Raw genomic sequence first — 133590 nt, 5'->3', positions numbered from 1 at the left:
ATGATGATGATGATGATGATGATGATGATGATGATGATGATGATGATGATTAACCTTTATTTATGAAGCGCTGTAAATTTACACAGCGCTGTACATGCAATCTTTTTAGTTAGACGGTTCCCTGCCCTCGGGCTTACAATCTAAAAAGACATGACACAGAAGGAGAAGGGAGTGGTGGAGGGAGAGGGTAAGAGGTCCAGCAGTTCTTCTCTACCTCCGAGGCCTGGACCAAGGCAGATGGACTGGAGGGAGGGCTTGGCTTCAAAATGGAAGGATCTACTCTAATTGGTACTGATCAATCTGATGCCAGCTTTTGTTCAGTAATAGAATGAAGACGTTCTGCACATTCTCATGATTGTGTATTGTTACTTTTTATTATTGCTACTACTGTTACTTCACATGTCCTTTGGCTGACCTGAGGCATGAGAAAACTGTTGTAGAGCTGATCTCTGAGAATGTTGCCACAAACTAAGCCTCATGCTCCAAATAGTGGTGTCCCACACTGGGATGTCACCTAGTACGGGGATGGAGTTTGGCAGCAGGGCTTCAGGGGTGGGGCAAAAAAAGAGCATGCCCTCATCTCCCTGCCCAGTGCAACTTTACATGCAAGTAAACCCATGCTATGCAGGGAGGAAGGGGTGCCCAGGGCCTCTCCCTCCCTACCTGATGTGGCTTTACATGTGAATAAATCTGTGCTGGGCAGAGAGGAAGGGGCGCTCTGGGCCTTTCCCTCCCTGCCACTCAGCAGTTGGGGGAGAGGGTGATCAGATGAGTGTCATCTGTCTTCTGGGGTGTCACCCAGCTCAAACCCTCCACACCTCCGTAGTGATGCCATTGTCTCCAAAGGTTCCCATCCATCTGAAGGACTCAGTCCTTGAGGCCTGAATTGTCAATTAAAGACCTCCTGTAAACATCATTGGTGCCAAGAACAACTAGAAGCATACAAAAGACTGAGGCTTGGAATCCTGTTCATGCACCAGGATGCACATTTTTGTTTGCTTGTTTCACTTTTTCCAGGGACATGCAGCAGAGGTAAGGTAAGGAATGCAGACAAAATCTATTTCTCCAGTGCCCTACTTCCTTTGCTCTGCTTGCTGCTGCCACCTTGAGCCAGGGTTCTTTCATACTATGAAATTATAGTGCTATTATTCCTATTTAACTGCCATTAGCTGCAACCTATGGAATCCTGGGATCTGCAGCTTAGGGAGCAGTACTTAAAATACTCTGCCAGACAGCTTCTGTGGTGCCTCACCAAAATGCCTAGCCCAAGATTCCATAGGATGCATCCATAGCAGTTAAATAGGAATCGTAGTGCTGTAATTGTGCAGTATGAAAGGGTTCCAGTACAGGGCATCTGAAGGATTCCAGCCTGAGAATCAAAGCAGTGCAGAAGCAAATGAAAGTGTAGTGGCATTACTAGGGTTTGTGTCTCCTCTAATGTGGTAACTCATGCAGTCCCCCACTGGCACACTTCCCAGATGACCACCTCCACCAGCCAGGCCACCCTTGCTGTGGTGGGGGTTGGGATGCTGCTGCTGCCTGGCAACCTTTTCCGAGTCTGGTGAGTAGAAAAAGGAGGTGACTTGCTTTCCTGCCTGCCTAGTAGACCCACCAGTCCTAGAAGCCAGCACCTTCCCACCAGTGGTCTCTGTTGAAGTGGGCTGCTGCCACCTAACACACTTTTCTGGATCTGGAAGAACTGTTGGGTGAGCAGGAAAGGGAGGCAACTCATTTTCCTTCCCAGCCATTTGAATTTTTGAGGCGAGGTAATGAACACCCACATCTATAAAAATTTGTATAGAGCAGGTAAGGGAGGCAACTCGTTTTCCTACCCAGCCCCACCAGCAGCTGCTGTTGGAGATGGCCTGCTGCTGTTGCCAAACATCCTTTTTCCTGCTCTGTCAGCAGTCCCACCAGACCCCAAAGAAGCTTCTAGGTGCTAGCAGTATCCCACCCCCACCAGTGGCTGCACCTGATGGAAAGTAGACACACCACGACTCGTAGAGGGGGATAGCTAAGGGTTCTTCAGACAGGATCTATATCTCCCCACTCCCAGTGATATCCCTGTGTAAGTGCTTGCCTGGGGTAAAATCAGGATACTACATGCTGGTAGGAAGCCAAGCACCACCACCACCACCCCGCAAAATATATATTTACTCCACATAGGCCTATTGCACTTTTATCACTCAACTACAGTCTAAATAAAGATACATGCCTGAGAACATTTAACAGTGGTGTTTTACTTCTTTTATCATCATGAACGAAAAGCAGCCATCAAATATAGCATGAACACAATGCATCTCAGAATTTGGGGGGATTATCTGAAAGAGTTCCATGCCACTTGCATTCAGCAGTTGGTAATATGATGTTTTTGATAAAGTGCAAGATTCAGGACTCTGGACTGTCTGTGATACTGAAGGATCACTTTTAACTACAGGAATTAAAGGACATAAAAGAACAAATGTTTGATGTTGCCTGCTTTCTTTTTATGCATGTGAGAAAAGAGGAAATAATAGATAGAATCATGTTATCAGCCAAGAATAGAGAATAAAAACAAACCACTTAATTTCAACAGTGGTGAAAGAATGGCAAGTCTGCTGAAAGCAAACCATATCATTTTCTTTAGACCCTTCCTCAGCAGATAAATCAACATGGAAACAAAATTGTCTATTTACTGAACACAGTTGTTGTTGGATAATTCTACCCTACTTTTGTGGACCAAAATAAATTGGTTGCATTACATGCTAACAGCAAATGTCTAGGTGGATATAGTCTATTATTCTATTCATACATAGTAATGTATGCTATGGTGCTATAAGGCCTACTGATCAGTAACTCTAATTTGTGTGCTGTAAAGGCATATTTATAGTCAAAATGCTCAGATTGGTAAAAAGGAAAAGTTTAAATAACTTTGGTACTTTCATTCTTAGAATCATTAAAAACTTTTACTCTATACAAATTTTATAGATGTGGGTGTTTATTACCTAGTCTCAAAAATGCAAATACACACACAAACACACAATCCCACCCCCCCACACACACACAAAATCAAAGTTTGTAGCATGATGGAGCTCCAAGATATATTATGGACTTCCTCCCATAAATTCCTCAGGCTAAAGCAGGCATATTTAATTTTTCTTTTATTAAGTTGAACTGTTATTCAGGTACCAAACAGTTTAATTTGCACATCTAAAGAATGCAATATTTGATCCAAAGTCTTCAGAGGATTTCCTGCTACCTTTATGGATAAAATTAATTTGATTTTCATGCAAACTCACTAGATTTGTGTCCAACTGAGTTCTTGCCTGGGAAGATACGGAAAATCATATGATAGCAAGGTATGCTGTAGCCAGAGAATGTTGCATGCACCACAAGGAGATTCATTTCAGTGCTCTTCCCATAGTGAATGTGGGTTGTGTTTTGGTCTGAACAGATCAAATATTTTTAGCAATAGCAATAGCCGTAGCAAGTGCATTTCTGTACTGCTTATCAGTGAACTAGCACTCCCTAAGTGGTTTATAATGTGTAAGCCAATTGCCCCCAACAAGCTGAGTACTCATTTTACCAATCTACAAAAGGTTGGAAGGGTGAGTGGACCCTGGAGTCTTACAAGATTGAACTCATAACCTTGTGGCTGGTAATTCTAATGGTGCCAGTACTCAATACCTGCACCAGGATAGTCATTGACTGAGCAACTGCATGTTTGTACACCACAGTCTCTACTTGTTACCACCCCTGCTTGTTACTACCCCTCTCTCCTCTGACTCCTCACTGGGGGAACTAGTGGTTTCTTCTAGTGATCTATTTAATCAATTGCTACTGGTTAGAACCAGGGAACCATTTACACTATAAAATTATAGTATTATTACCACTTTAACTGCCAGGGTTGCATCATATAGAGTCCTGAGTTTTGTAGTTTGGTGAGGAACTGGAGGAGCTCTTTGGCTAGGAATTCTAAATGACCCTCCAAAAACTATCAGTCTTAGGATGCCACAGATCAGAACCATGGCAGTTACAGTGGAATAATAATGCTACAGTTTTGTAGTGTGGATGAGGCTCACACCACATATGTCTCCACAATAACTGTATTGTCTCATTAAACATTAAATGACTTCCAGTATAAAACATTAAATGGACCTTACCTATTTAGTATCCATGCCAAGAAAAACAAACACCATTTATTTATTTATTTATTTATTTATTTATTTAAGGGCAGGAGGCAATAACTAGTTACTGTTGATAGCATCACTGTTTTATCATAATAAATGCTTGAAAATAGTATCTCAGTTTTTGTCATTTATCTATATAAATAAAATTAAATGTCTACCTGCCTGACTGGCCACATCACACAAAAATGGTCAGATGTATTTTCACCACATTTAGAGGGTATATTTGGGATGGTTTGAGTTAACTTACTGGAGTAAGTTCCCTTGAAGGGGCTGGGAGTAGTGTGTTTGGTGGCCAATCAAGAAAGGCATGCTGTGTTCAGGACTATTGAAATTGATGTGAGAGGAATGTATCGGCACCTGAAAAGATAGACAGCTGTACTCTATAGCAGTGAAGACTGAATAATGTTTTATGGTGGTTAAGGAGTCTGCTCTCCGACACTATCACTAGCTCTTAAATAAAGTCCAGGTGTTGGCCTTTAAACTCTCTTACCAGAAACTCCTACTGAAACTTTTCTCACTATATACTGGATCTTGAAATAATAAACAGGAAGGTTGTCTATTTTAGCAATGAAACGGGAATCTTTATGTCCCACACTTCCTTAACATAGTTGATCAGTTTGGTAGAACTACTTCATACATATTTTTTTTTAGATAATGAAGATTCTCCAAAGACTTTTCAGTGCATATCATAAATTTATATCTTTTATTCTTGGTCTTTTTAAATCAAGTGTGCATGTGAGAAATGTGCACATGTATAATACATGTTCTGCACTGTTTAGAAAGGCAGGGATGGTTCATGGTGACCAGATGTCTTCCTTTTCCCAGACATGTCCTATATTTCCACCTTCTGTCCAGGAGGAATTCCAGAATATCCTCCATTTTGAGCAGGACTAAGAATCATGAATTTATATTTATATTAAAGTTTTTAGCTTTCATTTTGTAATGCCCTACTTTTTTTAATGACCTTGTCCTCCTTTGCAGTTATGACATTTGGATACCCTGCTTCAGTTCCTTGTACAATGTACAGTTGAGAAAAGCAGATTACCTGCCACACAATGTATGGAATGGCACTATATCACTTGCAAGACAGTAGGTGTCTAGCATCTTACATTACTTGGCACTTTGCCTAATATTTAAACCCAGACTAATTTTAACATCCTATCGTTATATTTTTGGTTTTTAAACATCTCTCACCATCTTTCCTGCTCTCTTTAAAAACTTTTCCAACATTTATTATACTCTAATTAGCTTGCTCTATATTATTTACCTTCCTGTGAAATGAAAATACTGTGAGCTTCTTGAAATGTTAGAATATAAGATGAGTAAACTGAGTTCTTGCATTGAAAATGATTGTCTTCAGGGAATAAGGCTCAGGTGTCTACTATGAGATCAATGAATAGAGACAAATTGAAGGAAGATGCCTTTCACGGCAGATCGGATCTCATAAGTATTACAGGTTATTGCATCCAATATCGTCTTTTCTTCATCCCTCCCAATCATCTGTTTAAAGCTTTGAAAGGTCAGAGTGGTTGTGTATGCTAATATATATTCTGCAATTCCACACCCCTACAATCAGCAAAGTCATATTCCTCCCTTTGTTTTTATTCCCAGAAACAGGCAGCTTCTTATATCATTCTCATGCTATATTATTCTGATTAATTTGTATACTACTTTTCAACCCAATAGAGTAAAGACTGAAGAAGTGTAATGCTGACATGTGTGTAACCCCTATTACTTATTGCTTTGGCTCAATGGAAGCACCAAGGAAGGGCCTCGTTTTATTAGAGGAAGAGGAAGATGAGGAGGAGGAGGAAGATGAAGACTGGAGCTGAAGATGAGCTGAAGTTGTCAGAGCTAAGGAATAGGAACGTTATACCTTGAACAAGCCTTGAATAAGGTAGTAGTATTTTCAGTTGTGAGAGCCAGCATGGTAGCAGTGGTTTGGTGTTGGACTATAACTCTGGAGATCAAGGTTTGATCCCTGCTTGGCCATGAAAACCCACTTGACCTTGGGCAAGTCATACAATTTCAGTCACAGAGGAATGCAAACCCTCTCTGGAAAAAATTGGCCATGAAAACCCCATGTCCCCGTAAGCCAGAATTCATAAATAACTTGAAGGCACATGGTAGCAACAACAAATTTTCCGCTGTGTATTTAGGAGGGAAGAAAAGGGTAAATTCTTTCTTGTGGAAATTCTATATAGGGTATAGGCAAGAAAAATGAATAAATAAATGTATTTCATGTAAGTCTGGAGAGTCACCTCCAACACCAAAATCACTATAATTTAGAAGGCCCTGTGTTGCATGGAATGGTAGAGTCCTCTTAAGTGCAAACTTATGAAATGTCAAAACAATAGATGTTTTATTTATTTATTTGTTTCTTTATGGCAACCAGCATTTCACAACATCTTCTGGCTGGGGAATAAAAGTACACTCACAAGAGTTATTCACAGAAAGAGCTGCACCATGTAATTTCTTACTACTCTGCAATCAATCAATCATTCTTTCAATACACTTGAACTTAGGTGCTGCTCCTCACTTTCAGAATGCTTTGTGTTTTCTTGATTCCCATTTAATGAGTAAAGGCTTCTTTAATACAGCTGTCCAATTTGAAAAACCTCAGTCATCAGTAGGTAGGTTTCTGAACACATTGTTTGATGTGTTTTATTCCAAAGCAGTGTGCTCTTCTCCTGCTTCGTTGCCAGACACCATTCGTGAAGGATTTGTTGCCTGTCACTTTCATTTGTCAAAGCATTACCAAAGGTGTAATGAACAGAATTGCATAGCATTGCATGGCAGAAAACTTGATGACAAGTTTCTCTTCTTTCTGTCAGTTCAATAGCTGCCTTGCCCTCAGCCTGAAGTGAATGTAACATTGTCTGGGAAGGATAACATTATGCTTCAAGCCTGGTTCATTTTGCTAACAGAACACACACACACACCGAGCACACACACAAAAAAACCACATAAGCCCATGTCTCTTGGCCCAGACATTAGTGTCACACATAAAAATAGAACATAGCATCATGGTCGGTAATAATATTTTTTTTAAATTCACATTTCCAGAGAACATCAGCCAGCTGGTAAGGGACTAGAATCACAAGAGGAAGGGGCTGATGTTTTATTTTGTCATTAGACCCTTGAGTTTCTTCTCTGCTGCCAAATTGACAGCAGAGTCACCCGCTGGCTAGCAAGAAGGTTTGAATGAGTGTCTGGTTTGGGAGCATTGAATCTAGAGTCAATGCTGGCAGCAAGAGGAGTTTCCAGCTGCCAAACACCACAACAGCAGCTGGTCCATCAAAGAAGCCAGAGGAAGGGTTGTTATGGCTGTCATCATTCCCATTGGAGCTATAGTGTGAGTTACAGTGATGAAGATCATCAGAGTATAATCAGTTCCCACCAGTTAATTTCTGAGATCTCTGGTGTGTCTGCAATTCTGTTTTTAACAATTTTTATTTTCCTCCCAAGGCACTGTCCTCTGAAAGGTAGATTAAAATATTTTGCAAGAACTTCATTATTTAATAATAATAATAATAACAATAATTTTTATTTCTATCTTCCTGCCTCTCCCAGTGGATCAAAGCAGGATCACAGCAAGGTTAAAATTACAAGGTTAAAATTACAGCCCATTAAAACCACAATAAAAACAAAAACCTAAAAGCCTAAAAACATAAGAATCTAAAAACAGTAGCATCCATCAATCACGGGGTCAGCTGGTCTCGTTCCATACTGGTGATCTTCATAGGAGGTCAGGAGGATAAGCACGGCAGAGGAGTTCTGTCTTTACCACCTTCTTAAAGATTTCTAAAGATGTAATAAGGCGGGTCTCCTCTGGGAGTCCATTCCAAAGTCTGGGGGCAGCTATACTAAATGCCTTTAGGGAAGTAGAGACATGTTTGGATGATGGTATTTCCAATAAATTCTTCCCACTTGTTCTAAGAGTGGAGGGCGGATTGTATAGGGAGATGTGTTCCCGTAAGTAACCCGGACCCAAGCCACCCTTTCTTTTGCTGAATTATTTTGCCCAAGGAAGCCTTTTGGATAAGTCAAAAGTTTACTCATTCTGACGCTTTGATGTTTTGGTTAATTTGAATAAAGGTTTTGGTTTAGAGTTTGGTTTAACGTAGGACATTGTCACATGAGCCTCATTTTTGCATTAGCAAAAGTAAATGAATACATATTGGTTTGGAAACACTCATTATCACATGTCCCTCCAATAGTGCAACTGGGGCTGTTTCAGCTATTTACAATCCTTTGGATATCTTCCAGACTCTTCCTTAACCCAACTTCCCTTTCCTATTGTCCTACCTACTATGCCTTTCGTGTATTTTTTAAAATATATATATATATTAACTTTTATTTTTAGTCGTAACACAATTTAGCAATTATGGCAATGTAATTTAGTGAAACAAAAAAAAAAAGGAAAGGGAAGAAAGGGGGGACAGAAAAACAATCTGGGCATAGCAAGAGGGAAGGGGGAATAGGACAAAGGGGGAGACTGAGATTATGTGACTGCCCTATCTCAGAACTGCAGCTGGATAAATATGTTAGACCAGAGGACTAATATCAGAGCAGCATGATTGGGAGCTTATTGTGTATTCCCCGTTCATGTCATGGAATGCCCTAACCATGCTTTGGTGACATGGGAGCAACCTTTCCTTTGGAGCAACTGTATGGAGGAAACATCATTTGATAAGTTCTAACAAAAGTATTATTATCCAGCTTTAATTCTGATTTAAAAGATTCATGTGATAAAAGCCTAAGACTGTGATATAGGAACAAGAGACAGCAAGAAAAAACCTGGTGGATCAAACTGGAGGCTTTAGCAAGCATTCCTATCATGGAAAGTCTAGAAGTGCATACAGCTGAATATTTTCAGCACCCTCTGCAGATCTTTGTGATAAATTTGCCAAGGTCCAAAATGGAAGAGGAGGAAGGCTGAGATTCTGATGTGTGGCTCCTGCATTTTTGTCCGTGAGCTCTTCCCATGTCCTCCAACTGTCCCAATTTTGCAGGGACCATCCTGATTAATTGCTTCTTGATCCACCTTTTCAAATGCATTTAAAATGACCCAGTTTCTCACTCCTCCTCCCACTTCCTCCTACATTTGCAGCTTCAAAGTGAAAAAGTAGTTTACACATACTTATCAGAGGGGAGAGGAGATGATGGGGTGGAATCTTGCCCTTCTCTGTAGACTCAGTTAAAAACAACTCTGGCAGCCTTTACTAGCTTGTATGTTGTTCTACGTTAATTACTTTTGCCATCTTGATCACACTCTGATGTTGCTTGGTCACTCACATACCAGTTTTCATCTATGACATGTTGCAGAGTGTGACTTTATGACTTTAGCTCTGCATGAGAACAGGAAAATGTTTGCACAAGGCTAATGAGATTCCACTATTGTACAAGAAAATCATCCTGTGTGAAGAACTACTTCTTCAATCTTTCCTGAAGGACTCTTGTATTATGAAACGGGGAAGAATATTTATCTTTTCCTACTTTCTCACAAGATGCATAGTTTTGTAAGCTTTGAATTTTGGCTACAAAGGATGAGCAATCCATACTACTATATATAGGTTCTCTGCTGCTACCATGATCACTTTCCTCACAATTTTGCAAACCCTAGGCTGTGTCTGCACTAGCCAGGATACTCCAGAAGCAGCCCTACAAGTGCCCCAACCTGTCCCCATTACCTGACCTTCCAATCTCATGCCATGACAGCTGTCTACATGGGCATCCTGGTGAACTGCCCAATACATAAACTAGTGCTGCCATGGCATTCAACTTGACCACATGGCTGGGAATCTCATTCTGACCTCAGAGCAAGTGATTGGTGATGGTGGTGGTTGCAAATGCACCAGGTGGCTCACCAAGACACCCATGCAGATAGCTCCTGTGGTGCAGGAACACAGGGCTCTAGCTCTTCCTAGAAGATCCTGAATAACAGGTAAATATTCTACAACTGATTTAAGTGCATTACCAGAATGAGGATTTGGGATGTGATCGCACTAGAATCAAGATTTGGGACATTGTCCAAACAGGATGATGCCAGAAAGAGTGACAGATGGTGAAACAGGTATTTAGGATCTTAGGAGAATGTCACATGGGATGCTTACCATGTATAAATTGTCAGGAAATCATCAGAAATCATGGGAAACCTGTGATCTGCATTCACACCCCTGCACGCTTCTCCCATGAGTAAATCATCGTAGAGGCATTGGCGCTCGCTCAGCCCATCAGTAAAGCATTCTTGGAGCTGCCATTTGGCAATAACAGAAAATTCTGTTATTGCCAAATGGTGGCTCTAAGAACACTTTACTGATGGGACAAGGAAGCGCCGTCACCTCCATGATTATTTACTCATGGGAGAAGCGTGTGAGGGTGAGAACGCAAATCACAGGTTTCTCACAATTTCAGGTGAGTTCCTGGTAATTTACACATGGCAAGCCTCCCATGTGACATTCTCCATAGTCTTTTTTATTTAAATCTGATAGTTAGTCCTAGTGAGAACATAGCTATTTAATCAAAAACTTGGGAAATCAATATTTGCATAAATTCCATTGACTGAATGGTTCTGTTCTAGTTGTAATTAACAATTTAGGTCTCTATGATTCACTCATGCTCACTTTGAACTTGAAACCAGAAACCTTGTGGGCAACAAAGACAGAAGGAAGTAAATGCAAACTGCCCGTGTGGGCCCAACTATGGTTCTGTCCTTGGGTTTGGCAAAGTTACTTTTTTGTGTTGCAACTCCCTAAATCCTCCACCCAGTCCTGTAACTGGGAATTGGGTATGGGCTATGCAGCTAATGTCTTAAAGTCTCAGAAACAGAAGTGTGAGATGACCAGAGCTTGAAAATGTGACTTTGTGGACTGCAGCTCTCAAAACAGACTACAATTGCTTGCTGGGGGAACACAGGAATTCTTAGTAGTAAAAAAAGATGAGTCATCTTTGATAACGCTGGCTCTTTAGTAATGGAGATGAGCACCAGCCCCTACAATCAGACATGATTTGATAACTTGTCAAAGGGGAAACCTTTACCTTTACCTTTAGATGAACCAATAATCTGATTTCAGCATTTGCACTTCTGCTTCTATGTGAGATCAATCCTTAGGATCAGGTGACTTACTGTCATTTGTATGTCTGCTACACAAGTATAAACATATTTATTCTATAGCTATGTACACAACAAATAGTCAAGTTATATATACAGTTGAACACAGGGAGTACAATTTAAACACTCTAACAAATTGTTAAAAGTTCCCTGTTGCCACATCAGATCTCCAGGGAAAGACAGACAGCATTTCAAAATGCTTGGAGAACTCCTACTCAGCTCCTTTTCTCTGCCTCACTCATTCTCAGTCTCTAATCACAATATTTCTTCATACATAATACAATTCAGTGACTGTGTCCTTAGACAGCAGGAAGAAAGTTCAGCAGGGGAGTCAGTTTCTTCCTGCTCAGAACATCAGAATATTCTGAAATAGAGAGTGTGATTTGTCCAAGGTTCCCTCAGTGGGCTTCCATGGCTGAGAAAGGATGCAAATCTGAGTCTCCCAGCATCTTAGTCCAACACTCAAAGTACTACAGAAATATACACATAAAAATATTATTATTTTAATTAGAATTCGATTAATTAAATTAAATTAATTTAATTAAATCTGAAATTTATTAAAAGTAAGAACAAGTCATTTATTTCAGCTGTATCTGAGATGCAGGGATATTCATTTATTGAACTTTGGACTTAACTACTTCAACTTTTCTGCAAACCATAGTTAAGGGTCATGTGGCACCCTCTTGTTTCCTTTTGTGACACAAAGTATTTTATGTCACACAGCCACTCTTTGCTCCTTCCAAATTACAGTAGCAATTCAGGGGAAGATTATGGCTTTTACTTTATGCCTGTCAAATAAAATAAAATAAAATATAACCTATCAACATTTCTCTTGATTTTTGTTTTTAATGACAAGTAATTTGGTGTCATACATGTTTGCTAGCATAAATGAGTTCAATGGGCATCATCGAGCATGGAGATGTTGTTCAAAGTTAAGTGTTGAAAGAAAAGGACCCATGTGGGTCAAGTTCTTTTAAAGGAAAATGAACACAAGACCTCCAGCAATTGCTCCAAGTTCACATCTGTTGGAAGAACATTAGACAACAACAAGGTGAAAAGACAAGATAGTTTTAGAACTGAAATTCAGTTTGGCTATTTTGTCGTGGTAACTGGTCCAGGAAACAAGTATCAGACAAAGATGAACTTGCTCAAATACTGGCTCTTTGGAGCCTTGGCCTCATATGTAAATATCTTATCTTGATTTGCATGTGAATTTGTAGAATTAGTCTGCAATCCAGCCTACCAAAAATGGGTAACCTCTCAATCTTTTGGGCTGCAACTCCCAGAATCTCTGGCCATTGGTCATGCCTACCAATGGAAACTGTACTTTCTGAAATACTGCCTATGGAAACTGTTGTTCAAAATAATGGGCATCAGATTGTCTACTCCTGTTATAAACACTTATTTTGAATGACAGTTTCCACAGGCAGTTTTTCAGAAAGTACAGTTTCCATTGGTCAGCATGACCAATGGCCAGGGAGTCTGGGAGTTACAGCCCAAAAGATTGGAGGCTACCCATCTTTGGCAGACTGGATTGCACACTAAGTCTACAAATTCCCCAGTCTAATTAAAGATAGAGCATTTCAAACACCTGCCCTATTTATTCAGTTGCAAGTTTTATCTTTAAAACAAATATTCAAATAACCAAAGAGTGCCTAGTCTGAGGCAAACCCAGAAGTTAGTGATAAAATCTCAGCTCATCCATGAGCTCATCTATATAGCCTTTCTTGGCCTTGAACAAATTGCTACTTAATGTCAGTCCTTTATGTGAATGTAAGAATAGTGACCACATTCAGTGTGATAAAAAAATAAGGAATGGTGGTTATGTGCTCTGAAGCAAGGGAAAGTAAAAAGTAAATCTAAATAAATGTCATATTTATGTGTTCCCTCCAATATTTTACCCATCTATCCTTGTATGGTACATTTTTCAAAACCCTCTAAGTATGGTTCAGCATTTTTAAAAAAGTTTTGTGTCACCCAAAAGAGAATTCATCTGTGGCAAAGCAATATAAAACATAAACACATTTTGCCCAGCAGAGGGCACCATATATCAAAAAACCTTCAGCAAATTCTGATCTGAGAATGTATTTGGAAGAATATAATACTGAAAACATTCCTAAAGCACAGAGATTCCAGGCCCTGGCCCCAGCTATCTGGGGTTTGCTCTCAGATTTGATTTGTTAAACCATTCTCAGTGCATTGCAGTCCATCTCTGTTTTGGAAAATGTTCCTCTCCCAAATGAACAGTCAGGAGATTATCGCACTGGGTTCTGAGAACGTTCTCATCACGTGATGAGAACGGAACGCATTTGAGTATACCGCACGTATGTGTTCCAATTGGGTTCTCAGAACGATTAAATGTGTTCCAAATGTGTTCCAGGAGGGTACAGATTTGAATGTGAGAGGCTGAAACTGATGAGAACGTTGCCAAACAGAGTGTGCGGTTAGAATTAGTTCTTATCCGTTCTCAAAGCCGTTCAAGCATCCTCTGTCCTCCTGAGTGGCTGAAGAAGACGCAGGGAGGCCAGGGAGACAGGGAGTGAGCGACTGCAGGAGGAGAAGGTGTGGTAGTGTGGGTGTGGGAGAGAGAGAGCGCGGAGGGGGGGGGCAGAAGGAGGGAGGGCAGGAAGGCAAAAGGGCGGAAAGGTTGGACAAGGAAGCGACCGGCAAGCCGGGCCCGATCGCGCACGAGCGCGGGCCCGCGCACCAGAGGCAGCGCCCGAGGAGAGGGTCTGGCTGCTTCTGGTGGGGGGCCTCCTCGTGTCCTGTTCCTTGGGGCTCCGTGCTGTCACAATGCAGGAGTCAGGGATGCCCCGGACCTTCTCTCCACTCCGGAGGAACCCCCCCACATCTCCTCTGTTTGGAGCACCACACAAAAGCATCAAACAACTCCCATAAGTTCCCATAAGCAAAGAGCCAGACACAATTTAAAGCGGTGATTTGAATCTCACAACACTGAAGACACACATTACATGCCACACACAAAGCAAAAGGTGTCAAGGTGCCAAAAAGTGGGAATGGATGACAGCCAGTACTCTTTTTTCTAACCGTGTGTTTTTTTTAAAGTGCGGTCAATTGCTGCCTGGCCTGCCCATTGTTCCAGCCCCTCACCCTTTCCCTCCGCTTTAAGTTAGCCATCTTTTTAGCCCCTTAAATCCCAGGCTTCCCATTCGGTTCCTTCTGTTCTGCCCTTTCCCAATAAGTTACATAGGTTTTTAATCCTATTTTCTTCAACATATTCGCAGCATATTGGAAGCCCTCCAACGTTTTATAGTGTCTTGCCTTCTTTTCCGCGTCCAAAGAGAACCTCGTACTCCCTTCGGAGTTAAACTACGTTTATGTTTTTTGCATGCTGTCTTCTTCACCTCCGCATTTCTCTTCGGTTCTATTACGACGTCCTGTCAGTTAGCTTGAGAATACCCCTCCCGGCAGAGTCCCTATGTCTTACTGAAATATCCCACCTCCCTTCCCCATAGAATCATCCAAAACTGTAGTTTAAAAGGTCAGGGAGAGCCCTTTGGGTCGCTCTGGGAAATTTTAAACTCTTTTTGGATTGATTCTATGGGGAAAGAGGGAAAGAAGAGATGTGGAAATCCCCATAGCCAAGCATCCTCTGCTCCCCAAAGGAAGACCATATGGCTCACTGCTCTTTTTAACCTCCGTTTTTTGGATTGATTCCTATGGGAAGGGAGGTGAGGATTTCAGTAAGCCAGTCCTCCCTTTTCTTCCTCTTCTGGGAGCAACGCCTCTTCCAAGCCGTCCAACACTGATTCGACATCATCAGAACACATCCCACAAACTATAAATGCAAACCGTTCTTGAGAACGGTTTCAAGAAAAAGGAATCACATTGCTAAACTGCCGTTCTGATCACATTCTGATCCTTTTTGATTCTATGTGTAATATTCCGTCCACGGAACGTTCTCAGAACGCAGTGCGATAATCTCCCCTGTGTATGTGTATGTGTAATTCTGTATTGTTATACATGCTTAGCTTATTGTTGTGCTACTAAGAAAATGAGTGAGTTTATTTTGATTTCATTAAACCCAATTGATCTCCTAACTATAATTATGGCCCTGGACAGACGAGCCCTTTAGCACGTCCTGGCGATGTGCTAGGGTTGCCTCAGGGCACCTTTTCCAGACGTCCCGCAACCCTAGGATGTCATCGCTGCATGGCATCATATACATGGCGTGCGTAGCGATGACATCACTGCTGCATGCCATCCAGATGGGCGCGCACAGCAGCGACGTGCTCACACCACCGCAGGCAGATTGCGGCGGCGCTAAAAGGAGCCACTTTTCAGCATTCCTTTTTCTGCGTAGCCGCACCGCACAGTTTGGTTGCTGTACCCCGCCATAGGATCTATGCAATTAAGATGTGACTAGGTAACATTCCATAAGTGTCTTCCTATGCTGATCTTTACATCCAATGGGAAGGGGACACCAGGGAATGAATATATATATATATATATATATATATATATACAAAATGTCTATCCTGCCTTAAAACAAAAGCAACCCCCTTACTTCAAATTCATTAAAATTTTAAAAATCTGCTATCAATATTCAGAGGAATAGAATCCTCCCGAAGGTTACAAAAGGTTCAGGTCAGAAAGTCACAAATAGACACTACTTATTGGAAAGGAATGCCTATTGGGGCTGTGTGGTGTAGTGGTTTGAGTATTGTACCAGGACCCCAAGGGACCAGGTTCAACTCCTCACTCAGCCATGGAAACCCAGTGGGTAACCTTGGGCAAGTTACGCTTTTTTTTTTTTTTTTTTTTTTTTGCCTAAGAGGAAGGCAATGACAACTCCTTTCAATCAATCTTGCTAAAAACAAAAACAACAACCCTATACTAGGGTTGCCATGTCAGAGTTATGGCAACCCTAGGCACACAACCATCACAACAAACTGGGAAAGAAAAGTATTGCCAAAGTTTGTTCCGCTTGCTTGGTGCCACCACAGAAAATGCACTGTCTCTTGTGGACATCTTCTGTGCCTCACGACTGGGAATGATCAAGAAATTCTTTAACATATTATGCCAAAAATCAGGCAGGTCCGCTGTAAATCTACAGCGCTTTATAAATAAAATTTAATAATAATAATAATAATAATAATAATAATAATAATAATTACAGATAATTCTTAAAGGACTCTGACCTGAGCTTTAAAAGTCAATGGCGGGATACAGACCGCCCCTTTCCCTTCCAGATAGGGGCCTGGGTATCCACAGCGGCAGCCCCAGAGGCTCTAATCCGCCACTTCTCCAGGCCTCTGGGAAGCGGCAAAATGCCACTTCCCTGCGGCCTGGAAAGGGGTGTCCTTGGGGCTTCATGCCCCAAGGACACCCCAACAGCTGTGGGGAAAGAGAGAAAGGGGCCACTTGGCCCCTTTATCTTCCGTATTGCTGGCACAGCCATGTAAAGGCTACGCCAGCGGTACGTACAGCAAAAGGGAGCTCCTTCCAACATCGCTGAAAGGGCGCCACAAGCACCCTGCAGCAGCACGAGCATGTCACACCCACACCACGCCATTTGGCTGCAGTGTGGCCATGACATCATAATGGTGGCGCCCGTGTATACAGGGTGCCACCATTATCACGCTGTAGGTATGTGCTATGGTTATGGGGCATCTGTAAAGGATGCCTCGAGGCAACCCTAGCATGTGTCCAGGCCGGTGTAAAGCGCTGGTCTGGAAAGCACCAAAATCAACACTCTGAACTGATCTTGGTTACCATGCAGATGATATAATGCTGGGTTGATGTACTCTAATTTTTGCCAGAACCAATAAGCATTCTAGTAACTACATTGTGGACCAACTGAGGTTTCCAAATGGTTTTGAAACACCACACAACGCAGATGGCATTAAAGTAAATTAACCAGGAAGTGGACAAATCATGAATTACTAAAGCCAGGCACAGGTGTCGAAATAAAGAATACAGCTGATGTAACCAGCCCAAGATAGTATGAGATAGTATGCTACTCCAAGGCATACTGACTATCCAGGAGTTAGGCTCAATTTGGGACCTAAGGTGCTATACAGACCAATACTTTGTGCCGGCCTGTGCATGGGCTGAAAGCTGAGCATCTGCACACTCCAAGCCCTCACAGCACCACCTGTGCACCATTTTAGCGTGCACCCTTCTAGATGGCTTGTGCCATGATGATACACATCTGGAACATTGCCCAAATGGCGCAGCGCAGAAGAGGTGTCATCATATAAAATCCACACTGCTGGAGTACTGCAAAGCTGCCCACCGTGTGGTCAGGTGGATAACTTCATGGCACCTTTCTTCTGATTTGGGGGCATGTGTCATCTAAATGGCATGCCCCCAAGCTGCAGGCAAGCCATCTATTTTGCCCCTTACTTAAGTAATTAGTTAAATATAATCTGGCTGTAATTTTTCCTTCTAGTTTAATATGACTTTTAAATTAATGTTTGAGCAAATTGGTTTAAGAAACCCATGTTATCTGCACTCACCTGATGCTGATTTTTCTATGTTTTTAACTGTGATAACCAAAACTGTGATAACCTAATATAGTGATCAAGTTTGTTTCTAACCTGATTTTATTGTTAGCCATCTTGGAATTTTTTAATGGAAAGATGACATATAGATATAGCAAAATAACCAGTTGAGGATTAAGTGAATTTGCTCTGAGAACATATTTCACATTCTTGGGTATGTTATACTTATATCTTACTTTTACTTGGACGAGCTCAAGATCCTGTGCATGGCTTTCTTTATCAACACTTTATCCACACAACAAGCCTGTGGAGTGGATCAAGATGAGAGAAAGTGACTAGCTCAAGGTCACCCCATAAGTTGCCACAGACTTCTGAACCTAGTTCTCCCAAGTGCCTGTCAAGTGCTCCAACCACTACACCAAGCCAGTATGACAGAAAATAACATAATAGAGACCATCACTTTATTTAACAATCTAATATTAGACTCATGGAGTCCCCCTCATGAGAAAAAAGGAGAAACAAAGCCTTTAATTGTTCAGTAAAGAGAGAAGTAAAGATGAAAACTAGAGAAGCAGCAGAGATTCTTTATTAATAAACATATTCAAATATGTTTTCACACTACAGCTCTTTAATGCTGCCAAAGTATTTATTTTTTTCTAATTAATTAGAAGGTGTTGAAACAGAGATTCCACACAGAAGATAAGATAGCACTGTATTATCCAGCAGTGCTCTTGCCTTGCCCAAAATGCATCTATAATGTTAATTAAACCTTTCTTGCTTGCATATTCTGTTTCTTTCCCCAACCCTTTTCACTTGCTCTTGAAAGTGAATGAACAGCTTCTTTACTCTCAAAGAGAGTAGGATAGAAGGTGGCATCAATGCAACCAAAAAAAGGAAGTGAATGCAAAGGTACTGAAAACTAATTTTGTCATAGAACTCTTTTAAAATTGTTATTGGTGTCTGATATAATATGAGCACTATTCTTCCTTGGAAGGAATTTCTGCAGTACAACATAGGGAATTATTCCATCCACAGGGTTTCAGTTCTCTGTACTGAAAACCAGGAATTTCTGTTGCCTCTGAGGAGCAGCTGTGCTTCTAATGCATCAGCCACCGTTAACATATTTGTAGGATTTCTATAAATATACAATTTTTCAAAACCCAGGTACTTGCCATGCTTTTCATTGCTTATGGGGGACTTTATTTATTGGGTTCTTAGCAAAGCTGGAGTTATTTTATTCTAGAAAAGTAGAAAATGACACTGGGGCAATTCAAAGGGGCTATTCAAGAATGCAATTATCAGATTATTTTTATTGCTACCACATGAATGATCAATAGGAAATCATTTATGTTGGAACAGCAAACAGGATTTCTATTTACAGATGTGAAAGAGGGACAGTGAGAAAAGATGACAAGATAAAAATCAATGCATGTGAGTTGCAGATTTCATGGATACCAAAAGACCAATGAGTTCTTACTCCAGTATGGGCTGAACTCTTACTTGAAGCAAAGATGATTAAACTGGAGCTGTTGTATTTTGGGCATACCATGCAACAATATGACATGCTGAAAAAGATTATAATTCTTCGAAGGACATAGGAAAAGCAAAAGATTGGATTACAGGTGGATTACATCAATCAAGAAAGCTGCAACTCTCAGTTTGCAAGACTTTAGCAGAGCAAATGATGACCAAGGTTCTTGGAGGCCTCTCATGCATAAGATCAACATACTGAAGTAGGTTTGATGGCAAATAACAACAACAAAGCAAAGAGTAAACTTTTAAATAAATCATAGTAGCTTCAGAATGTTTAAGTACTATCTTGTCTAGCTACTGGATGAAAGAAACATCTGCATTTGGGGGGGTGAGGGGAGTTCCAACAGTGATCAAAGGATAATTTAGTGTGAAATCAAACACTGTCATTGGTTAATTATTGTATGAAAAATGACAACTATTTAGATAAAGCTGAAAAATATGTTCTCTAATTTCCTGTTGCTTTTTCAGTAATTTATTTTTCTTTGTTGTCTTTGTTTCATTTTGAAAAGGAACTGCTGAAGTGACTCCATGGAAAACATAAACAGACATATCATGTTATGCTTATCCTTTTCATGGATAAATAATTTTAATGAATTTTGAAAGCACTTGAGTTTTACAGCCCAAATCTGGTTACTTTTTTGAATGTATGAAATGAGCTTCTAGATTCTCTCATACTCTGCATTTTCTCTTCTTAGATTCCCAGTTAAGTTTATTGAATTACTGGTTGTAGTTTCCCTGTCTCCATATCCTACTGGTAAGCTTTTGGTCCCTGTCTGAAATTTTAGAATCATAGAATCCTAGAGTTGGAAGAGTCCGCAAGGGCCATCCAGTCCAACACCCTGCCATGCAGAAAATCCAAATCAAAGCACCCAGCTTCTGTTTAAAGACCTCTAAGGAAGGAGACGCCACTACACATCGAGGGAGTGTGTTCCACTGTCGAACAGCCCTTACTGTCAGATATATAAATATATATGGCAAATCAATCTCATTCATTCTCTCTCTCTCGTATATATAACAAACAGAACGTAAACATATACACCATGAGCAAAACATATTGGCTTCCACTTTCTTCTGTTGCCAGAGATAAAACTGAGCTGTATAGAAGGTGACAGTTAAAAACATTATGTTATCAGCATTCTTAGAGGATGATTTATTATCTTCTAAATTGGGGGCATGTGGTGTTAGAATTTTAGTTGAAAAATCCAAAATGTCTTCCTTTTGTCCAAGGTGTCTGAAGGAGATGCTGCTTCAGTGCTAGTCAGGGATAAATTGGAGAAGCTGTGATGTTCCAAGTTGAAATGCCTGGCCACTGGTGCTCTAGCTTCCTGGTTAGAATAGCAGACTTGTGGTTCCTGAACTGTTTACACAGGTCTGTGGTAGTTTTACCCACTGCAACAAAGCACACCCCACCTCACTACTTTTCTCAGATCCCAGCACAATGGGTCTTTTAAATCCCACCACATAGCACCAATATGTGATGTTGCCACCAATATGTGACATGGCAGCAGTGAGACTTTCCTAGGACCCTATGGTGATTCCTTCCTTATATGATCCCACCACTGCCACAAATATGTGATGGCCTGGCAACTATCTCACTACTATCTGAAGTGTCCTAAATAGCTTTTGGTAGTGTTTTTCTTGTGTTTGGTAGTGTGGATGATGTTATCTGTAAGCACACCTCAGGCAACTACTTGTTGAAACAAAGGTGCAAGTTTTATTTACAAGCAAGGTTGAATACAGTATCTTTCTTGCAGGAAGTTATTCAAATTTGATACAGTGTACAACTTGTTTCAGTAGTGTCAGGTGATACACTGTTTAATATAGCAGGTCCTGTAACTCACTGTTCTCCTAAAAGTGACAGTCTGCTTAAGGTATTTACAAGGTGATGCAAAGCTTCAGATCATCAACTGGTGTTTTCAGGACAGCGTTTACCAGCAATCTCCTTGGATTTGTGAGCAATGGATGTGTGACTGTATGGGCCTTCAAGCTGCATGTCACTTTCTGGTGATCCCATGAATTTCATAGAGTTTTCTTAGGCAGGTAATAGAGGCAGTTTTGTGATTCCTTCCTCTGCAATATAGCTTACAGTATCTTGGACAGTGACTCTGAAGATCAGGGTTTGATTTCCCATTTGGCCATGGAAACCCATTGGTTGACCTTAGCTGGGTCACACACACTCAGCCCCAGAAAACCCCATGATACTTTTGTCTTAGGGTTGCCATAAACTGGAAATGACATGAAGGCATGCAGTGATGATGACAACCCTTAAGAGATGCTGGATGAAAATCAACCACAAATGTAATGTACTGTTGGTTGTTTCTTCACATGTATTTCCTGGAGAAGATTTTCTCTCAAAATGATGTTTGCTCTCCTGATGTAGTCATCAATTATAAGATGAGGATATCCCCTCTGAAAAACATATTGCTTGAGTTTGTTGGTCCTTTCCCAGTAGTTTTCTTCATTGATATAGATGCATCTGATTCTTAACAGCCAAGCAGTAGATAATATTGCTTTTAATGTGCTTGCAGTGAGAGGAACTCTAATCCAGTTAAGCATGAGCATCAATGAGCTTATTGTGGAGATGTGTGATCATTTTGTTATTCTCTATGACAAGGAAGATATCAAGCAAAGGGATACATGGATGTTTAGTGGTGTTACTAGATGTAAACTTTATTGTAGAATGGATAGTGTTGATGTATAATATGATTTTTGAAGCATTTCTTTCCCTTAGTCCAGATATTAAAGATGTCGTCAGTGTATCACCACCACATGAGGGGTTTGTAATTTGCCTCATTATGGATGTTATTTTTGACTCTGCCCATAAACAGAATTGTATAAGAAAGAACTATGTATGTATCCATAGCTGTACCCTGTAGTTGTAAGTAATGATGTTCACTGAATGTGAAGTTATTGCAAGTGAGCACTAGCCTTGCTAAAGCAGTGATAACTTCTGTTGGAGGATCATTAGAGCTCCTAGTATTAAGTATTTTGTTTAAAGCTAGAATCACTTCAGGATGTGGTATGTTGGTATAAAGGGATGTAACATCCAGTGTATGTATTTTATATGTATTATCCTATTATTTCCTAGATTGTACACCATAGGCATGTTTAATCTTATCTATTTATTGTTTGTATGTACAGCGCTGTGCAAATCTACAGCACTATATAAATAATAACAATAACAACAACAACAATAATAATATAACCCACCACCCCCGCCCCCATCCCCTCTTCCATCCTTTCCAAAGAGAAAAGGCACCATGTTTGCAAATGAGAACCCACCCAGGGTCAGGTGGTTTCCCAGTAGACAGTGATCACTAATGAAACAGTCGCTCATTCTCTTTGCATATCCTGCAGCGCCTCCTGCTCTGCTTAATCCCTGCAACCCATTCCTGTGGCCTCCTTAATAGAACCCATCCATCTGGCATGTGGTCTTCCTCTCTTTCTACTTCCTCCTCTTTTCCCAGCATTATTGTCTTTTCCAATGAGTCCTCCTTTCTCATGATGTGTCCAAAGTATGACAGCCTCAGTTTGGTCATTTTGGCTTCGAGGAAAGTTTCCAGCTTGATCTGCTCTAGGACCCATTTGTTTGTCCTTTTGGCTGTCCATGGGATCCTGAGCACTCTTTTCCAGCACCACATCTCAAATGAATGGACTTTCTTTCACATGCATGATGGGGCAGTGACAAAAAAAATTACCCAACTGTGTGGCTTCATGCAGTGCTGTGCAGTCCAGCTTTGAGAGTGGTTGGTGCGCACAATGGGGTTTTGACCCACTTCTGTAAAATGCAGGTTCAAGACACATTTTTCTGCCTGTCTGTTCTGGGCTTAAGTCAGCTTATATCATACATAAAAAACAATATAACTAAAACAGTCTGAAATACAGCTTTAAAAAAAACAAACCACAATCCACTTAAAATATTTGAAATATTTGGAAATATTTTTAAACACATTTACATCTGTACAAGTGTGCAAACCAGCACACTTGTTGCACTATCCCAATCAGTTAAAAACACTTTAAATAAAAAGTTATTTGCTTACCAGAGAAAAGAGATCAAAAATGGAGCCAATTGAGTCTCCCTTTGCAGACAGTTCCAAAGCCAGTAGCCACTGAGAAGGCTTTCTCCCAGATTCTCATTAGCTGTACCTGTGATCATGCTGGGACTGAAAGAAATACCTCCCTCAAAGATCTTAACATTCAGAAGGATCATTTAAAGACATAAATTCTTTCAGATGTGATGAACCAAAACCATATAATACTTTATAGGTCATAACCTGCACTTTGAATTCTGCCTGGAAATGGACTAGTAGCCAGTCTAACTGCAGTGTTTTGGACTTGCTAACATTTCTGAAGAGATTCCAAAGCAGCCCTATGTAGTGCATTACAGTAGTCCAAATAGGATCTAATCAAAACATGCGCTACAGTAGCCAGCTCTGACATCTCAAGGAACATATATTGCTGGTGCATTAATTTTAATGTGCAAATACAATCCTGGCCACCAAGGAAACCTGTGTTTCCAAGTTCAAGGTGGAATGCAAAAGTGCAACCAAGCTACAAACCTGAGATTTAAGGAGAGTGCAACCCCATCCAGTACAGATAGAATCCCTATTCCCTGTTCTGCCTTCTGATTGATCAGAAGCACTGAGGCATTCTAAAAGATGATTCTGTAACTTCTCCTCTACTGGGAATGGGGAAGCTTCATTCTGGACCATCTAATCATATATGTACATTGCTTGCCTGGTGATAACAAGTATCCTTGGAATTCTAGATAAACTGTTTCTCCAATATAGTGGTTCAGCTCCCTTCCTGAATTTACAGGGTGAAGTAAAAGTGAAATAGTAAACAGTCTGTAATTACCTGGCAAACCAGACACAGCTACTGACATTCTTGGCCTGCTGTTTTTGGGGACTCAGCATTCTAATTAGGCACGCTCTCAGAAAAACAACAAATGGGTAGTGAAATACGTACTGAAAATTTGGAATGGATTTTAAATCAGTTACATCTTACAGAGTCTCATTTATACAACCGCAAATAGTTTTCCTATATACTACCTAATTTCTCTATTTTATGTTGACTTCAAAGAATCCTCTGAGAAGATGAACATATATGGCAGTGTCCTTCTTTGAAAGAAAAATATAATTACCAACAGATGTCTGGCCCTGTGAAGTCAATCAGTTTTAAAATATATAAGCAGTTTTAAAAAAGCACATTAACTTAGTAGACAGTATCAGCTGGCACACTTTAAGTGTGTGGGGTCTAATTTCACTCTTTATTAGAATCCCAGGTCCAGCACCAGAAACAGTGCAACACAGCAGCTTATCATTAAAACCAGAATCAAAATGGTGGTGCAGAGAGTAGTACTATTTTCCAATTTCATTCTATGAGCTCTACACTAGGATATGATTTGCATATCCAAATACTTATTACATCTAGATCAGAGATTCTAACTCAAAATTGACCAGCAGAGCAGAACAAAATGCTTAGTCAAAGATGCCATGAATACTTCTGCTTCCCTTTCACATTATTTGTTTTATTTAACATATTTATGCCTCACCTCTCAGATGATGTACAACAGATAAAGACATTAAATACACAGATGCACACTTTTAAAACAAATTAAAAACATTCCTTCAAAATAACTGAAAACCAGACAGTTAACATTGCTGGGGGGGGGGGGGGGATACAAACACCAAACACCATGTTGAACAGCACTATCTTGGTTGCCTTCCAGAGACTCTGAAGAGATGAAGCCAGCCTCTTTTCCTTTTGAAGGAGTTCTGTAGTCAGGGTACTGCTAGAGAGAAAGCCCTAGCCTCTGCTGAGGTTCTCAAATTTTAGGTAGGCTCATTTAGGAAGAGGCAGTTTTCCAGATATCCTGGCCACAACACTTCTAGGGCTTTGTACTCAAAAATAGCACCTTGAATTGAGCCAAGATACAAACTGGAAGCCAGTTCAGTTATTGTAAGTGTGGTATTATATGGTCTATAATACACATACCTAACAACACACTAGATACTGAAGTTTGCACTAGCTTCAGCTTTCAAAAACCTTCAAGGGCAGCCCCATATACAACACATTACAGTTGTCTAATCAGGAGGTAATTAAAACATAGACTACTGTGGCAAGATCTACCCTCTCCAGGAAAGCTGGCACACCAACCAAAGGTGGGAAAAGTACTCCTAGCCACTGCAATCACTATGATTCCACTTCGACTGCCATTGTGACAACATATGACATCTTGGGATATGCAATATAGGGATGAGTCTTTAGAATTTTCACCCAGATGGCTCCCTTAGTGCAGCACCAAACTACTAACCCAGATTTCCTTAAGATGCAGGCATGGCTGTTAAACTAAATCATACTGTGTAGTGTGAAAGAGACAATGTTTTACAGAGGATGTGGGCCTTCATTTGTATTATAATCCTAAAACATTTTAACTTTCTAATGACATTATAACTGGTGACAACAGAGATATTTTGATGCACTCACTTTACATAAACATTATCAATTAATTTTGAGTATTTGAGAACATAACACATGCTATAATCACACAATGACATGATCAAGTTTAGTTGGTTTTAAAGGGGATTAGAAAAAGAATGAGAGCCAGGGTGGTGTAGTGGTTTGAACCTTGGGACTATGACTGAAAAACAGAGTTTGAATCCCAGCTCAGCCATGTAAACCTGCTGGGTGACCCTGAGCAAGTCACACTCTCTCAGCCTCAGAGTATGGCAATGACAAGCCCCCCTTGAACAAAATTTGCCAAGAAAACCCTATGATAGGGTTGCCTTAGGGTTGCCATAAATTGGAAAAGATCATGAAGATGCACAACAATAACAAGAAAAGTAATGGGGGATGACAGATATTACCTACAATAGCTGATATCATCATGTACTGAGGTGGAGTCATTCTTAGAAGAAATGATCATGCACTGTGTGGGAACTGTTTGGTCTCTGAAGATCTTCCACGTGATTTGATTTTTATCTTCACTTTGCTTTGCTTAGACTTGTTCTGATCTGCTCTCATAAGTACCATATGTATATATTCACTCAGTTGAAACCAGCATTGTGAATAATGTTATGCAACTCTCATACAGCATTCATTTAAAATGTTACCAGTGTTCTTTGCAGCTTCTACAACACTCACAAAAACTCTGAGCCTTGAAAAGTTACTATGTGGGCGATAGCCTCCAGAATTCCTAGCCAGTGTCTATGTTAACCTGGGGGTAATTCTTGAAACGGTGCTCCTCATTTTTGCCAAGCTCTTATAATAATGCTGTTTCAGCTCCTTTCAACTGAAGCTGATAAGCTTTCTGTTGACCCACTTTTCTCTTGGTTCAAGAAGCTACATCTGGTATTGGTCTCTAGGAAGGCCTGTCACAATGCCTGGCTTACCATCTGTTGTAGAGTCTCCCAGCCACCTTGCTTGCCAAGAAAAGTATCAAGTTAAGTTGAGATCCATATTTATTGCTGAATAAATTGTTGATTTGACAGTTTCCTTCCCTCAGGCTCCCAATCTAAGTAAGAGATGACATTCACAGAGAAGGGAATTGTAGTGGAGAAAGGGATTAAGTCCAGAAGATGTTGGCTCCTCTTCTCTCCCTCAGAGGCCATGGCAGTGGCATTTCAGGTGGTGGGCTTTTCATCAGTGATTGGAATCAAGGCATGATGGTGCTGTTCCTGGCTGCTGCTTTCCCCCCCAGAGGTCAGAGCATTCAAATGCAGTACAGATTTGACTATAAACATGTTGCACATTGTTGTTCCTATGGACAATATCACATGGGAGGAATGGCTCCCAATTTCGAAGAAAAAGAAAGTAGGGTCAATTCAAAAATGTACGCTATTATGCAAATGACTGTCAAATGCACAGAAGAACACAACAACCACCCCAAAGCCAAAGTGGTGTGAATGCAAAAGAAGTTATCATATCAATACGTACCCTTGTTAATCTAGAGTTCAAATTAGCATCCCTGCACATGCACAGTGAGGGAAGAATCGGATCATGACCTTTTTACACTTCCGGCGGGACTTGCCTCCGGTTCCCATGGTTTTGCCTTGTTTCACGTTATTTGTTCATTCATTACCCTTTATTTCATGTTCTTATGCAATTCACATTACTTGTTCATTCATTGCTCCTTATTTCACATCATTTAGGCAATTCACGTTAGGGGGAAAGGGGAGGGGAAGCTGTGCAGGAACCAGAGCTGGCGACTAAGGCTACATCCGCACTGGAGAAATAACCCAGTTTGGCACCGCTTTAATTCTTTGTTGTTCAAGGCTATGGAATTCTTGAAGTTGGAGTTTGTTGTGAGCCCAGAGTGATGCCCCTGAGTGGAGGAAAACAGACACCCATTCCCTAGGCTGCCCCATTCCATCATCCCCCAAAGGAGGAGGAATGAAGGAAGAAGAACAACTCTTTGGGGCTAATAAAAAAAGGGGGGATTTTTCTCTCTTTTTGAAGGGAGGGAGGGAGGCAAAAAGGTCCCTGAGGGGCACAAGGGGCCAGGAGCAGGGCCAGCTCCAAGCCAACCATTTTGGGAAGAGAGAGAGCTTGCAGGACGCCTCATAGAGAGCCACTCTTTCCTGTCAAAAACAGCTGCTTTTCTTCCTGGCTGCCGGGGAAGACCTAGGAGCCCTAGCAGCCAAAACAAAAATGGAGGATCATGGGAATTGATGCGGGGGGAATGCCAGGGCCACAGCAGACATGCATATCACACCAAATGACATAGCATCGAATGTGAAGTAGCCTGGAAATAGGGTTTGTGAATTCCCTAGTTCAACGAATTTACTTAAGTGTGGATTGATGAATGATTGTGTTTGGAGTGTGTTTGGAATGCCAGCAAATATGTCTAATAACCTTTCGCGCAATAATGTGAATACGCATGATTGCATTCAAGATGACACTGGATTATACTTCCAATTTCAGTCGTTTGATAATGACCTAAGGGAAAATCTGCTCTTTGGACACAATTAGGTCAAAGTTCAGGTTTATGTTCCTGAACATTATCCCAAGGCTGAGCCAAGTCAGCTATGAATAGCTTAGAAACATCATCATTGTGACAGTGGGAAAAGGAACTATGGTCCAAAACACACTGCTGAAATAAACCAGTTTGAGACCGCTTTAACTGCCCTGGCTAGGGAATCCTGTGAATTGTAATTTATTGTGGCACTAGAGCTCTTTCTGACAGAGGCGGCTAAATGTCTCACAAAATTACAGTTCCCAGAATTCCATAGCATTGAGCCAGGGCAGCTAAAGCAGTCTCAAACTGGATTTCTGCAGTGTGTTTTGCACCCATGTTCCACTAGATTAATTCTAAATCTATTTATTAACTGGCCCCTTACAAAATGCATATGTGCACCTTAAAATAAGTACATAAATAAGTAAGCATCTTCAAGGCAGAAAGCATTGGTCCACAATGGACTGCTGGCAAGGAGCACTTTTTGGCACTACTTTTGCGGCCAGGTTTGGGCCACCTTAGGTGGCTGCAGCATGGCTTTGACTGGATCCAGGAGCATGCAGTGTCATGGTGCTCCTCTGGCGCCGCATCAACGTGATACAGCACCAAAGAAGCATGGAAAAACCACATGCCAGTGGCTATGGTGCCCTTTTTGCAGCACAAATGTGAGCTCAGGGCTGCTGAACACACAAAGGTATTTCTCTAAACCAAAAGAACAAAATAGCAAAACAAAAAAGTCTAGGGAAAAGTAGTTGTAGAAAAAATTATTTTAAAAAAAAAACTATATTATCCAATGTGATGGTAAAATAATAATATATTGACTATAATACCATGTCATTCAGGCAGCCCATATGTTCAAAACTGTGTGCTTTGCCTGAGGATAAAGGCCTCAGATAGTATACAATGTCTGAATGTATACAAAGTAAGAAATATCAGTTTTGCCAGTAAATATAAGATGCTGGAAATTATGAATCCCATACAAATAAAAATGTCCATCAATCTAAATACATATAATACCATAAATGTATGCACTTCCTAAGGACATCTATTAGAAGTAAAAGTACACAAACAATAAATCCAAATAAAACCATACGCATTTCGACAAATGTCTTCCTCAGTTGAAAAAGAATATAAGCTGTTATAGCAACATTATTAGCTTGGAGTCGTCCAGTGTAAGTAGGAAATAAATTAAATAATAGAATCTGGATCCTGGATACTCCAACGGGTCATAGTGCTCATGTAGTTGCCGTGGCCCTGATCTGGTGCTAAAAGGGGCAGTCTGTCAAGGCCCCTAACACCACTACAGTTGCCCCGTCACATATGTGGCTTTGACTTTTGTGGCTTTATTTGTGGGTTTGATTAATATGTTCTCTCTAGCAATCTCTAGGTCCTCCAGATCAATGCTGCCAGAAGTTGGACATAGAGTTGCGCTAGAGAACCTAGAACTTCCTAGAGATAAACTTCCATAGGCATTTGTAGGTCCTCCAGCATGATTTTATTATCAACTTCTGGCACATGGTGACTACAGAGTTGCATTGGAGGACCTGCAGATTCCTAGAGAGCTTTCCCTTAAACTAAAAAGAATAGTGTTTTTTTATTTACAGTTTTTCACGGGGGAGGGGGGTGGCCTTTCATTCCTAACACCAGGAAATATGGCAGGACCAATGTATTTATTTGAGTATTATACATCAGTCTACTTGTGTAGACGGGAAGATAATTCTATATGTATGTCTATTGCTGTGAATGTATACGTAACAGCAAGGCTCTGCATGACACAGATATATATCCACTCCTATTCGCTAACTCGTGAAGCAGACCTCACTGGAGCTCTATCTGTTTAAGAACTGGTTGAGATAGCACTTCTTCTCACCCCCTCCCCTATTCTTCATTAGATAAAATCTATGGAGATTATTCACACACAATTCTGCCTCTTGCAAAACATGGAAACATACACAAACTGTTTTACAACAGCTTGCCATTTGTTTTGCAAAGTAACATTCCCTACCTCCTCTGTGCTTGTAAAAGTGTGCAACCAGTACTCCTGGGAATGGGCAGAAACACAGTTTGAAGATGGAGCCCTTGAGAGTAGAAAAACTATCAGGAGGTCGGGGACAGTCTTCTTGTACAGTGGGCCCTCGACATTCATCAGGGGAAAGGGCGCAGGATCCCCATTGGAAAAACTGCAAATAAAAAAAATCACATTTTTTTACCCAAGAGAACATTTCTCTGGGAATCTCTTGGTTCTCCAGCACAACTTTATGATCAGCATCTGCCAACTTGGCCTTCAAGTTGTTTCTGACTTATAGTAACCCTAAGCAAAACTATCACAGGGTTTTCTTGGCAAGATACTTCAGAGGGGGTTTCCCATTGCCATCCTCTGAAGCTGAGAGACCGTGACTTGCCTAATCTGTATGCAAAAGGATCTTGTAGTCTCAAAGGAGCTATAAGATTCCAGTCATTTGCAATTTATGGGCAAATCTGTCACTTTTTTTTCCTGCTGTGAAGTTTTTGTTCCAAAGGAGTTTGCCAGTGTCTTCCTCTGTGACTTTATCTTCCTGCATGGCAAGCAGTTGGACTGGATGGTATTTATGGTCTCTTCCAGCGCTTTTGTTGTTGTTGTGTGTCTTCAGTCAAATAAAATGTACAAATCTTTAGGGTACCATAGACATCTTTGCGGTTTTTGCACAGCGTCTCTCTGGAAGCTTCTATTTAGTTATTTTATTACAATCATAGAGCCCATATAAGCCTGCCAAGGCAGGCTTAATGTTGAACATAAAGAAAACAAAAATAATGACCACTGAGGACCTTCACAAGTTCAATCTAGAAAATGAAGAAATAGAAATAGTAAAAGAATTCCCATACCTGAGATCAAACATTGATAGAAATGGGGACTGCAGTCAGGAAATCAGAAGATTAAGAATGGGGAGGGCAGCTATTAAAGAACTAGAAAAGATCCTAAAATGCAAACCTATACAGCTGAGCACAAATGTTAGAATTATACAAGCCCTTGTATTCCCTGTTACCATGCATGGATGTGACAGCTGGACAGTTAAGAAAGAAGACAGGAAGAAAGTCCATTCATTTGAGATATGGTGCTGGAAAAGAGTGCTCAGGATCCCATGGACAGCCAAAAGGACAAACAAATGGGTCCTAGAGCAGATCAAGCCGGAAACTTTCCTCGAAGCCAAAATGACCAAACTGAGGCTGTCATACTTTGGACACATCATGAGAAAGGAGGACTCATTGGAAAAGACAATAATGCTGGGAAAAGAGGAGGAAGTAGAAAGAGAGGAAGACCACATGCCAGATGGATGGGTTCTATTAAGGAGGCCACAGGGATGGGTTGCAGGGATTAAGCAGAGCAGGAGGCGCTGTAGGATCTGCAAAGGGGATGGGCGACTGTTTCATTAGTGATCACTGTCTGCTGGGAAACCCCCTGACCCTGGGTGGGTTCTCATTTGCAAACATGGTGCCTTTTCTCTTTGGAGAGGATGGAAGAGGGGATGGGGGCGGGGGTGGTGGGTGTGTGCCAGCCTCAGCGAAGGACCCACCCTGCGAGCCAGCCTCCTCAGCCCCAAAAGCCTCGGCAGGAAAAGGGCGGGGAAAGGGAAAGAGAGGCTTTCCTGCCCTCCCCCTTCCAAGTAACCAGAGCCCAAGCCTTGCCAGAGCGCCCAGGCCCTGCCTCGCCCACTTGGCCGCCCTCCAAGAGCCGCCAGCCTGGAGCAGTGGTAGCTGGAGTGCTGGGCTCTGGAAAGCAGGGTGCCATTCTCAGCTGGGGACTCTGGGCCAGTCTGCCCCGCTCTCTCAGCCTGAGAGGATGGCCATGGCAGATCTGCCCTCCCTCCCTCTGAGGAAACTTGCCAAGAAAGCCCTCTGAGAGGTTCACGGCCTTAGGGTCGCCATAAGCCAGAAAGGACTTGAAGGCCCACAATAACAACAAGGGGCACACAGTGTATATATATATATGTGTGTGTGTGTGTGTGTGTGTGTGTATACACACAAACACACACATATATATACACACACATATATCCAACTGTCTTCCATGCCAGTATTCTCTGAAGATGCCAGCCACAGATGCTGGTGAAACGTGAGGAACAAAGTCTTCCAGAAGAGGGCCACAGAGCCCCCAAAACCCACCAAAAGAGGGCGATAACACCCCCCTCCCCGCCTTCATGCCTGGGAGGAGGAAAAGGCAGGAGAAGGCGCCTCAAAATGGAGGACATTCCAGAAAAAAACAAGGGGCTTTGCATTAAACAAAAGCTTTAAAACACTCCCATTCCTGCTCCAAATGGAGGAGCTTCTGGGCTTTCCGCTGGAGAGGAGGTCGAATTGGAGGACGGGTCCTGGAAAAGGAGGACGCCTCCAGGTCTTGCTCTCCTTCTGCCCTGAGTCATCATGAGCGCCTCTTCCCGGGAGGGATTCCTGGGGAGGGAGCGGAGGGTCTGGAGGCGGGGGGCTGGGCCTTGGAAGGGCGGGGAGGGAGGGAGGCAGCAGCAGGAGGAGGAGGAGGAGGAGGCCCGCCTTCGCCCCTTCTTTGGCTTCTTCTTCTTCTCCGTCTCCGCTTTCTCCTTCCCTCCCCTCAGTCTGGCCCTGGCCTCCTGCGCTGGGCAGCTGCCGGCCTCCCTCCTTCCCTCCAAAGCCATGAACCGAGTGGGGAAGAAGGAGAACGAGGAGACCCTCATCGAGATGGGGCTCTCCAACGAGGGTGAGTCAGGCGGGAAGCCCCCCCCCCCAGGCGCCCTCCTTTTCCTTCTTTATCCCAACCCTGGAGGGAGGATTCCCAAATGCCCTCCATTGTGAGCAGGAGTACCAACGGGGGCGGGGGGGGGGCAGACCAGTGCTGAAAAGGCCGCCGACTGGGCCGGACCTTCTGCTAACGGGACCGTCCGGCGGGCCAGCTAGGAAGGTGGGGCCGGGAAGTGGCGCAGGAGCCCCGCCCTCCAGCCTCTGGGCCGGAAAGGGTCCCCTCAGGCTCCCTTTTTTCCCCAGGCGGAGACTCCCCCCAAGTCAGCCCAGGCCTTGGCCCTCCATGAGCTGCAAGGCCCCTTCGCTTTCGCCTTGCTCCAGACACACTGCCTGCAGAAATAAGCCACTTTCAGACGGACTGCTTTAACTGCCCTGGCTAAGGAAGCTTCAGCACTATATTATTTTTGGGAGACATTTGGCCTTCTCTGTCAAAGAGCTCTGGGGCTACAGTAAACTACAACTCCCAAGATTCCCTAGCACTGAGCCTGGGCAGTCAAAGCGGTCTCAAACTGGATTATGTCTGCAGTGTGTTTAGGGCTGCATCCACACTGGAGAAATAACCAGGTTTGGCACCACTTTGTCTGTCTCAAGGCTATGGGATTCTGGGAGCTGGAGTATGTTGTGGGCCCCACAACATACTCCAACTCCCAGAATCCCATAGCCTTGAGACAGAAAGAGTTAAAGTGGTGCCAAACCAGGTTATTTCTCCAGTATGGACGCAGCCTTGGACCTTAGTCTTCAAGGTGCTATTCGAACCATTCTGTACCTTTCCCTTTTGTTGCTTCTACTTTTGTTGCTGCATCCATTTACCTTCTACTTGTAACCAGAGGCATAATTCTTAACTAATTTCCTTTTCAAAGCAATGATTCCTTTTAGCAGCGTTCACAATTTGGGACTCATTCCAGACAAAAATGGAAACTTGGTTGTTTTGTTCAGAAAACAGCCTTTTCTGTGCAGGAAGCAGCATTCTGAGCACCGAAAATAAAGGGTGAAAGATAGCACTTTGGAAGTGGCTCTCTGTTTTCATCAGTTTCTCAGGCTGCGGGTGTTTCTTCTCCTAGAGATGGCTGGCTGCTGGAAAACCTGGGAGGCTCTGATTATTCAGGTCCATAGAAATGCAGAGAAATATGGCTATAAAACCCAAAAGAAAACAGGAGGAGGAGGGCCCAACTGATAGAAACCGGGTTCTCAGTTGTGCAGTCTGAACCAAGGCCTCACAATCCTTTCATTTTGTTGTTGTTATTCACAGCCCACTTGTGGGAACCCTGTGATTGAGAGACCTCCAAGTCCTCTTATCTTCTACAGCTCTTCTCTGGCCATGCAGACTCAGGGCTGTGGCTTCCCTGACTCTATCCATCTGGAATGCGGTCTTCCTCTTTTTCTTACTGCCTTCTACCTGACAAAGCATTATTGCCTTTTCTAGTGACTCATGTCTTCTCATGATATGGCTAAAGCGCAACAGTTTCAGTTTAGTCATATTTGCTTCTAGCGAGACTTCAGGCTTGATTGGCTCCAAAAAGACCCATTTATTGGTCTTTTTAGCAGTCCATAATATCCACAGAACTCTTCTCCAATGCCCCATCTCAAAGGAGTTTATTCTCTTCATCTGCTTTCTTCACTATCCAGCTTTCATTGTCTTTGATGCAGTGTATGAATCTTTGGAGATGACTCATTACTTTGGCACATTACTTCATTCATAATGTGTCACATTACTTTGACACATTACTTCATTAGGCAACTATTTTTCAAATTTAGTTGCCGCAAAGTTAAAAAATTTACTAAAATTAGTTACTAAAAATAAGGTAATAATATAGTTACCATGTTACATGTGCTATATCTATGGTCCCAAACAGACAGGCCAAAATAAAGCTGCTTCAGATCACTTTGGAGGTATGCTTTTCAAATGACACACACATCTTAAGGGTCCAGAAGCTGTGCCAAAGCTGTTCCCCAGTCCTTGGAACTGAAGCATGGCTTTGGCATGGCTTCCGGACTCTTAGGACGCATGCATCATTTAAAGAGCATATCTCCAAAGGCCCGTTAAAACAGGACGTACTAGGGTTAGGAAAGGGTGTGATTTACGCATGCCATCCTGAGGATGTACAAAATGACGGCACCCGTTCTACACGGGCGCCACCATCTTGACGTTGCGAACTCTTAGCGTCCGCATGCCATGTGGCAGAAGTGACACTGTGAGTGCGTAACTAGCGACTCATGGTGCTACTTCTGGGGTGCAAAAAGAAGCACCATTTTGGTGCTTCTTTTTTGCAGTGCTGGGGAGCCTCGCGGTTTGACCACTGGGGCTCCTCGGCGGCGCTAATGGTGGTGGCAGCAGACAGCCGCTTTCAAGCGGTCTGTAACGCGCCAAAGTGACCCAACACAGCTTTATTTTGGCCTGTCTGTTTGAGCCCAAAGTTACAAAAATGATACCTTTTTCTGTTTGCATCTCTTTTAGTCAATGAAAGATTTCCATGAAAGAAAAAACTTTTAATGGAACTTCTCTTTAAAAAAGAAAAGAAAAGAAAGAAAAACCAGTGCAGATCTAATCAAATGTCTGTGGGAAAGCTGGCATTGTAAGTGAAATAGTGCAGATAAACCCTAACAGAACAAAATACAAGCATGTGTGGCAGTAACCACATGTGCACCTTTAGGACAATTTAGTTTATGCTTCTATCACATGTTCATTTTTCAAAAAAGTGCCTTTCATCCCTTTATCAGAGATAGCGCATAGTGAAGAAGCCATGAGAGGAACCTACATGGAAATGGAAATGCTTTTGAAGGTGATCTAAGTACAGTCATCCCTCCATATTTGCGGATTTGATATTTGCGGATTTGATTACTCATGGATTTCATTAATATGTTCTCTCTAGGACTGTCTAGGTCCTCCAGTGCAACTCTGTGGTCAACTTTAAAAGTTGCACTGAAAGACCATTTGTAGCTACTCCAGTGCCATTCTATGGTCAGTGTATGTTGGACATTGACCACAGAGTTGCACTGGAGGACCTAGAGATTCCCAGAGAGGTGTCCTCTCAGGTAAAAACAGTGTTTTTGTTATTTGCAGTTTTTCCATATTCATGGGGGGCTTGTTCCCCTAACCCTAGCGAATATGGAGGGACAACTGTATATCAAGGAAGACTCATACAGATTTCCATGGAAAATGAATCCATCAGGAATGTGCAGAATTGTTGGAAGAGTTTCAAGATTAAAAAGAGGCGTCCTGCTTTGTTTCAAGGCTTGGTTTAGTAATGTTTACATGCTAGGCCTCAGCTCTTAAAAAAGGGATGTGTTATTGTATCAGAGGGACTGGTTGAATGATAGCAAGATATCTTCCACCTGACTAATTAGACTGTCCTGCCTGCCCAGAACTGTTACTAGTGATCCTTTCTTCTGATTGAATCAGATGAGCAAGTAACACAATGAGGCCTCACCCATCTGCTTGGCTAAAGCCATGTGCAATTTCTCTCTTTGGTCCAGCTATCCAGCCCAGACTATAATCTCTAGCCTTTCAGTTATTTTATGTCAATATTAGAATGACTGTTTGCTTGTTTCCCCAAGAGCACTCTTTTCCAGAAATGCTTGGAGCACTTCAAAACTATGCATCTACATTGATTAACAGAAACAATAAAGACCAAAGGGTTCTTCAAAACATAATTTGGTTCACATATAGTCACTTTTGTTACAGTGACCTGCAAAGAGTGAACTTGCACATAAGAGATTAAATAGATGTCTGGAGATAAAGGACATTTTCACACATGGCATGAAAAAACAGCTTTGAGTGACCTGTCCGGTGGGGTGCAGTAAATTTAATGAAGGAGGCATAGAAGAAGGCAGTAGTACATAATTACCTTAAAGGCACCAAATTCCCTCTGATTTTAGAAGATAAGTAGGGTAAGACCTGGTTAGTATTTGGATAGGAGACCATCAACAAATTCCAAGTGCTGTAGGCTACATTCCTGATGAAAGAACAGGTAAAACCACCTCTGAGAAATTCCATGTCTAAGAACACCTGAAATTCATGGGATCACCGTATGTTGCTGGAAGGCACCTATGCATACACAGATGAAGGCAGTAGGGTGGGATCTGAATGTGGCAGTGATGAAAGGGGCTGCATTTGCATCTTGCTTTAGGCAGCAGGATCTGGGCAAAGACTAGCAGTTTAAGATTTTTCACTACAAGTGTTCTAAATGTAAAACAGGATGTAGACAATGACCCAAGTGAGATTTACATTTGCGTTAAAGATATAGGAAATGCAAAAAAAAATTTAAAAAGGAAAAAAAGACCATATTGTGGAAGAGATGTTCATGCCTGTTTCATTCATAACACTATAAAATAGCAAGGAGTATTGTTGCACTTTGTAACACATTTGTTATGAGATAAGCTTTCAAGGACTGAAATCTACTTCAAAAGAGGCATGAAATGTAATCCTTAGATGGCAGGCATGTATATGGGTCCATGGAATGGAGAAATGTAGAAGCCAGACTTAAATAGCAATGTAATATTAAAAAATAATCTATGACTGTGTATATAAAATATTATAGATTTAGCATCAAAAACAAAAATAACAGCTCTTTTCACAATACAATAATTCCAGATGAGGACTGATGCAGTAAATGGTACAATGTCAGTAAAACACAAAACAATTATTATTATTATTATAAGCAGTGAAATGTGAAATAGCAAACTGTATACAAATTCAGTCAGAAGCCTGTATCTTCTATTGGCTTAACACAAGTTATAACTGAAGGTACCTTTTCAAGAACAATCTGACTTGGGTTTCATATTGATCTCTGGTAACATCAAGAGGGTGTCTTTGCTGGATTTTAATGTCAAGGCAGACACACAATGGAGAATGAGCTCTGTTTGTTTGTTTGTTTGTTTGTTTATGGCCTGATTTTCCCCAGACCTGGGTACAACATAGTTTAAAGAAATTAAAACAGAAACAGATAATAGTCTGTATCAATAAAAACATGCAAGCACTACAATATAATCAAATTGTCAGTAAAATTACAAGCAATGTAAAACCATATCAATTAAAAAGCCACAAATTAAAAAACCATAGAGCACATTATTAAAAGTCCTTTTAACTTATTTATTTATTTTAATTCATTTTTATGCCATCTTTCTTCCTCAAAGGGACCCAAGGTGGCTCATAAATAAAAACACTTACAGAATCAGTTCCCGAAGACCAGTCATAACAAAGAAGTCTTCAGCTGCCGTTGGAAGTACACCATGGATGGGAACAGTCTAGTGTCTCTAGGAAGGAAGTTTCAGAGCCTGAGAACAGCCACCAGATCTACTTGTGATGGTGGTGCAACCAAGAGAAAAACTTCCCATGACACTGAATATGCAGGCTCATATGAGAGAATATACTCTTTAAGACAACATGGTAGTGCGTGGAGTTGTTGCAACATATTTGTGTGCATCCTATAACTAGCCTTAGTGATATAATCCATGAAAGCCTATACCGTATGATGTTAGTATTTCTGGTGCAAAAAGATTGTTGTTCCTTCTGCTGCAGAATATAGCTGCAACTATAGAAGTCCAAGAACAAAATTATTTTTTTTCATCCAATGCGATAAGTGTGGATAGCTAAATACAATTCCACTGTGACTGACTGGAAGAAATAGCACAAATTTGTCATAACATAAATATAAGAGAGAATAAATATGCAGTTGTTTTACACAGAGAATCACAGAGTCAGAAGAGACCACAAGGGCCATCCAGTCCAACCCCATGCCATACAGGAAATCTCAAAGCATCCCCAACAGATGGCCATCCAGCCTCTGCTTAAAGACCTCTAAGGAAGGACACTCCACTACCCTCCAAGGAAGGAGTGTGTTCCACTGTTGAACAGCTTTCACTGCCAGGAAATTACTCCTAATGTTGAGGTGGAATCTCTTTTCCTGTAGTTGCATCCATGTTTCTTGAAGTTTATTGTTATAGTTTTGACCAAGTCTAAAATAGAAATACTCCCTCAACAAAATCTTCCTAATATGGGTAGTCTCAGCTTCTTTGAAAGTAATGGCATTTGGGCTTCTAGGCTGCATCCACACTACAAAAATAATCCAGTTTGACACCACTTTAACTGCCATGGCTCAGTGCTATGGGATTTTGGAAACTAGTTTTGTGAGATATTTAGCCTTCTCTGTTAGAAGGCTCTGGTGCCACAACAAACTACAATTCCCAGAATTCCATAGTATTTAGCCATGGCTGTTAAAGTGGTGTCAAACTGGATTATTTCTGCAGTTCAGATGCAGTACCAGTCTGTCTGATAAAGTAGTTTGATGTGAGAAAATCTCAGGAGATGAGAGTTTGGTTCACAGAGTCTCTGCCTTAAATTCAAATATTCACAAGCTGTTTGTTAACATACTATTTGGGTGGTGAATGTTAGTATACTATGGGCTGCTCCAGAAATTTCTGCATTCACTCCATTAGGAAAAATACTGATGCGATTATGGAAAGTTATGTTGTTTGAATTTTTATCCACCCATGTTCGTATTAATATTTGCTCAGGCAATTATGGGGATAGGTATAGCCAAGAAGTATTACAGTGTAGGAAAATAAGTGATTGCTTGAACCAGCTGTTGGGAAAATTCACCTGGAGATTGAGAGTTTTGTGCCAGCAATATTTAGATTTCCAGTATACTCCAAGGAAGCTGCATCTTTTGGATTAGTAACAGTCAGCCCTCCTTATCTGCGGATTTTTTTTATCCATGGATTCAAGCATTCATGGCTTGAAAATATTTAATATATTATGAATTTCAATAGGCAAACCTTGATTTTGCCATTTTATGTAAAGATACCATTTTACTCTGCCATTGTATATAATGGCACTTGAGCATCCACAGATTTTGGTATCTATGCGGGATCCTGGAACCCAACCCCAGCGGATACCCAGGGTCCACTGTATATGGAGTAAACTGTGGGCTGGATAAGATCTAGCAAAATCAAATGTTATCCAGTCAAGACTGAGGTGTTCTTGATCAGTCCCACAGCTAATCAAGAAAATGTTGGAACAACCTCTGCATTCACCCCTAAAAGCAGAGTCTCATAATTTGTGGGGTTGTTCTGGACCTCACTTTGATAACATTCCTGATACCTGTGGTCACAGATACTTTTGCCCAGCTTAGACTGCAGTGCCAAATACCGTGTTTCTGACAAAAGGTTATTACATATGCTTGACTATAAGTTGAACTCATGTATAAGTCAAGGGAAGGTTTTGGGGCCAAAATTATGGATTTTGATATGACCCATGGATTAGTCAAGGTAAAATCTAATGTCCCTATTACTTGGTGTGGTTGATTTATTACTTTATTGCTGCCTTTCATTTGTTTGTACATTCATTGTACTGCTATTTATATTTTATGTTTGTGAGCTGCATTGAACAATATGGGGAAATGACAGGTTATAAATATTTAAAATAGTGTGTGTGCATATGCTTTAAATCACCTGTCAACTTATGGTGACCCCATGAATTCCATAAAGTTTTCCTTGGCAAGAAATACTTAGAGGTGGTTTTGCTATTCCTTCCTCTGAAATACAGCCTACAACACCTGATATTCATAGGTGCTCTCCCATCCAAGTACTAACCAGGTCTGACTGTCCTAATCTTGATTAGACAGGGTTTGGTGTCATTAGAGTATTTCGTCCCTATTTAAAATAATGTGTAAATAAAATGAAATCTGCATCACTTAGCACTAAACGTCCCATATATGCTGCTTTCCTGTTCTGGGTCGCTGAATGCTAAAATCAGAACCTGTTTAATCACTTCAAACTATGATCCTGGCACTGTATCCATAGGTGCACAAAACAGAAAAATGTTCAAAAATCAAATAAGATGCTACTACTCTGGAACTTTTAAGGAGACATGAGTATGCAGAGGGAAAGCTCTGCTTTTCTCAAGAAGTGTAAATTAGAGAGAGCTGGGTGTGGAAAGAGAGAAACTGAGTGAGGGAAGTGCGGTGGCTCTGTTGTTGTTTGGAAGTAGCTATGGAAACTGTTCTGGTGGTAGAGGAATGAATAGTGGTTTTGTGTGTAAACTTCTGTGTTTTTGGTTTATGCCACTAGTCAACTTAAAAACTGAGTTCACTTTAAGTTGGAGCAAGATAAGCAATATAACATGAGAGCCAGAGTGTGTTATCACTATTATGATGCATTGATCGTGAACCCTCCTGAGAAGCATCTACTTTTTGAAATACTGCCTAAAATCGACCTATGAAGTACTTTCATAACATCTTTCAAATAACAGTGTTGCTCCCATCAGAATCTCAGATAAAATTATTAGCATGACTCAGGGAAAGGTTAATATTTACAAAGTGCATAGTTGATGTCATTCCTAAAGTAGTTACTCAGCCATTTCTGGAAAAGAAAGGAAAATATTACACTCAATTTTGGCTTACACCTCTTTAATTTTTTTTAAAAAAATCCTTTCAGTAAGGAAGATCCATTTTCTGTCAACCAGACACTAATCTTTCTGTCTCTGTGCCTTTTGCTCTAAGAAATATTGCTGTTGTTAATGGCCCTTGAGTTCACTTTGACTCTCATGACCCCTATGGATGAGCCATCTCCAAGATTAGCTTTCCTAAATAGCTCTGCTCAGGCCCATGGCCTCCCTGATCTAACCATCTGGTATGTGTTCTTCCTCTCCTTCTACTGACCTCTACCTTTCCCAACATCATTGTCTTTTCTAATAAATAATGGCTTCTTATGGTGTGGCTAAATTATGACAGTCTCAATTTCACCATCCTGGCTTCTAGGGGAAGTTCAGGCTTGATCTGTCAAGGACACATTGGGGTTTTTGGCTGTCCACAGTATTCTCAGCATTCCTTTTCAGCACCATATCTTAAATGAGTTAATTTTCTTCCTATCCGCTTTCTTCATCCATACATGCTACATTCTTCATCCTACAGTGGCTTGGACTATTCTAACTTTAGTGTCTTTGCACATTAGGATCTTGTCCAGTTCTTTCATAGCTGTCCTTTTCCCCAGTCCTTGTCTTGTGATTTCTTGACTGCAGGCTCTGTTCTGATCAATATTTAATCCAAGATATGGAAACTCCTTGTCTATTTCAATTTTTTCATTCTCTAGGATGAATTCTTGCAGATCTTCCATGGTCATTATTTTTGTTTTCTTGCTGTCCAGAATTATGCCTATCTTGACGCTTTCCTCCTTAACCCTTCTCAGTAATTGCTCCAGGTCCTTGTTGGTTTCTGCTAGTAATACTGTGTCATCTGTATATCTTAGTTTGATAATGTTCCTTCTGCCTGATCTTTACTCTTCCTGCCTCTGAATCTAATCCTGCTGTGCATATGATGTTTTCTGCATACAAATTGAAGAAATAGAGTGATACTATGTAGCTTTGCCTGGTCCCTTTGCCAACTGGGAACCACTCTAACAGCAGCCTCTTGTGCTGAGTACAAGTAATGCATCAGGACAATTAGATGTCATGGCACTCCCATTCCTGTAAGAGCAAGCTATAGCTTTTTGTGATCTATGTAGTCAAAGGCTTTGCTGTAGTCAATAAAGCACATGCATATTTTTCTTCTGGAATTCCCTGGTGTGCTCTATTATCCATTGTATGTTTGTAACATGATCCCTAGTGTTTCTTCCTTTCCTGAATCTAGCTTGCACCTCTGGGGTTTCTTGCTCTCAGTGGCATCACTTTTAACATTTTCTATAAAACATCCAATTTTTAACCCAATCATTACTATGTATATGTCAATACGTTTAGTTGTGCATATGATTTTGTAATTTGAAGGTATAATTTTAATTTTGCAAGTTGTTTATGTCACAACTATTAAACATAACATTCAGTGGCATATGGAAATTACAACTGACAAGTAACATTAGTGCAAAAAAGCATGACTAAGAATTCTGCATGGTGTGAAATGGGAGGAGGAGGTAAATGGGGTGTGCATGACCAGATGCCGCCAACTGTAGGGACACCACTGCTTGCTCCATATATGGTAGGAGAAATTTGAACATGACTTTGTTTGCATGGGATAATACTACAGTACATTGGTTCTGTAATTACTGCAATTTTTGTGTCTCCTTTTTTGTGTGGATGTGAATATATGCTGATCTCTTCCGATTCGTGGGCCATTGCTTTGTTTTCCATATTTGTTGGCAGATTTAATTAGAACTATACTTGAATCTGCCTGTGTCCTGAAATCCATGGGTGGCTTCTGCCCACTTTGAGAGCATGGCATTCAAATGATGCATGCCTTCAAAGCACTCCAGTGCTGCGATCCAATCCTTTGGACTGGATCAAAAAGGAGCAGATTAAATTTGACTCCTGGGGGGAACTGGTTGGGACTGCAGCCGCAGCCCGCTTTAGGAGCAGGCTGTGCTGTAATAATAATAATTGGTCCCAACCTGATTGTGGCTGGAGCAGCAGAGGCCGCTCCTTCCTGGCTATCTATTCGGGGCCTCTGTGGATTGGATCAGCTCTATTGGTATATTGTCTGTTCCTGATTATTTATTCTTCCCAGTTGCTTTGAGTGCAGCTTTCATTTCACTTTCCAAATTTGGGGTTAATCTTTATAATCAGAGTGTAGTGGAGTCTCCTTCCTTAAATGTCTTTAAACAGAGGCTGGATGGCCATCTGTTGGGGATGCTTTGTGATTTCCTGCACGGCAGGGAGTTGGATTGGATGGCCATTGTGATCTCTTGATTATAAGTTTCTTCTTCCCATTTGTAATTCAACCTTTCGCACTTTGACCTGAGATATTACTCTTCTTTTTTTTTTAAAAAAAAATCATTCCATGACATCCTAAATGTCAACCAGTGACTGGGAGGTATCATATCTGAATTAATGGAAGTCAAAGTTCTTTGTGATTCTGTACATTTTATACATTTTAGAAATACTACATAACTACAGTGGTTTGGACACCGACGTTCCAATTTTTTTTTTAAAGCCAGTGTGCCATACATTTTTTGTGATTCTTCTGTGTTGTGCTCATGAACACACACATACCCAGAGGCACACAACGTTTGGTACATCCACCCACAGCCACATACACATACAATTATGTTCCCTCATTGATATAATAGTACCAACATTTAAGCTCTCCATTATTAGATAATAACAAAATGAAGGAGAAGAGTATGAAGCTGCTTTGCTTTTCCTAGAAACAGAAATCATGCTCCCTCTCTGGGATATGTCTTCCAAGACAGACCTGAACCACATTCAAAATATCAGTTTCCTATTGGTGTAATCTTTTGAGAAGAAGCTAGGATGTCACTGAAAGCAATCTGAAAAAGGATTTTAAGAAGCCTTTCTACGAAGCCAGTAGACATTGCTTGTTTTGCCTTAGCTCATCTATTCCTTTCCTTTCTGGCTACTTGCTGTCCTTCTCAACATGTTCCATCCACTATCTCTCCTCTTGACTTTCAGAGGAGCTCTGGAATGCTGTTATGCCTGATCCACATATCTTTTTAAGTCTTGGAGAGAAGGATGCACAGTTATCTGTAGCCTTAAGGCTGGGAAATATAACTAAACAAAGTTAAGAGACTATAGAGGGGGCAGAATAAACAGTCACAAAATCGATCTGGCAGTTCTTCCTCCTGTGGAAAGGCCATTGTGTTGCTATCAGGACTGAGTGTGCTGCTAGTTTTAATTTTAAATAAATGTAATAGTTGTGGGCAGTATTGGTGCTGCATAATTCAAATAAGGTGAGGGGGGGGGTCACTCTGCCATTCTGGGATGAGGGACCCTTCTCTGCTCAGACCATAGACCATACAGCTAGCAGGCATCTGTATGAAAGCACCTCCCTGATTTTTTTCTGCACTGGAAAAGTTCTGTAGCGGTTGGCATGAGATATTTTCCCTTTCAGTGTGGCATACAGAGGTGACTTCATCTTTCCACATATGAGCAGACAAATAGGTGTTTGCAAGGTTTTGCCTTCAACCAGTTGGAAAGATGCATGTGGGTAGAAAGCTCTGAAATTCCCTTCAATGTTAAATGTTGCTTCTTTCTACATTCCCTTGGGTACTAGTGAGGAGAAAGAACATTGGTTGTTGTTGTTGTTGTTGTTGTTGTTGTTGTTGTGTGCCTTCAAGTCATTTCTGACCTATGGCGACTGTAAGGCTGAGAGTGTGAGACTCATCCAAGGCCACCCAGTGGGTTTCCACAATAGAGCTTGAAATCAAACTGTGATATCCAGATTCATAGTTTGACACTAAAACCACTGTGCTACACAAGAGAAAAAAATAATTCTGTACAGCAAAGGATGAGGAAACCTTGGCCCTCCAAATATGGTTGTATTACATCTTCCATAATTGTACTATGCTGTTTGGTGCTTCTTGTAAACAAAAACTACAAAACAGTAGAGACAGACTAAACTATCAAAGTAATGTACAATGGCTGCGACTGTACATTATTAGTTATAAATTTCAGCGTAGTTTTGGTGGCTTCCAGTCATTTCTTTGTGCCAAGTTAACATTGTTCCTTTTTTTGTACATTGAAGTATCAGAAGCTTACACAGAGGAGACAGCTAAGAGGTTGTATTTTACTGAATAACATCCATGTGCATCTTCACCCTTTATAGTGTATTATATCATGCATCCTCCTGTCAATAGTACTTTTCCCTGATACATTATTTAATAAGATTTTTTTTAAAATGTATGTTTTGCTTTCATCAGTTCCTCATTTTTGCTTGTTTGTCTCTCTGTACAATGATTTTTATTATTTTATATACACCAGAATCCTTTGATAAAGATTACATCTTATGTCAAAGCTCAAGCTGATTAGTTGGAACCAGACGCATAGCCAAGTAGTTACTGATTATAGAAAGAAGGCATAGGATTTTTCCAGTGTGCAAATTAGCTGTACAGCTTTGTTGGGTCAGATGGGCTGATTATATAGGCTCAGTGCTTTTGTGACAAAAATTGAGAGCCGGTTTTTGCACACTGTAGGCTGCAATTCTGTACACACTCACTTGGAAGTTAATCCTACTGAAGTCAATAGGACTTTGAGGAGAAATGTATCAGACTGTTAGATTTCAACAGGTCAGAATCCTAAATAATGTCATGAGTTCAGCATTCATTGAGCATTTCAGGGAAGTAACACACTGAGACCAAATGTTTCTATCATTGTGAAAACTGGTCCTGTATTATGCCAAATCAAAAATTGCTGAGTTTTTGAGCTGAAAACCCAGCTTAGATAAATCTGAATGTGAACTCTGTGATAATTAGAGTTAATGGAGGCAATGCTAAAAAAAACAAAAACCTTCTGTCTGCTAAACAAAAATAAAAAAAATTTAAGTGGCAACTTCCTACAGGAAAAAGAGGAAGAAAAAAAACTTTACTACTAATCCTGACCAAATATAGCCATCTTGTGGTGCTGAGTGACATCACATAGAAGTCTAATGCACACTGCCTTGCAGAATGATGAAAAGTAATGTACCTAATTTAACTTTTCCCCATTTTCAGGCAAGATATTAATTGTAATAAATGAATTAAAGAGATTTCATGAGTTGCTAGTACACAATGATCTTATGAGCAATGTAGATATTGATCCACAGTCCAGTATTGATTTTAAAACTTTCCCATATATGTTCTGCTTTATTTTGCTTTGGAAGTCACTAAAGGGGTAAGTCAGCTCCAAAACAAAGCAAAACAAAAACAGTGAGGGCTAAGGATTTGGCTCTAAACTGACATAATTATGCCCAGTGACTTCTGATCTATGCAAGAGAGCATTTACTGTAATTGCTCCCTTCAGTGGAACAAAATGTCAGTGTGCCAGGGAGAACGTATCAAAGCTATTGTAATAATTTGTGTATTTCTCCAGCATCCAGGAAAAGATTGGAAACTTCTGTTTTGTTTCTAGATAAAACCCAGATAAAGTATTATGGAACTTTGGATAGTCTTAACTGTGGGATGTTGAAACACCCAAATGTGTTAAACTACTGACTGAAGTTGACTTACTTTGTTTGTCCTTTTTAAAATTTACTATAGTTCAGCAGTTTGTCTGAATTTAGAAGACTTGGCAAGCTGTGTCAGAATCTTAAACTTCCGTACTCCTTTTAGGGACCACACCAGAGGAGGAAGGGGCTAGGGGAATATGTGAGCTGAAGCAGCCTAGCGAAGCTGTAAGACATGAGTGAGACTAGGTGCATCATGAAACAGATTGTTGAAATATTCAAAACGGAATAATTGAAATTTCATATCACATATAGAATAATGTAGACAACTAGATCTTATATTTGGCAATGATAAGCTATTATTTTGGCTTGCTGTATGTTAATTATGTCTGCTCCCTAATAGGAGAAAAAGAAGCTCCGTTGTAGAGTAACTGGAGAGAAAAAATTGCAGTTGGCAATTCTTCCATTCATATGATTTCAGAAGAATGAGAATTCAGGGGCTGCTCTAGCTGGGCAGTCTCTTTGCTTTCTCCCATGGGAAGCATTCCAGAGAGGAGTAGAATGCCAGGCACCTGCTGCCATTCTCCTGTTCTCTTCCCCTTCCCCGCATGACGATCAGTGGGAACTTGTTAATATTGTTTATTGTGATGTATTATTGTAGCTCTGAAAATGCCAGCCACAGATGCAGGTGAAACATCCAGAATAAATTCTTCCAGAACTCTGCCACATAGCCCAGAAAACCCACAGAAAATTAGTATTGTAGTATTTAATATGATGCCTTCATTTTGCCAAGTGCAAAGGTGAGAACATAAATCTCCCATGATCATGTGTAGGAAAGCCTGTAGTTTAGCTTTGTGCTTTATACTTTTTATGAACCCCATGTTTCCTGCTTACTAATGCTCCTGCAGATGAACCAGAAACATGTCCATGATAAAAATTTCAGTTTAAATTAAAAACATTTATTTTGACTGACTCCCCTGTCCCATGCACAGCTCAGACCTCTTCTAGACTGATAAAAAAATTGTTCTCACAGTATATGTGTGAATTTCCATTTGTGTATCAATGAAGGCATATATTCCCTTTCTCTGTGAAGTACAGGGATGAGGACTGATCATTATACAGTTGACCCTCGTTATCCGAGGGGGATCCATTCCAGACCCCTCCCCCCATGGATACCAAAATCCACAGATGCTCAAGTCCCACTGTCCTTAATGCAGCCGCATCACCATTAGGGACAATGGGACTGAAGTCTCCTCCCTCCCTCCCTCCCAGCTTCTGACCCAGGCCTGGCTTCAGAGGCAGAGGCTGGGGGCTGGGGCACCGATGGCTCCAGCCGACACTGGAGCCAGGTCTTGGGTCTCAAAGCCCCCCACCCCCAGGCTCAACACATGGGATGGAACCTCCAGGCTTCAACACCCAAGATCTGGCCTCAGCTCCCTCTGGCTGACAGGGCTCCAGCCTCCACCTACAAAGCCAAGTCCAGGGCAGAAGCCTCAAAGGGGGAGGGAGGGGGGAAGGGAGAGGGAGGACATCCATCCCATTGTCCCTAATAGTGGCATAGTTGCGTGCACACACTGCCATTGGGAGAAACACAGGCTTGCCATCTGCGGATGCACAAATCCAAGGATGGCAAGTCAACAGATACCAAGGGCTGACTGTATAACCAAAATGGCACCACAAGGGAGGTATCAGCAAAGGGGGTGGGTGGGAAGATACGTGTTCATTGTTTCATTGTTTTCATATTGGTGTCACCTTGCAGTTCTCATTCACACTGAATACTGCTATTTAGGGCTGTGTTGTTGTTGTTGTTGTTGTTGTTAACTGCCCTCAAGTAAACTTTGACAGGATCAGGTTGGAATGGGGAGATAAGGGTTTTACTGCACACAAAATTGCTGCTGCGCTACCATCTGACCAAGATTCAACCCCCAGCAGTGCTATGGTGGCCGATTTTGGTACTGCGGAAGCTTTCTGTCTTAGCAAAATCAGCCTCCACAGCACTGCTTGGGGATGGATCTTGGTCAGACAGCAGCGCAGCAGCAATTTTGTGTGCAGTAAAAACACGTTTCTCCCCATTCGAGTCCAATCCTGTCCAGTGAACAGATTGGTCTGGAAAATGCATCTGAGAAAGTGTTAAGAAAACAGTTTATAGTAATCCTGCAGAGCTGTCTGTTTTGTTTTGTTTTTAATCCACACATGGCAGGTTGAGCTGAGAAAAGAGCATACAACAATTCTGTGGTGTAGTTTACTATTATATCCTGTTATAAATTGGGGGATTATGGTGAAAGAGAGTATTATTCATTCAGCCCTGAAGTATAATCCTCTGTTGACATTGCAGGTCAGATCTACATCTAAGTTTAGTCTGGATTCCTGATCAAAACTCCCTTATTGTTTTCAGGTTGCAGCTTGACCCCAGTCTTCACATCTTGCTTTGTTTATTTGCATGCAAACCAGCAGCCTTTATCAACATTTTAAAAAATGAACAAAACATTTCTTAAGTGTAAGGGTTGCAGTTGCAAGGTCCTTATTTCTAGCACAATATTCATATGTTATTCAAGCTATATATAAAGGCGAAATCATATAGTGGGGCTTGATATGGCATGAGGAGTTGGTGGTGGTGTTAGCATGCAGTGTGTAGATAACAACTCTTCTAATGACAGTGTGATAAGGTGAGATGCTTATTCCCAGATTAGTACTTAGAAAAGTGCATTTTCAGTTTGTTGAGCATCTCTCCTGAAATAATTAACCTTCTCTTGGGATGATGACTAAGCAAAGATGGCCTTGTTTTGTATGCTTATAATGATTCAGGCTCATAGCAGCAATCTGCACATCTACATGTTGACAGTGGTGAATAGGGAGGATGTTATTGCTGCTTAATAAAACAAAACAAAACTATCACTACCCACAAGTGAGTTAAATAAATGATCAGATATTCATTAGTGAACTGAGTAAACATTGCCCATTCTTCTTGTAACATTGTTAAGCTGCACAAAAAAGGAATAAAAGAATATTTCCTTTCATGATTGGTTGCAATTACACAAATGCTTTGTAGAGGATACAGTTGTCTTTTCCTACAAAACAACAAATGGGGTTAAAACTCTTAATTGAAACAAGCATATTACTGTGCAAGTTTGAAACAAAATGAGTGAATTAGATTTTTAAAGTTCGTTTCACTTTCAGTAGTGGACAGTGTCTGTAAATATTTTGTTTGCAAGATAAAACAGTTGGTTAAACATTTGTGATAGACGTTGTCAGATGTGTAGCAGAAAAAATGTCCCTCTGCTGACAACAGATGTCAACAGCAAATGCATATAACATATCCAGTTATGCCCTGGAGCAAAGAGTATTGGATATAATAATAATAAGTTATTATGCACTGCATAAGCATAATTATAGCACTTTAGATACATTATCTTTGTAGACCTTAAAACTTTCCTGAAGTGTAGGTCAGTGTTATTGTTCTCACATTAGAGATGGTACAGCAAAGCGGAGCAACAACTTTCTTAAAACCATTTATTTATTTATTTATTTATTTATTTTATATCTTGCCTTTAATTCAGTTTGGGACTCAAGCCAGGATATAAATCTAGTGAGGTCATGACTAAGGGGAGATTTGAACTAGTTTGCAGCTTATAATGCATTCCTAATGGCCAAAACCAGTTGGAATGTCATATTGGTGGCTCAAAAGCAATGCTTCTTGGGAAATAGATTTAATATGGGGAAGATCCCTGCTATGTTCAGATATGTGAAAAGTTCTGCCATTTGTTCTTTGGCTAGCAGAAGTGAACAGAAAATTCAGAGATAATGAAAGAGTTGTTTTGGATACTTAGAGTTCAAAGTCATTCTGTTCTGAGACCAGTTTTGGCCTGCAAACTACCGTACAATAATCGTTGAAATTAATCCTGCACAGTTGTCAGTGGGTATCTGGGAGTTGGGTATCCAAAGGTTAGCAGGCCAGGATGTATTGTGAATGCAAAATAACAATCACAAGAGCAAAATTATAAGAGGAAATGTTAGAAAATGAGAGCAAACCTTGTTGGCCTGGAAGGCATAAGCAACTACTATTGGAATCAGGAAGGCAGAATGCAGTTCTGTTCCTTTATATTTGCAACATTTGAAATGTTACCTTCTGAAGTTTTTCAGTTATCACAGTGACAAATTCTGAGTTACTAGATGAAAACAGATGCAGTTAAAAATCAGTTCTCAGTATCCGTTGAACCAGCTGATTGTTTGGCAATATCAGATTGAATACTTGCCATTGAAGAGCTAATGAAGGAACAATGAACAATTTAAAAATAGATACTTTAAACGAAGCATGCCAAAGCACACGATTTACTTTCTTATCTGAACTTGATAGCATTGGTATCTATTCCTGATAAGTGTTCCAAAGAATACATTATTGAGAAGCCATCATATCTTTAGGTATGGTCCAGGTCTACAGCAGGATAGGATGAATTAAGATATGACTTTTCTCAACATGCTGTTGTGCTAGGAAATTTCAGAAATACCAAGAAAGTGGCAAGAAGGCAGAAGCCTCTGTGGCATGAAAATGGTTGGGGCGTATATTGAAAAGCAGAACAGCTAAATTTAACTTCTTTGGCTTTTAATTTTTCCATAGTCTGAAATTACACAGTGATCTGTGGTATGTTATTCAAAGAGATTTTCTTAAGTATCAATTAGGAGATCTGAAGGACTAAAGTTAGCAAAATTTGGAACAAGCTGGACATGTATCATGCCGGCAACTACAAACTAAACATGGATATGCAGAAAAAAAGAACCACAATGCCACATCAAAATTAGCAGCTATTATTGACTTTGTTATAGTTGATGGATGATTTAATAGACTACAGAGGGATACATTCTAAAACTATTCTCACATTTGATGCAATGACCTGTTCTTTATTTTTTCCCTGTTGATTGGTCATTTTCCAGATTATCTATTCTAAGGTATGAATGGAATTATTTCCAAGTTAATGTCACTTTTTAAAGTAGCTTTATTGTTAGGAGTTATGTTAAAAGAAAAAAAAAATGTAGGCCTTGTCTGCATGGGCCAAAAGGCCCATTCACCCCCCTCCCTGATTCTGGCTTTGTCCTGTTCAGACAATACACAGCCCAACCCCCTGTTCTAGTGCAAGCAGTCTAGACAACATCCAGCACATTCCACACCCGAACTGCGGAATAACACTCCTAAACTGCATTTTTAAAAGTTACCTGTTGCTCTGGATCTTCTAATAATAATAATAATAATAAATTTTATTTGTGTTTCCCTGCCTCTCCCATAGGATCGAAGCGGGGTTACAGACTAATTAAAAACCATTACACAATCTCATAAAAACAGGATAAATAAACTCCAATATAAAATTCTACAAACTCTATGGACAACATACAGCAGGGTAAGGCAGGGAATCAAATCGCATCAAAATTATTATTATTATTATTATTATTATTATTATTATTATTATTATTATTATTAAACATTACTAAATCAAGCCTTGAATCTGGAGCCCAGTCATGGTGGCTGTCTGCATGGGCTGCCTGGCATGTCTGCCACCAATATGGGTCACTGTATCTGAGGTCAGAATGAGGCACCCAGCATGCAGTCATCACTGGGTGCTTTGTTCTGACCCCAGAAGCAAGAGACCCATGGGAACAGTGGATGCACTGGACAACCCAGCAGGACATCAGCACAGACAGCTACCACTGTCACATAACAATGGGGGTCAAGGTAACGGGGGCAGTTTGGGGAGCTGTGGGAGCAGAATACTCCAGGTTGCCCCTGGAGTATCCTGGTCAGTGCAGACAAGGCTGTAAAGGATAATTGTAGGGTGGTGTTTTTGGGGGGTTGTTTTGTTTTGTTTTGGGGTGAGTGGCACTAATCAGTGATGACAGGTTTGTGGCCAAACCAAAAAAAAAAAAGTATCAGAAATCTAATATAATTCTCCTTTAATCAGTGATGTCACTAGGGTTGGTGTCACCTAGTGTGTATATGTGTGAGGGTAACTCCTTTGAACTCAGATCGCTGCAACCCCTCCCGGGGGGAGGATTAGGAAGGCAGCTAAGCCCTGCCCCAAGCTTTCTGAGTCTGCTGGACTCAGAAGGCAGTGCCCCACTCCCATGTCCCACCTCACCTTGTGACACCCCCCTTCTGGGGTATCACTGGGTGTGGCATGCATCCCCCTAATAATGCCACTGCCTTTAATTAATTCACTACTTTAAGCTGCATGCTAGGAGTGAATGAACCTGATTGAAGAAAATGCTGGCATGAGCCAGGCTCTGTGTGTGTATATGTGTAATATGTGGTTATTTTAAAAAACATAAGCAGTTGCAATTTAATGTGTTTTGTAGTTTTGTAACTCAGCTGAGTTAAATGGTGAGGAAGTTAAGGGATTTGCTTGAGTAAGAAAAGTTAGGACCAAATGAGGAACTTGAACAAAGATCAAAGAAAAGAAATCAGAGAAACTAAGTCAGAAGTTAGGAAATATTGCAGTGCTGCAACCTGTTGAAACCACATCCATGTGGAAGGACTGCTGCTGGAGCAGTACTGCTTGAAAGCTGCTTGACTCATTTGTTAACCTAATTGCATTTTTAGAAATGGGAGTAATTAATTGCACACTAAATCATTTTCACTGCCTTTCATTTTGTTTTTGTGAAGTTACCTTATTTCAACGTACCATAGTAGGAACAACCAAAGTATGTTTGTAACACATGACTTACAGTAACTAGTTGTAGTTTAAAATGGAAATAAAAGGTTCCAAACTTGTCCCTTTCAGCTATTTTGGCTGAGTGAAGAGAAATATTATTGCAATTTCTCCTCCTAATGTTACATACATGATGATTTAGTGTTACATCCACAGCAGCCGAGTGTTTGCTAGACTTCAAGAAGAAAGATGAATGTAAGCACAGAACAACTTGTTCAGTGGTACTGAAGGGAACACATTCCTTGGTAAAGCTAGTTGGAATCAGATTCATAGGACAATTTTAATTTGTTTGCTCAAGATAGATCTCACTTTCCTTTAGAAACATAAATCATTTCTTTAAGGATTTGTTCTACAACACTGTGAGCCTACTTTGTAATGTACACTCAAATACTTTTGACACGAAGTATCTTCAAGTGAACCTATGTCAGAGTGTAGCTTCTGTGATAGCCAGCCTGAAGACCAGTGAAAATGGTTCAGCTCTCTAGTGTGTACATCCCACTGGATGTATAAATGAATTTAAATTGGTTTTTCCTGTAGATTTAATGAGAACTATATGTAAGTGCAAAATAAGGCCTCATGTACACTGCAGAAATAATACAGTTTGACACTCACTTTAACTGTTATGGATCAGTGCTATGGAATCATGGGATTTATAGTTCAAATCTCTTGTGAGATATATAGCCTACTCTGACAGAGAGCTCTGGTGCCCCAAGAAACTATATATTCCAGAATTCCATAGCATTGAGCCATAACAGTTAAAGTTGTGTCAAACTGCACTATTTCTGCAGTGCAGAATGAAACTTAAGACTATTGAAGTAATTTCCCCCATTATTTGAGTTTGTCACAAGCTGTGGCTGTATCCACAGTACAGAAATAATCTAGGTTGATTGACACTGCTTTAATTGACATGGCATCTCTCCTCTAAATGCCTGTCTGGAGTCGGTAATGGGCTGGATGAGGGAAAACAGACTCAGCCTGAATCCAGAGAAAACGGAAGTACTTGTGATAGGCTCTCCTGGCCTGGGGAAGGAAATTTTTCCACCTGTCCTGAATGGGGTCACACTTCCCGTGAAGGACTCAGTTCGCAGTCTGGGGGTGCTTCTGGACTCATCGCTCCACCTGACATCTCAGGTGGATGCGACGTCAGGAGCACGTGTTACCAGCTTCGGCTGATACGCCAGCTGCGACCCTACCTGGGCCGGGGGGACCTTGAAACGCTGGTACACGCTCTTGTAACCTCTCGGTTGGATTTCTGCAATGCGCTCTACATGGGGCAACCCTTGTACCAAACCCAGAAGCTTCAATTAGTACAGAATATGGCAGCAAAGTTGGTTACTGGATGCTCCAGGACCAGCCATATAACACCAGTTTTGCAAGATCTACATTGGCTGCCTGTTTGCTTCCGGGCGCAATACAAGGTGTTGGTTATAACCTATAAAGCCCTAAATGGCTTGGGCCCAGGGTACTTGGAGGACCGCCTCTCCCCATACAGTCTGCCCCACACTCTCAGATCGGGTGGAAAACACTTGCTAAGAGTTCCTAAAGCAAGATACATTTCATCTCGAAGGGCGTTTTCCATCTCAGCCCCTCAGCTTTGGAACTCCTTGCCCGATGAGCTCCGCACTGTCACCTCCCTAGATGTATTCAAGAGGAATTTGAAGACCTTCCTATTCTGCCAGGCTTTTCCCCATGAGCATTAACGTTATTTTTATCTCCCTTTGATGATGCATACTGTTCAATCCAGCTATTTGTTATGGTTTTTAATGTTTTTAATTGTTTTGTAAGATAATTGGTTTTAGATGATGTATGGGATGGGTGGTTGGTTCGCACATTGCTGGGGATATATGTTATTGTTTACTGTTTTTGTTATACTTTTTCATGTTGGGAACCGCTGTGATCTGCACAGGAACAGCAGTATATAAATTATTATTATTATTATTATTATTATTATTATTATTATTATTATTCTATGGAGTTACGGGAATTGTAGTTTGTTGTGGCACCAGAACTTATGGACACAGAAGGCAAAATGTCAGAATTCCATAGTAATGGGCTATGGCAGTTAAAGTGGTGTCAACCTGGGTTATTTCTGCAGTGCGGATGCAGCCTCATGAGATCCATTAAGGAACTGTGTGTGCAGACTGGCAGGAAAGGCCAGCATGGGAACAGAGTCAGTGTGTAGTGTCTTCACAACGCCTGCTCAACTCCACTCTCAGGGTGCCCTGACACTGCACGCTGCTCCACATGGCGCACATTGTCATGATGTGCCTCCAGTGCTGTGCCCATATGACACAGTGCCGAAGGAGCACCATATAACTGCAGCAACGCAACAATGGTGCCCTTTCAAGGGCGCAAAATATAGCCGCTTTTTGTGGCTTCTTTTTGTGCCCTCGAAAGGCTGGATTGGGGCCAAAGTGTGAGGTTGCTGTGGCCCCGATCCAGCTAGGAAAGGACAGTGTCCTGCTGCCCCTTAGTTTGTCACAAGCTAGAGTCCAGTAGATATGAAACAACTCATGAAAGTCATAGAAGGAGGTGTCATATGTTACAAGTCCCAAAGCCTTATAGTTTTTTCCCTCTATATATGCGAGCACACTATACGCGGCTTTCAGCTTATGCTGAAGCCGCATTGCAATACAGTGAATGGTGCGTGTTGCCGTGCCCGAGCCCCATTATATTCAATGAGGCTCAATCATACACGTTTTTTACCTTACACGTGGGGGGGGGGTGTCTGGAATGGATCCCCCACGTAAGTTAAGGGTCCACTGGCAAGTTAATAACATGGATTTTATCATGTTTGAAAGATAAGTTAGCAGGCAGTTAAAACAAATAGTCAGATGATGTATAAACATATCCCCATGATTTTTATCATTTTGAAAGATAAGTTATCTCATAAAGAAAATAAAGTTATTCTTCTGCTATCAGGCCATGACTAGCATTGTAGAACAATTTGTGACTCATATGTCTGGTAGATAAAATCATTAGCACACTATGAGTTCAGGACAAAGGGCAGAAAAGAAAAAGGATGTTACCATCAATTTCTTGATACAAATTTCTCTACTACTCTTGTTTAAACGTGTGTCATTGTTTTGTATTTTCTTCATTTTAATGAGATTTGCAGGTGGATATTACACCACAGTCCCATAATGCCAAAAGTACAATATAATCTTTGCTTATTACAGTGTTCGGTGCAACCATGTTGACCACATGACCACCAGATTAGTTTTCGGACAACACTGGCTCTTCAGTTTAGTAATGGAGATTAGCACAGCCCCCTACTGTCAGTTACAATTAGACATTCATGTCAAGGGACTACCTTTACCTTTTTATAGGGTTCTACCTTTTATAATGTAGTTAACACAACTCTATTGCCCTAAGGAGAACAGGGAAGTATGATCCATTGGATTCTTATCAATAAACTGGATGCATTTTAAGGATAGGCTCCTATGCAGACCAGAGCAATTCTTTTTCAGAAATTTAAGGAACATAGTTCAGTGTTAGAACAAATACTCTGCATTTAGCTTCAGACCCTCACAGCTAGGGCTGAAAAAGATCTTAATCCTCATAAAGCCATCACAAATCACTATACATGATATTGAGCTATTTGGACCAGTGGTCTGACTCAGTATGAGGCAGCTTCCTGTGATGGCAGACATCTTGTCCTCCATCTATTGTGTTTGATGCACATTGCTTTTTCTAATGTACTTCTGCACATTTACAAATTGCTTCTTGTCGATTTTCATGGCTACTTAGGTGGTAGCTGCTAAAATCTGTAAACAATTTACTAGGACTTCAAGCAAAACTGCTAATGATGTCTGTATTGGTGTGTGATTTTTGAGGATGAGGTAAATAAAGTTGGTAGAAACTTGGGAGTGGACTTTCTTTGTGGTGGCACTTCCATTGAGAAATGTTTTTCCAAGATTTCTGACACATTCTTTGTGATTGTTTCTGTAACTGGTGACAACCTTCTCATTCTTCTAAGCCATGTAATGTTCTGATCTGAAGACTGATTTTTAATCCACAGCTTTATTTGTCATTCATTATTTGTGTGAGGCTATAAAATCACGTGGGTGGATATTATATTTGTTTTTTAATTATTATCTTTCTGAGCTGCCCAGTATATTATGGGTTATATAAATGTAATAAATAAAGAAAGGAGTGGAACAGACTGGCACGAAAGAGCAGCCTGAGTCCACTCTGGCTGTCAGTACGGCCCACTCCCAAGGTGGGCTGTGGATGCAGGGACTGACCAGAGCCCCCAGGAGTTGGACTATCCCAGCTCCTTTTTGATACAGCCCTAAAAACTGGAGCATGGCTTTGGTGCAGCTTCCAGCTGCTTTGGAGCTATCATCATTTAGTCAGCACACCTCCAAAGTGACCAGAAGCCACTTCATTTGGCCCATTTGTTCGAGCCCTAAAATAAATAGAAGCTTACAGAGAGAAAGTGTACAAAAATGACAACAATGTCCTGTGGTATCTTAAAACATGCACATTTTATTTGATATTGGCTTTCATGGACAGACAGCTCTTCTACACTGCAGAAATAAAGCAGAAATAACTGCCATGGCTCTATCCTGTGGAATCTGGGAATTTGTAGTTTGGTGAGGTATTGTGCCTGGTTTAACAGAGAGGTCTGGTGTCTCACCAAACTACAAATCCCAGGATTCTGTAGGATAGTCACAGTTAAAGTCATGTCTGCAGTGTGGATGCATCCTAAGCCCATAACTGAAATTTGTTAGTCTTTAAGGTGCCACAAGATTATTTTTTTATTTGTTTGTTTCTGACTGAATAAAAGTATTTTAAAAATAATGAATATACACTAGAGGTTGACATAGTTTTTCCCCTCCTATACTATTCAGGAGAAGAAACGAATGGACCATTATTTGAAAATATATCAAGCACAGATTCAGAACTTCCTGGCAACTCTGAGGTAAGAACTTGCTGTGACTATAATTTCCTTTCAAAAATATGATTTTAGTATTGAAGTAACACTGTGGAAAGTGTTACAGATGTCTCAGAAGAGGCATACACCTTAAAATTTATAAATTAGATTAATTGTTTATCCTCACAAAAAATAATAATTGTTTTGATATGAGAAAGTACAGTTAGAATATGAGTTTCTGAATAAAAGTAGTACCCTTTCTTGTATTTGACGTGACCAAAATCAACAGTGACTTTTTTGCCTTGTGAGTAAAAGAATGTTTAGCATTTTGCAATCCAATGTTTGTCACACTTTAAAAGAATATACCTTATAACTTTTTTGTCAGTATGGCGATGCCTTTGGATATGGATCTCAAAACAGTAAGTGATGACTAGACAGCTTCAGCAAATGCATGTATGCATTCTATTTAGGGGTGTTTAACCTCCTTCCAGTTTTACTCAAGACTTTGGAATTCTGATTTACCTGTCATTGTCATTGCTATGTGTCTTCAAGTTGTTTCCAATTTATGGAGACCCTAAGGTGCACCTATTGCAGGGTTTCTTGGTAATATTTGGCTTAGCCTGTGGCATTTACCACTGCCTCTCTCTCAAGCTGAGAGATGTAACTTGCACAAGATCATCCGATGAGTTTTCATTACTAACTGGGGATTTAAGCCCTGGTCTCCCAGAGTCCTAGTCCAACACTCAAGCCAGTATACCATGTTGGCTGTCTTGTCATAGAGCAACATTTATAAATCAGTTATTTGCCATTTTTTCACTTTAGATTGATTGACTTTGTAAGAGCTGCTGTACATGTGAAGGTTTTCACTTCTGTGTTTTGGATTAATTTTTTTTTTCTTGCCTGATAAGCTGAAAGCACAGGGGTACATTTAAGATCCCCTACTATCACTGATATTTACAGAACAGTCTTAAATTGGGTTGATGGAGGTGAGTAATGAGGCAGATCTCTGCTCCCATCAACAACCCTGCTGGCCTGTGCCAGTCAGGATGGAAAAGGATTTAGAATGGCAGCTTTTATCATGCATCTTTTTTCATGAATTTATGGGGTTTTATAAACAAACAGACAAACAAAGTATAATCTTGTTAGTCACAGGGGGAAAAAGATTTCCTATGCCAGGCCAGCATATGTGAAGGGCTTATACGGGGTTCTCTCATGGAGAATGGTGTCACTTTGCAAATCCCAGATCCAAAGCTGATTTTGACCTGCCAATGGAATGCCCTTTTGAGGAGGGGTATCTCTGCTGCCACTGATGGCAAAATTGCTATATTATTTTTCGACTTGTGCAGGCATAAGTAGTGGTCTCCCCCTTGACAGACCATACACTCATCTGCTCTGGTGACAGTCCTCTTGCAGGTAAACACTAACACACTTTTGTCATCAGCACTGTAGGGAAGGTAATTAGGTTTGCTGTACTAATCAGCCTTTATTTAACTGAATTTTAAACTACAAGGATGAAACTGAAGGCATGTATTAATGTATGTATTAACTACATTATGGCCCTGTGCAGACCAGCACTTTGGATCGGTCTGGGAGCAGAGTCGGGGCATAGCGTCTACATGATGTATGACCCAGTTCCACTCCCAGAGTGCAGTGAGACCATGTGCCGGCCCGCACCACATGGCATGTGGCATCATGGCACTCCTCTGGCACTGCATCTGCACGACAAGCACCAAAGGAGCACCGTATAACCACAGCAATCGTGCCCTGCTGGAAAGGCCAGATTGGGGCCATGGTGTGCAGTTGCCATGGCCCTGATATGGCTGAAACGGGTGGCTGCATGACGCCCCTTTGGGACTGTTTCCACAGCCCCTGTGTTACCTTACATTAAATTAAATCTCCATGGAATGGCAATGTGTGCACATGATTTAAAAGGTGGGAGTGGAAAGTCTTTGACACATAGTAGCACCTTCCTTGGACAATTTCTTTGTGCAAATTTAACTGCATACCCAGATGTGGAATATATATATATAGAGAGAGAGGGAGGGAGGGAGGGAGGGAGGGAGGGAGTGAAATTATGGGAAAGCCACTTTCTGGCATTAATTACAATGTTCCTCAGGCACACTGTCTTATATGCATTTCTCAGCATGGACATTTCAATAAGAATACAGGAGCTTAAAATAACAGCTGTACTTTCCATTACCTCAAAACAAAAGTGGTTTTCATATGCACCATCAGTTATGTTTGTGGCTAGCATCCAAAAAGGCAAAAGAAAAAGAAAGCCAGAATGGAAAGAACTCTGGTTGAGTGAACTCTGAAATCAATTATAAAATTCTCGAAGAAAACCAGAAGACAGGAGAAGTGGGATACAGAGCACTGACAGTCTGCAAAAGACAGACATGGCAGTTGAGAAACATTATACTCCTAATTCAGTGCCCATTTGGATACACAGCAGATTCAGATTTCTGCAAGATGGTCTGTAGCCTTGTTTGCACAGGCCAAAAGGCCTGTTTGCTCCTTGTTCTGGCTGCCCGGCACAGATGCTGCTACTTGTTGTAAGGCCAAAATAAGATGCCACTTCTTTTTAGCGGAGTGGTGATGTGGCATGCAGTTCCCACTGTGCCCACCTGGCTCTTTTGGGGTGGGGTCATGCTGCCCCTTTGAGGTGGTCTGTTTTGTCCCTCACTTGAGATGTGGTGCTGTAGAAGAGTACTGCGGATTCTGTGGACAGCCAAAAAGATAAACAAATGGCTTGATCTTTGAACAGATTAAGCTTCAACTCTCCCTGGAAGCCAAGATGATGAAAGTGGGGCTATCTTACTTTTGCCACATCATGGGAAAGCATGACTCACTAGAAAAGACAATAATGCTAGGAAATATAGAAGGCAGTAGAAAGAGAGGAAGACCACACGTTAGATGGGTAGACTCAATCAGGGAGCACATAGGCCTCAGTCTACAGGACCTGAGCAGAACAATGGAGGACTGTAGGTCTTAGAGATGTTCCATCTACAGGGTCACCATAATCCTGACTCAAGGGCAGTTACAAAAAACAAGCAAACCAACCTCAGAGACTTTACTGAGTTCTCTGATGTCTAATCCAGGTTACTTGAAGGAACGCCTTCTCCCATACAATCCTTCCCGCAAACTCAGGTCCTCTGGGAATAATTTACTGTAGTCTAGAAAAACTAGACTGATGGTGATTTCCCAGAAGACCTTTTCAGCTGCTGCTCCAAAAATTTGGAATGACCAGCGGGAGGAGACTCGCCAGATTACTTCCATTGCAACTTTTAAGAAGGCGATAAAAATGGCCCTCTTCCAGCGGGCCTTCCCAGACTGACCTCTGCCCAAAACAGAACTAATTGCTCATCTTATCAAGCCCCTTGGTATCGCCACTTTTGTGAACTGTTTTAATTGTTGTTATGTAGTTATATGGTTTTATTGTTTTAATTTTATATGCAAGGGAGGGAGGGTGAAGGGTTGAGGGGTCTGGATTATTGTTTTTTCTTGTTATTGTTTTTTGTATTTGTATTAACCTTTGCTGTTACCCACCTAAATCCTCAAAAGGGAGAGACGAGATACAAATAAATATTTATTATTATTATTATTATTAATTTAAAAGTCAAAATGCTTTTTCTAAAATAACAAACAACGTGAACTTCAGTAATGGTAAAAAGACAGACATATTTATCATAAAATTAGTAACAATAATTAAAAATCAAGACCTCAATTTCAATTAAGTTTTAAATTCCATTACTCTTGTCCCTCCACATTCACTGGGGTTAGGGGCACAGGACCCCTGTGAATGTGGAAAAACTGCAAATAACAAAAACACCATGTTTTTGCCTGAGATAACACCTCTCTAGAAATCTCTAGGTCTTCCAGTGCAACTGTGTGGTCAACATCTGCCAGACATTGACCATAGAATTGCGCTGGAAGTGTTCTCTCTAGGAATCTCTAGGTCCTTGAGTGCAATTTTTGGTTAAAGTTGACCACAGAGTTGTACTGGGGGACCTAGGTATTCCTAGAAATATCAAATTAATAAAATCTGTGACTAATCAAATCCGCAAAAGTCAAAGTCCCAAATATGGAGGGATGAGCGTATATTGAGAACAGGTTGCATTCTATTCCAGGTGAATAATTGATAAGCCCTTACTCAAATGCACATTTCAAGTAGCATTTATTATGACATAAGTAGCATGCTTTGCCAAATACTAGTACTGCTTCACTGCCATTCTTTCACATCACAGCTCATGCCCTTTGCTTGTTACTGTTAGCTTTTTTGTAATGTATTAATTACGTTATACATCTTTGCCTTAATGTAATGCATTTATGTAAGAAGGCAACCATTATTTGAATGTTTGTATTAGAACTGATTGCAAACCAATAATATTTAATGTAGTTTAATTATGTACCAAGACCTTTATGAGGGTTTTCTTGTCTAGTATTGTAGTTTTAATTGTGCATTCTATGCAAGCTTTATGAAATTAAAGGAAACAAATTATGTACCTTAGTATATATCACCTAACCATACAGAAAACGTTTCTCCTTGTGTTTCTTCACATGGCACCATTGTACACTAATGAGGATGTCAGTTCAAAACCATGTTTTGTGATGTTTCACTACCATAGGCCACCTCATCCTACATGTCTGTCTTATAGTACATTTAATGTTAGATCATTTTGATACCAAATTTACCTTTTTCCTGAAACACATACCTGATTTCTGATTTACTTTATAGGACAGATTGTACTTATAAATCTTTTAGATCATTAAACTTTTAGAAAACCTATTGTGATGAAATTTTAAAAAATGCTATCACAATTTGAGGGAAGCTACCTTTACTCATCTCTTCAAGAAATGCCACAAATCTATTATTTATCATAAAACAAAATATACGTTGTCATACTTTTTGCTATTTTAATAGCTGTGAAACTAAACATTTATTATATAGCAGCCATTAAAAAAATTACTTACATAATTTTGGAAATGTGGAGGTTATAAGTATGCAAAACATAAATTACTGTGATCTAAATTATCTGCCTATCTTTTAAAAAAATACAGGTGGCTTCATTGATTTATTGTTTCCTTGTAAATTAGCTGAAAACAAAACACACAAAACTTCATGGTTGCTACAGATTTTTTTTTTTAAACGAAAAGCATCCTCCTGCTTTTGCATCAACACTAACAGCATTGTATCTTTCCCATGGTGCTACTATCAGGGCCTAAGTACCACAGAGACTACATTACTCATCTCTGATCTTCAAGGGGTAAGCAGCAAAAGTGGCAGTAGTTATGCATCCTTGCATGAATGGTGTTATCTCTTACTATATGCCAAAAGGCAGGGTTTGTTTGTTTGTTTGTTTGTTTTAAAAAGTGTTTTCCAGTTTTCGTAAGATGTTTTGGTTTGAATCCAATAGTGCATCAAGAGTAGATGTGTCAAGTGTAGATGCACTGAATCAATGAGACTTATGTAAGGGTTGACTTAACAGTTTACATTAATTGAATATGGTCTAGGTAGAAATAACAGTTGGATTTAAGTCTTTGACTTGCTGTGTTGGCATTTCACACTAAGAGATATCCGGTTCACCTGATACACTAAACTTTAAAATAAGGTGTGAGCCTTTAAATAAGGTTTCTTTTCTTAAACATTGCTTTGGTAAACTTTAATTCTATAAAATGTTCAGTTAACTGATGTTCCATAACCTCACTAAAATGGATTATAATAAAAAGTACAAAAAGTTTAAATTCTTTATAAATTCCATATAATGTTGAAAACTGGAAAGGATTTTTTCAGTTGTTGGGTTTGCTGTGGAATGACTTTATATTATGTATTTGGGCCTAATATGTTGTCTGTAACTAACCTTTTTGTTCATTTTGACCATGATGCTTATCTCTAACTCAACTGAGAGTCTGCATGCTACTCTCTAATATATGGACTGTTAGTAGGCCTCTCTTTGTATGCTGTACTGGAGGAACAAGCCTAAATGTTGGGTGAGGGGCATCGTTAATGGCATAATCTGAAAACAGAATGCAAAAAAGTGATACATCTTATTTTAATTTGGCATCATAATAATGTTTAATTAGTTAAAAGGGAATAAAACTTCCTCCAATTATATTCTCTTCCTCTGTCGTGTCAGGTGAATTCTAGAAATGCCCTTAAATCAGATTGCAACTCAGTTTATGCCCAAGGAATTTAGTGCAGCTCTGAGGTAACCACAGGAGGTAACCACAGAATTCTTACATACACTGAGTATTGGTTTGGCTAGTATACTTTTCTGTTTTCATGAATATTTCAGTTTCTTTATTTATTTCACACTCATGATGAAATAACAGAGCAGATTTTTGAAAATATCACAAACATTGTCAGACTGAAGTCTCGGTAGGCCCAGGGTCTTGGTAGGCCCAGAAAGACTATGAAATGAATCTAACGTGAAAATCCAGCATTGCACTTTCTGATCGTGCCATATGAGAAATGGTGCTATGCATGCTTTCATTAAGGTTTGTACAAGAGTCTATCTGTATCTACATCATCAAAACTAATACCATGTCTTTGTTTCACAATAGTAAGGCACATATTATTTAGAATGTACTGATATTTACTTGAAGGGCTATAATTTTGGAAGCATTTTGATGTGGAAACAATCTGATAAACACTACAGATAACACTAACAAAAATACCTTTCTAATGGTGATAGATAAGAAAAGAGGACTCTATATTTCAGGGACCATTGAGTGACCATTTCATCCCATTGGAGTCCTTAATCAATAGTGTAAGGGAAGGAGGACTTGCAGTGAGTAGTTTGTTGGAATGCCAGGGTAACTGAAAGGCTCTCCTTGATCCGGAAAGTTGTTGAGCTGCTAAGGAGTCTTTATTGTTGGAAAGATGAGCATATAGCATAGTAAATGTTCCTAGCCCTTCCTTTGGTGGGATTCCTACTACCAACTGTTCAAACGCATTTATTTGCAAAAGTGGATTACTTTTTTAATTATATGCTAAATAGTTGCATTTTGGCTAGCTGATTTTATCTTTAAAAAAAAATTGCAAAGCTGGATTTAAGCCATTGGATATAATCACTACTTCAGGAGAAAAGTGAGATATAAATCAGATAAATAATACTGGGTTCATTGAAGCTTATTCCCAGGTAACCATGGATAAGATTGCAGACATCCTCCAGAAACTCCATTGTAAGAATGCATTAGAATCATAAATCATGAAGTTGGAAGAGACTACAAGAGCCATCCAGTCCAACTCCCCACCATGCAGGAACTCACAATCAAAACATCCCTGATAGATAACCATCCAGCCTCTGTTTAAAGTCCATGCCACCAGAGCATCTTGAAGCCACCCACATCTGGGCAACCTGCTGACTTCCAGGTGGCTTCTGGACAGCTTGGGAATGTGCTGCATGTAGACGCTGCTTCCAAGACACCTGGGCTGTCTGTTCCAGCCCATAGACCTCTTATAGTTAAGCATGTACTCAACTGAATGGTCATGAAAATACATAGTGGTCCCAAGATTACCAGTTAATGAATGACATGGTGTTGCCTTTATTGTATTTGAAGAGTGGAGGAGAATGTCTGAGTACATCTTGGAGATTCATTTCCCATAGCATTCACTTGAATTTGTTTGCCACTGCATGGTGGTGAATCTATTCTTCTTACTGCTGCTATTCCCACAGCTTCTCTGACCTAAAGGGGAGCTCTGCCAGTGCCAAACCTTTGAAGGTCTAGCACTGGTGGAGTGTCTTTCAACTCAGAACAGTTGCAGGAGGAGTGGCAGTAAAATAAAAAGTGCATTGGCTACCATAGTGGAGTCAAACCCACTAACCACCCCTGGTCGCTAAGTCAGTTGACATTTCAGTTAAGGAATCTTTCATGTATGTCTTAGGACCTTATCACATGCAAAAATAAAGCGACTTACCCTTGCTGGGATATAGTCGCTTGTGAAATGCAGTTGGGAATTATTGCATGAAAAATGCTGCTGGGAAACTACATCGTGGCTGCATCCAGGCTCCTAACTACGCTCAGCTGGCCAGTTTGCAAACATGGGAAGTGGCCAGCTGAGTGCAGCTGGGAGCCGGGATGCAGCCGGGATGCAGTTGCCCAGCAGTATCAGTGGTATTTGCCATGTGATCATTCCCAATGGCATCATGTAAGTGACTGTATCCTGGCAGGGGCAAGTCGCTTTATTTTTGCATGCAATAAACTCCTTAGTACTGACAACTAGGTTCCACTGCCTTAAGCTTCCAGCTCATGGCAGTGTAACAGTTACAGACAGGCAAAATGGAGGCATTACGATAAAATGAATACATTCTGGCAGCAGCTGTAGTATGTTGTATATTAGTGCACAGTGTTTTAGAACAGGTGTGGTGCAAAGTGATATTACAATATGATAAAGACAAGGAAGTTAGGAACTATCATATTCATTTATTATGTTTCTCCTACTGCATTTGAATTAGTGCCTTCTGCTCCTTTCCATGAATATCACTTTTAGACACTTTCACAAACTGTTCATAAGTTGAATATTTTATAGATCCCTCATTCATACCAAAAACTTTTTAGGCTGAAGCTTACATATTTATGTTATTAGGCTTTTTAAGAAACTGACTGGTATGGGTTTTTAAAGTTTGTATATACTGTAGTCATTTAATGAATTTTAGTGTTTTAATATTTAATATTTTAAACTATGGAAATCCCTTCCACAGGAGACTATGCTAGCCCTTTCCCTGCGTTTTTTCTTTTTTCTTTTTGCCAGAAAAGAAATACTTTTTTGTTTAAACATGCGTTTAATGTGTGAGTAGGGACGCTTCTTGTTGGGATGTTTTATTTATTGTTTTAAACCTTTATATGTCTTTTTAATGATTTTACGTTATACAGTTGTATGTGAGGATTTTAAATTTTTGTAAAAAAATTACTATGGATGTTTTTAATTGACTCTTTCTAGGAGCTGCCTTAGAGCCCATTCTGGGAGAGAGGCAGCAAACAAATACAATAAAATAAATAAGCTATAAATTGGTAAATTGTAAAATAAACAACAACAACAGGAAAGTGGGGGTTTCAACAACCACAGTAGTTACAAAAGCATAGCCAGGACATTTGTCTTCCATGTTGGAGGTGAAGGATAGGATAATAATGCAGTCTTTCCTCCGTATCCACATATTCTGAAACCACGGGTTCAACCATTCCTGACTTGAAAATATTAAAATAAAAATTCCAGAAAGTAAACTCTGTTTTTGCCATTTTTATATAAGGGATGCCATTTTACTGTGCCATCCATAGGAGGTCTTGCAACCAAACTCCAGTGGATATCAATGGCCCACTGTAGATGTAATTGCTCAGAATACTCAAACTTTTGTGTTAGTAAATATGATATTGAGCAAATTGCTGTATGTTTTATTACTGTGAAGTGTTAGATGGACAAAGAATTGTGCACGGTACTGAGATTTCATTAGCAATTATCTGTATAATTAAGCCCTGTATTCATACTCAGTCTGAAGGCCTTAAATTAGGCCTTAAATAAGATTTACCAATAACCAGAAGCAATTACCAAAATATTGATTTTTGCAGTATGTTTTTGTACACTTGTAAAATGGTGAATCATTCAAAACCATGACAGGGCTTTTGGGACTTACTTTTGAGCACACGTGCAGAATTGCAGTGTTCACATGCTTAAATTAATTATTCTTTTGCTATATCTTCTTATTTTGTAATTATTTTGTGTATTTCTGAGTTTGTACTTGCTTGCTACTTCCAAGACTTTCAGTTACTCCCTTAGATATGCTGCTTTGGCCTTCGTCACTCACATCCACATGTGAGCTGTAATAGCACTTTAACTGCATTAGAAGACAGCACTTATGGAACATCGTTTCCTTTTTGAAGGAACTTTTCAATATTATTTTTATGCAATGAATTTGTTATAGATGCAAAAAATGTATGATAAATTAAGTCTGCTCATTTATTTATTTTAAATATCGTGCTATCTGTTAACATAATTCAGTGATGGAAACTGTATTCAGAATTTACTTTCCTCTGCCATGTTATTGGTGGCTAACCCCCTGTTTGTTTTGGAATTAGGGAATCCACTAGCTCTCTTCTGGTAATGAGGTGCTGAAAGCTTGTAAACAACCTGCTTAACATTAGGAAGACAGTTGGTTTGTGTTTTATGCTGAAAATATGAATAAGGAGAATCTTGTTTTAGTCGCCTTTTGATAGAACTAATTTCACAGAAACTGACAATACAGTTCTGAAAACTGTTGTTACTGGCCATATGGATTTGATAACCATATTTTTGTCTATGGACAGGTTTAAATATTCAAATTATTTCCCATATGTTACACAGCCCAACTTCCACTAGATACCGTATGTTTCTCTGTGGAGACATAACTTGTGGCTTAGCATGTCTTCTGAAGCTTCCAGGAAGCAACTTCTATTATGGCATATCTACATTGTTCAGTCAAAGTGATCCATTACAGCAGTTAAATCCAAATGAATAAAACTGTACCCATTCACAAATGTCTCTTGGATTGTGATATTTTTCTGTGTGAACATGCTGTAGAAACAGTGAAGGTAGATATTATGAACAAGGTTTTAAATATCTGAATCAAATCTTGAGATCTGATGTGCTATATAGGCATATCCTGTCCCACAGATATATCTATCTTTAATTGTCTGCCACATTGTCTTCAGATCCGGGAAAATATATATTTTTTGTCCCCTCACATTGTGCAATTGCAGATTTAGGATTTTTTGATAGTATGCTCACATATTAACTCCCTATTGGTTGTTCTAGAAGACTGGAAGGAGATTCAAACTGTTCCTGAAGCAACGTCTCAGGGTAAAGGATTGTTAAATGATACAGCTTACAGCTTGGATGGCTGCAATGATAACATGCTTCACTATGTGGTGTCTTTTATTAACTGGGAACAAGATTTGCAACCTGATAAATATCCCTGTAGTATATTATCTTTGGTGCTATTGTGATAGTTTACAAACAAGAAGATCATTTTAAATAGGAATTTTTAACTAGAATCCAATAGGATCTGTGTTGAGGGGTTTTTTTGGGGGGGGGGCTGCTCCTTTAAAAGAAAATATTATGTTTCTTCCCATGCCCCAAAATAAAGATCCCCACCTGTTATCCTCCAGATTGGTCATTTTGCTGAGGATGATAGGAGCTGTAGTCCAATATACCTAGAAAGCACTGTCAGGAAAGGTTGTCCTAAAACAATTTTATGTTGAATGTGATGATCAGATCTACAGTTTGCCTAAATATCTGCAGATCGTACCAAATTGTATGGTAGCTAAGTCCTACTGTCATCTACTTTTTGACAAATGTGTTCTGAAAGTGTACATATGAAGACAGACACTAGGATGCTAGTTAAAAACATTTTAGAGAAATTTCCTGGACATTTTTTAAACATAGTAATTCAGATACTAAGTATTCAGATAGGCTAGATTCAGTTATGCTAGATAGTCCTGTACATATTTTATTTTTATTTATGGCCAGAATGAGTAATTTCAATTGATCTATTGGATTCAGTCCCCTACATGAACTTTTTCCAGTGTTCAACCAGCAGATGCTACACAAAGGATTTGGCAGAGCAATCACTACTGCAGTGTTCGTATTATCTCACACATAAATATATCATGAAAATTGTCTGAACTGGTAACGTTGTGGCTTTGTGTACTGTACGGTTTCAACAGGAAAGAAAAATCCCTGAAAGTAAAGAGAGTTTTGGCTACCAGTCCTGGAAACCACCAAAATGAAGGCCTGGCTTATACAAATGAAAACCACCTAGGGTCAGGGGGGTTTCCCAGCAGCCAATGAATCGTTAAGAAAATGTACACTCTGTAGGCCTTGTCATTCAACACCAGAACAATACACAGATTAACATGTAAATCACCTCCTCTCAACCAACAGTGTGTGTGTGTGTGTGTGTCTGTGTGTCTGTGTGTCTGTGTGTGTGTGTGGCAAACTCAGCAGGTTTATCTGATAAATATACAGGGTGGGGCAAAACTCATTTGATAGTGACCCATGCTGAACAGCTGTTGAAATGGTTGGGATAACCTACCTAGATATTAATTTATTTCTAATTGATTTTGGCCCTAAACAGACCAGCACTTTGTGCCAGCCTGAGGCTGAACGTAGGGCTTGGTAGGGCTGAGCGTCCACATGCTCCCAGCCCTACTTTCACGGCACGTGACCTGGGAAAGCAGGAATGATTTGCATGTGTATTGTTCTGTTGCTAATGGCAGGCCTCAGGCTGGGAGGGTATGCAAAAGAGGATTAGTGTCTACTTGATTAGTGCTCATTGTCTGCTGGGAAATCAGTTTAAAAGTTGAGAGAATGGCATTTAGCTAAAAACATAAATAAACAATGTTTGTTAAACAGGTTTATAGAGAAGAAGCTGACTCACAATGTAACTTTTGGAAGAGGGGGTAGACTAGCATTGATCAAGGACTGGCAACAGGAGATCCTTGGAGCGGATGTTTCTAGTTTTTCCAGGTTATCTTGGAAAATTTATGAGAAAGCACTGGGCAAGCTTGGGAGGACTGAGTCAGTAATGAAATGTCATCTCATTTTAAATATATGAACTAAAGAGCTGAAAAAAGACCATTCCCAAATCTGTATAAAATTACATACTGTACAAAAGTTGTTCCCATTTGTGTTCTCACATAATCTTGTCAGCTAGATTTCACTACTAGGCATCTGTTGCTTTCATAACCTAAATGTGAAAGAAGAAAGATTTCCTTTACTTTCTGTGTCTATGCTGTGCTTCCTGCTTCCATGTATTGCAACTGTGTCATTTATTTACAATAGAAAATTATTGTTGTACAATATAAAATTAGATTGGGACTAAGATTTTTGGTATCACAATATTTTCAAAAGCTTAAACTTGAAATTGGGGAAAACATTGTTTAAAGATAGTGGACAGGGGAGTCATTGATATAGTAATATATGCTTTTTTATTTGTCTGAAGTATGATGGATGTGTCAGATACACATCTATCCAGCTTCAGAAGCATGTGTGTGTGTGTGTGTGTGTGTGTGTTCATATGAGAAAATGACTTATGATTGGTGTGTGCCTCTATATTGAGTGTGGTCATGGGAGTGATGGTCTGGCAAACTGCAAGACTAGTAATAGATGGGTGTGAAAAAGGGGTAGAAGAAGGAAGAAGGAAATAAATATATTTTGTATTACATTAAAAAAATCCATGAATGAAAGTGCATTCCTCATTATAGTTTAAAAGAAAACTTTATTATGTTTCTGGAACTAGAGGACTTAAGGTTTGGACCAAACTGAAAGGCATACTATTTTCTACCAAGTTTATAAACAGCAGCAGATATTTAAAATCTTCATTATATTTTCTATAGATTGATGGACGACATCAAAGCAAAGACTCTGTTTTCTTCAGAGATGGTAATCGCCGAATAGATTTTGTACTGGCTTATGTGGACGATCCTAAAATAGAAGGTGAAAAGAAGACGGTAAGTTTGGAAGAGAAGAGCATCAGAGGAAGGGCCTCACTTTCTTCTTGCCATGCCCTGACTCTCTACCACCACTCTCTGTACAGAAAGAGACACAGCATGATCATGCTTCTCTATGTATGAGAAACATCTATTTCACCACTAGTGGAAGGTAGCCTTTCTTCTAATGATGGGAGAGATATCTTCAGTCTTGTATGGGGTCAACTCTCCATGATAAGCAAGGGGATTCCTCTCACAGCACTAGTGAAAGACTTTTTTTCTCAAGTATTTAGATTTCCCAGTTATTTTTTATGACTGATTGGAGGTAGGAGCAGGGATTCCTTTATAGAAAGGCTGTTAGAAGCAGTTTTTCTGGGTGATGAAATCACAGATGGGTGAAAAAAAGCACAGATTCTTCCCAAAAGATTAATAAAAGCTAATGTTGGAGAGAGACCAGGAATTGTGTCTCCTCTTCAATTATCAAAGAACTCTGATACTAGGAAAAGGGTGGGGCATGAAAGTGAACACCAGAGGGTTGAGTGTCCTCTACAAAGCAGAGATTTCCCAACTCTGATATTGACATCCCCCTCCCCCTTTTAAAAATGTTTTTAGTTGTTATCTGATGTGGACTAGAATTTGCTAGATATTAGTTGTTCCATTTTTCACTGACAATGATTAAAATTGTATTGCATATTTAATATTATTGCTATTCTGATCATTTCAGTTTGTATGCTTTGTGTGTGTGTGTGCGTGTGCGTGCATGTGTATATCTGCACACACCAAATACAAATCATATAGCTTTGAAAGTTAAAATATGTTGACTGTTAAACAGCAGTAACAGTCCATAAACAAGAGAATATATATATATACACAGAGAGAGGGAGGGGGACAGCCACTTGAAAAAGTGATATGAAACTATGTAGCACAGACAAGTGAAATGTTAAGAAAGTAAAGTTTTATATAGTGATTTATTCTGTGAATTTGTTGTGGCAAAAACAAGAAAGTACTATGACCACTTAAAAATCAGCACATTTGTTATTGTATAAGCTTTCATAAGCTAAAATGCTTCTAATCAGCTGTGGTCTAAAAAGTAACCTTTATAGTCTTTAGACAAACAAGTAGAAAGTAACACATTGAACTCTATTCCAACCAGATAAAGAAGCTGATATCTGTATGAACTTTGTCTCTAGATTAGCATCAATATAGCTAATCTATACTAAAACAGAGACAATGGCACTCAGATTTCACAAATTACATGTAAAAAAACCAACCCTGTGACTAATCAGGTTGTAAAAAAAGATATGAAACAACATATGCACTTACATACTGTACCAAACACAAAGGGATAAGCCATGGAGAACAGTTGTTACTGTTGGATTGTGAGGGCAGGGGATTGTTTTGTCTTGTTTATTTGTTTTGATGACAATATCCAGCTCCCTGAATTCACCAGACACCCCATTTGTGGAATCAGAAGTTACTTTTAATTATAATATACATGCTTGTCTCATCCATGATGGATTTGGAAGGACTGACAAAATCCTCTGTTCCTGAAGGCCTTTAAAACTTGCTGATAGTTTGTGTGTATGTATATTTCTCTCAGGATTTTTTTTGTCCCACTTGAAACATTTTATAACATTTATAACGAATGACTTTAATTTCAGTAGAATTTATTGCTGTTTGTGTAATTTGAGGACCTGACTGTGAATAACTTGGATTTCTTTATCCAGGAAGGCATAAGTGTACTATAGTACAAATATCCGTACCTCCTAAACTGGCAAAGTGCAGCCCTGCAGAAATTGCTGAAAATGTCAGAAACTCTAGTTAGCATAGCCAGTGGCCAGGACTGCTGGGAGTTGCAATCCAACAACATCTGGAGGGCTGCGCTTTCCCACTCTTGGCTTATCAGAAAGAAGAAGTTAACATTCATATTTCTATCACTGTATCACAAAGGGGCTTTATGGAAGTATGTTGTAACACTTTGCATATTGTTTGATATCATTGAAATTGCTAGAGTGAAGAGACATGCAAAACGAGATATTTCAGCTGATGTTCATTCACAGCATGTTCCTGCATAAACATAAGCATATTTAATTCCTTCCCACTTCATAGTGCATACTCTAACGGAATTGTGATAATGATATTCTTGTCTCTGGGAGACTGGGTATGTAAAATTAGGTAAATAACATGTAAACCCAGTATGTGAATGATTGCACATCATAGAAATATACTGGCTCAGTCTTACTGCTGCATAAGAGGCAGCCGGAAGATGCTGAGTAATTCCACTGAATTGTTTTGGTCATTTCCTGAAGTGTATTTTCAAAGCTTCCTGTTGCCTTCTAATATGCACTTCTATTCAAAAGTGCAAGAATGCTTTCTTTCACATAACCATTTTAATTTTACAATTACCTGTTGTGCAGATTATGTTTTCTGCTAGAAAAATACCTTGAACATCAAGAACCATACTGGAGCAGATCAAATATCTGCCTAGTCCAGCATTCTGGGCCCAACTAGTCACCCAAGGGATGCCAAGAAGCAGGATATGAGTGAAACTATATCCTCCTGCTCCCCTAATATTCATAGACATACTGCCTCTTGATGCTGAAGATTTTATATGTAACTTTCATTCCTAGCAACTAGACAGCCCTGTCTTCCACAGCTCTAACATTATTTTAAAGGTGGATGGCTATCACTACTTCTTGTGGTAGTTTTGCTGTATACTGTGTGAACAAGCACACCCTTTTATTCCTCATTCAACCTCAGGTTCTAGCATTAAAAGAGAGGGAGTAAAACTTCCATATCCACTTTCCCTACACCTTATATAATAAGAAAAGGGACAGTGAAAGTTGCCAAGGGAATGAAAATATAGTGAATGTAAGAATTTTAAATGTGAACAGTTTTCAATGTCTTACTCTCTGTAGTGTTAAAAATGTGGACACTGAAGGAAATTTTCATGGGTAGTGGCAGAATTTATATTTGGAAGTACTAGCACTCCTGGGTGAGAGCCAGCATGGTGTAGTGCTTTGAGTGTTTGGACTGTGACTTGAGACTCTAGAAATCAGGGTTCAAATCCCTGTTCAGCCATGGGAACCCAGAGGGCAACGACAAACTCCTCTGAACAAATCTTGCCACAAAAGCCCCATAAAGAGCCTTGCATAAGGAGCCCTGGTGGTGCAGTAGTTAAATGCTAGTATTGCAGCCACAATGGTGTGAGTTTGATACCAGGATTAATTCAGCCTTCCATCCTTTCATAGGTTAGTAAAATGAGTACCCAGCCTGTTGGGGTCTATTGACTTACAGATTGTGAAACCACTTAGAGAGTGCTGAGTTCATTATTAAGCATATAGAAATGTAAATGCTATTGCTATGCCATGACAGGGCCTGCTGCCGACTTCCAGGCCTCCGGAGGCTCATGGAAGCCGGCGCTCACGCGCCCAGCCTGCTACCAGCTTTCAGGCCTCTGGAGGCCCATGGAAGCCGGCGCTCGCACACCCAGCCTGCTGCCGGTTTCCAGGCCTCCGGAGGCCCATGGAGGCCCATGGAAGCTGGCCCATGTGCGCCCAGCCTGCTGCCAGCTCGGCAGGCTTTGCAGGCCTCAGCATGGGCCTGGGAAACCAGCGCACGTAGCTGGTATTTAAATGAAGAGGGGGTCGTCTTTCATTTCTAAAGTTGGAGGCCGTCTTATACACCCAGTCGTCTTGTATGCCGGAAAATACGGTAGGTTTTCGTCATGCAATTAGAAGCGTATATTTAGCATTTACTTTCATTTAAACCTTTAGGATGAAACAGTACTCTATTAACAGTAAAATCAGTCTTGAAATTAACCATAAATTAACCATGAATTAACTGATTTAGTTTACTGATTTGGTGAGAAAATGCACATACAGTGTAATCCTGTACAGTAATCTTTCTGTAACACAGTGACTTGGCAAAGTTCTGTGGTCTAAGAATAGAAGCATTCTTGGGAAAGCATCTGACAGCTGCATAATTTGGAAGTCTGTGTGCTTGCTTTGTTTTCTATGCATATGCTAATAGGCCACTTCAACTTTTATACAAAGAAGCACAGCTGAAAAACATATTTGTCACTCTTCCACTTTCAACATTAAAAAAAAAGTCAGTGGGGAGCTGAAATGCTATCCAAAAGTTTACTTCTTTATTGTTTGATGAGCAACATAGTTTGAAATTAACACAAAGAGCTACTTCAGTCTGCCTTTCCAATCCTCTAGTCCTAAGAATATTTAGTAGAATGCAAATTTCACTCATTCATTTCCTAAGAATTTAGGGCTAATTCTGTGCATTTTTGAAATATTAGTATTCCAATAGTGATAGGAACATCTTTAAATTCATGGGAAGGGTGTGAAAATTTTCCTGTAAAGAAGAAAAGCTTTCTTATAATAGTTTTAAAATTATCACAAATAAACTGTTCTTTGTAGTTAGGCATTCGCCTGTGAAATGAAGGGGCGAGATATTTAAGATATAACAGGCATATAAAAATAAACATCTTGCATGAGAAACATGACGTATAATAAACATGCTATAAAACTGCTATCTCTTTTTTATTTCTGAAATGTTAGCAATAGACAGCATTGCTATCTGAAAGGGAATTTGTCACTGCTAACATGACTTTTTGAGATAACATATATTACTAGTTTATTAAACTTTCATGAGAACTTTAAAACGTTGGCACTTTTTTATTATCTTTATAAACTGCACTGTTGAACTGCTTTCCAGTATTACCTTGAGAGTGGAATTGGAATTAAGTCTGCATAAAAAGAGGAAGCCAACCAGCTGTGCAGGTCATTCTGTATACATCATAATAAAGCTTTAATGCACATCAGAACCACATCAGTGTTATTTATGCCTTCTTTAGTATTTAGATTTGAAATGGTATGGGGTGGGGGATATTTTTTCTTGTTTACTTGCAGTTTTATATTTTGCACCCTTCCCTAATATTTGGAAATATTTTGTGTACAACCATTAGTCACTAGCTTTGTAGATGTTAGAATATCAAGGCAGATGGGGGAAGTTAGTTTCTCTTTAGCTCTACTATTTTTTTCTCTCCTTCTACTACTATTTTTTTAATGTTACTGAGATTTCCCCCCACCCCTTCACCAGGCATTCCTTCAGACTTTCCTCCTGTTTACAATCCTCCTTATCCACTTTACCTGGTTGTCTTCCCCTTAAACTCAGACACTGTCATTCTCTATTTGTCTTTCAACTGTTCTGAGTTGTTATTGTAGTTGTCATCATGATCATCATCATGATCATCATTTATTTATATACGACCATCACTGTACATGGGGTTTTACAAGTACCTGTAAAAGAACAACAAAACAGTTCCCTATGCTCAGGTTTACAATCTAATTAAGACATGACACAAAAGGAAAATGGGATGTCAGTGGCAGAGGATTAAGCCCAACAGATACTGTTTCTTCTTCTTTCTGTCTGAGGCAAGGGCAATGGCAGTTGGGATGGAGGGAAAACCTTTCCTCTCCTTCTGGGCCCAGGAATAACGGAGCTGTCCCTGCTTCTTCTGTTCTCCCTCTACATCCAGGGTGGTGGCAGTGAGGATGGAGGGAGGAGGATCTATGTCTGGATATAGGAATAATGGAACTGTGCCTCTTTCTCTGAAAAAAGTGGAGAGATCATGTACAAGGAACCATGATCTGAAATTACCTACAGGCCTCATGGAGAAATAAATATCCCAGACCTACCAGTAGACAAATATGACATCATTCTCTTGGACCTCCTGGGGGCCAATAAATATCTGGTGGAAACCCAGATAGAAAGGATGGACAGGCACGGGGTCATTGTGGACAGAGGTGCTGTGTATCTCTATTGTCAATTACCATAAATGACCATATGCATATATAATTTGATATTGTCTGGGCATATTTCACAAATAAGACTTAAGACAGTATGTCAAGTTTTCTTGAATGTTAGAAGTGTATATCTGTATTGTATGCTGCTATTATTTGGCGGGAAAGTGAAGTACTGTTTGTTTTCTTCTTTTTCTTTAGGAACGGAGGCGAGAATTTGAGAATAATCTAGCGAAGGCAGGTCTGGAGCTAGAAACTGAAGACAAGAAGGTGAAAAAATCTTTATATTTTAAAATATACATACAAGATAGGGATGAACTTCTCAATTTGGAAATTTCTAGACAATGGAAGAAATTTCATATCTTTAATGCCATACAATCTTTGCTGTGGTTATTATGTTTAATGTTTGCTACACTGTTTAACATATGTTTGATGTCAAGTGCTCATATTTTCCATGTTTAGCATTTATTGGTTGTGAACAACATGCTACACTAAGAGTGAAGAGAGTGCATCCTGTGGGTTTCGTGTAGCCCCATAGCTCCCACAGGAGACTACGTCCTCATAAATTTTTGAAAACAATTGAAACTTTTAAAATAATAAAATGCCTTGCATGTTCTCTGAGAGGGTGTGAGGGCAATTGTGTCATGTTATTAAAGCAGAAAGTAAATTTGAAGTTCACTCAAGTTTACTTCCAGATTTTAAAAATTCTCCTAGACCTAAAACAGCCCAGATGGGCAAAATGTTGTGAACTAACCTCCTGCTGTACCTGGAAGCCACGGGAGGCATATATATATATGCGAGTGGCAGTGCACCACTCTGAGGCCTGGTGGGCAGTGTTTGGAGTTCAGGTAGTTGCTCATCCTTGTGCTGTATGCTGATCAGAAAATAATACTATATAGTAAGATAGAGCATGCAGTCTATACAGGCAATCCACAGTTCAGCTGCACCTTAAGGAATTTTGAGGTTCTATCAACTTATCCCCACCATGCCCTACCCAGCCCTGTCCTTACAGACTCTGAATTGAAAAATGTATTACAGACTAAGTATTCTTATTTATTTTTATGGGGTATTTTTGTATACTGCTTTGTGTGTTTATGAAGTGTAGAACAGAAATGTCTTACGTAATAGTAACATGATAATCAATACGTAGGTAATAAGAGAGATTACTAATGATCAGTTTAAATCTTGTTGATTCTGATGTGGTCTAAGACCTGGTCTGCATGGGCCAAATATAATGTCAAACCATTTGTTGTGGGAACAAAAAAACAAAACATCACACTTAAATTATTGCAGACTTGCTAAATGTTTTACAGCATAGGTGAAATGAAAATAATAATAAATTATTATAGGAGTCATAAACACGATTCATTGAAAGTTGTGTGATTATTCGAAAGTAATCATTGTAATGGAAACAATTACTGCTCCAGCCCCACCCTACTAAATCAGGAACCACACACATCCTTTCTCTCTCTCAATTCCTATTCTTGAAGTGAATGCGTGTATGTACTTGACCCACCTAGTGTTGTGAGGAACTAGGAGGTGCCAAGCTGCACTCTGACCACTCTGCTGCTGCCGCCAGTGGCTAAAGGTGTGGGGCTATTGAGACACAGTTTGGGAGGGTGATCTGCCTTGGACCCTGGGGCAGCAGCAGCTTCAGAGATATGAAGGAACCTCTTCTGTTGCTGGAATCAGTGTGCTTACACCAGACTTGATGCTCCAAGAGAAGCCTGTGCCAGCTCCAGCCACAGCCCCCCCCCCCCCCCCCCCCCCCCCCCCCCCCCCCCAACCATCAGTCTTCATCTTCCTTAACATAGAACCATAGGTGAGGAAAAAAATTAATTGTTAATTATTTTGAATGAAACCAAATGGTGAATTTATTTTGGGATTCAGAAACTTGGACAGCTCCTTTAAATTCTGAATTAAAACTCCTCTAAAGTCTAAATTAAAACATGTTATGGATTCACCTCCCAGTTGACACTGAAGCCACCAATTGCCACTAAGCTGAACTCTTTAAAAAGGGAGGGAGAAAGGGGAAAAACTATAAGACTAACTGATTTATATTTTTGCATAAGCTTTTGTGGATGTCAATCTACTTCAGATGCACTAAAGAATGAATACAAAGTGAACAGTGAATATAGATGCAGTACAGAGTGAATAGAACTCTGAATATATGTGGGATTGGGGAGATACACACAGCCTAACTCACCAATGCTGCTTTGAAATCACAGTGAAGTAGAACACTGTGCGCATATGCTGTGGAGCAGGGACTGATTATAACTCTCTTACATGATGTATTTTATAGTTGATGAAACAGATGTAGAGCTACTTAACATCAAACATTACTTTTTCATTTGCAGGAATCTGACAATGGGAAAACATACTTTGTGAAGATACATGCACCTTGGGAAGTTCTGACCACATATGCTGAAGTGCTGAACATCAAAATGCCCATCAAGGAAAGTGATATCCCTTGTGCTGTAGAAAACCCCTTTGACTGGTTATTTTGGCCATTTAGGCTACCTGAGATTGTTATGCATCCGGAACCAGACTACTTTACAGCCCCATTTAGCAAGGAAAGGCAGGAACTCTACCTCATTGATGATGAGAATACATTTTTCTCCCCATCTGTCAGGAACAGAATTGTGAGTACTTTTATTTTCTACTACTTCTAACACACATAGACCTAAATTGTGTGGTTAGCCTTGGGTAGGTTAGATTCATTGAACCAATTTGATTTATCTGCTGTGTCTGCCCCATTGGACCATTGGGCCAAAGTAAAAGAGAGAGAGAGAGTGTGTGTGTGTGTGTGTGTGTGTGTGTGTGTGTATTTTGAAGAAGTAGAACCTACACCCAGCATTTTATAAAATAAGTGGAAGGTGGCTTTTATTGGTCAAGACATGCACAGAAAGACATAGCACAACATATATGTTTTCATAATGCAAAGTGCTTGCCTTCACTCAGATATTTTCCCCTTCCCTTCAGTTTTATACAGAAATATTTCAAAATGTTTAACAATCAAAATGTCTTAAATTGGCTGACAGGCCTATTTTTGGAGTGTGAGAGGGAAAGAAAAGAGTTTCATATTCATACATGGCAGTGAAGTATATATTTCAGTTGGCAGGGAAAGTATGAGTTTTAAATAGTCTATTTGAATTTTCTTCCCTCTTAGGTTTTCTATATTTTAACAAGATGTCCCTATGGAACTGAAGAAGGCAAGAAAAAATTTGGCATCAAAAGATTGCTAAATAATGGCACATACACTGCTGCTTATCCTCTTCATGATGTAGGTAACTTAGTCACCCATTCTGTCAATCATTCATTTCCTAAAACTTTCTGGTTTTCCAGAGGAAACTGCACCATCTTGGTTTTTAATGACATGTTACTCTAGCTTGTACCAGATATAACATCCACAATTCTCTATAACTGTAACTGTTGTTGTGGAAGAGGCTTATAACACAAATATGTGAAGGCACATAGATGAGCTAAGGTAGTACTTGTGCATACTGAACATGTGAAAACAGGAAGAGGAGAAATATATTACAGTGCTGTAATATTGAGGTAATAATGTAACAATGTTGGATTAAACTCTAATGTCACAGTGCCCTCTGCTGGCAAACAGAAAGCACTTTGCAGGATCTTTTGCCTGTGTGTGTGTAGGTTGTTGTTGTTGTTGTTGTTGTTGTTGTTCTGTATTAGCACTAGTGATGTAAAATTTCTGAACATTTTGAAGCTGAAGGGACATTTTTCTTCTTTTTTCCAAGAAAAAAAAGCATTATTGGGGAACAATTGAAAAATGTATTACAGACTAAGTATCCTTTATGCAAAATGCTTGGCACCAGAAGTGTTCCATATTTCAGATTTTTTGGATTTTGGAGTACTTGTATTTGCAGTTACAGTTGGCCCTCCACATTTGCAGCGTTGACTTTTGCAGATTTGATTATTTGTGGTCTTGATTAATATATTCTCTCTAGAAAGCTTTTGCTCCTCCATTACAATTCTGCTGGAAGTTGACCATAGAGTTGTGCTGGAGAACCTACAAGTTTCTACAGAAAACACTTCTCTAGCTATTTGTTGGTCATCCAGCATGATTCTATGATCAACCTGTGGCAGATGTTGACCATAGAGTTGCACTGGAGGACCTGGAGATTACTAAAAAGGGGTTCTCTTAGGTAAAAAGAAGAGTGCTTTTTTATTTGTGGTTTTTCCACATTCATGGGGGGTCCTTCACCCCTAACCCCAGAGAATTTGGAGGGATCACTATACATAATAAGACATAATGAGCCTGGAGAGATCAAGTGTGTATTCCTGCCATTTCACAGATCCTCTCATCTCTCTCCAGCCACATTTCTCTCCAGTCTCACAAATACAATACTGGTATACACGATGCTACTTGTGTCATAGATCAAAAAGTTTTGGTTTTTTGAGTACTTCAGATTTCAGAATTCTGAATAAAAGATACTCAGGAACCTCTTTTATAGATTGAAAGTAATTTTTGTTATTTTAAGAATGTAAAATTCCTGTGTTGGAGTTCACTAAGGCAGTTATGAATGTGTAACTACCATAGCTACTTAGTTTCATAGCATCTCCTGGCCTAACCCCACCCCATCCCACCTTGACAGGCATCTATTTCTCTGTTTATCAGAAAGCAGCTGATTTAGATTCCCAATTCCTCTTATGAGCAATCTCCAGTGCGATAGGTGGAAGCAGGGTTCCTGTCACATTGGAGATCATTCTTACAGGGTGATGGTGGTGGTGCTGTCATTCATCTGCTTCCTGATCAACAGAACAGACCCCCCCCCCCCCCAAAAAAAAATCAGTTGCAGTGGCTGCTGCCTGGTAAATGGGGATTGGGAGACTGTCATGGTCCCTATGTATCCCCTAATCTCTTGAAAATATGAGATCGTGAATATGAACCAGTCACAAACACATAATTCTTTAAGTTATACAATTGTAACTGCCATAGGAGTTTATTATACCTGAGCGGAACCACCATGCTCCCATCATCCCAGCGTCATCCATCCATATTGAATTCTGACCACTTTATATAAATCAGACATAATTATCATGTTTGATATAGTAAAAGTACAATTTAGTCAGTATAGAACCACAAATTGAACTTTTAAACATATATACGGGGTTGTGTTTGTTTGCTTTTAGTATAAATAGAGCTATAAGGTCCCAAACTGTAATGAATACAGATTGTAACATTAACATTAATAAAAAAGGCAAAAATATTTTGCCTCCACCAATTCTTTTTAGTGTCAAGTAGACATAATGCACTTATTTCCATAAAATGAACTGAGAAAAGGAAAGAAAGACCAGAATTTGTAGTGATCTGATATTGAACATAGTCTTACATAACAGTCTTCATGTTTCATAGTTTTAGAGATAATTTTGGAGTAGTACATATGTGAAAAGTTTGTGTTAAACATTTTCTTGATCATTCTAAAAGAAAATACAGTCAGCCCTCTGTATTTAAGGATCGTATGTCCATGGATTCAAGCATCTGCAGTTTGAAAATATTTTAAAAAATGTATAAATTCCAAAAAGCAAACTTTGATTTTCCCATTTTATATAAGCCATTGTGTTTAATGGGACTTGAGCATCCACAGATTTTGTTATCCATGGGGGTTCGTGAAACCAAACTCCTGCAAATACCAAGGGCCCACTGTATTCCATAATCCACTTCTCTTTTGCTGCCAGCTCTGTTTTTTTCAGGAAAAAAAAATCAAAAAAATCAAAAAACAACCAAAAAAACCCTGTAATTTTCCTCAACAATTTTTATCCATTTCCCCTTAGATCTTCACATCTCAAATCTGACACACAATTCTTTTTTTAAAAAAAAAACTACATGTAGTACTGTGAATGTACAGATGAATGTTTCCTTCCCCCCTCTGTACAACCTGTTTGATACAAAGAAACATACTGAAATTATTCTGTTATTTTCTTCTCTCATTCTCCCTCCCTCTCTTCCTCTGCCTGCCTGCCTGTCATCTCCTTCTTCCAGGTATTTGGAGCAAACGGATATTGCAGAATGTATATTGCCATTTACTCTTCTGCTTGTTTCTCCTTTTATTTATTTGTTTACTCATACAGTGTCAGTACTGGAGGAAAGCAAATGATCCAAAGTGTGAAAATGAGAGATACACACTTTACAGGGAGTGGGCAAGGTTTCCTCGCTTTTTCAAAGAACAGCCGTTGGATCTTATCAGGTGAGGACTGTTGGCATTTTGATGGTCATGGAGATTGGAAGGGTTTCCACTGCACTATATGTCTAACATTCATTTTAAAAATGATCTATGCAAAAAAGTGCATAGAAGTCTTAATAAAACAGAGGTAGATATGTTGGACCATAACTGGTCCCCGCTCTTCAGGCAAAAGGTAGAGTTTAATGAAAAATATTGCCAAGAGATAAGGTGCTAAATCCATTATTGCACTAGTCATGATAAACTAGTGAGTGATGTATCTCCACCAGTGCAACCAGAATCTCTTCCTCTTACCTTCCCCATAGCCCTCTGTACCACCCAAAGAATCTGGTTGTGATATTTTCCAGCAATTGAGAGCAAATTTTGAGGACTGTTGAGGGAGACAGTAATTTTGTTATTTAGAAATAACAAAACATTCATGTCACTGCTGGATCTCAGCCTTTGATTCCACCATAGGACAAGCATTTATGCTGTCTCTATTTTGCACATACAGTATTATACAATCATGTTAGAGCCAGATTTACTTCACAAGTAATCCAAAATACTGCTTCATCTTCATCAGCAGCATTTATTAAACAACAAGGTATAAAACTGCTTTGATTTAATGTGTCCCTTTTATCTGGTGTTTAGCTGTGACAACTGCTTGTTGGATTTTGGACTGAAACACACTTCAGAAATAATCCAGTTTGAGTTCACTTTAACTGCCCTGGCTCAATGCTAGGGAATTCTGGAAACTGTAGTTTTATGAGGCAGCTAGCCTTCTCTGCCAGAGAGCTCTGATGCCACAACATACTACTGTGCACAGGATTCCCTAGTGCTGAACCAGGGCAGTTAACATAGTCTCAAACTGGATTAATTCTGAAGTGTGTTTTGGACCATTGTTTAATGCCATACAGTCTCAATATTGTTCAGCTCATTCTGAGGTCATTCTTTCACTAAAGGTGGTGTAATTTTGCCATTGCTTGACTGTAATTCCGGTGAGGAGAGAAAAAAACGGGTTGAGTGATGGAGAAGGAGAATCTTATATGACTGGGAGACATGTGAATGGAAACTAGATATGCTCTTAAAGTAATTATAGAACAAATATTTGCTTCAGTCACTTTGTAATGTTGGTTCCCTAGTTATACAGTTATACCTCAGAGTACGTCAAAATAATAATAATAATAATAATAATAATAATAATAATAATAATAATATTTAAAACCATTTTAACTGTTATGGCTCTATCTACAGAATCCTGGGATTTATAGTTTCTTGAGGCATCATCAGTCATTGACAGAGAAGGCTAAATACCTTATAAAACTACAGATCCATAGAATTCCATAGGATGGAGATACAGCACTTAAAGTAGTATCAAACTTCATTATTTCTACAGTGCAGATGCACACGTAGGCCCAGTACAAACAAGTGCTTTATGACACCCTGGGGCCAAAACTAGGGTTTGGAAGAGCAGAATGACCGCACACTTCCAAATCCTAGTACATAATGACAACACCATCATGGCAGCCTCCTGTCCACATAGGGGCTGCCATCATGATGCAAGCATGGCACAGCGCCCGCACATCATGGCACTGCGTTTGTGTCATCGACATGTGACAGTACACCAATGGCGCATTCATAGTATCTGCCACATGCACCAAAAAGAACCTGCTTTTAGTGGTTTCTTTTTGGTGTGGGGGGAGGCTGCATGGTTTGGCTGCTGCAGCCTCCCTCAGGAGCAAAAATGGGTGCCTCCAGCCCTCCCTTTTGGGGTGGTCTGTTGAAGATGTGTTCCTTCTTTAATAAATACTTTGGTACTAGAGGTAGAAATAACATGGAAATAATAGTGATGGTTCCTACATCACAAAAATGTAAAGCACTTCAACATATTTCAACAAACCTTTTATTTAAAGCTGACATGTATGCATATGTGAAATGAAGCAACCAGGTCAGGTATAACTCGCATTAGAAAACAAAAACATTTTGAACCTTCTAGAGACCATTTATTGATTGATTGATTGATTGATTTCATTTTTATGCTGCCTTTCTCCCAGCTAGATAGAAGACAAGAAAAAAAGGGGGGAGCCCAAATTCCTATAAAAAGTTTTTGTAAAACAGAACTTCTTTGTCAGAGTCCTTGTTAATGGAGCTTTGCCTGCAATTAGGATTTTATTACTGTAAACATACTAGCATTCCCTTAATGTTTGCCTGGTAGCTTCAAATGTAAATATTACCACTTATCTTTATTTACAGTTAACCTTTCCACATTCTTTTTAGAGAATGCTCACTACCTCTTGTGTTTCCTTATCTCACTACTTGATTTTCCTGCAGGAAGTATTATGGAGAGAGAATCGGAATCTATTTTGCATGGCTGGGTTTCTACACTGAAATGCTCTTCTTTGCAGCTGTTGTTGGTTTAATTTGTTTTCTCTATGGTGCCTTTACAATGAATGAAAATATGAGCAGGTAAGCGTAACTGACAAGTCAATTTATGATTAGCGTCTAATGAAAGCTGCCCTCTCCTCTCCATTGTTTGCTCTTTGGGGTCTGTTTTCATTTTTTCCAATTATTTTTCCAGTAGCTTTTCACACTGTGAAGTTACTGCTGATTCTGTGAGCTGCTTTGGGAACATGTTAGTCAAACATATAATACAGTTGCTGAACTATTTATTATATCTTGAGCATAACACTGCTTATAATTCTTCATAGAAAGAGGAATGGTTCATTTCATATTCCTGTATTTGTATGAAAGCACTTTTCATCTGCAATCCTGTCTAATTAAATGTAAGATTTAATTTTTGTCCTTTACAGCCAAGAAATCTGTGACTCCAGTATTGGAGGAGAAATTATCATGTGCCCATTATGTGATAAAAAATGTGACTACTGGAGGCTTAATTCTACATGTGAGTCTTCAGAGGTCAGTACTTTATTAAATGGTAAAGCTTTTTTAAAAAGATACTCATTTTTTCTAGTACTGCTTTTTTCAAACAATTGTTTGTGTTTCTTTTTCAGTACTCCCATTTGTTTGACAATGTGGCAACCCTCTTTTTTGCAATTTTTATGGGTATCTGGGGTAAGTATATTTGTCTTTCTGCTGAACAAAAGACCTTTGCATTTTAAGAAGAGCAACTCTAAATCCAAACCTTTGTAGTCAGTCATTAACAAATAAGACCTATTCACTTGCTCACAAAAATCAGTTAACAACAATATGCAGAGAACCTCCACATGATTTATAGGTGATGCAAGCCTTGTCTATAGTCACATTCTGGCCAAATATATATCTAAACAACAATTCAGAGGTTAGATCCAAAGGAAGTTTGTCAAGTTTTAGCATTGCTGGCAACAATGAAGCCATTTAGTAATGATTAACTTAGGGGCAACACAGACTGGCATAATATGCCGACTTGGTGTATGGTAGCATGGCGTTTTGATGATGCATGCCCTGATGCCACTTCCAAGCTGGTGTCATGCCCGCCGCCCAACCACACAGTGGGCAGCATTGTGGCACTCTAGCGGTGCAGCAATTATCTTTGAAGATATTCATGATTTTTGAACTATTTTTACACAGATAACAATGGCTGGTATCTTTTTAAGATGTTATAAAGGTGTAAGCTAGGCTTACAAACTCATAACTTTGCTATGGCCATGGCGCCATTGCTATGTCTGCTTATGACACACAAACCTATCCATGTTAAACTCTAGGCAGCCATACTAAGGGATGCTGGCAAGTGGGTCACTGAAAGATCATGCATCCAGCCCATCTCACTAGAAATCTGGGCTAGTTGTCAGGAAAGGTCTAGACACATCATCCTTCAGTATCCTACTTGCCAGGGCCACAAATTCAGTCCCTCGGTATTGCTGCCTGGATTTACAGTGGATTTTGGTGATTTGAATTGGGAAACAGAGCATAGCCACCACATTGTAACTATGGCCCAAGACAGACGAGTGGGGCGCGCCATCCTCGGGCCAGTTTTAGGGTTCTGGAGCATGCAGCATCTGCATGTATGGTGCCGTACATATGTGGTGCGCATGTACAACACAAGCGTGGCGCCACATTCACACCTCCAGGCGCCATGCTTGCATCATGGTCACATCACAGTGTGCCAATGGTGCACCGATGACATCGTCCCCATGTGCCAAAAAGCACCCATTTTTTTCTGGGTTTGTTTTGGTCCAGAGGGACCCCGCACAGTTTGGCTGCTGCGGCGTCTCTCTGGAGGGAAACTTGGTGCCTCCAGCCATCCCTTTGGGGCGGCCTGGAGAGCCCCTATGTGTCCAATGCAGGATCTCAGCCAGTGTGTTTTCTCAAATTTTGTTCAAAAAAGGTTTTGCCACCAAATTAAAAAAAATATATATCAAAAAAGAAAAAAAATCTTAGTAAGTAGACCATTGTATGTAATGTATCCTTTACCTCCCTAGTCACCTTATTATTAAGCATAGGTGATCCCAAGGTACAATCCTCAGTGTTGAAAAATAAGCAAACATCTGAACAAACCTCTGTCTCATGTCCCAAAATTGCAGATAAATTCCACACTTCAATTCTGAGTGAGGAAATTAATAATGGCCTCTTCAGAAGGAACTGAGATCCACTTTAGTATTTTATTTTAAAACTGTATAAATACCTAATTGATGCACACTGTATAAATACCTAGTTGATCACAAAGAAAGTACAGTATATTTAGTAGTGTGTATGTTTTGTACTTACCTACTGCGTATCCCATACCCTTGTTAGTTCTCATTTTATTTAATACTCTCTAATTGCAGTTACCCTTTTTTTGGAGTTCTGGAAGCGGCGTCAAGCTCGACTTGAATATGAATGGGATTTAGTTGATTTTGAGGAAGAACAGCAGCAGCTACAATTAAGGCCAGAGTATGAAGCAAAATGTACCCAGAAGAGAAAGAATCCAGTAACTCAGGTAATTGGGGCAGGAATTATCGGAATATTGAAATACAAACACCTGTTAGAGGTTGAGGGATACATTAAATTCAGCTACACATTAGAAAATTTTTAACAGTTGGTCCTGCATCTTAGTATGAAAGCTCTTTACTCTTTAGGATGGAATTGTGCCAAAACATTACAGACTGTCTTGATTCACCTGTGTCATTAGACGATACAGCTGTACAAATGTTCAAGAGTGAGATACAACTCTACAGAGTTTGAAAGATTACTTTTTTGGGCAGAAACACCCAGAATTTCCCTATTCACCATGGCTATACTACCTGGGGGATTCTGAGAGTTAACCATCCAGAAAAATAATTTCTGCAATTCAGGCATTAATACCTAACATATAGGATTCCAATTACTGTACATCTGTAGTCAAATATTGTATTCCATTGATGAAAGGTAGGCATCCAAATGAAAAATCTGGTTGTCTTTGAGGATTTGTCTGTAAGATACTTGCCCAGAATTCAAAATGACTTTGGCCTGGAACAGACAGGCCCTTTGGCATGTCCTGTTGACATGCTAGGGTTGCCTCAGGGCACCATTTCAAGACACCCCGCAACCCTAGCATGTGACGAGGGCATCAAAATGGTGGCGCCTTGTATACACAGGCATCGCTATTGTTACGCAAGTGCCGCACAGCATCCACACAGTGCCGCCACCGCAGTGTAGAAAGAACCCGCTTTTTGCAGGTTCTTTTTCTGCCAGCAGGAAGCCTCGCTGTTTGACGGCTGAGGCTTCCCTCCGGTGGAAAACCAGGCGCCAGCAGGCTGCCTTTTTTGGGCAGTCTGTACCCCGCCTTTAATAGATTAAATGCTGGGGCAAAACTAACAAAATGAACTTCAACAGGAAGAAATATATTTTAGGCAGAAAACAAATGAAATGCATAGATATAGGATAGGAGGACACCTGGCTTAACAAGACTCCCTGTGAAAGGGATCTAGGAGTCCTAATAGATTACAAGTTGAACATGAGTCAGAAGTGTGATGTAGCAGCTAAAAAGGTCAATGCAATTCTAGGCTGCATCAATAAATGTGTCTTTATCAAGGGAAGTAATAGTGCCATTCTACTTGGTTATTCAGGGCTCACCTGGACTACTGTGTCCAATTCTGGGCAACCCTCAATGAGATTGGGCAATAAGCAAAGCAAAGGCCACATTTAGATAAGCCAATATATTTGTGTGTGTGCGCACGCACACACGTAAGCATTCAAGTTGCCTTTTGACTTATGATGACTACATGAATTTTAGAGGATTTTCTTAGAAACGAATGCTCAGAGGTGGTTTTGCCAGCTCCTTCTTATGGAATACAGTCAGCCTTCCATATTCATGGCCTTGAGACTCACAATTTCAATTATTTGTGAGATCAAGGCTGATGATGCAGGCATTCTTCCTCCCTTTCCCTGCCTGACCTCTCCTTGGGCAGCCAGGGAGAGATCAGGGAGGTGAAGGCAGGAGGTGCCTTGGCTCCCCAAAGACTCTTCTCCTCCCCAATCCTCTCCTTAGGTAACCCAAGGACAGGATCAGGGAGGAGAAGGGTCTTGGAGGGGCCAAAGCACCTTTTGCCTTCTCTTCCCTGATCCTTTCCTTGGGATGACCAGATCGGGGAGGAGAAGGGTTTCGGAGGGGTGAAGACACCTCTTGCCTTGTCTTCCCCATCCTCTCCTTGAGTGCCCATGGAGAGGATTGGGTAGGAGAAGGGGCAGGGAGCCAATTAAAGGGACAGGAGGGTGGGGGGGAAAGGAGCACACCCCTACTCCTCTTCCCCCACTCACCCTTCCCTTTAACTGGCTTCTGAGTGGAGGATGGAGTTATTCATGATTTTTCCATATTCACAGTGGTCTCGTTCCCCTAACCCCACCCCACCCCGAATATGAAGGGAGGACTGTATAGCCTATAGCAACTGGAATTCATTGGTGGTCTCCCATCCAAGCAAGTACTAAGCAGGGCTGACCCTGCTTAGCTTGCAAAATCAGATGGGATCTGGTACCTTTAGAATATGTACACATCTTTTATTTGCACATACAACTCTTCCTTCCATCCCCCACAGCATATGCAGAAACAAAATTTAGAAATCTCTAGTTAACCGAAATATCCAGTTTTATTTGGCAATAGCAACTGAGTTTTAAATTAGTTTAGGTTCTTGGGTTGCTCCATAGCTAGAATTATAGTTTCTGGTTTGAACAAGAGACTGTATTACAGTCAGTTGGGAGTCTTCTTGATTTGTATATGTGCACTGTGAAAGGAGGAGCAAAGAAGAAATGTATCTATCCAAAACAATTATGCATATCTTTGGTTTTCACGAGTCCAATGTAGCACTTATGTTGGGTGATTGTTAATAAAACATTCTGCATTTCTTTAATTTTTCCTTTTTAAACTATCTGGTCTACCATTTTAGGAACTAGAATTGGTTAAAAGGAAGAGCTTACATGACTATGGGAAACTAAGCTTGTTGTATTTTGGAGTATTATTTTGGGTAAGACAGGTCTACAAGATCTCTGCAGCTTTGAGTGGCAACTAATGAACTGAGACATTTCTTCAAGTGGGAAAGCAAAAAACATTTTTTTTAAAAAAAATTGATAACTTGGAAGATAATAGTGAATGAAAAAAGTGTGTTTGATTAGAAGTTATGAAAACTGAAAAAGAAAAAAGCTGCATTCAATTCCAGCATCTCCCTTCACTTTGCAAAACTGGAAAGGAAGAAAACAAATTAGCCCTCTTTATCTTCCTTTTCAATGGGCAGATGTTCTTGATTTTCACCTTTCTATCCATGTATATTGTCCACAGGGTTGTCATGAGTCAGAGTCTACTTGAGGGCAGCTAACAACAACAATATTGTTCATTGAGACATCCATTCCTATCTTTCCCCCATAAGAGGAAATGTGCTGCAAATACCCTCTTTAAAGGGTATTAGAGTGGTTTTCTTGGGGTGTGTTTGCTTTCTCACAATGGTTAAGGTTGCTTTCTGCAGTGCTCAGTATAAGATGGGTGGTTACATGTGCTATGCTTGCTTGACTGTTTCAGGAGCTGGAGCCTTATTTGCCCCTAACTAGTCAGGCTGTGCGGTTCTGCATCTCAGGAACTACAGTGTTGTTCTGGGTGAGCATCCTTTTGAATCATCACTTTAGCACATACTTAACCATTTTAAGCTTGACTTTGCTTTGCACCTCTTTTTTTTGGGTGTGTTGCTTGCTATAAGGGCTGTGGACTTAATTTTTTTTTTTTACTGTTCTCCTGCTATCACTCAAGGCACACATTGAGTCATATAATTTAGGAGATAATTCTTCAGAAATTGTAAACTGGAGGCTAAATTTCCCAGAACGTTTTCAGTTGCCTGAAAGCACTATTATAAAATTTACTATCATAAGCATTTGTCATTTAACTTGAGACCAAATCTCTTTACCTTAACGGTCTGGAAGAATTGAATCATGGATTATATCAATTCAGTATAGACAGTTGAACTTTCCAATATGTAGTTGTACCCATGTACATCTTCAATTTCAAGACAAGGAAAGGAAAGTGCTCTAGCGTTTGGAAAATTGAGACAGAACACAGTGTTTATAATCTACATAAGGAATGTCCAGCTCCTCTAGTTGTAACAGACTACTGATGCATTTTGAGATTTCATTCCTCTTGTGTGGCTTGCATGAATTTGCATGGTGTACTTGTAGTCATTCTAAATATTCAGAATAAATCAGAGTTACAGCTCTGTTGAAACTATCACTTTAGACATGAAAGTGGGTGCAAAAAAAGAAGTTCAGTTATTTTAGAAAATTAGAACATTGTGGGAAAGAACCTAACTTAGTGTTCTGACTGATTTGCTATTGTTCTATTGGAAAGAAGGATATGTGCAATACAGGAGTATTTAAATATACAGTTCTTCTCCTGCTTACAGTCTGAAGTGATACCATCACTGATGGGATCATATTATACTATTATTAATGATATGTAGTTTGGATCTTTGGGTCTTGCCTACTCCAAAGGGGTAAAATGATATGATATCAGTGTCCTGTGAATTACCAGTGGTTGAATGATATGATATCAGTGTTCTTACATCTCTGTGGTTTCTCTCAGATCTCTTTGATCATAGCAAGTATGATCGCTGTGATAGTCTACCGCCTTGCTGTTTATGCTGCTTTTGCTAGCATAATGGAGAACACTCAAACTCTGCAACCCATCCGAGGTTTATTGACACCACAGCTAGCCACTTCAGTCACTGCATCATTACTGAATTTTGTCATCATTATGATTCTGAATTTCATATATGAGAGGATAGCCATCTGGATCACAGATATGGGTAGGTATGTTGCATGAAGTCTGAAAGGACAGATATATACTCCACACACACACACACACACACACACACACACACTAATGGTGACTCATTTGGCACCTGGAAACAGAATCAGGTGTAGGTTGGTAGCTAGCATCCCTGAGAAAGAGCTTTGGAGGTCTTCCTCTATATCATGTGGCTTTGGTCCTAAATTGTCCACAGCTTCCATTCCAACTCTATAATCTTAAAATAAGAGTTTGGGCATACATTATTGCAGTGGATTAACTGTGCTTATACCATCTTACCAGTTTTATCACAGGAGAAAATGAAGAGAGAACTCAAACAAGATCCATTTCTTCTCATCCACTGATTACAGAATCCATAATTTACCATTTTTAGTCTAATTGTGACAGAGAGAGAGAGAGAGAAATGTGAGACAGGTAGACAAACAGAGAATAGGTCTTTCATGAGTTTCCTTTCCAGATGTAACATTGTGGACATGTGTCAACCACCTCTGTAAGAATTTACTAAAGCTCTGTTAATCTTGTAAATTATAAAATGGCATGCTACACTGTATTATAATATTCTTTCTTGAGAGAGGGAGTTATTTTTCATGCATATCCTTTATATGCAAGTAACAGGAACAATATACATCCCCATCCACAAAAAAGGAGACTATGTAGAATCAATCATAGCATTAATCTCGCACTCAACCAAAATTATGCTCAAAATTGTGCAACATAGATTCCAATCATACATGGACAGAGAAATTCTAGATTTGCAAACAGAATTTAGGAAAGGAAGAGGCACTACAGACCACAGTGCTAACATACAATGGCCAAAGGAGTGTACCAAAGAATTCCAGAAAAAACTCAGCATGTGCTTTATAAACTACAATGCGTCCTTGGTATATGCGGGGGATCCGTTCCGCCCCCCCCCCCCGCGTATACCAAAATCCGTGTATGCTCAAGTCCCGTTGTTCCCAATGGCGGCGCGCATGCACGCGCGCCGCCATTGGGAACAACTTCCCTCCCTCGCCTTTCCTCCCCCCAACTCTTTCCTTTCCTCCCTCCCTCCTTACTTACCTTTTCGTCGCCGGTGCCACGTCGCTGCTGCCGCCGCCTCAGCCAGAGCCGGGGGGAAGGCCGGATGGGGGTTTTGGAGGCCAAGAAGCCTCCAGCCTGCCACCCGGCCCGTCTGCGGCGGCGGCGGAAGCAGCGGAGCACCAGCACCAGAGGCCTCTTCGGCCCCCACTCCGCCGCCGCTGCCGCTGCCACCAGCACCTCGCAAGGGCGGGGGTGTGGCTGGAGGCCTCTTGCCTCCAGTGTGCCACTCGGCCCCTGCATCGAGGTGCAGGCGCCGGGCAGGAGAGGGGCCAAAGAGGCCCCAGGCGGCCTCGGCCCCTCCTCCGCGGCGCCGCCACCGCTGCCAGGAGAAAGGCCGGGTGCTGCCCTGGAGGACTCCAGGAACAGCACCCGAAAACACACCCACAGCCTCTCCCCCGGCAGCGATGGCGGCGGAGAGGGGGCCTCTGGCGCTGGTCCTCCAGCACCAGAGGCCTCCCCTCTGCGGCTACAGCCAGGGTAAAGGCCTGGTGCTGCTCCTGGAGTCCTCCAGGAACAGCACCCGGCCTTTCTCCTGGCAGCGGTGGCGGCGCCGCGGAGAGGAGGAGGAGGAGGCCGAGTGCCTGGGGCCTCTTTGGCCCCCTATCCGCCACCGGCGCCTGCACCTCGATGCAGGGGCCGAGTGGCGCACTGGAGGCCAGGAGGCCTCCAGCCCACCACCCGGCCCTTGCACAGAGGTGCTGGTGGTGGCGGCGGAGTGGGGGCCGAAGAGGCCTCTGGTGCTGGTGCTCTGCTGCCACCGCCGCCGCCGACACAGAAGGGCCGGGTGGCAGGCTGGAGGCTTCTTGGCCTCCAAAACCCCCACCCGGCCTTCCCCCCGGCTGTGGCTGAGGTGGCGGCGGCAGCAGCAACGCAGCACCGGCGACGAAAAAGTAAGGATGGAGGGAAGGAGGGAGGGAAGGAAAGAGTTGGGGGGAGGAGAGGGGAGGGAGGGAAGTTGTCCCCAGTGGCGGCGCGCGTGCATGCGCGCCGCCATTGGGGACAACCTCCGGATTTGCCATGCGCGTATGCTCAAATCTGCGCATGGCAGATCCGCATACAAGGAGGACCGACTGTATAGTAAAGCATTTGAATGCATAGATCATGAAAAACTATGGAAGGCTCTTAAAGTAATGGGAGTGCCACTACATATGATAGTCTTGACGAGAAATGTCTACTTAGGACAAGAGAATACTGAACAGAACATGGAGAAACAAACTGGTTCCCAATTGATAAAGGGGATCAGGTAAGGTTGCATTGTATCACCCTACTTACTCAATTTCTATGCAGAAAATACCATACAAAGATCAGGCTTAGATTAAGGAGAAAGAGTGAAGATAGGAGGAAGGAATATCAGCAATCTAAGATATGTGGATGACACCATACTAATAACAGAAAACATCACAGACTTGGAACAGTTATTAATGAAGGTCCAAGAAGAACGTGGAAGGATAGGCTCACTGCTGAACAAAAAGGAAACAAAAATAATGACCACATAGGATCTACATAAATTCAACCTAGACAATGAAAAAATCAAACAGTAAAAGAGTTCCCCTACCTTGAATCAAACATTGATCAGAACGGTAACTGAAGTCAAGAGATAAGGAGGGCGGGGGGACTAGAAATGGGAAGGGCAGTGTTGTAAGAACTAGACAAGATCCTAAGATAATGAAAACCTTCAGAATAATTCTGAAATAAATCCTTTCTACTATAAGATGATCTCCAGTTAAAATCAGCAAAATTATATTTTGCTTTCATTTTATAAAAATAAGCTGCTGGCAGTTGCATTCTGTTGTAGATGTGTTACTTGGTACCTTCTGCTGGTAAGAATGTCATTCACAGTCTCACAGTGTTATACAGAAATAGCTTTCTCTCACAAGACTACTACTACTATTTTTTTATGTTTTAAAAAACTCATAAAAAACAGTTACCTCACTGGTGGCTTGCTGAGCTTGTCAGTGGTGCAAAATGTACGAAATCTCTGTTTGTTTGTTTTTGAATTTGCAGAAATCCCAAGAACTCACCTTGAATATGAGAACAGACTCACTATGAAGATGTTCTTGTTTCAGTTTGTCAACTATTACTCTTCATGTTTCTATGTGGCTTTCTTCAAAGGGAAGTTTGTGGGGTATCCTGGTCTTTACACATATATGTTTAACCAGTGGAGAAACGAAGAGGTGTGTAATCATTTTTCAACTGAAGCAATCATCCAGAATTTCATCATTATAGTACAGAAATCCAACATCATGTTATCAATTAAAATGCACTTCAGTTTTTTGTGGGTTTTCGGGCTATGTGGCCATGTTCCATAAGAGTTTATTCCTGATGTTTTGTCAGCATCTGTGGCTGGCCTTTCAGGATGCCAGCCAAGATGTGGCCAAACGTCAGGATAAACTTATGAGAACATGGCCACATAGCCCGAAAAACCCACAAAAAAACTATGGATGCAGGCCGGTGAAAGCCTTTGACTTCACATTAAAGCACTTGTTTTTCAGGTGCTGGTGGTGGGGAGTTTGCATTTTCTCTATGACGCTGGCAATAGTGTGTGTGTATTTACAAAGTGGAAATACACAACTGAAGATTTCCTTTGAAGCTTACTTCTGGCTATCTGAAAATGTGGTTGCCCTTCCTGTGTGCATCAAAGTAAGCTGTTGAGTTTTTCAAAACATAAGGCCCAAACAGACAGGCCAAAATAAAGCTGCTTTGGGTCACTTTGGAGGTATCCTAAGAGGCCGGAAGCTGCACCAAAGCCATGCTCCAGTCCTAAGGACTGGAGCACGGCTTTGGCACAGCTTCTGATCTCTTAAGATACGTGTGTCATTTAAACAGCATACCTCCAAAGTGACCTGAAGTAGCTTTATTTTGGCCTGTCTGTTTGGGTCCATAGAATCAAATAGTAATATTCTGCTGTTCTCAGTAGCCTAGTCTCTAACTTGAGCACTGAGGAATTTGACTAGTTTTTCATTTCCAAGTAATAAATGTGTACTATAATTCATTACCAGATTTTATGGTTCTATGTCATTGGTTAAGCTGTCTTAGTGACAAAAGAACCAGCAAAATGGCATCTGGGATGAAAAACTAGGAGACAGAATTGACAAGGAACAGTCATCCAGGGCCAGAAAACAGAGATACAGAATTACCTGTCAATTTTAATTCATCAGCCAAATGCTAGGCTACTAGCTTCTGTTATTTGGAACAGGTACATAGTATATGTTAGTGACATAATTTTACACACACATACACTGACAAGTTTGTGTTACCTTGATTTTCCTGGATACAAGAGGCCCCGTTCATGTGTGTTCCTGGTATTATCAATACAGCCAGAAATTTTTTTCCTCACTTTTTGTGCTTGCAGACCTGTCCAGTTTAGATTAGACAGATACTCTAACAGTTTGGCATCAGTTATTTTTTATTTATTTTTTACAAGTGAGACAAAGATTGATTGTACAAACTTAATATAAACATAAAATTATTATCTATTTATCTAGTATAGTAAATATAATAATATGAAAAAAGAATAAAGAAAATTAAAGAAAAAAGAAAAAATGTAAAAAAGAGAGAGAAAGATAAAGGATAGTCATTGACAAAAAGATTAAATAGGGAAGATGAACAGAAAGAAAGAGAGAGAAAAGGAAAATAGGAATTATAGAATTGAAAATTAGAAAAAGAGACTTCCTTCATCCAATAAAATCCTTTAGCATTCTCTTCATGCTTCTTACCTAATTTCACCTTAACATTTAATTACAAAAAAGCAAAAACAAAGATCCTCACTTAAATCACAATGATTATCTTGAAATATTAAATCCTACTACTTATAACATATACTGATGCTTCTTATATGAGCCTATTCAGTCACTCTTTAAAACCACAACTCATTATGTCTCCATATTCATTGCTTATATATCTTATCAGCTGTTCCCAACTTTGCACAAAAGTATCCACTTTATTCACCTTTAAAAGACATGTCAATTTATCTAAATTAGCCAAATCTAATAGCTTTATTAGCCAATCTTGCAGTATTGGAGCAGAGGAATTTTTCCACATGCTGGCATACTCTAACCTTGCAGCTATTATCATATAAAATAATAGTCTTTCTTTTGATTTGTTCATATTCGTATCCTTTTCTATCATAGTCAGTAAGTACAATTCTGGGCTCATATTTAATTTCACATTCAAAAATTTTTCAATTTCTATATGAATTGATCTCCAAAATGTTTTAGCTTTTTTACAAGTCCACCATTGGTAATAGAAAGAACCAATTTCGTTCTGGCCTTTCCAGCAATTTGGATTCATTTTTTTTACACATTTTTGATAATTTAGCCAGAGACAGGTGCCATCTATAATGCATTTTTAAAATATTTTCTCTTATATTTTGCACTAATGTGATCTTGCTTGTTGTTTTCCAAACTTTCTCCCATTTGTCTATGTCAATATTATGACCAATGTTTATTGCCCATTGAATCATCAGCTCCTTGATAAATTCATCTTCTGTATCCCATTTTAATAATATTTTAGAAATATTAGAAAGGGTTTGCTGTTTTTCCTTTATTAATTTTTTTTCTAATTCAGTTAAATTGCTCTGCCTTCCATTTTTTTAAATTTCAATTTTTAATTTTTCTCTTAATTGTCTAAATAATAACCAGTGGCCCTTAAAACCCTTGTCTTCCAATTCCTCTTGTGTTAGAATTTCAATTTGATCTTCCTGGTATTTAATTAAATCACCAAATTTTATCCATGTGTTTTCCATAAAATTTTATTTATTATACATAGCCTCATGTGGGGAGATCCAAGTTGGTGTTTTGGGTTAACATCTTTCCTTATATATCTTCCACACCTTTAATAGAGATCTTCTAATAAAATGATTATTAAAGTCTTTATTTACACTTTCATAAATAGGCATGCCAGCCAAACCGTAACCCACCCTTTTCCAATTTTAACAAATTTGTACTTTTTAACATGATCTCATCTTGGATCCAAACTAAACAGGCCGCTCTATAATACAATTTTTAAATTTGGTAGTCCTAGTCCTCCCCTTTCTTTAATATCCTGTAATAGTTTTATTTTGATTCTTGGTTTTCTTCCAGCCCAAATGCATCTTGACATTTCCTTTTGCCAATCATTGAAAACTTTTTCATCATAAATTATAGGGATTGTCTAAAATAAGTATAGTAGTTTGGGAAGTACATTCCTTTTTATAGATGCATTTTTTCCATTTAGTGATAATTTTAAATCTTTCCATTTCATTAAATCCATTTTAATTTTTCTCCAATTTTCTCATAATTATTTTTAAATAAGTCTGAGTTTTTTCCTGTTAATGCAATCCCCAAATATTTTGTCAGTTTGGCATCAGTTATGAGGTTACTCTCTCAGCAGTTCCAGAGACATAAGTATATGTTATTATTTTCTTAATTCTTAATCTCTTTTAGGAAGGTAGGTCCTAAAAGAAAAGAAATACTCAACATAAACTATGAGTAAGGTCAGATCTCCCTTCCTTAAGAAACTGAAAAATAAGAAAATAATACTGCATAAAAGTTATCACTTTAACTATACCCACGATAGACAATTGGTTTCAGAAAGTGATGGAAATGAAAGAGTTAGACAAATTAACAATGTTGATTAATAACAAAAATAAGGAAAAGAATTTAAAGGATTGGGACCCAATAGAAAAATACTGGTTTAAGAAATGTAATGTAAATGAAGAATTGTTATAAGAAGCAATATTACTTGAAAGTTAGAACAGATAAAGGATATAAAGGACTTTGGGTAATTAGGATACCTAGAAGAAAAGACAGAGACAAGAAATGAAATGGTAGAAACTAACATAAAGATAGATAGGTAAATTATCAAGGTTATTCTGGACATATTTGATACTCCACAAAATGTTATAATTTTTGACTTTGGATATATGAAAATTAGGCAAGGAATTGAACGTAATAAGAGGGAATCAATAAGCCAATGTATTATGTATCACCTTGTTTTGTTATCACCGCAAGAATTTAGCTGATGTTACTTCTTTTATTTATTATTTGTGTTCAATATTAAGAGTTAATATATGTACAAATGGAAATAAATCTCAATAAAGAATATATGTATATATATGTATGTATGTATGTATGTAGTCATCACTTTAAAAAACTATGTTTTTCAAATGACAGACCAGTTGCATGTTTTGTTACTTTTCTTTCGTTAGTGTGATCCTGCAGGATGCTTGATAGAATTAACAACACAGCTTACCATTATCATGGCCGGCAAACAAATTTGGGGCAATATCCAAGAAGCCTTTGTACCGTAAGTTATGCACTAATGTCAAGTAAACCACCTTTTTAAAACAGAGCAAAAATTAATGTTCCATTGTGTGCACTTAGTTCAGAGTAAAGGTATAGTGCAACCATATGGAACCATAAGTGTCAGGTATCATAGAATCATAGAATAATAGAGTTGGAAGAGACCACAAGGGCCATCCAGTCCAACCCCCTGCCATGCAGGAAATCCAAATCAAATCATCCCTGACAGATGGCCATCCAGCCCATCATAAGGAATGCTGACTTGTAATCTCTCCTCTTTAGTCTTTCGTTGAACTCACATGCAGTGGAGGGATGGATCTGATGGGGCACATGGTGGCAGGCACAGGGTTGAGCCAATTGAAATAACCCTGTTCTTTTGTTTTATCTTATTGTAATTGTGCAGTTTGATATTCTGAAAATGATGATTCTGTAATATGGGCTTTTCATGCCTTGTCATTGTCTCTTATGGAACAAATGATTTGAAAACACACAGGTGTTTTGTCATACACCAGGTGTTTTGATACAATACTCTCTCCTCTTGTTTTGGGTTTAATCTGGAATTTGCCCTATCTTGTATTTCTGTCTTCCCAAACCACAGGTGGATATGGAATTGGTGGGGCCGTCGAAAAGCCAGGAGCAATCCAGAGAATTTATACAGTCGATGGGAGCAGGACCATGACCTGCAGACCTTTGGAGCTTTGGGCCTATTCTATGAATACTTAGAAATGGGTAAATACAAATGGTGGCTATGATGGGGAAAGCACTGCTGTTAGAGTTCCTGCCAACATGAGGCTTGTAAACTCACATTATTTTGGCCCAGTACTCATGTTGAACCAACAAGTTCACCATGAGCAACAAATAATTCAGATACCCATGTAACTATAAGAATTCACCTCTTTGGAATAGAACTTGCTAAACTTGGACTGTTCAAAGCATCATGTTTATAAAGGGTTATGTATGCATTGTAGCTTTGTGGTTTTGTATGTCATTAACCATTAAGAAAAAGTTGACTTCTTTGGCACAAAACACAGTGCAGTTACATAATAACAGTAGAAGACATTCCACCTCCCCATCCACCCACCTACACATTTTTGATGTGTAATTATCACCATTTTCATATCTGTAATCTCAAAACAGGAATAAGATTACTTTTAATTAACCTTTAACACAGACTTAATGTGTAATAAATCCCATTTTATCTGTTCACAGAAGAATTCAGTCTGACCCTTTATAGACATAACTTATCTGGACTGTGTGTGAGAAGTAGATGGTGGGAGGCTGTTACATTGCAGTTTTACATAGTAGCCAACAGATGGCACATAGCAGCTAAGAAGAACATTGTTTTTGAAATAATGCTGGAATGACTGTTGCTTTATCTTTGTTTTGCTGGCTGGCAAGAAGCGAGAAGCAGTAATCAAAGTCTCAGAAACAATAGCAGCAATTCAAGCAAGGCTGAGATAAACATTTTGCCTGCAAACATGATGCATGTAGTAAGTACATGCTAGCTGGTTTGCAGTTAAATATATGCTGTTTGAACTTTTATTCCCTGTGCTAATGAATTAAAATACTGGGATAATAGGCCAACTTCCAACTTTTTATTATAATATTTTATAGACGAAATTGTTGTCCAAATGTTGTTGTTTTTAATTTATTGTTAGACACTTTGAATCCCAGTTGAGACAAAGGTAAGATATAAATCCAATAAGTAAATAAATAAATTTGTGAGTATATCTGATCAGTGAAAAACACCTACAAACCTTGAAGAAGGTGAAATGTATAAGAGTAGTGTAACTGAACTGCGGCCATGAAAATTTAAAATTCAAGGACAGAAGAGATTACTATAGAATAAAAAGAATATTGCATTGTTCCTTGTGTTTTTATATCTGTTATACCCTCTTCTGTCTGGCCACCACAGAATTGATCTTCCATTATTTCCTAAAAACCTGTATATCTCCTGATTTCTATTTTAAAATATTCTAACCTGGTGTGGAAGTACTTGCCTACTTTTCCACCAATGCTCAGAAGGACAGATGACAGATGGGTAAAAAGAAAATGGAGGAGGTTGATTAAGGAGGAAATAATGTACAGTTATTTTGGTAAAAACGTCTTAGAGCTGCTTTTGAAGCATGATTGCAGCACAAGAGCTTGCCAAAAGCCAGTAGATGTAGTTCAGATATTGGACTACAACCCTCATCATTCTCAGTCATCGTGCTGGCTGGTGAATAAGATTTCTTTTGTCTAGCACATCTGCAGCACTTTCATTAGAGATGAGAAAGGTAGAGGTAAATGCTTTATAGAATCAGTGAGTTTCTTTTATAGTTTACATTTTTTTCTGTTACACTTTTTTCAGAGAACTGCAGAGGCTGCGTTTTTTGTGGGCGCGGTATATGCAGCTTTCAGCATATGCTGAAAGCCATGCTGGAAAGCCCCTTGTGCACCCTGGAAGAAGTAATGGGGCATGCACTCATGGTGCACGTGTGCTGCCATGCAGATACTGCCACACAGTCGCAAGCCCCATTACTTCTAATGGGGCTCCAGCACACCCAGAATTTCCCTTACGCAGAAGGATCCGGAAAGAATCTCCGCGTAATAGGAGGGTGCACTGTATTTTTATGCTGAAAATCATCTAGCATACTCAATCTGTGTTCACATTCTAAATAAATAACCATGAGACTGTGCAGACCACCCTTAAGGAGCGGCCTGCAGCCACCTCCAGTTGTGCCGGATCAGGGCTGCAGCATGTTTACATGCTGTGTCATGTAAACATGTGGAATGGCGTCATGCTGCCATGGGGATGGAGTCAGGGCATGCGTCGTATAGACACCACGCCCCAACTCTGACCCCAGGCCAACCTTAATGGCTGATCTGCACAGCCCCTACAACTACTTTTAAAGCTGAACTCTTCCGTTTTATCTCAGAAACATATGCCCTCTTTTCTCCAGAATACTTGCATAAATTGTATTGCTTTCTGCCACATGCTTATGCCTCCAATTAGTAAATTGTTTGTGTCAGTGAGTATGATTTTAGGTTACCTTAAAATATTTACTTTTTTTTTTCTTTTTCATACAGTCATTCAATTTGGATTTATTACTCTGTTTGTGGCCTCTTTTCCCTTGGCCCCACTCCTTGCTCTGATGAACAATATCTTGGAGATTCGAGTTGATTCTTGGAAACTAACAACCCAGTATAAAAGACCGGTGGCAGCTAAAGCACACAGCATTGGTATTTGGCAGGAAATCCTGAATGGGTTAGCAATCTTGTCCGTTGTCACAAATGTAAGTTACGTTGTTTTTTTTAACAATAAAAATACTAACAAGCAAGGCATCTGTCTTATACATTGATCACACTACAAAATTTGGTAGTATCAACATTTCCTCAGGGGTCAGTGCTAATTGTAATTCTGTGATGCTGATCTAAGGATGGGCAATCTCCAGATAATGATGAGCTGCAATTACTATTATTCTGAAAATGTGGACATAGTGCCTGGGACAGGTGGATCTGACAGGTGGATCTTCATCAAGAAACTACAGGTTGCATAATGCTGGGATAAGTGATGCACTTCAAGAAAATCACATTTCTGTGATACAAACAATAATAAAGACGTAGCATTAACAAAGCTGCTTATGCTTTAAATCTGAGTTTAGATTTAACTAGCAGGCTGAGAAGTACACATGGGACATCCAAATTAAGGGAAGGAACTTTCTCCTTACTTTCTTGGAAATTTTTAGTCCCCACATTGGACTGAATAACAAGATATATCCAATCTCTCCATATATAGTTGTGTTTCTTGTACTGCCATTTGCAGATGGTGAAAAATTAGTGCCATGCCTTCTCTGGTGCTTCCTGAATTGTGGCTCAAAACTGGATATACTCCTAGAGCCTTTCATTCAGATTGAAGATGTGACTCTTCTGGAAAACATTTATTGCTAATTAATAGCAGCCCAACCATGTATTTCTATGTTGGGATTTAAACTGCAATAGTTGATTGTTTATATTGGTTGTGTTTAATTGCTGAATTATGAGCAAAGCTTTATTTTACAAAATGTCTGGGGGGCTCTGGATGATGTAGCTGTAGATATTGTAGTCCAAACAAATACCTTCTCCATGTTCCTTTTATCACTAATTTCTTCTGCTAAATCTTTAATGCTGTATATGCATTGAAGAAATAATTCAGTTTGACACCACTTTAACTGCCAGGGTTCAATGTTATGGAATTCTGGGAATTGTAATTTGTTGTGGCAACAGTGCTCTCTGACAGAGAAGGCCAAATATCTCATAAAATTACAATCCCCAGAATTCCATACTGTTGAACCACGACAATTAAAGTGGTGTCAAACTGGATTATTTCTGTAATGTGAATGCAGCCTAAGATAATTAATTGCCAGTGGCCATGCTGGCTGAGGGATATTATGAGGTAACGTTCAAAAGTCAGTCACTTTTTCAAGCACTGCTTCTGAGAGTTTGATGATAACTGTAGTAGCCGCAGCAGCAGCAGCAGCAGCTCCTCTCATTGCTTTGGGTGTGATGGGATAGAAAGAGGAATGGTCACCCATAACCTTCTTGTCTGAGTGTGGTTTTGTACCCATGGTTTCATAATCATTCTATTAAGCTCTGTTGTATCATTTTGACTTTCAGTCAGCCTATTATATATAGTCATATTTTATATCCTCCTTTTCTACAAAATTGGGACCCAAAGCAGCTCACAGTTTAAAAGAACAATACAATATTTGGAAAAAGTAAGAATTTATTCCTAGTAACAAAATAGGTATGTGTTACAAAAGTTTAGGGATTTCTTTTCTTTCTTTCTTTTTTTTTTATGATCACTTGTGGCTATCACAAGTGTATTTGGGAAATCAAGTCAGTTCGACTGTTAGCAGGCTAGTATGCTTTGTGCACTTACTTGTAGGTAAAATGCAGCATGTCCAGTTCTAAATCAAATCAGTTTTTTCTCATCCTTAGCATAATGGATACTTCATTTAGTGTGAGGAGAATGAATTTATGTAACAGAGCACAATTTCTTTTCTGTAGGCATTCATTGTAGCCTTTACATCTGATATGATCCCTCGGCTGGTGTATTATTATGCCTATTCTACTGATCCTGATTCACCTATGAGTGGATATATTAATGACAGCCTCTCCATATTTAGAATATCAGATTTTCGAGAGAAAAACAGACCTGATGCAAACCCAGGCAACTTTACAAACTGCAGGTAAGTGCTAATCATGTTTGCGTTTGTATGTATGTATGTATGTATGTTTCTATAATAAATGATTTCACAACTGTATTAGTCTTAAGCATAAAATTCACACCTTAACCCACATTATGCTTCATTTTGTAAGATAAAAGATGGGCCTCTTTAACCATCAGAATATGGGTTTTGTTTTATTACAGGAACTGCAAGGGACATATTTGTCTTCTTGCAGACAATGTATAAATATATTGATCAACTCATATGATAGAAGAAAAATACAAGAGGAGGCAAAATTATGAAAGTCTAGTGATTTTAGCTTTTCAATTTTGCCTTCTCACATACATTTACAATAAGTCAGCCTAGAAGTGGTGTATGCAGTGCTAATGTAGTGCTAATCTTGTGGTTGCCACTGAAAACTGCAACCTCATGTTTATCCCCCCCACACACACACACACACACTTTCATGTAGGGTAAAAGAAACATGTGACATAAGATCATTACATAGAATCATATAATGTTAGAGCTGGAAGAAACCACAAGGGCCATCTACTCCAACACCTGACATTCAGTAATGCACAACTAAACTACTCCTGAAAGATATCCATCCAATATTTGCTTAAAGACATCCAAGGTGAGGAGCCCACCACTTTCTGACACTATCTATATCACTGTTGAACAGCTCTTATAGTAATGAATGGACAGTGTCTGGGGAGGAGTACAAGATGGTGTTACTCTTTTACTACATATCAATTGGTGGCCTTTCACTCTACACAAGTATGATGCTATGATTCCATTAACTGATATGGTTGCTTCATATGGAATGCTGGGACTTGTCACTTGATGAGTTGCTGGGGCTCTCTGATAAGTCTAAATACCCCTTGCTAAAGTTCTAACCCCAGAATTCCATAGGACATTGATGTGACAGATAATGAGGAATCATAGTGCTATAACTGTGTAGTCAGGAAGGGCACATGAAAAAAGAAGGCACTGACATGGATTTACATTTTTCAGTGGAACCCTATTATTTCCTCACCTATATCTAGCCTAAAAGCAAATGCTATTTGTATACTGTTACAAATATTATTTTGTAATAGTACACAACTACTATTTTGTATCACATGATTAATTTTTTCAGTGCCCTTATAAAGAGGTTACTTACGTAACCTATTCTTAGCTCTGCCTGCACTGGCCAGGCTATTCCAGGGGCAGCCCAGAGTATCTTGGCCCTGGAGTTGCACCAACCCTCCCCCAGTTATGAGGGTCCTCCATTCTGATACTGGGCAGCTGTTCACACATGCATGCCACTGAGTCACCCAGTGCAACTGCTGCCACCCTGGATAACTTCACTCTGAGGACAGTATGAGGAGTACATCAATGATCACATGGTTAGACTCCTTTTTCTGACAGTGGCTAGTGATGGTACAGGAAAGCTCAGAAGAACATGTTTTAAACAGCCACCTGGTGTCAGGAGGGAGGGATCCAGATCTTCTGGGAAGATCCACAGCAAGCAGGTAATTTAGAGCCAAAACAGACAGACCAAAATAAAGCTGCTTAGGGTCACTTTGGAGGGATGCTGTTTAAATGATGTATGGGTCCTAAGAAGCTGGAAGCCATGTCAAAGCCACACTCCAGTCCTAAGGACTGGAGCACAGCTTTGGCACAGCCTCTGGTTTTCTAAGATGTGTGTGTTATTTAGACATCATACCTCCAAAGTGACCAGAAGGAGCTTTATTTTGGCCTGTCTGTTTGGACCCTAAGTTAAGAGGGGTATACCCTGAGTCTGGTGTTGAATGGGCCAGACGTTGTCCAGTCTGATCACACCAGAACCAGCGTTTGGACCATGCATCATCCAGTGTCCCCACTAAGAAGACAGGCAGAGGCCATTTTATTGGGACCATGGATATAGGGCCTTAGAATTAGATTCATCTTCTTGTTCTCTCCATTCTTCTCTCTCGAACGAGCCTGTGAGTCCTTTGCCCTGTTGAATACATGTAGTAGTGTGGAGCTACCAGCTTGCAAGATTTCACATGGGTTTTCATTCCAGCGTTTTCCCATAATTCTGTATACATTATTCCAGCATTGTGTGTCGGTGGGAAAATCTTGCCTTGAAAATCCACTCTAGAAGTGTATTGTTTATTCACATGAATTTCAAGGTTTCCCTTTGCACCATTTAAGCATTGATGGTTTGTTCTGAATAAATATCATACTTTCCATGCTGTGATATGATTCTCTTGCCTGATTTATTCTGCCCCTTGATCCACTCTGATATACAAATACTATCCAAGCATCACCTTATGACAGCTGCATGCCCTGTGTACATAGCTCCACTAGCAAATCTTCACAATCTGTTTTTGCAACGAATGAGCAAATGAGAGACATGAGCCAGTTACAAGAGCCTTGCTTTTAAAATAAATAAATAAATAAAAACATTAAGATCAGGATAAAAAGTCTTCTTAAATGACAGCTGTACTTGAATGTAAGTGCCACAGAACTTGTCAACTGTCTGTGTTTGAATATGACCCTTCACCTTGACATGTTTGTATTCAACAGGTATAGGGACTATCGATATCCACCAGACCATGAGAAGCAGTACACGCACACAATGCAGTTCTGGCACATCCTGGCTGCCAAAATGGCTTTTATCATTATTATGGAGGTAAATCTTCTCAACTCCTGAAATCAATAAGCTAGAGCAAAGAGTTACTATGGATTTAATGAATACAAGTGACACTACTGATGTTACAAAATGCTTTTTAGCACATAATAGAAGAAAGTTTTTTAAAAAAAGAAAGAAAGAAAGAAAGTGCAGTTAAGTTACTAGAATTGAAGGGAAACACTCAACAAACTCAAGTTGCACATGAGTCCATAATCAGATATTGTTTGTTCCCACAAATGTTATAAAGATGCAGTAGGATTTCACAAACCTAACTGCACATCCTCTGAATACAGAAAACATGGAGGGGTAGCTGTGTTGGCTATTTAACAAATGCAAACAAAAATCCATCAGTGATACCTTTATTGGCCAACCGAAATGCACAATATACTTGTTGCAAGCTTTCGAAGCTCCATGGGCTTCTTCATCAGGAAAGATGTCACAAACCAAACAGGAGGGTAACAAACAACAATTGGAGATGTTGCTCAGAAGCCTGCATGTTGTTTCTGTCCTTAGTAAGGATGTATACTAGGGAGGATATATTTTGCAGGCAGGCTCCTCTTCCTTCTGGCCATCTGGCCATCTGGCAATAATGAAATTTTCAAAGTCCAGGAAATGTAAACTCCATTGTTATGTTTATTATTATATTTATTATTATTATGTTTATTTATATCATGCCTTCCTTACAGTACAGGGTGTAGTGAGGTGGGGGAGGATGAGGGAGGGTTGGTCGCAGCGAGATGAGGAGGAGGGAGGAGAGAGAGGCGGAGTTAAGGGCCCAAGGGGCGGATATAAAAGGTGAGGGAAAGTTGAGCACATGGTGGAAGGGAAGACACGGAATAATTGGAAGTGGCGAGGCAGTCGGAAGAGGGAGAGGACAGGTGACCATAAGTCCCAGGAGAGAGGGGCGGCCCGTCTCATTGCAGAGCCAACACGGGTTGTTGCGGATAGGTCTTCACATAGAGGTGTAGCTACGAGACCCCAAGGAGGAGGGAGACTTCAGGCATTTTCAAGATGGTGAGTGGAGGGAGAAGGAAGGCAGCACCTTGGAGAAAGAATGGTGGTACCTGAAAGGAGAGTGATGGGAGCAAGCCCCGGTCCCCACTGAGTGGGATAAGTCCAAAAGAGAACCCCAGGAAAAGTGCTTTGCTCCTAGGGTCAGCCAAGCTGAGGACACACCCTGAAGAAGGGCACAGCGGTTAGAGCTTTGTTGGTGTTGGGATGTTGGGGGGGGGGGGGGAGAAGTTTGTTCTGTTCACATTGGCCTGTTACAGACTGCCAAAATAAAGCTGCTTCGGGTCTCTTTGGAGGTATGCTATTTAAATGATGCATGCATCCTAAGAATCCGGAAGCTGCGCCAAAGCTGCACTCCAGTGCTTAGGAATGGAGTGAGGCTTTGGCACGACCTCCAGACTCTTAGGACCCATGCATCATTTAAATAGCATACCTCCAAAGAGACTCGAAGCAGCTTTATTTTGGCAGTCTGTAACAGGCCATTAATAACTAAGAAAAGTTTGACTGCATACACTTCCGGAGTTCATGAGTTTGTTTCTCACCTGGCGTGGGTTAGAGGACACCCAGCCAGAATGCAGGTGGGAGCACAGCCCCCCCCCCCCACACACACACACAGGGACTCAAGGTGGCATCTCAACAGGGACCCCTCTTTTGCAATCCAGTACATTTCCATCCCAGTGAGGTTACAGGCCTCTGGTTATCTTTATACTTTTCAGCTCCCAAATGTTGCCTGGATTAGGAACAGTTACTGCAACTATAGAAGCTAACTGTGAATGCAGCCTGGATACATTTTACAAATAGCCACAACTATTCTATGTTCTTCCAGTTTGATTATGATGATGATGATGATTTTATGATCTGTATTCCATTTAAGAATTATCTATGTCAACCAGTATCTATGATCTTCCTCTTTTGAATCAAGAAAGGTGCTGAAAGGGTTTGTTTATTTGATATCAGGGCTTTTTCTTCTAGGAATGGCAATGTATAGGCATTTCTATGATGGTGCAATACATCCCAGATTTCACTATTGTTTTACACCCAAAATAGATATTAGGTTAATTATGTGAATGCAGTTAATGTTAGCATTTTTTGGTTATATAAATGGCAATCAAAGGGAAACTTGAGAAGCTTTTGAACTGAGTATAGGATGTTTATGTCTATCTTTTCTTTCTCAAGAAAAATCCCCTCCTCCAAATCTCCTTGTTTGCAATTCAGTAGAAGTATTCATTACTCCTATTAAGGGAATTTTTACCTGGATGATGGTAGAAAAAGAGTTAACTTTCCCTTCCCACCCATCTTGGTTTCTTTTGTTTATATAAACAAAAATGCTTGTTAACTGCATTCACACACTTAACCTCACATCTATTTGGCCTTCAACAGTGAGCATTAAAAGTCAGACTTAAGGCCTGTTGTTCATTCTTCAGTGTTATTTACTTGCATCTTTTGTTTGTGTTGTTCTCCTGCCTTTCAGCACGTTGTCTTCATTGTCAAATTCTTTGTGGCCTGGATGATTCCTGATGTCCCAGCTGAAGTGAAAGCCAAAATAAAGCGTGAAAAGTACTTGACACAAAAAATACTACATGAGTATGAACTATATAAACTCAAGCAAAAGCTGTGTGAAGGAAAGACAGATGCCAGCATGGAAAAAGCAGTCTTGGCCACTGAAGGGAAGGTAGAATTATCAGAGCTCATGTAGCCCTAGCTGCCTGCCTGGAATTCCAACCTGTGAAATTTTGATGATTCAGGATCTGTGATGAGCTTGCAGCTCAGCATGTCGTGAAAGCTGTCCAGTCTTTTTCATCAGTTTCTTTCTGGACTTGAAACTACGGTATTCCTAAAACAATTGGAAAGAGACAGCATGGATTGATGGCATGGATTGAAGATAGTCTACCAAGCCTTTTCAGTTCTGTACTTTTGCTGCTGTGTAACCTTGAAAAACAAGCTTCCGTTTGTGGAGTTGCAGCATCTCTTTCATTACCTTGCCTTTCTAAGATTGTTTAGGCTTTTTTTGGAACTAAGAATGTCTTAATTGTGTTTCTGATGTGTAGCCCTCAAAGTACTGTATTTTCAGTGGTGGCCATGCCATGCTGTGCAAATGTGAGAAGATGCTACCCAGTGAGGTCAGGGTGTTGCAAAGAAGGAAATAAACTATGGCCTCATGTTTATATGTATGCATTAGTATACATGAGTTGATAAGGCCAAGAGTCTGAAGTGTAGTCCTTCATTTGTTGATAAAGAGAATATGTATCCTTTTATCATTCTCTTATTTGGACTTTAAATTGTGCCACAGACTCTGATGGCTCTGTCCCATTCATGTGTGCCTGTTACCAAATTCAGGGACACTGGGAACTGAAGTCCCAATCTACTACTTTTAGTTAACCTAGATAAGGCAAAAAGGGCTTAGTAAGCAAGTACAGGAATGTTTGAGACGTTTTTGCCAAATGGTACTATCAACACACAAATTGTGCCTATTTTTAGAAAAACAGAGGCATTGCTCAGTGTTAAAGAACAACTAGTCTGCAATTCTCTGTTCATAGTGACTGTTCAATAGCTTGCAGTTTTCTAGCTGTGATAAATTTGAGCATAATGATATTTGGAACTTTACTTGGAAAGTCTTACACATATCATAAATGTGCACTTCTGCTGCACAAATCTGCACCTTCAAATGCCTTCTGACAGACTGATTTTGTGGGCAGTTTTTAAGGCTCAGATACACCTAAGTAGCAGAAATGCTGTATATGATTGCTTCATAGTCTAAAATGTGGTGGACAAGTTGCTGCCCTCCAGATGTTGCCAGTGTACAGTTGGCAATGGTGAGGAATGCTGGGAGTTGTAGTCCAACAACATCTGGATGAGCATACTTTGTCCACTCCTAATCTTTACCCAACAAAAATAAAAATGTTGAAATGCTTTTTCATAATTTAGTTTTATGCCAAGTAATTTCCTCAGGTAACTTTTCTCCACAGTAAATATATGAGTAAAATTTATGCAAACATCTTATTTCATTGCCATAGAGATGCTTTGCTGTTTTAATTTAGCATTCACCATTTTTTTAAAAGAATTAAACTCTTATATGTGTACTGTGGGATAAATGACTTAATTTACCCTACAGAAAGAAAGATTATTTTTAAATCAATATGATGTTTAATTGATAACATATTTCGTAAAGGCAAGAACCACTGAAGGGTCCTTTAATTTGGTTATTGACTTCTATATTATTTGTCTTAATTCCTTACCTCTGATTTTATTGTAACAGTTTCAGAATCCCTCACGAAGGCATCCACAAGGCTATAAAATGTAAACAAAGCTGTGTTACTAACCCACCTTAGTAGTAAACCTGTTTATGTTTGTACAGAACATGTATTCTTGATATTTTATTAATGAAATGTTGTATACCTTGATATAGTCAGATGTCCAATTCCAAGAAATATTGTTATTATTATTATTGTGATTTTTTTTTAAAAAAATGCCAAGAAAAGAAACAATTGGGGGAGGAACAATCTTGAGACAATTTTGCAGTCATATACAGTCTCAGCATAGGATGGGCATGCAAACCTAGCCAGAAACCTTTTGCAAGCCGTACATTTGGTTTGTTATAGAATTTCAAGAATCTACAATTATTTTTGAGATTTTGCTACATTTCTAATAGCCATGTCTACCTAACACTGCTTGTTTGCACTTGAGGAAGCAAAGGTATGTGAAAATACTCACTGTCTTATATACGTAGGCTGTTGTATCTTACAAGTGAATTCACAACTTTCATAGAAGTATCAAACTTCCTCACACAATCATGTGCAGCAGTAGCTGGTCACAACAAGGACAAGTTTTCCAAACTTTCTAGCTGGATTAGTTCTGTGCACACCAGAAGGATGTTAACTGACAGACACCAAGTGTTTGCTGGATTCTGTCTATCAAAAAGCAAACAGTTTAGACATTATCATAATAACATGTTTTCAATATATTTGCACTTTGAAAATTGTGCTCAACTGTTAAGCATTGAAACAAATATCCTTGCCTGTGTTTTTGCATGTGAGCAACAGTATATACTCTTTTATGTATTTGCATCCTTTGTGTTCCATTTCTGATACCATAACAGCAAATTGCCCACTTTGGAAAATACTTTCAAGACTTACTTTTTTCAGAGGAACAGGGGTCACTGGTGAACATGCAAGTACTAAACCCGTGGGTAAAATGACACAATTTCATCTAGAAATGAAAATGCTTATCATAGGAACCAAAAATTATGTAGATCATACATTGTTCCAACAGAGAGGGGTCTGCAAAGTACAGTCGCCCCTCCATTTTTGTGGGGGATCTGTTCTGGGCCCACGCACCCCGTGAAAATGGAAAATCACCAATATTCAAGCCCCATTGGCTTGAATGGCAATGCGTGCCCGCCCCATTTTCATAGAAACATAGAATCATAGAGTTGGAAGGGATCACAAGGGCCATCTATTCAACCCCCTTCCATGCAGGAACTCTCAGTCAAGGCATACCTGACAGATGGCCATCCAGCCTCTGCTTAAAGACCTCCAAGGAAGGAGACTTTCACTACACTCCGAGGGAGTTTGTTCCATTGTCGAACAGCCCTTACTGTCAGGAAGTTCCTCCTAATGTTTAGGTGGAATTTCTTTTCCTGTAACTATTTGTCCCCCTTCATTTGCCACCCTTGAACAGGCAAGGGAAGTGGACTCCAAATCTGCAAGAACAGAGGGGCGACTGTATATCCAGACACCAAGGATGCTGTCCAAATAGCCTGGTTTGTTTTGCCAAGCTCTACATGAAGTGAAACTTATGTTGTGTTTTGGGGTAGGCATATTAGCTTAGTATCATAGAGAAAGTACCATTTGAGGAAAACAGGTGCCAGTTATGTATGAGGTGGGCTTGATATGTTGAATTTCAGTTCAACATATCAAGTTAGAGGCTTATTTGAATGCTTCTGTAAACTCTGCTTTGCACTGTTGAATAGGATAGCCAGTTGCCTGATATCTGCAATTATGTTTTTTTTCTCTTTACCTTTAGCATCCATGGTCCATTTTGGATGTATGTAATTATGAAGATTCATGAAAAAAATAACTCCATGGGGTTAGGCATAGAATCAGGAAAGCAGTGTTAGTTTTCTGTTCTGGAACACACTGAGGATGAAGTATTATTTTCTTTTTCAGATTCTCACATTCTGAGTCAACACCGTTTTTGCATCTTAAGTCAGCCTGACTTTTGCTTACTCTTTGTGATGACATTGTCATTTTGTGTACTAGAACACCATTATTTTATTGCTGAAGTGCATGTACAGATAATGTAGAAATATCATATACTGTATATTTATTATGCCAAAGATACTTTGCAATCACCAAAAATGTACATGTATAACCAAAAAAGCCTCCTTAGAACTGAATATTAAACACACCACTGCTGCTTTACAAATGCTCTTACAGTTCTAAATAGAGAATGTGAAGTATTTTTACTCTAGTTTTATTTGAATTATTGTTAAAAGACTTTGTAACCAACAGTAGTGTTTGCAAAACTGAACAGCGTGAGGCAACAACTTACATATTAATATCTTTAACAGTACTTGACGCAAAAATACCTAGTGTGACAAAGGCCCATTCCGCACGGGCCTTTGCGGCGCCCCGTCACGTGCTAGGGGTTGGCCGAGGACCTAGCGTCCATACCGGCCTAACCCCTAGCACGTGATGGGGGCGTAAAAATGGCCACGCCCTATATACGTCCATATGTAGCGTCACAAAAATGATGCGTCGAATGCGCCCTTGGTGCCTCATCGCATCATTTCCGCGACACAAGAAGCGCCATTTTGGTGCTTCTTTTTAGCTGTGCCAGGAAGCCTCACGGTTTGGCCGCTGGGGCTTCTCGGCACAGCTAATGACAGCACAGGCAGAGCGCTGCTTTTCGGCGCGCTATAACGTTAAGTAAGATTGTTCACTAACAAGCAAAAAATTGTTGCATAATTCCAACTAGAACAGACTAATTTATTCTGTTGTTGATTGGAGTCAACACATGTTGTTATTGTGTATGTCTTCAAGTCATTTCTGATTTATGATGAACCTATTGTGGGTTTTCTTGGCATGATTTGTTCATCACCTTGTTACCTTTGTCATCATCTTTATGCTGATAGAGTGACATTTGCTCAAGGTCACCCACTGAGTTTCCATGGCTGAGTAGGGATTCGAATCATGGCCTCCAGAGTCTAGTGCTCAAACCACTACAACATACTGGCACATAGATAAGTGAAACAGTGGCTACACTCTAGTTGGGACTAATAACATGTTTAAAGCCATATAAACACTGGATGGTTGGTTGGTTGGCTTTTAGTCTTCCACACATTTTCAGTTGCATAGATTCATTTCAAAAACAGAAAGATACCGATGGAAGGAATTGTAATTATGTTGCTGTTTCCATAAATCTAAGCAAAATGAAATTTGCACAGAAAGTATTTACTGTTATTAAGAATTTGGTACAGTTACTTTTTAGACTACAATTCCCAGAATCCCTATCCACAGTTGTAGCCCCCAAAAGTAACCTTTCCTAGAGCTGCTGTTGTTATGATCTCTGTCTATATTCTTTGAAGCCAAAGTAATGAAGAGGGTGGAGTATTAAAGATATGGCATGTTTGCTTCCTCAGTTCACACCCTGTTCTTTGTAGAGAACTGTGGCAAATTCTGAGTGTATGCAGGAACCTCACCTTCTAAGGCAGAAAGCCAGCATAGACCATCAGCCATATAGTTTGGCCTTTAATCAGTCCTGTTTTGCACTGCTAGATGGGAAGTAACAGGAAGTAACAGAAAGCACTCTTGGGCCACTGTGCTGCCAGTAGCCAAACATTATTTGATGGAGCAGCAGTTCGACAGAGCTTTACATTAGATTTTGATTTTCAGTGATACCTCAGTTTGTACAACCACACAACACTGGGATTGTCCCTTGTTCTATATTTCTATGCAATTTCCTTTTGAGTCATTATTTAATTTTGTAGTATTGTGAGAGAAGACCTGTTGCATTTTAGACTTCTGCTTTATAACCTGCAGATCAAATTAAAATGGATAAATAGATTGTCTTGGCCCACTTTACACTGGACTATGTTTGCATAGGATTGCAACTGTAAATGCCCATTTAAATTTTTAAATCATAGCTTTACAAATTCATGTTTCACTGAAATCACAGTCTAATGTTGGAATACTGTAACTTTTTTAACTCTGTTGTGATCCCACCTCGTTCCATTGGGAGAGGTGGGAAGATATAAATAAAACTATTATTATTATTATTATTATTATTATTATTATTATTATTATTATTAAAGCTGCCTACTGCAGCCGTGATCAGAAGACCAGTCCAGACGGCAGGTTTTTTGATTACTAGTAACCTAGTAAGCAACCCTCTACTAGCCCTCTAAAGTCACTCAGTACAGCTGTGTTGTTTTACTTTCAGTTAGTTTTGCTGGAGTATATCCAGCACTTTGTTGGCTTGTAACACCCAGAAGCTCATTTTGAAAAGTAACAACTCTTGCCATGAGTTGCATTATATGGCCTTGCCTATTGCCTGTTATAGACGAGCCTAAAAGTGTGCGCTCCGCGCATGCTAGGGTTAGGAAGCGGTGGCGCTTCCGCACACCCCAACCCTAGCACGTGCGGAGCGCACACAAAATGGTGGCAGCCGTTCCACACGGCTGCTGCCATGACTATGTCACAACCACGCCGCCTCTAAACGGAGCGGCACGGTTGTGATGTAGTGGGGCCGCACGAGGGCACCTAGTGCGCCCTTACCACGGCCCCGGAAGGAGCTCTGTTTCAGAGCTCCTTCCAGCTTTGCATAGCTGGGTGCAGCCTTTAGATGGCTGCGCCCAGCAACGCAGAGGAGAAAGGGGCCATCGAGTGTCCTCATTGTGGCAGCTGAGGCCCCGATACACCGGGGAAAGCAGCACCTACAGGCCTGTTACTGAGCTGTATAATTTCACAGGCCCAGTACATACCTATCACTCCTACTGCTTTTGTGTTTATAGTCTCCCCTATATTTGTATCCCCATTTAGTCATTCTTGGATCTTTCTGTATCTTTTTCTGTGTGCCTGACACTCTTTATGTAAATCATTCTCATTCCCATAGCTTGAACAGTGTTGGTGGATTTTGGTTTTCAGAACCAATTCCTACCCTCGTGCTTTTGAATGTAAAGTGAACATACCTTATTTTGCAAGTATGGTAAATTTTGTGTCTTGGGGTCAGATCCCCTCTGAGATATTCACTATTGCATGTTACAGTCATGTTGAAGTTGACATCTGGAATATCTTGAGGACTAGAAGCTTTAGGATTTGTTTTTAAAATGAAAGCAATAGGAGGTTGGAAAGAGGAAGGAAGCAGGGTTCATTCTTCCTACATTCCTAAACTGGTGGTTGGAATTTACAGTCCCTAATGCCTTCTGATACTGTGTCTGGAATCTTGTTAGTCCCAATTAGAGTAGCCCCATTTAATAAATTGTTGAATGGTGAGTCAACACATGGGTAAGTTTGGTTGATTCAGTAGCTTTCCTATAGTCAGGACTAACAAAAATATTTAGGGTTGTATGTGATATTCAGTACCATTTTGGCAGCTAGCACTGGAGCCCTGGTGACGCTGTGGTTAAATGCCAGTACTGCAGCCACAAGATTGTGAATTCGATCCCAGGGCTCCAACATTGACTCAGTCTTCCATCCTTTTGTAGGTCGGTAAAATGAGTACCCAGCTTGTTGGGGGCAATTGACTTGCAGATTGTAAACTGCCTTGAGTTTGCTGAGTTCACTATTAAGTGGTATAGAAATGTAAATGCTGTTGCTGTTGCTGTTGGTATAGAGTTGGAGCTCAAGCAAGAGAAACACATACACTCAATAAGTTCTAGTCTAACAGTATGTGCTTGATCTGAATAGCAGTTTTATTACAATACATGTCAACCTTTTGTCATCCTATAGCACAACAGAGGTTTAGCTCCATTTTCTGGCCCATCAATCTATTGCTTGTGTGATACAGATATTACTATCTAAAAATGCTGCGGATCAGCCTATCTATCCTAGCACAAATTGGAATTGAATAGAATTACAAGTACAAAATTATTTCACTATTATTAGAAAACATTCCTTTTCAATACAAACATGTACAAGGTGAACTAACACTTGGTTTTAAGTGTGACTTTGATTAGGATATTGTCCCTTTTACTGCAGAGAAGTATCTTATTGTCAACTAAATGAACATGGAGTAAATGTAACATTTTTGTACCTGATTTTTAAATTGTTCTTCTAATGGAACTTCTTTATATTTTAGCCTGTTCAACTTCTCTCATAAAGATACTGGTAAGATAGACTATTGGTTGTCATGCTTATGTGTGCAACACACTAATACTTCAATATTTAGACTTTTTTAAAAAATTGTGAAGTCAACTAACTAATAATGGGATTCAGAATGTACCAGACAATAAATTGGTGTTTATTTTGTAATACTTTGTTTATGGCAAGTGTATTCAATTGAATCTGTGAAATATTGACTGTCTTTAAATTAAAGTTTTGTTTACATTCCCAGTTCCCTTGTAATTCAGCCACCTACTATTATACAGGGGCTCTTTACTGCTATTTGGTTAAAAGCTTAGCTGCATATTTGCTTGATTTATACTCAACATTTATAGCCTATATACAGTGTGCCCTTGATATCTGCTGCAATTTGGTTCAGGACCCACCACGGATACCTAAATCCATGGATGCTCACATCCCATTAAATGCAATGGCATAGTGAAATTGTGTCCCTCATGTAAAATAGGAAAATTAAGGTTTGTGTTTTAGAATACAAGTTTGCAAGCATATGGTTGAATCCATAAAATCTATGGACCCATAGAATCCAAAAAGAATCGGTGGATATTTGTATATATGTATATGTATGTGTTTTTAATGCTCAATAAAGATCTTTTAAAAAAAACAAAAACCAAAAAAAGAATCGGTGGATATGGAGAGCCAACTGTATATAGCTTTTGTCATCTTGGCTTTTCTAAACATAAAGGCAAGGTGCACCTAAACTACCTTTCCCACGGATCCCTTCTAGTAACAGCCAGTTGGTAGAAATGACATGTGATGCTGCAAAGCCTTCATCCATATTGTGGAATGCATTTCCATTCAGCCCTGGGGGAAAGACCCAGCCATCAAAGAATTAAAGACGAGAGCGTTTAATTTACAGGAATCTCCCAGTTTGGAAAATAGTTGATGGCAACAAGCATTGAAAAAAGTACTGTTTTGGACTGTAATTCCCAGAAGCTTCATGGTCTTTGGAGTGTTGGAATCCCCAAAGGTGACTTTTCCAAGTCTTGGATGGCATCACATAGGCATTGAGGGGCTCTGCAGACTAGTAGTTTGGCCCAGCTTGGGAGGCGGAGTTGAAGCATAGTGTTTACACAACATAAGCCCCGGCTCTGCCCCCAGGGCAGCATGACGCCACGCACCACACTACACAGTGTCGTGGTGCTCCTCTAGCACTGTGTACAGATGACACAGCACCATAGCAACACAGCTATTGCACCCTTTGCAGGGCACAAAAAGGGCTGCTTTTTGCGGCTCCTTTTTGTGCCCTGCAAGGCCAGATTGAGGCCACCATGTGCAGTTGCCATGGCCCCGATCTGGTTGTAACAGGTGTGGCTCCAGACTGCCCCTTCAGGGCTGCGTGTACACAGCCCCTGTGGCACCTTTCCCTCTCCTGGGTGTAATACCCCTCTACGAGGTACTATACCCAGGAATTCCACTTCTGGGCTACTTGTCACACAGGTAGGATAAACTGTTTTTGGTCCCTCATTTTCATAACAGTATAGTGCCTCACTCTTACTTATGTCGCCATAAAAAATCACTCCCTGGATGTTACTGCTGGCTTTCTCCTCTGTACATGTATAACACAAAGAATAGGCATCAATAATGCATTGAATTTACAATCTACAGGGGAAATGCTAGTTGAGTCATGAAGATTTTAATACATTTTTAATACAGCTGCCTTAAAAACCTTAATAAAAATCCATTTTCTCCATGATTCCAGGAACAGAAGAAATTATCTTGATAAACTGTGTAATATGTATGTACTTTTAAAAATGTATACTACTGTCATTCAAATACTTGTACAGGACCTTTAGGTGAAGTGGATGCACTTTAGAAGATGGTTAATCAATATTTGGGAAATTAAAGTAATAGTTTACAAATTAAAGTGATCTCTTCCTCCCTAATTAGAGAAAGAGATTAAGGACACTGTGTTTAATGAGAATGGCAAATACAATTTACAACACAACAGCAAAAAATCACAATACAAAGGTTGATTCTGTTCATATATTTTAATAAGCCATTTTGGAACCATATTCTGTGTAATTAGATTTCCTTTTATCTTATGCTACGTACAAGCAAAGTTTCAGATAGACTGCTCATAGTCAAGATTTTTCACAGAGTAATTCTGTGTTTTCATTTCTTTCCTAAATGTTCACAATTTAGAATGGCAGATGCACCATCCCACAAACCTAGCTCCATGAAACAGGAAAACAGATCACGCCTCTTGAATCTCATCTCCTGACATCTTCCCTCTTCCTTCCATTAGTGTTCAACCTGAATCTCAGCAGTTCCTTTCCTCAAGGCTGCCTACTTCTGGGTGCCAGAATATCTTGCTGGGGTTTTTTGGGGCATCTATATCAGGCATGCAATGAATCTGCCCTGAAATTTATTCTAGACTTACATAGGAGCTATTTAAGGTGTTAAACCTATTTGGGGCATAGGGTTTAGCACCCTGGATAGCTTATTTAAAGTGTGGACCAGCATTCAGTAAAGTTGATGGAACATCACTGTGAACCTCCATAGCATTTGAACAGCATTACTGACAGAGGAAAGAATATCCTCTGTATCCACGGATTCAACCATTCATGTCTTTAAAATATTTGTTTAAAAAAATCCAAAAAGCACACCTTGATTTTGCCATTTTATATCAGGGACACCCTTTTACTATGTCATTATCTATAATGGGATTTGAGTACCTACAAATTTTGGTGTCCACCAGGAGTCCTGGAACCAAACCCCAGTAGACAGCAAGGGCCTAGCAGATACCAAGTGTTTTTCTAGCATTTATTGTTTTGAATGCCAAAGATATCTTAACATCAGGCAGCTCTGATTGGCCTCAGCTTCCCAGAATTATACCCTCAATGTGCTTGATGTTAAAGTGTCCTTATTCCTTCCACATATATGCCATTTTGTGGAAGAAACAGAAAGAATTCTGGAAAAGAAAAAGGAAAAACCATACATGCCTGAAGGTTGTTTTTGTTTCTGGTCAGTCTTGGTGCAGTGAGTAAAATTACAGGAAGTAGTACTGCAACTGTCTCTAGCAGAATTAGATATTGATGATTTAGGTTGGTATCCTGTTTGGTGTGCTATGTGAGCTTAACTATGACAGCATAGGCAGTGATAGCAGGAGAAAAAAGCCCATGGACACAGCAACTGTGAAGGAAGTAAGACACTGGAAAAATAGACTACTTGAACCTGTCAGGTTTCATCTGCCTTTCCTGGGTTACCAAGAATGCTTGTGTGACCCTGGGACAAGTACAACATCTGGCATAGCACACCAGCATGATTCCAGGCAAAGTAAGCTTCCTGTGTCCATGCCCTAGTGATCTCACGACTATTACTGTAACGTCCTCCTGGCTGGGCTTCCTCTTTCTCACCTCCATCCTTTAATCTCTGTCCAGGATTCAGCTGCATGCATTATCACATCCGCCCACCGCTCTGACCACATCTCTCGTGTGTTGGCATCCCTTCACTGGCTCCCCCTCCCTTTCCGCATTCAGTATAAGCTCCTACTGTTGAAGTTTAAAGCCCTCCATAGGCTGGCCCCTCCTTACTTATCAGACCTTATTTCTCCTCACCTTCCCACTAGAGCCCTCCGTTCTGGTAGTCAAGGTCTGCTGTCTCAGCCCAGGATTTTCTCTGCCCCATCTCGAATTCGCCCCTTTTCACTCGCTGCCCCTCACTCCTGGAACCTTCTTCCCCCACGAGCAAGAGCCATCACTTCTTTAACCAGCTCCAAAACAGAGTTGAAGACCATCCAGTTCAGAAAAGCGTTCCCAGCCATTGCATAATTGTCGCTTGCTATTTGATGTTCCTTTGTTGCCTGTTTTATTGAATCATTTCCTGTATTGCTATGTCCTTCCTCCAGTCCATCTCCCCTGATCCAGGCCTCAGAGGTAGAGAAGAACTGTTGGCCCTCATCCCCTTCCCCTTCTCCTTTTGTGTCGTGTCTTTTTTAAATTGTAAGCCTTAGGGCAGGGAACCGTCCAATTAAAAAGATTGTATGTACAGCGTTGTGTAAATTTACAGCGCTTTATAAATAAAGGTTAATAATAATAATAATAATAATAATAATAATAATAATAATAATAATAATAAATCAGTAGATGTTTCTATTCAATGCATTTTTATCAGTGAATGTACTTACAAGCAATCTGTGTTCTTATTGCTCTGAGGTGTTTCATTAGAAGAGCTTGAGTTAAGGTCTGAACATGTACAAAGTTCCAATTTGTCATCAACAGAAAAGGGTTTTTCTTATCAGTGCCAAAGTACAAAGTACATCCAGACATTAGCAGAACATACAGTGCGTCCTCGCCTTATGCGGGGATCCATTCCGGATCTTGCTGCGTAAGGCAAATTCTGCCTATGCTCGAGCCCCATTGTTTCCAATGGGGCTCGTGCACGGCGGCCGCAGCGGCACGGCGGCGCACAGGGCGCAACGGGCACGCGCACCCATTCCATTGAATGGGATGTGCCACCCCTTCCGCCCCGCGCACGCCCTGCGGCTTGAGCGCGTATGCTCAAGCTGCGTATGGCGCGGGCACGCTGTATTTGGTGAATGGAGTTTTCCCCAATCAACTGGTTGTGCCATCTCATACATTCATCTGACCTGCGGGTGCAGAGACAGAGCATAACAGACAAAAAGGCTTGGGGTTTATTGTAATGCAGCAGCCAGTGCAAAGCATAGGACTTTGATCCTGGAGCCCAAGGTTAAAATAGAATTTAATCATAGGGCCCATACAGACAGGCCAAAATAAAACTGCTTCAGGTCACTTTGGAGGTATGCTGTTTAAATGACATATGCATCTTAAGAGGCCAGAAGCAGTGCCAAAACTGCACTCCAGTCCTTAGGACTGGAGCATGGCTTTGGCGCACCTTCAGGCCTCTTAGGACGCATGCATCATTGAAACAGCATACTTCCAAAGTGACCCGAATCAGCTTTATTTTGGCCTATGTGTACAGGCTCATAAATACATTTCTAAAATTTCTGTACAAGCTAATTGACATGCCGATACAATTCATGGGAAGCTCTGGAATTTATTTGGACTAATTACTCATTTACAGCCTACCATAATTCACAGAGTTGTAAAGACAAAATCAGACCACACATGCTACTGTGAGCTCCATCCATACATCAGTAATAAATCCGTAAATACTTCAAAATGGAATGTTTATCTGTGCATTGGTTAGGTAGGTAGTTAGCAGAATGCAACCTGCTAAATGGCAGCTCCATTTGTTTGGAATCATAGCATGTAGACTTCATGTCAACATACAAGCTAGGATCCTGGGATGCTCATAGAGGTCCATCAGCATACATATGCAGGAGGTGTAGGACAGTGAAGCCCTGGGAAGACAAGATGACCCAGAGGGAAATTGGCATGGATGGAGCTTTTCCACTGCTCTCCAGCCAACCAGCATCCATACAGCTACATGTTGCAGCTATCCAACTTCTCCTTCACAGCCAGGCTGAGATAGTTGCATAGGAAGTTACTGGATCCCTCCTAGTACAATAGTATACAAAGGATTCAGGATGTATTTATGAGATATTCATGAGCAGCATGTCCACAGTGAGAGTTTTAAAAAGCAGCACCTCCAACTTGGCTTCTCTTTGCTGTGGCTTTATATCTCATCTTGGAACTATGCCAAAGTCAGAGAATCAAGCCAATCAGGCCTTAATATCTCTGAATATTAGGCAAGCCTACCAAATATCTGCCATAATGGCTTCCTTTGAAATGGAATGTAGTCCAGATGCGTTATATAAAAAGGTAAATGTAGTCCCTTGACATGAATGTCTAGTCGTAACTGACTGTAGGGGGCAGTGCTCATCTCCATTGCTAAGCTGAAGAGCCAGCGAGGACTGCTCAGGTGGTCATGTGGCCAGCATGACTCCACCTGAGAAGTGGTACCTATCTATCTACTTGCAGTGGCATGCTTTTGAACTGCTAGGTTGGCAGAAGCTGGGACTAGTGATGGGAGCTCACCCCATCATGCAACACCCAGGCCTTGAACTGCCAACCTGCCAATCTTGCAATCAACAGAGTCAGTGTCTTCACCACTTGAGCCACTGCATTCCATCTTGAAAAGATTTACTTGATATGTATATACTTTGCTATTAATAATACAATTATTGATTGAAAGGCTTTTAAAAGTACAAGAACAAAGAAAAGAAAAAATGGGGGTTTCATAGTTAATGAATGTGAAATAGTGATATATTTTAACACAGGCTGATCTTTTTTTTTTTAAATCTTTTTAAGTAGAGTTCCATAAAATGGTACGTTCATGCTAAAGCAGTAGTAGGATGTTCTGACTGTTGAATGACAGATGGTGAAGGATTATGTTTTCAACCTTGGAGTTAAATCTTTCAGCACCAGTAAGAACATGCAGAATCCAGCCATGATGACTCTCTAACTCCATATCACAGGATATGGTTTAAAAGAATAAAAAGGTCTATAAATATCTAAGGTTTTTAGAACGCAAATTTAATATGCTGTAATACATCCAACCAGAAAGGGGGACCCAGTGAACACTCCTATGCCATAAAGAAGCATTATCTGTATGACATCACCAACATTTGTCTTAAAGAGACAATTTCTAAAGAGACAAAGGTTGTCTGATGTACCCAAAAAATCAACCATTGTTGAACCAAATGCGGTTTTAGGGCTACAGAAATTTGGGGCAATTTTCCATTGGTTGATTACCCACTAGGCTGTCATTGCTTTAGCCTGTGTTGATGCAGCAGCACTGCTCAGAGCTGCACTGTGATGAGAGAATGTACTGGGAAGAGGCCCTTAAATGCAGACTGACTGCTGGAAATGAATTAAACTTATTTCCCATTAGCAGAACACTAAAAAGGTTTACTTGTATATGATAGCCCTGTCATGTGTTTCCACGGTTTTATGCTTTTATCAGTGTCTCTTGAATAAACATTTTATTTGATATTGCTCCATTAAGAAAAAGATCAATAAACACTATCGTGCTTTGCCTGCCAGGCCAGTGTTGGTTTCAAGTGTTGCTATCCAACATTGCAGGCTCTCTAAGTATAGCATAGAAAATGTATTCTGGGACTATGTCAGGAAGAACACAATATTCCTGTATTGTGTAAATTTTCCAGGATTATAAAAATAGGAAGCTGTTTTGTTTACAACAGGGGGAAAAACATAGACAGCTATAGGTTTGCTTTTTTTAAAAAAATAATTCTACTTAATAAACCAGGGAGACAAAGTACATTCAGTTCATCTATTCTTCCTAGATGATGTGGGAAAGTATTGTGGTCCAAGGGCCAATCTTCTGCTTCAGGACTCACAAGAGGGGACTGAAAAGATAGCCAAAAATGGCCAAAAACAATTCCAAACTAGAAGAAGCAGACAGTCCACTTCCATTTACTAAAAATCAGTCTTTTTGATTCTAGAGAACTCTCTGAGAGGTATGCTCTTGTTTAAAAGGCAGAATATTGCACCTAGAAATTCACAAAACTTATCCTTTCTTTAGAGTGGTCTGGGAAAGTGGGAGGGAGTGAGGAACATATTTTGTCAATCCCTGTCTGAGAGAAAGATCCATTATACTCTGAGTTTCTGGTCCACACAGCAACTGGAAAAAGGTTCTTGCTTCAGTCCTAGTTTCTGGAAGACTCAGGAAATTGTTTCTCTTACAAATATTCCCTGATTTTAGCTTGCAAACCAAGGTTGCTCATTGTAGCTCCATTTTTAAAAGAAAAGAAAACACAGAAAAGCAGCATCAATCAGTCATTTAAACCCCCATTTACAGTGATGTCAAAGCAGCAACAGCAGCAGAACCAATGGCAAGCAAACGGTAAAATATAAAGAGCCCAAATTTACAATAAATCAAAAAGAGCAACCACATAATCAAATGCTTGTTTTTTGTTGTTGTTGTTGTTTTCAAACAACAACAGATATTATCTATTGACAATGGAACACAAAGAATAAGAGGAATTAACATCTTGGGGCTCTGAGGTGGGTTGACACCATCAAGAAAGCCTTTCTTTTATACTGCTACCAACTATGCCCCTGAAGGCAGTAAAATGCAGGAGGTGGAGCAACAGCTGATCTCAAAAAACAGGAAAGTTTTTTACCCAAAGAAAGATGGGGGAGTGTGGGGAGTTTCCATCAAGTATGTTAGTGTTACTTTAAATGTTGGGGAAATTAACTTTGCAAGAGGTTGCATGACCTTTAGGACCATTGGCACCTCTATATACCAGTAATGACCGAAGAGGATTCCAGGTTTGGGTGAATTAAGAGGGTTTTATTTAGAGAAATACAGAGTGCAACCAGATACACATGGTAGCAATTCAAACAGACACAGTATTCAGAGCTAAGTGAAATTGAAATATGGAAATGGGATAGTGGAGTGTGAGGAGTTTAAAGAGGATCATATTCACCTGTCCATGAAAAGTAGGAGTGGCTCAGTCAGAGGGTGAGGCAGCTCACACATGGAATGCAGCCTGGGACAACTGTATGAGTACTGTGTCTGTCTTGTTAGTACCAATATTTATACAGTGGTGCCTCGGGTTACGAAATTAATTCGTTCCGCGGCCGCTTTCGTAACCCGAAAAGCCTTCGTAAGCCGAAATGCCATAGGCGCTAATGGGGAAAAAGCCGCGGCTCCGCCGCGGCTCCATTTAAAATAGCGCCGGAGTTTTTTCGTAACCCGAAAAAACTTTCGTAACCCGAAACAATAATTCCCTATGGGATTTTTTCGTATCCCGAAAAATTCGTAACCTGGGTATTTCGTATCCCGAGGTACCACTGTACCTGAAAACTAGCCTTTGGGGATGTGCTATCTTGTAAGGTAACAAAGACTTGATGTTCTTTCTCAGGAATTGATAATTGGATTCTGGAATGGCTTTAACTTTAGGTTAACAAAAACAGTGATTGGATTAGGACAACCCCAGGGCAAGAGGACAGGAAGGTTGGCTGGTAGCACAGCAGGGAACAGGCAGAGAGAACAAGGTTACTAGTTTACTGCAATGAGACTTCCTTTGGCTCTTGGTATAAGAAGAAATGCAGAGAACTTGGTGGAAATAAGGAGTAATTAGTACACTCCTCTAGCCTTGATTGTATTATCACCTGGATCAGCCACATGCTGTTGGGTCCTTGCTCCTTGTCTCCTGGGAACCTTGCATAGTGTTTCTAAAGGCCATCATGATCTCTTGAGAACATGCTGGCTCCAGATATAAAATACGAAAATATGGAGACCTCCAAATAAAGCATGGATATGTAGGGTGTGCTAATAGTTAGGAGAAGATTTCCTCCATGTAATATCATTTCAAACCATTTACACTTTTAAAGATGATGACCGGGCCCAAGCATAACACTCAGAAAAGAACTGGCAGCTATTTCTAATACATGAGGAGGAAACCATAGTTTAGATCCTCTGTCATATGTGTAGGGCTTAACACTCCATGCACACAGTCCCACATGTCTCTTCCCCTATCCTGGCACATACTCACTGTTAAATGGTCATGGAGGGAGAGTTCCAGAAGTACCTGAGCAGCAAATTGCATTCTGTCCACACTGCGGTTACCCAGAGAGGGAGAAATAAGAATGGAGTTATCATTCTCCTACCTCTTTCTCTAGAAAAAAAAGAAAAAAGGTTGCCAGGTGAAATAATGGGCAGAGCTTCTGTCCCTTCAATGTTTGCATAAAAGAGATTTTGGCAGGTGGTTCTTGTGTGACAAGCAACATCTATTGAAATTCCCTCTTCTACAGGAAGGAAAAGGTCCGTTAATTTTCCTGGCAACCTTGCTAACATACTGAAGAAGGGACAGAAGGTAGTCCGCATTAGCCAGTTCCCTTTTTACCCCCTCTCTGTCCATAATCACTTTTTAACATTTGATTGCTGGATGGTGGTAGATGCAACATAAGGATCCTTTGCACACCATCCAAAACAATACATGCACATGCATAACCTTGACATATGCACCTATGTCACTAATAGGAGTCCAAACAACATATGAGGATAGGAAAATTAATATCCTGTTTCAGGGAGGTGCACATACCATGCAAGAGAGCAAGCAATGGTGAATGCAAGCCAGTTGAGGGTCAGACACAGCAGTCTGTATAAACAGAAGCATGATCAATGAAATCTAGGGTCTTGGCACAAGAGATAATCTAAGAAAGGTCCCAAGCCAAGCATGGAGTCATTGAGGAACAAGCCTTCACAGTCTAAGGAACAAGCTGAAAAGTCAGGCTACAAGAGAGCAGGGAATGTAGTACAATGCTGAGTCGAGATAGTGTGTGTTTTGTCTTCAAACAAGAAGTGGTCTTCACTGTGCTAATTTATACCTAGCTGTTAATCAGTATAGCTAGGCTGATTAAGCTGATGTTTCCTTTTAAAGCAGGTCCTTTATTCCTGATGCTCTAATTTCCAATGTTCAGAAAGGTGAAGGATCTCTGACTCCTGGTTTTGAGGGTCTATAAGACCAGATTCTACTTCAAGGCTACTAGCCAACTCTGGCTTTGACTGGAACCAGTCAGCTCCTCTTGTAGTGCCTGACAATTAAACCCTCAATATGGCCAGCATCCTGTTAATGGCAGACATAAGCTGGTATAACAGCAGCATATGGTTGTTGTGGAAGAAAGAATTCAACTACTCACAAACCTTCAAGGCTCACCTTCTTCCTGCAAATCCCCCCCACACACACACACACAATGTTCATGCAATGTACTATGTTCCATGTAATTATCAGCAAAGGGTATATGTTACTGGTGAATTTAAAAACACACACACCAGCTTGTAATATATTTCCATGAAACATGGAAACAGTCTGACACTGTGTACTTTTCATTGCTACTCCATAGTTCTTGTTAGCAGCACATTTTTGTCATTGTCCATTCAGGGCTAAAAACAGCAGATTATTATCCCTTGTGGACAATCTGGCCTACCAACATCACATCTTAATTAAGGGCTGTCACTCGTACCAAACAGAACAGTCATTCTTAGTGTTCCATTTTATGGAAGTTTCCCATTTGAATTAAAAGAAGAAGAAGGATTAATGGAATAATTTATATATGCATGTACTGCTACTTTATATATATTGCTACTTTGATGCACTACAGTGAGGCATATTGCTAAACAAAAATGGAGATGTGAATCTTGTTCTTGGAGGCAAAAGCAAATTATTGAATCATTTTTCTTCTTGCTGCATAACAGTTGCAAATAGACACACAATTTTCAATGACTATCTGTGGTCCAGGACTTAGGCTAGGCATAAAATATTTATGCATGCATGTATGCATGCATGGATACATGCATGGGTTTTCTGGGCAGAAATATTCCTTGTGCAGAAAATGGTGTTTTCTGTTTAGAATAAGACCTGTACTGCAATGTATTAATTTGTTTGTTTCCTGGCTTTTTCCTAGTTTTATACTCAAGGTTGTTCACTGCAGACATTGCTAAAAATTAATGCCATTCAAGCATTTAAAAAGTAATTAAACTATCAAAAAATCCAACCTGTTAAGAACATATACCATTAAAGAGAAAATAGTCTATAGAAAATACAGCACATTGTGCATGCATGAGTCATTCCCCATGAGTAGTCAGTCTTTCAACTCCTGCCAAAACAATTTTTTTAAAGTATTTAACTGCCCATGGAGGGTACCAGTTAACCTCTCTGTGAAGGAAATTCCAATGCATGGGGAGTGCCCACCATGAAAACTGTCTCTTGTGTTCCCATCAGATGTATCTGTGAGGATAGAGAGAAGGGCCTCCCAGAAGATCTCAAAACAGAGACAGGTTCATATGGGAGAATATAGAGTTGGACATGATTCTCTTGTATCTCAGAATGTATCCCAGCATTTGAGAAACCTGCTTCTCAATACTATAAATTCAAATAGTTTCAAATACTCTTTCCACCTCTAGCTTGGAACACACTAAAAGTAATCTAAAATAAATAAATAAAATAATAAAAAATTTATTTATATACCGCCCTTCTGTAAAACCAGGGCGGTGTACAACAGTCAAAAATACAACATCATAACATACATAAAATACAAGATACAGGCAAAACAAAATCCAATAAAAACACTCAAGCCAGCTTACCACTGCTGACGTGGAGGAGAGGGAGAAGTTAGTTGGGGCTTACATCAGGGAATGCTTGTTTAAATAAAAAGGTCTTCAGCCCCTTTTTGAATTGGGCCAGGGAGGTGGCCGAGCGGAGCTCAATGGGCAGGGAATTCCAGAGGGTAGGGGCCGAGATGGAAAAAGTCCTCTTAGAAGTAGAGACTAATCTAGCCCCTGGAACCCTCAACAGCTGCTGCCCAGATGTTCTGAGAGTGCGGGGCGGATTGTATGGGGAGAGGCGGTCCTCGAGGTATCCTGGGCCCAAGCCATTTAGGGCTTTATAGGTAATGACCAACACCTTGTATTGTGCCCGGAAGCGAATAGGCAGCCAGTGCAAGTCTTTAAGCACTGGTGTTATATGACTGGCTCTGGGTATGCCAGTAACCAGTCGGGCTGCCATATTCTGCACCAATTGTAGCTTCCGGGTATGGTACAAGGGTTGCCCCATGTAGAGCGCGTTGCAGAAATCCAAGCGAGAAGTTACCAGACCATGTACTACCGTTTCAAGGTCCCTCTGGCCCAGGTAAGGACGCAGCTGGCATATCAGCCGAAGCTGATAACAGCTGCTCCTGACTGTCGCATCCACCTGAGATGTAAGGTGGAGCGACGAATCTAGGAGCACCCCCAGACTGCGTACCGAGTCCTTCACAGGAAGCGTGATCCCGTTCAGGACAGGTGGAACCACTGCCATCCCCGGGCCAGGAGAACCTATCACGAGCACCTCCGTTTTCTCTGGATTCAGACTGAGTCGGTTTTCCTTCAGCCAGCCCATTACCGACTCCAGACAGGCCACGAGAGGAGAGATGCCATCCCCAGTCACTGCATCAGTCGGAGACATAGAGAAGACTATTTGGGTGTCATCAGCGTACTGATAACCCCGTGCCCCATGACTCCAGATGATCTCTCCCAGCGGTTTCATGTAAATGTTGAAAAGCATGGGAGACAGAATGGCTCCTTGAGGGACCCCAGATGTAAGGGCCCTCTCATCGGAGCACACGTCTCCCAGCTGCACCATCTGGAACCTCCCAGAGAGGTAGGATCGGAACCACTGGAGCGCAGTGCCCCCGATTCCCACCTCTGCTAGGCACTCCAGAAGGATACCATGGTCTATGGTATCGAAAGCCGCTGAGATGTCCAAGAGCACCAACAGGGACACGCTTCCCCTGTCAATGCCCAGACGGAGATCATCGACCAAGGCGACCATGGCAGTCACAACCCCGTAGCCCGCCTGAAAGCCGGTTTGAAATGGGTCTAGATAATCCGTTTCATACAAGATCGATTGAAGCTGGATTGCAACCGCTCTCTCGATCACCTTCCCCAAAAATGGCAATAGCGAAACTGGCCGATAATTATTATGCATCAGGGGGTCGAGGGAGGGCTTTTTAAGCAACGGTTTTACTATGGCCAATTTTAAGCATGATGGAAATTGCCCGTCCCTCAAAGATATATTAATGGTCCGGTGTAACAATGAAGTTACCACCGGTCCCCCCTGAGCCGCTAGCCATGAGGGACAGGGATCGAGAGAGCAGGTTGTCTTCCGAACACTTCTAAGGATCTTGTCCACATCATCGGTACTAGCGGACTCAAACTGATCCAGTTTAATAGAGTCCACGGAGGCTCTGGATACCTCTACTCTAGGTTCTGCTCTAATGCTGATGTTAAGACCTTCGCTTATCCGAGAGGTTTTATCCACAAAGAAGTTGTTAAATTGGTCACAGCAGGCCTTAGAAGGTTCAAGGATCTGGTTCGGGGCAGGAGGGAGCTGAATTAGCTCCCTGACCACCCTGAACAACTCTGCTGGACGCGACTCCGCGGACGCAACACGAGCACCATAGAATGAATTCTTAGCTGCTTGTATCGCCTCTCCGTAGTCCTCCAAAAGGCGGTCTAGGAGAGCCTTGTCGGCTAAGCGTAGGTTTTTCCGCCAGCGATGCTCTAGCCGTCACAGGACCCGCTTCCTCGCCCGGAGATCTTCCGTATACCAGGGCTTTCGTTTGGAAGCAGGCCTGAGAGGGCGCTTGGGAGCGATACTGTGTATAGCCCTGGAGAGACCGGTATCCCAGATACCAGTCAGGGCATCAACAGAATCGCCGTCATTCCCAACCATGTGCCCCTCTAAGGCTTCCTGGAACCTTTTGGGTTCCATCAGCCTTCGAGGGTGGACCATTCTAATAGGTCCACCACCCCCGGGGGGGATTTGGGTAGAAGCCTTGATTTTCGCCTCCACTATATCTATCTATATCTATATCCTATGACTTTCATATCAGTGGTGTCCAGTGTCAAGTGACAGATTGAAGAGTCACAGAATGAACCTAATCAGGGGATGGGGGATTCCACCACCAGGGACGTAGGGAAGGGGGGGTTTGGGGGGTCCAGACCCCCCTTCAGGCCCTGGGGGCCTTCAAGCTCCTTCCTCCCCCCTTCTCCCCTCCATCAAAACCACAGAGAACTCGGAGAGGGAAAAAGTTGCAAGCTCAGAGAGAGAGGGGGGAGAGAGAGAGAGAGGAGGGGGAGGGAGGGGGTCCTTGTGATTTCTTTCTCTTTCGTTTCCATCGGAGTCCGGCTTCCACTCCTCCTCCTCCCTCCTCCTCCCTTGTGCTTTTGCCAAAATAAAAGTCTCTTCAGAAGAAGGGAAGGAATGGGGGGAAAGGAAGGAAGAATGAAAGGGAGGGAGGGAGGGAGGGAGGGAGGGAGGGAGAACTGAAGAAAAGAAGGAAAAGAAAGGGAGGAAGAGGAAAAAGGAAGAAAGAAAAAGGAAGGAAGGAAGCTTCTAAAGGGAAATATAAAAGAAAGAAAGGGTGACTTTTAACTTTCCTTTCAGCAGTTATATCCATATACAATATAGTAA

The 133590-nt window shown here is 40.3% G+C and overlaps 1 protein-coding gene across 5 annotated transcripts; it reads left to right on the top strand.

Moving 5' to 3' along the window:
* Positions 1–32735: 32735 nt before the first annotated feature.
* Positions 32736–112800, top strand: ANO5 (anoctamin 5). 5 transcript variants are annotated; one of them, XM_042440303.1, is made up of 22 exons: positions 32736–32947; positions 58402–58472; positions 63641–63688; positions 69211–69255; positions 71793–71906; positions 77903–77971; positions 80059–80343; positions 80871–80984; positions 83798–83913; positions 86218–86352; positions 86697–86802; positions 86898–86958; positions 88650–88801; positions 91850–91924; positions 92900–93122; positions 96209–96378; positions 100392–100489; positions 101084–101214; positions 103555–103760; positions 105514–105695; positions 108228–108333; positions 110816–112800. In XM_042440303.1, exons 1-22 carry the CDS (start codon positions 32884–32886, stop codon positions 111038–111040), a joined length of 2796 nt encoding a protein of 931 aa, XP_042296237.1. In that variant the 5' UTR covers positions 32736–32883; the 3' UTR covers positions 111041–112800. The 5 variants fall into 5 exon arrangements, with proteins under 5 accessions (XP_042296237.1, XP_042296229.1, XP_042296254.1 ...); XM_042440295.1 differs by lacking the exon at positions 91850–91924 and adding an exon at positions 91224–91301; XM_042440320.1 differs by lacking the exons at positions 63641–63688; positions 91850–91924 and adding an exon at positions 91224–91301.
* Positions 112801–133590: the final 20790 nt, after the last annotated feature.

The sequence above is a fragment of the Sceloporus undulatus genome, chromosome 1, assembly GCF_019175285.1.
Source record: "Sceloporus undulatus isolate JIND9_A2432 ecotype Alabama chromosome 1, SceUnd_v1.1, whole genome shotgun sequence".
In the NCBI taxonomy this organism is placed as follows: domain Eukaryota; kingdom Metazoa; phylum Chordata; class Lepidosauria; order Squamata; family Phrynosomatidae; genus Sceloporus; species Sceloporus undulatus.
This window is presented reverse-complemented; position numbering and strand designations above follow the sequence as displayed.

Coding starts and splice junctions, on each gene's coding strand:
- ANO5 (XM_042440295.1), top strand. CDS start 32,884: ATGAACCGAGTGGGGAAGAAGGAGAACGAGGAGACCCTCATCGAGATG. Junction 69,256..71,792: donor TCCTGAAGCAACGTCTCAGG/GTAAAGGATTGT, acceptor TATTTTCTATAG/ATTGATGGACGACATCAAAG. Junction 83,914..86,217: donor CAGCCGTTGGATCTTATCAG/GTGAGGACTGTT, acceptor ATTTTCCTGCAG/GAAGTATTATGGAGAGAGAA.